The 127338-nt window shown below is 45.7% G+C and overlaps 19 protein-coding genes, 2 long non-coding RNA genes and 2 pseudogenes across 26 annotated transcripts; 9 read left to right on the plus strand and 14 right to left on the minus strand.

The window, feature by feature from the left end:
- Window positions 1-210: 210 nt before the first annotated feature.
- On the plus strand, window positions 211-1950 carry LOC117848064 (protein NRT1/ PTR FAMILY 2.13; the record flags this gene model as incomplete). Its single annotated transcript, XM_034729373.2, has 2 exons — window positions 211-582; window positions 1222-1950. Coding segments are annotated over 2 exons (1101 nt in total), but the record flags the coding sequence as incomplete, so codon positions are not given.
- Window positions 1951-2028: 78 nt separating this feature from the next.
- On the minus strand, window positions 2029-3597 carry LOC117850507 (heavy metal-associated isoprenylated plant protein 39). The gene is made up of 2 exons (XM_034732339.2): window positions 2556-3597; window positions 2029-2480 (listed from the first exon to the last, which is right to left on the minus strand). Exons 1-2 carry the CDS (start codon window positions 2638-2640, stop codon window positions 2125-2127), a joined length of 441 nt encoding a protein of 146 aa, XP_034588230.1. The 5' UTR covers window positions 2641-3597; the 3' UTR covers window positions 2029-2124.
- A 149-nt stretch (window positions 3598-3746) lies between these two features.
- Window positions 3747-7653, minus strand: LOC117850506 (inositol-pentakisphosphate 2-kinase IPK1). 2 transcript variants are annotated; one of them, XM_034732338.2, is made up of 8 exons: window positions 7453-7653; window positions 7027-7147; window positions 6526-6729; window positions 5986-6130; window positions 5494-5534; window positions 5294-5404; window positions 4499-5086; window positions 3747-4199 (listed from the first exon to the last, which is right to left on the minus strand). In XM_034732338.2, the coding sequence occupies exons 2-8, from the start codon at window positions 7132-7134 to the stop codon at window positions 4038-4040; spliced, it is 1359 nt and encodes a 452-aa protein (XP_034588229.1). In that variant the 5' UTR covers window positions 7135-7147; window positions 7453-7653; the 3' UTR covers window positions 3747-4037. The 2 variants fall into 2 exon arrangements, with proteins under 2 accessions (XP_034588229.1, XP_034588228.1); XM_034732337.2 differs by having other exon boundaries at window positions 7027-7150.
- A 2552-nt stretch (window positions 7654-10205) lies between these two features.
- LOC117850013 (protein HEAT INTOLERANT 4) lies at window positions 10206-16153 on the minus strand. Its single transcript, XM_034731784.2, has 14 exons — window positions 15811-16153; window positions 15169-15207; window positions 14978-15031; window positions 14807-14870; window positions 14417-14475; window positions 13648-13772; window positions 13466-13525; window positions 13223-13281; window positions 12208-12281; window positions 11191-11229; window positions 11046-11108; window positions 10901-10948; window positions 10688-10816; window positions 10206-10607 (listed from the first exon to the last, which is right to left on the minus strand). The coding sequence occupies exons 1-14, from the start codon at window positions 16012-16014 to the stop codon at window positions 10560-10562; spliced, it is 1065 nt and encodes a 354-aa protein (XP_034587675.1). The 5' UTR covers window positions 16015-16153; the 3' UTR covers window positions 10206-10559.
- Window positions 16154-18007: 1854 nt separating this feature from the next.
- On the minus strand, window positions 18008-18540 carry LOC117848065 (uncharacterized; annotated as a pseudogene).
- Window positions 18541-21011: 2471 nt separating this feature from the next.
- On the plus strand, window positions 21012-25398 carry LOC117850308 (molybdopterin biosynthesis protein CNX1). The gene is made up of 13 exons (XM_034732134.1): window positions 21012-21420; window positions 21518-21644; window positions 21739-21869; window positions 21997-22098; window positions 22169-22252; window positions 22352-22579; window positions 22825-23012; window positions 23103-23207; window positions 23292-23615; window positions 24029-24186; window positions 24275-24381; window positions 24792-24848; window positions 24942-25398. The coding sequence occupies exons 1-13, from the start codon at window positions 21262-21264 to the stop codon at window positions 25155-25157; spliced, it is 1986 nt and encodes a 661-aa protein (XP_034588025.1). The 5' UTR covers window positions 21012-21261; the 3' UTR covers window positions 25158-25398.
- Window positions 25399-25783: 385 nt separating this feature from the next.
- On the minus strand, window positions 25784-33353 carry LOC117850306 (uncharacterized). Its single transcript, XM_034732131.2, has 14 exons — window positions 32907-33353; window positions 32382-32424; window positions 31128-31394; window positions 30952-31044; window positions 30081-30415; window positions 29856-29999; window positions 29573-29767; window positions 28875-28949; window positions 28696-28762; window positions 28346-28624; window positions 27505-28270; window positions 27358-27414; window positions 26806-26874; window positions 25784-26218 (listed from the first exon to the last, which is right to left on the minus strand). The coding sequence occupies exons 1-14, from the start codon at window positions 33267-33269 to the stop codon at window positions 26176-26178; spliced, it is 2796 nt and encodes a 931-aa protein (XP_034588022.1). The 5' UTR covers window positions 33270-33353; the 3' UTR covers window positions 25784-26175.
- A 285-nt stretch (window positions 33354-33638) lies between these two features.
- Window positions 33639-37305, minus strand: LOC117850310 (mediator of RNA polymerase II transcription subunit 7a). 4 transcript variants are annotated; one of them, XM_034732138.1, is made up of 7 exons: window positions 37136-37305; window positions 36225-36302; window positions 35301-35451; window positions 35153-35222; window positions 34810-34976; window positions 34655-34728; window positions 33639-34001 (listed from the first exon to the last, which is right to left on the minus strand). In XM_034732138.1, exons 1-7 carry the CDS (start codon window positions 37288-37290, stop codon window positions 33932-33934), a joined length of 765 nt encoding a protein of 254 aa, XP_034588029.1. In that variant the 5' UTR covers window positions 37291-37305; the 3' UTR covers window positions 33639-33931. The 4 variants fall into 4 exon arrangements, with proteins under 4 accessions (XP_034588029.1, XP_034588028.1, XP_072148615.1 ...); XM_034732137.1 differs by having other exon boundaries at window positions 36225-36347; XM_072292514.1 differs by lacking the exon at window positions 37136-37305 and adding an exon at window positions 36637-37120.
- Window positions 37306-37369: 64 nt separating this feature from the next.
- On the plus strand, window positions 37370-40910 carry LOC117850309 (26S proteasome non-ATPase regulatory subunit 7 homolog A). Its single transcript, XM_034732135.2, has 10 exons — window positions 37370-37727; window positions 37974-38066; window positions 38158-38239; window positions 38986-39082; window positions 39159-39234; window positions 39545-39603; window positions 39682-39804; window positions 40221-40278; window positions 40380-40465; window positions 40577-40910. The coding sequence occupies exons 1-10, from the start codon at window positions 37541-37543 to the stop codon at window positions 40646-40648; spliced, it is 933 nt and encodes a 310-aa protein (XP_034588026.1). The 5' UTR covers window positions 37370-37540; the 3' UTR covers window positions 40649-40910.
- Window positions 40911-41694: 784 nt separating this feature from the next.
- Window positions 41695-44074, plus strand: LOC117850312 (uncharacterized). The gene is made up of 4 exons (XM_034732140.2): window positions 41695-41944; window positions 42048-42127; window positions 42228-42325; window positions 43525-44074. The coding sequence occupies exons 1-4, from the start codon at window positions 41755-41757 to the stop codon at window positions 43679-43681; spliced, it is 525 nt and encodes a 174-aa protein (XP_034588031.1). The 5' UTR covers window positions 41695-41754; the 3' UTR covers window positions 43682-44074.
- A 116-nt stretch (window positions 44075-44190) lies between these two features.
- On the minus strand, window positions 44191-46607 carry LOC117850311 (U3 small nucleolar ribonucleoprotein protein IMP3-like). The gene is made up of 4 exons (XM_072292515.1): window positions 46111-46607; window positions 45809-45916; window positions 45026-45100; window positions 44191-44934 (listed from the first exon to the last, which is right to left on the minus strand). The coding sequence occupies exons 1-4, from the start codon at window positions 46242-46244 to the stop codon at window positions 44892-44894; spliced, it is 360 nt and encodes a 119-aa protein (XP_072148616.1). The 5' UTR covers window positions 46245-46607; the 3' UTR covers window positions 44191-44891.
- Window positions 46608-46860: 253 nt separating this feature from the next.
- LOC140222322 (uncharacterized) lies at window positions 46861-47998 on the plus strand. Its single transcript, XR_011897694.1, has 2 exons — window positions 46861-47288; window positions 47434-47998. It is a non-coding gene; the product is annotated as an uncharacterized lncRNA (long non-coding RNA).
- A 196-nt stretch (window positions 47999-48194) lies between these two features.
- LOC117847315 (protein SMALL AUXIN UP-REGULATED RNA 12-like) lies at window positions 48195-49236 on the minus strand. The gene has a single exon (XM_034728504.2). The coding sequence runs from the start codon at window positions 49060-49062 to the stop codon at window positions 48610-48612; it is 453 nt and encodes a 150-aa protein (XP_034584395.1). The 5' UTR covers window positions 49063-49236; the 3' UTR covers window positions 48195-48609.
- A 9928-nt stretch (window positions 49237-59164) lies between these two features.
- Window positions 59165-60279, minus strand: LOC117850439 (auxin-responsive protein SAUR24). The gene has a single exon (XM_034732266.2). The coding sequence runs from the start codon at window positions 60143-60145 to the stop codon at window positions 59699-59701; it is 447 nt and encodes a 148-aa protein (XP_034588157.1). The 5' UTR covers window positions 60146-60279; the 3' UTR covers window positions 59165-59698.
- A 2742-nt stretch (window positions 60280-63021) lies between these two features.
- Window positions 63022-64003, minus strand: LOC117850433 (auxin-responsive protein SAUR19-like). Its single transcript, XM_034732260.2, has one exon. It carries the CDS (start codon window positions 63866-63868, stop codon window positions 63434-63436), a length of 435 nt encoding a protein of 144 aa, XP_034588151.1. The 5' UTR covers window positions 63869-64003; the 3' UTR covers window positions 63022-63433.
- Window positions 64004-67892: 3889 nt separating this feature from the next.
- On the plus strand, window positions 67893-70090 carry LOC117847669 (uncharacterized). Its single transcript, XM_072292256.1, has 6 exons — window positions 67893-67980; window positions 68231-68380; window positions 68461-68588; window positions 68974-69247; window positions 69331-69463; window positions 69848-70090. Exons 1-6 carry the CDS (start codon window positions 67893-67895, stop codon window positions 69972-69974), a joined length of 900 nt encoding a protein of 299 aa, XP_072148357.1. The 3' UTR covers window positions 69975-70090.
- Window positions 70091-71036: 946 nt separating this feature from the next.
- LOC117847667 (flavanone 3-dioxygenase 1) lies at window positions 71037-72863 on the minus strand. The gene is made up of 3 exons (XM_034728911.2): window positions 72218-72863; window positions 71594-72022; window positions 71037-71512 (listed from the first exon to the last, which is right to left on the minus strand). Exons 1-3 carry the CDS (start codon window positions 72707-72709, stop codon window positions 71174-71176), a joined length of 1260 nt encoding a protein of 419 aa, XP_034584802.1. The 5' UTR covers window positions 72710-72863; the 3' UTR covers window positions 71037-71173.
- A 6203-nt stretch (window positions 72864-79066) lies between these two features.
- Window positions 79067-82837, minus strand: LOC117849733 (GTP cyclohydrolase 1). 2 transcript variants are annotated; one of them, XM_034731390.2, is made up of 3 exons: window positions 82664-82837; window positions 82285-82542; window positions 79067-80515 (listed from the first exon to the last, which is right to left on the minus strand). In XM_034731390.2, coding segments are annotated over exons 1-3 (1440 nt in total). In that variant the 5' UTR covers window positions 82665-82837; the 3' UTR covers window positions 79067-79334. The 2 variants fall into 2 exon arrangements, with proteins under 2 accessions (XP_034587281.1, XP_034587283.1); XM_034731392.2 differs by lacking the exons at window positions 82285-82542; window positions 82664-82837 and adding an exon at window positions 82007-82230.
- A 3330-nt stretch (window positions 82838-86167) lies between these two features.
- Window positions 86168-88083, plus strand: LOC140222076 (uncharacterized; annotated as a pseudogene).
- Window positions 88084-91723: 3640 nt separating this feature from the next.
- LOC117850411 (uncharacterized) lies at window positions 91724-94240 on the minus strand. Its single transcript, XR_011897659.1, has 4 exons — window positions 93273-94240; window positions 92646-92780; window positions 92057-92329; window positions 91724-91975 (listed from the first exon to the last, which is right to left on the minus strand). It is a non-coding gene; the product is annotated as an uncharacterized lncRNA (long non-coding RNA).
- Window positions 94241-95939: 1699 nt separating this feature from the next.
- On the minus strand, window positions 95940-100702 carry LOC117848069 (uncharacterized). Its single transcript, XM_072292257.1, has 9 exons — window positions 100502-100702; window positions 99461-99551; window positions 99280-99395; window positions 98126-98390; window positions 97819-97921; window positions 96518-96635; window positions 96348-96440; window positions 96188-96265; window positions 95940-96017 (listed from the first exon to the last, which is right to left on the minus strand). The coding sequence occupies exons 1-9, from the start codon at window positions 100700-100702 to the stop codon at window positions 95940-95942; spliced, it is 1143 nt and encodes a 380-aa protein (XP_072148358.1).
- A 1329-nt stretch (window positions 100703-102031) lies between these two features.
- LOC117848877 (uncharacterized) lies at window positions 102032-109900 on the plus strand. The gene is made up of 16 exons (XM_034730458.2): window positions 102032-102412; window positions 103765-103826; window positions 103892-103959; window positions 104137-104258; window positions 104699-104804; window positions 104935-104986; window positions 105070-105187; window positions 105268-105298; window positions 105475-105498; window positions 105586-105710; window positions 106958-107039; window positions 107207-107329; window positions 107431-107484; window positions 107562-107631; window positions 108224-108257; window positions 109255-109900. Exons 1-16 carry the CDS (start codon window positions 102175-102177, stop codon window positions 109596-109598), a joined length of 1653 nt encoding a protein of 550 aa, XP_034586349.1. The 5' UTR covers window positions 102032-102174; the 3' UTR covers window positions 109599-109900.
- Window positions 109901-116384: 6484 nt separating this feature from the next.
- LOC117848400 (protein IQ-DOMAIN 32) lies at window positions 116385-121915 on the plus strand. The gene is made up of 6 exons (XM_034729801.2): window positions 116385-116695; window positions 118126-118800; window positions 118913-119083; window positions 119663-119719; window positions 119807-121436; window positions 121559-121915. The coding sequence occupies exons 1-6, from the start codon at window positions 116591-116593 to the stop codon at window positions 121576-121578; spliced, it is 2658 nt and encodes an 885-aa protein (XP_034585692.1). The 5' UTR covers window positions 116385-116590; the 3' UTR covers window positions 121579-121915.
- The last annotated feature ends 5423 nt before the right edge of the window (window positions 121916-127338 follow it).

Raw genomic sequence — 127338 nt, forward strand, 5'->3', positions numbered from 1 at the left:
TTCCAACAACTCGAGCATACTCCTAGAGCATAGAGCAGCGTGGTTATCCCCAAACAACAAGTGTCATCTGTTCGAATTAAAAACATTTGGCTATAATGATATTACTTCTGGACTAGATATGTGCTGTGTGAGATGGTAAGAAAGCTACGCGTGAGGCTTAAGATCGTGAGTTCGAATTCTACGCACCGCACACGTACATATTTCGCGTGAAACTTCTCCGGCATCGCGCGAGTGCTCGTTGCGTCGTGCCGCAAGTGGAGGCTCCGGATGCCGCACCCCGACGACGCGCGGCGGCAGGAGGCGCTCCTGTACAACGGCGACCCTCCCGCCGCTGGGAACGACGGCCGCCTCGTGTTCAGGATCCCCCTCAAGATGAAGCTCAGCTTCCTGAACAAGGCGGCCATCACGACGGACGCCGCTGACGAGGTACGGCCCGACGGCTCCCTGGCGAGGCCGTGGGACCTGTGCAGCGTGCAGCAGGTGGAGGAAGCCAAATGCATCGTGAAAGTCATCCCCGTGTGGATCTCCGGGACGCTGTGGTTCACCGTGGTGGCGGAGCTGACCAACTACACGTTCCTCCAGGCGGCGACCATGGACCTCCACGTGGGCGGGCATTTCACCATCCCGCCGGTCTCGATCACCGCCGTGTTCTACCTCGCCGTGGCGCTATCCGTGCCCGTCTACGACCTGCTCATATCCCGCGCCGCGCGGCGGCTCACCAAGACCAAGGCCAGGGGCGGCACCACCTTGCTCCAGAAGCAGGGCGCCGGGCTGGCGGCCGCCGCGCTGGACAGCGGCGATGGTGCGTCCCCGCTGTCCGTGTTCCTCCTGGTGCGGCAGCTTGCGGTTGATCGGGCTACTCAGGAAAAATGACGTGCGTGGTGCATGATGGGAGGGCGAGGAGGGAAGGGAAAGACTGCCGGAACTTGGCGGTGCTCCGGCGAGCCGCGGCGTGAGGAGCAGGCTGCGTTCTTTCGCCCCGCGGGGGAGGACGGTGTTTCAGATACAGTCCGCCCCGGACGGTATCTGAAACACCGTCCACCCCCGGGCCCCGGTACCTGCTAGCCGCCCGATGCGACATGGACCTGCTAGCCGGGATTGAGTAGATCGCGGAAGGAGACCAAAGGCGCTCTGCCAGTCTGCCTCGTCAGAATTAGAGTCGGACGCCGGAGGCCGTGCTGCGGTGCTCCGCCGTCTCCGGCGAAGCATACCATCATCCAGGCGTCGACCATGAACCTCCACATGGGCAGGAACTTCGCCATCCCGCCGGTCTCTATCGCCGCCGTGTTCTACCTCGCCGTGGCGCTGTCCGTGCCCGTCTACGACCTGCTCGTCGCCCGCGCCGCGCGGCGGGTCACCAAGACCAAGGGCGGCGGCAATGGCATCACCTTGCTCCAGAGGCAGGGCGCCGGACTGGCGGTAGGTACGCTGGCGTTCATGGTCGCGGCCGCCGTGGAGCGGAGGCGGCGGCGATCCGCGCTGGCGCTCGGCGACGGCGCGTCGTCCCCGCTGCCCGTGTTCCTCCTGGCGCCGCAGCTCGCCGTGATGGGCGTGCCGGGCGCGCTCAGCATGGTGGGGCAGACGGAGTTCTACAACACGCAGTTCCCGGACCAGATGCGCACGCTCGCCAACGCCGCCTTCTACTGCGCGCAGGGCGTCAGCAGCTACCTGGCCACGCTCGTGGTCAGCGTCGTGAACGCGGCGACGAGGCGGCGCGGCGGGCCCGCTGGCTGGGTCACCGACGACATCAACGCCGGGAGGATCGACTACTTCTGCTACGCCATGGCCGTGCTCACCGCGGCCAACTTCGTCTACTTCCTCCTCGTGTGCGCGCACTTCTACCGGTACGAGGGAGAGCAGGCTGCCGACGCCCCTGCCGCTGCCGGACCTGAGCCTGCACGAGACGGTGGTAGCACAAGCGACAGCGACGCCGCGCTCCTCAAAACTTAGCAAGACAGAGCCTTGTATGTTGAAAGAATGAAAAATCATTCCTGATCTTACTGGATGCAATCATTGTGAGATCAAAAATTCAGAAGAGGCCACCAGAGTGAATTGAACCATTATTTTCTTGTGAAATTTACAGTATATAGATGGTCAGATACTCAGATGGATGGGATGCGTTAGTTACATGATGGAGCACGGCGGCGGGTCCTGTTCGTAGACTACTCTCTCCTGGTACCTGGGGCACGCAGGCCACGATGGGACGTGGTGGACGAACACCGTGGCCGGCTGCTCGGGCGCCTTCTTCTCCGCGTCCGCCGACGGCTTCTTCTCCGCGTCCGCCGCCGGTTTGTTCTCGTCGGCCTTCTTCTGCTGCTGCTCGGGCTTCTTCTCCTCGGCCGGCTTCGGCGGCGCGCCGATGGTGATGACGGACGCGCGCCTCCCGGCCTTCCTCGCCTGCACGATCACGTCCACCGGGTCCACCGTGCCGGTCACCGTCATCGTGCCCTTCTCCGAGTCCACCTCGATCTTGTCAACACCTGAATCATGGATGGGTTGCTTCGATCATTGCCGTTGCATTGTCGGAATCCATGTTGCATAGTTGGATGGGTTACCTTGGAGGCCGGAGACGGCCTGAAGGACCTTGCGCTTGCATTTGGCGCAGGAGGTGTCCACCTTGATCACCGTCACCTTCGACATGGACGCAGGAGCCCTTTTGCCACTGATGCCTCTGTCTGGCCTCGCACGATGAGTGCCCGGCAGAGGGTTTGCTCCCGCCTGAGCTAGCACAAATATTTCTGCTAGTTTTCAGGTGGTTGGAGGGACAAACTGGGTAGCTCAACCCCTGACTCCGAGAAGTCTAATCGGTGTCCCCTCGCATTGGCTAGCTGCTAACATTGTCAGCACCAACTTCCAGTGATTGGCGACTACGCTGCAGATTCTAGAACGCATTTCCCTCGTGCAATGGTTCGTTCCCACCAAGCTTGTGTCATGAACAGGGATCATGCGAGGACTCAGCTGCAATGGTCCGATCAGCCGGGATTCTGGTGGGGTAGTTACACTTGCACGATTTTTCTAGTTGTTGAATAGTAAGCGTTTTCGTTACTACTACTTTTATTATTGCTCGTATTCTGATTCCTAATCCCTAGTGTGTTTGAAACTGCACTCTGCCATGTCTCTCGATTTCTTCAAGTTTTTCTGCCGGTTAGTTTTGCACCATGACATGCATGAGCATGACCCTGATAAGTGATATCCTAACAATAATGTGCAGGCTATATAAACTACACCATTGGTTTAGCTTGCAATTTAACTGTTTAAACAGGACATCCTCTCCTTTTGTCTACGCCAAGCTAGAAGTTGAACAACTGTATCTAACTAATCCTGCAAAGGGCGGACAACGTGGACGAATCAACTACATGCATCCTTGAACAGAGAAATAGCAAATACGCAGTATAAATTTGGATAAAAGAAACACATACAGCGTAATCAAGCAATGCTAGAAACACTTCACGCCTTTTCATAAGCTCATCTGGGCTCTGGCACAGCAGAATCACGCGGCAAGAACAACGGCTAGACGACGACAGGAGCTTGTGGCCTGTTGCCATCAACGAAAACAGACAGTATCGCAGGTCCGACAGGCAGGATATCCTCCAATGAAGCCAATAGCCAGATACAGATTTCCAGCCATCAGCCCATCACCACCGATTCTAAGATATGTTTGCTTTGTCCAAGACCAGAGCGTGAGAAGATGAAAGTATCACCAAACATTTCAGCAGTAGAAAATTAGGACACATGACACTAGGAAAGATGGTAACCTGCGAGGGAAACTTCAGCCCTCATTTCAACTGGGATGTTACAGTGAGTGGTTGCCACGGTAAGCAGTTCAGTCATCTCAGGTTCTCAACTAACATTGAGCATCTCTGCAGATTTGCGGTGACAATCCACAGTGTATGCACTAGTAGAGTTACAGCAGCAATGACGAACAACACCTCCTTAGTACTCATGAAGTCACAACAGCAGCGTCAACAAATAGCAATCGCCACTCTGTAATGGGCGGGCCCTTCCCCCTTCTCCAGACGTATATAGGAAGAGGCTCCTCATTGTTGGAGCTGAATCTGCGAAGCGTCTTTAGTGTTACTGCCCTTCAGAGATGGCACGAGCTCCTCATTTCTTGAGTAGAAATTGACTATCTTCTGGTCCAGTTTAAAATAATGTTCCATCTTATCCAGAGGTTTCACATCCAGATCAATGAAATTTGCCTGCAAAAGGAATGTGTAATTTAATACCATTTATGTGGAAGAATATTAAAAAAAAGAAATGAATTCAGTAAACTCATTTGTGAACTACTCCCTCCGTCCTAAATTATGGGTCGTTTTGAGTTTTCTAAGTTCATACCTTTTACTGTGCATCTAGATATGATATATATCAAGGTGCATAGCAAAACCTATATGAATCTAAAAGACCCAAAACGACTAATAATTTGGACAGTATATGTTAGTTTAGTTGCTGGATACTTGAAGATGACGGTAATACAACAATATATCTCACAGTAGTATACCTTGTACTCATAGGTTTGCTTCACAGAATCAAGAAATACTGAATCATACTCAGAATCTGCAGTTCCACTCTCTCTTGGACGAAAGCTGATCATCAGGCTACAGTCCTTTGCAGTAGCAGAAACAAGGAAGTCCCTGACAATCTTCAAGCTCTTGTCCAACGGAAGAGAATGCAAAAGAGTGTACTTCCGCAATAGCTCTGCATCAGTTACATTTTTGCAGACCAAACAAGGCTGCGAAATTATGCTGTAGTACAAATGAATCGCCCCTTCAATGTCATGATCGTCCAGCTTTTGGGTGATCAACAATTTACCAAGTACTCCAGATCTAAAAATTGCCTCTGACAGGAGCTCAATGAAGTCAGGTAGCTCTAGGCCACTAACCTTGCTGAGATCTTGAAGACACTTGTCTGTTTCAGCAGGATGAACGTTATCTGCTCCACCTCCCATGCCACCAAAAACTAAAGAACCATTGACAAAAACCCTGAAGTTGTTCTGAGGAGTTGAGAAAAATGACTTGATGGCAATGCATATCCTTTCTTTTGACCCAGAAAATAGATCAAGAGGATTGTATTCACTAGGCGTCGATATCTGAAATGTGTGCAAGAATGTGTTGGGTATCAACCTGATTTCCAAAACCAAAAGAGATAATATAGTATTACAAGAGTGCCATAAATAACACGAAAGCATGTAGGTTTTTGTCATATAATTGTATCAACAACGCATGTTTCTTTTTCAATGAGCAAGAGCAAAAGAGAGTGCGATTCTATCTTGTATCAATCATTTTAATATACATACCTCACCCTGATGAAATTTGAGGTGCTGATGCATCTTATATCGTGTTACTTGTTTCTTGATGGAATTTTCTTTTGATATATATTCTGATGACGGCAAAAACCCACATTTGGCCTGAAAGGTGAAGCATGCCAAAAATAAGCAATGGTAAACATCTAACACACAATAAAGGATGAGAATAAAAGAGGAAGCTCGCAAAGTACCTTAATCTCCACAGCTATGCAACTGTTGCCTCTCGGATTACCTGAGATTAAGAAAGACTTTCCGTAGTAAGCAAACAAAAAAATTCAAGCTAATATAGAGGTCTAAAAACCCCATAATAGAGCCCATCTGAATCTACTATGAATTCAGGTTGATGCCCAGCTGCCATTTCAAGACAGCAATCAAGCTCTTGCGGTTCAACCTAGAATTAAGTTATGAATCAGTGAAAAAACAAGCCAGTTTCTACCATCTTGATGCCCATTTGGCTGTGGTAAGTAGTATTTGCAAATTTAAACCAATAAGAACTGCAAACCTAATGATGTTTATACACATCTAACACAAATAGAAACAACAAGCTAGGCAACAGTCTTGCCACAAATGTTCCACGCAGAACGAATGAATATAGCACTACTGACTAGACGTTACTGAATCAACCTTCTTTTCTAACATAAACAAGATTCAAATTATGGTAAAAAGAGGGATGGAGAGTTTACCAGAAAATAATGAGTGATCTGGTATTAGAAGAGCAGCATCGGCAGTGTTATCAATTGAGCTCGCATTCACTCTCCAAGCAGGACGGCTATTAAGAACATTCTTTTCAACAAGCTCCAGAAAATCCCTAGAGACACATACACGAACCTGCACGATGGAAAGACAGCATGATTTCTTTGTTGAGTCATGCAGATCCAAAGAATGATGCATTTTTAAACAACTTAACAGCAATTAACAAATGATGAAATAACAGCATGATGATGACCAAAGCCAAATGTTTGCACATCCAAGGCATGCTATTTCATGTATACTCCCTCCATTTTAACTATATGACGTTTATTCATTTTTGAACTAATTAGCTTGTCCCAAAAATCATATATTTAAAAGAGGGAGTAGCAGACTAGTAGGGTGATAGTGATTACTAGGAAATGGTCGCAATTTTCTCATTACTGCAAAAAAAGAATATCGAAGTATCAAGGATTGTTGATATGTTGCTAACCATAAAAACAGAATAACAAGAATAAGTTGAAACCGAACCGTACCCCACCATCAACATGATTAGCACCCAGATGTTTGCTCATAACATGCATTACATAGGCTTGAGCTAAGCAGTCTTGTTTGACAGAGTCAACCAATTCTGGGATATGGCCCCACAGGAGTTGCTCATAACTTGAGAAGACCATACAACTTGGTGCCGGTTGCGACTTGTCTTTTAGAATCTTCTTGACCCGCAGTACCTTGCCAAGCTGAAAACAAGTGAAAAATAAGATCATCAAAGTGAGATAATATTTCCACCAAGCACATCATAATCAGGAAAGAATGCATGCATGGTCACAAACTGGACAATGATGAAAGCCGTAACGTATGCTAATTTTTGGGGTTTTTCATGCGACCAAGTGATCCCTGATCCCTGTGTAATCACTTGCTCGATCAGGTACCGGATCCGGGCTGGAATAGCCACATCCGTGCAGCAGCAACAGAGCCCCGAAATTCACAGCACACCAAGCAAATGAGGACACACTAGGAACCAAATCAGTGCATACCATGGCAGGGGATGAGCCCGTGTAGCTGAGGATGAGATTCGCAGCGCCCTCCCCTTTGTAAACCCAGTCCTTGGCATCTCCCGCTTGCAGAACCCCTTCCATCTCCATCGAAAATCAGCAGCTGCTGCAGGAGCGAATCGAACAGAAATTGGTGATCCCGAGAGTCAAAAGCGCGGAGAAGGAACACGCAATCTGCATCTGTACGTCATCTAGCTTTGCTGGTTAGCTCCGCCATCCGCAGCAAAACCCATGCCGCGGTGAGATCAGTACGGCGGAATCAAGCGAAATGAAGCGAGCGAGCAAGCTCCTAGGCGGAGCGGCGTTTCGTCGAGCAGATGGCGAACGGCCGAGAGCAGCGGCATGGGGAGCAGCCGAGCAAGCCGGCGGAGAGGAGCTACGAGGGGAGCGGGCGGGTGCGATACTTACCAGCGGAAGGAGGTGGGCTCGGGGCTGCGCTCCCGTTGGTTCCTACTCCGGCCGTCCGGCGCTCACCGGAGGGGGAGGGGGAGGAGGAGGCTGGAAGCAGCAGAGATCGCCAGTTCGTGCTGCGGCTGCCGCTCCGCTTGCGCTTCCGTGGAGGGATGCTTTTGTAGGCTAGCAGCATTCGGGGAAGGGGAAGAGAGAGCGTAGGCGTAGCCGAACGCCGGGAAGGCAAAGGGAAACGTGGAGGGAGGGTGGGCGCCACGCGGGCGGGCGCACGCTGGCATGTGGCTCCACCTCCGCGCCGCGTATTGGCGACGCCACCGACCCACCGCCGCCAGCATCTGCTTCTTGTGCCTATGGCTACGAGCCAGGCTGCATCAGGTTATTGTTGGCAGGGGTAAATTCTTTTCGAAACGGAACAGTGGCAAATTCTGATTAACTGTTACGAAACCCAGGACTCACGTATAAGGTGAAAATCAAAATAACGTGACGGTATCAGGTCGCCTCACCAAACCGAGTGCCCCTGACGTAGCATACAGAACAGCAAATGCTCTATGTGAACTCCGATTTTTTTTTTGTTGCTGTTGCACTTGCACATAGCATAATTGGCGTTTGGGTGCACGACCCAAAGTCGTTGAAACAATCACACAGCACAACGGGCAAGAATATTTGTAAATCCAGGAATTTTGTGACGAAACTTTTACTGGACGAAAATGGACTGGAACAAATGGTGATTCCTGAAATATGCTTGTTTATTACTCTTACAATGACTGCCTTGACCCTCTATACACAATAATCAATTATCGGGATGTTTTACACCCACAGCAAAAGAAGATGCCTATGCCTATGTTCAGAAGAGTCTGTATTACAGCAGAGTACAGATGCAAGACGTCTGATGATTTCACCAAGCTGATCTCCTCGGCTTCCAAAATTTTCTAACACCAACTCTTCAGGTTGGATAGCTCAATCAATGACGAAGCTCACCGAACATGTGAGACTGGGAACACAATTACATCAGATAATGTGCATTGCTGTACCTCGACTGCAGAAAACAGCAGATACTAAGTTAAATCTAGCAAGATCCCGAGTTGGAAGGCACACCTCATGAACAAAGCTGGGAGGCTAACGGTCGTCAAATTAGTGATGTTCTCGGTTTGCACACATACACTTCTTGCGCTTGACGTTCCCAGACTGGGTGCTGCGAGAGATCGACAAGAGCAGAAAGGGTTTCCTTTAGGCAGGGAAGAACAAAGCGGGGGGGGGGGGGGGGGGGGGGGCACTGTGCCATCTCCTGGCCAACTGCGTGTAGGCCGTGTAGGTTTGGGGGCCTGGGGATTCCGGACCTCAAACTCTCCTCTCAAGCTCTTCGGCTTCGCTGGATGTGACTAAAAAGAACGGATACGCAGCGCCCGTGGATCCAATTAAGCACTGATTATGATAGGGACAAGAACCTACGCAGTATCTTCCAAACTTCGATCCTGGTTCAACTAGGGGATGGTAACGCAGCTCTTTTCTGGGAGGACAACTGGCTGGGGGACTCCTCACCATGCTTCCTCGCACCAGACCTTTGTGCTATGGTCAAACCCAAAACAAGAAGAACCAGAACCCTAGCGGCTGCCCTGACAAACAAGGTGTGGATTCGCGACATTGTCGGACGAGCTACAGTCAGCGGCATTAGGCAGTATGTCCAGCTTTGGCATACGGTTGCCACTGTCCATTTGCAGGCCGACGTCGAGGATGTCATCTCCTGGCGCTGGGAAGCCTATGGGACATACTCCGCCCGATTGGCATACCATATGTTCTTCCGTGGCTCCACTGTCTCGCCGATCTTCAGAACCGTGTGGCGCGCTTGGGCACCTTTGAAAGTTAAGTTCTTCATTTGCCTCGCGGCCAAGGGCAGGATTTGGACCGCCGAAAGGCGCAAACGACATGGGTTGCAGATTACTGATGAGTGCAATCTCTGTGGCCAAGAAGCTGAAACGGTGGATCACCTATTCAGTCATTGCGCCTACTCCCGTCAGGTGTGGCTTCAGGTTGGGCAAAGAACTAACAACCAGCTACCGAACCTCACCCTGAATTCCAACTTGATCGATTGGTGGCTGTCTATCCGTGCTAATATGATCAACGTCAAAGCTGAAGGCCTAGATTCTACAGTCATGCTGGTCTGCTGGAGGTTATGGAAAGAGAGGAATAGCCGAGCCTTGCAACTGACGTTGCTAGAACACCGCCTCCTGATTGTTAGCTAGCGCTGCGACTTTTATGTCTTAAATTCTACTACTAGACGCCCCTTTTAACAAATGTAATCTCTGTCTATTTCCACTACCGTGTGCGAGTGCCTGGTTAACGGCCCGCGTTGTACAAACATTGTATTTATCTTCCTCTTAATTGAATGATGCGCAGCTCTCCTGCGTATTCTAGAAAAAAATCTAGAGCAGATTCAGATGCTGTAACTAAGGAACACTTCATACCTTTACTCTTACGAATTTTCGATGCCTGAACTGCTTGATTAGATTGTTGTTTTACGAACCCAAAGATTGCGTAGAACCAAGATGAACCTCAAAATCACCTGCTGGTATCTGATAGCTTCACCAAACAGTGTGTTCTATGGAGCAGCATAAGCAAAGATCGCCATAGATCACATCTTGTTGCAGAACTTTACATGTAGATGCAGCATATCTGATGCTTGGCAGCACAGCCCAGAGTTAGCAAAACAGTGACAGGTTATACTGTAACAGGCAAGCTCTGCTGCAACGATATGAAATCCAGGAAACATGTGCTGAAACTTTACTAAATGATGAAAAGGGAACAGATTGTTCCTGAACCACTTGTTTACTCTTACAACGACTACATTGACCCTCTGATTCATACACAATAATCTAATCCGCAAGATGTTGTACACCGCACAAAGAGAAGATGCCTAAGAGTCTGAGGGTGACTATTACAACAGAATTCAGATGCAACATGTTGTCTCATGGCCCATAAGAGACTACATTGGAAGATGTCACCAACCTGATTTCCGCCGGCTACCAAAATTTTCTAATACCAACTCTTCAAGTTGGATAGCTCAATCAATGACAAAGCTCACTGAAAATGTGAGATCGGGAATGCCACTACATCAGATAATGTGCGTTCCGGTAATATCTGTTGATGTACTTTGCCTGCACAAAACAATAAATGCAAAGTTTAATCCAGTGCAGGTTCAGATGCTTTAACTAAGGAACTGAACAACACTTCATACCTTAACATTGGAAACATCGGGGGTGTCCGGGGTTTTCACAGGATAAAATTTGTAAAATTTGATGTTCTCAAATGCCTCTCTTGTCTTAGGATCCATGTCATCAATAGCTTTCTTCCTGGCTTCTTTGGCCTGCATAAGTTTTTGGGAACATTGAATACTGGAAAGCACTAAATCTCTTGAGAAAATAATTAAATATTTCAGATGATTGTGGACCTGTTTCAGTTCTCTCTTTCTTTCTCTAACCTTCTCCTTTAGAAATTCCTGTAAACGTGGCAGTAAAATGAGGAAGGGAAGTTACTACTGTAAAAACAAAGTTGCTTTAGCATATGATTGATCAACAACAAATAGTAATTTGTACCTTAAATTTTTCTTTCTCATCCTCCGGCAACACCTCATCTTTGACTTTCTCTTCAATAAAATCCTGCATTGCAACACAATGATTCAACATACATGCCTAGCCATTATAGTACACCAGAGCAGAACTAAACAAATTCTATACAAACCTCGTAATCATCCATTTCCCAATCAAAATCGCAAACTATCTGCAACAAGCAGCACAAAGTAAACATTGATGTATGACAGCATTTACAGCTAATTGAAATAAGAACTATTGTGAATTATATTTGAAATACAATAACTGCAAAGTGGAAAACAGGGTGAACAGATTTAATTGTCACTTCACATCAATAGAAGAAAACCTCAAACAACCCAACCATCCATTTGGATTGTGCACCATCAAATTGTGACAGTAAATGGCAACATTCAAGAAGGCATAATAGCACAAGCAATTCACGTGTGATCAGTTGCAACCAATGGAAGATGGGGAGGGGGTCCCCAGCAGCACGTGAGATTGGCATACGGCTAAATAGCTATTGTAGCATGTCACCAGCATCAGACAAAAACCATGACCTCATGGACTGATGATCATGTCACAAGCACAAGCAGCCTAGTGATCACAGTAATAAGCAAGAAGTCAACTTCTGTCTGCAGCTTACATGCTGAAATTAGCACAGCAGACTAGTTGTTTCAGTAGAAAAACATATAAAATATAAAACTCAGCCGGTGGGGGAAGACCACCCCCACGGTATTTCAATTAAGAGGGAACTCAACCTTCTATCGGCCGAGAAACCCCCCTAACCCTGGCTTCACCTACGTAGGAGGGCCCAAACCAGATCACAGGTCGCCACCACATGCCGATGCCCTGCCACTATTTTTATGGGTTGCCAACAAGAAGTTTTTCTTTTAACCAGCCCTGAAATTTGCTTCCACGAGGAATCAAACCCAGGCACTGTAAGTGCTACTAGAGCATTGCAACCACTACGCTACAAGCCCTTTCATGACACCGGAATATAATATAAGCCTATTCAAGCTCACAATAAAAGAAATCCATATTTGGTGTGATGCAGACACTACCCTTTCCAGATTTATTCCATTAGCAATTATGACCTACGGGTAAGTAAGAGAAGTAACAATTCTCGATCCTTTATGTCACTGAAGAAAACTCGATGAAGGAAGCTTACCGGGGGTTCTAGAGGATATATGATATTGACAACCGTGTCATCTTCATCTTCAGGAGGATTCAGTGGCATATAATCTGTAAACAAGGTTCGTATACTAATGAGATTACCCTCAAGAGAACGACTTCATCAAACTAAAGCCATATATATTTGAATCAAACGATCTATCAACTGGAACTAGAACAACTCTAGTATATTTGCAGGTAATTGGGAACGTGGGTTGTGCCGAATAGAGGTTCAGTGTGAGTGTTGGGTTATTTTGAGTACATAATAATTTTTTCATGCTTCGGAAGTTCGGATGTTTTAGAGTGTGACTAATCAGTCCGTCTTAGTAGTTCTGAGGCGCTATGCGTAGGTGGCTGCCTCCCTAGACGGTGATTAGGTACTAGCCACCACCTTGTCGCCCACCAGGCGCCTCTTAAAAATTACATGCTCGGACTCCATGCTAATCTTCAAGGCACAAACAGCAAACATACCAAAATGCACAAACAAAAACAATAAATCTGTACCCTCAAAAGAAAGAGAGAACTAATTAAAAGAAGAGAGATTTGCTTGAGACAGGATATTACGTGCCATCAAATTACTAGGAAGCAACCAGGGCATAATTCAAGTGGTATTCCTAAATATAAAACATGCCATTTATGATTTTGTAAAATGAAATACCGGTCAACCAACAAAATTATAGTTTAAGAGCCGTCATATATGTTCCTGCCATGTTACTTGAATTGCCACTTCAATGAATTGACAATTTGATTAGGGAAGAGGGCCATCATTCCAAGAAGTACAGTTGGATCGTAAACATTCAACTCATACGTAGTTGCAGTCCCACAGAACATTATGCACGGTTTTGGATAGTGTGGTTTACATAATCTTGGCGAGACACATGACAAGGATAGGTACAGCATTGGAGCCTCTTTAAGGGTAAGGTACTCAAAGGATCCTAAAGCCAAAAAGGTAACAGATATTCCTGGAGAAGCACAATATAGGCCTACAAAAAGATCAACCCAATTCAGCTTACATGGCATGCAGTAATCGAACTTTTTGACTCTCTCAGTTTTGAGATGCTTCAGCGCAGACCTGTAAAATGTATAAACCTGAGATTTTGTAACTTGCAACTACTGGTAAGGACAGCAGAGCTTGAAAGTGGAAATATAGCACCTCACTGAAAGCGAATGAAAATGCCCCCAAAATAATAACAACAGAAATAAAATTGTCTACCCTAAAGCATGACATTTTGGAAGCATAAATTCATAAAACTGACCTCCGCTGGGTGCAGCCGAGAGTAAATATTTTTGTTTTCAAACTGTCGATCCTGCTAAGCCTGTAGACAAAGCAATAGCAATGTGTGCAAAATAAGTTACCATGTAGTGGGAAAAGGCAAGGATATAAGCGGCAAAAACAAAAGGCAACAAATATTGCTCAACATAAATAACGAAGCAGTACCGGTCCTCAAGAGGAACATAAGGCACCCATGCCATCTTCATCGCCTTCATTGGCACTATTTCTTCATTTTCCCTTTGAACAGAATTTATGCCAATTTTATCTGATGGAGGGAACGGACAGTCTACCTGCAAAATAAAACATATCTAAATGAGACAGATCGTCTAACGAATAGATAGCAAAATAACCCAGGCCTTAAACAAGTTAAATTGATCGAGCTGCCAGGCAATATTTGTCACATCATATTAGAGTCAAAGCACCAATGAAGAGTAAGAGAAGGTCACCAGCCAAGTAGTTTTAACCAGGATACCAGGAAATCCAATAAGGAAATTTTTGAAGGGAAAAAACAGAATTATAACAGAATAACAATAAAGGAATATAAAATGCACCAACCAAAATAGTCCCCTTGGTAACATCAACCAACAAGATCAATAAAGTTTCTTACTCTTCTTTCTAAAAAAGCTTGTCACAAATTTTTAAACTTAAAACTGACATTTTTTCTTGTGCAATTAATAATTCTACGCAAAAAAGGAAACAATAATATATACAAAAGATGGTATGGATTTTGGTAATGCGAAAGGCGCATACTGAATTGTTTAGCTGGCATAGTCATAAACTAAAAATGTTCAGCTCGGTACAATGTGCAACTGCAAGACCATCCTCGATAGTGCATTTTCTAGTAACATGTTTTGCTTTGAAACTAAAGATAGCAGAGCAGAGTAATTATAATCATGGTATAAATGACCCGCGAAGAGGGTGGATTAGAACTTACAGCAACTACTACAGGAATAAGTACTATCTTCGATTCACCATTAACATCTAGGAGTTGTGCTGCATGCCAACAGAAACCAATTAGACTTATATGGAACAATATTAAACAGGCTCATAAAACTAGTAAGGAAATGAATCTGATGACAGATACTAGAATACACTTTATAGATCGAACATGTACAGAGTAAAAGTGATGCATGGGTACAATTGTCGAGTATCATTAAACCAGACTAATAACTCTGCGAATAAAATTCAGATTAAATTTAGCCAGATTACACTAGTTTACTGATTACTGAAGTATAACCAAGATTAACAAAAATGTATCTAGGATCAACAGCTGCAAAATTAACATTGGAAACTAGCTGACAACCAACTACACTTAGTTACTTACGCTCAGTGCTTCCAAACAAGTAAACTGTCTTTCCATAAAGTTCTCCCCCTTCTTCTAGTGTTTTCTGCTCACCAACAAAAACCACATATCAGCATATCACTGTGCAGGGAAGCTAAACATTCAAAAAGAAAAAAAATTGCAAGATTAGTTTTGAGTTTTGGACCATCATACCTCTAAATTTTCGAAGTTCCAGTTGAACTCCTTTATCTTATCAATATTTTCCCACTGCAGATGATAAGCCAAGTTATATGAGTTGTTACAATCATGGCAAAATGCGCAGGTTAAGCTGCATGCCACTTCTAAGTGCACACCAGAAACATACGCACTATACAAAATAAAAGAAGGTAGGGATGGGAACAAACCTCAGTCCCGATAGGAAAAGCGGATAACCATAAATCCTCCTGAACATTGTGACAAACAATTAGTCAATCATGTAATCAAAATCAAAATAGCAAGGCCATCATACAGCATAGTCGTGCAAACCGATCATAATGACATCTTCCAAAACTGGTCAAAATAGTTGCTTTTCAAATAGAAAGAACTGCTGCCATAGAAAAGAAAAAAAACTTGCAAACAGAACATGGCACCTGCATGAGTCAGCATGCCAAAAACATGTTTGTCAACCCATCATCTTCCAATGGCATCTTAAACATCAATGCTAACCAGGCATGCTCCTTGACTCTTACATGAGAATTGCTACCACCGGACCAAAGAAAAAAGTGGGCCTAGAATGAAGGCACATAGGTCTAAAAAATTCATCAGTCACGGATTCTCAAACACTACGGTTGAGCATTCCAGATTCTACTCAAAGCATAACGGAAGCATCCTCCTCCGTTTTTTTTAATCAAAGCACTACAAATCTCGCAGCTAGAGCACCGCAAATCGACTATGAAGCAGTTCGCGAGCTAATCAGATCAGGACCAATCGTCGCTCACTACTCGGGATACCAAAACCTAACACACCGAAACACGCATCCAGACAGGTTCATCGTGAAGCCCACTCACCAAATTCCTCTTCTCCGGGAAGTACTCCGTCTCGGCCTTGGGCTTGGGCGGCGCCTTGGGGCGCCTCCCCCGCCCCCGAGCGGCCGGCTCCTTCGCCGCGGCCTCCGGCTTGGTCGAATCACCAGCGGCGGCGGCGCCCGGCTTGCTCGAGTCAGTGGCCGCCGCCTGGGCCGCCGTGCGCTTCTTACCCCTCGGCCGCGCCATCGCCTTCGGCTGCTAGGTCTTGCGTCCGGATGGGAATGGATTTGTGTCTGCGCGTTCGGGGGAGGGGGTGGGTGTCGATTTGGGGGAAGCGGCGCGTGAAATCGACGCGACGCGAATTTGAAGCGGGGGGGCGAGAGGGGGGTGGCGGAGAGGAATGAGGGCAGAGGCGGCGCGGGGCGCGTGGCCTGGCTGCCTGGCTGCTGTGTGTTTGGTGGGCTGCGAGGGCCGCTGAACTGAACAAGAGTCGGTTTTGGACCGTTCGATTCGTTTGGTTTGTCGACGAGAGGGTGCGAGATGTGAGAGCGAGACCGCGTGGAAAGGAGACTGCTGGAGAGACGCGATTCTGCGGCGTTGTTGCCAGCGCATTCAAATCTAGTACGACTGACACGTGGGGTCCACCTCTAGCTAATCGCGAGGGTTCGGACCTTGTTTCAAAGTAGTGTCGAGCCGGCCCACTTGTGGTTTTATGGGCCTTTGATTGGAGTATTTCTAACCTCTCAACCTTCTTTCTAGCTTATCTTTCTTCTCCTCTCGAGAGTTTACTTTGCTAGGAAAATTGTAAAATCCCACCTCCAGGTCAAGGGTTCCAAATGCTCACATGTTTTGCTTTCTCAAAGTTTAACACTTAGGAATTTTACGTGTTTTAAGTTGCCCCATATCCATTGACTTACAATATTGATGTAAAATGGTTTTCAGAATCGTACAACTCATCCTATACGGTGATATGCACCATGCGGAGGTGGTAGAGATACTAAAAGCATGAATAATTGTACCAAAGTTTCACGTAGGCAAGCGATAACATACAAACTTAAAAGGCAAATGGGAACATGCTAAGCTCTTAGAATTCGATGACTATATTGCTTGGTCAATTGATGAAAAGGGGTATCTGAAAAGCCAACATTGTGTTTTTTTAATCTTTCCTACTTTACTAGGCCAAAAAATCTTACAGAGAAAGACCATATAGTCCAAATGCTAAAAACAAAACAAGTTAGATAAAAATTACCAATTTCGCGGTTGACAGTTTTTTAATTCTTTATATCCAAGAATACTTATTATTTAGAAATTTAGATAGATTAGTGTTACAAATTTTAGGTTATTTGTGTTTTTGCATTTTATGTTCTTTTGTGGATTCTTTCTACTCACTTATATCCGCTAAGTTTACCATGGTATTTTCAAACTACACTTTTTACTTCTACTTTTACAATTTATCCTCTTGCCTTCTACCAATCCACAACTAACTATCAAATTCAAGCTCGGTGTTCACCTACACACCCGGGTTCATGCCAAGTTTAGGATCTAGTCATATAGGCAAATGGTTCAAACCTAGTTTATTTGGATTAGTCGTTGTATAGTTTCCTATTTTCAAATACGGTTAGTTCAACATTTGATGGCACTCCTCGCTAAATGGCCATTGTGATAACGGAAATGTTGGGCACCACCCCCGATCTTCATACTCCTGCATACATACAATTTATGATGAATATTGAATAATAATTAACGATTAATGCATCTAATTGAAGAGCCGCAGTGTATGATTGCACCCCGATCTTCCTATATACTCTTAAGGTATGTCTCAAGTCACCAAAATATATAATATGGGCTACGGCATATGAGCTATACAATTACATAATATCGTAATGTTGCACAATATAAAAACTTATTTGATCTTTACATAAGTGGATATGCTCTTTACAATACCTCATAATTATGTGGGGTCATAAGAAACCAAACTTATTATAGCCTATAGATCTCACTAGCAAATCATTAAAAAAAAGACTAGCGATTTTTGAAAGAAAATAAAAGCCATATAACACGTAAAAACTGGTAAAACCTTGCTGCTCCATTAACATAGATTTGTGTAATTTAAACCAAACAAAAAAGAATGGAGTTTTAAATTTTAAGCTCCGATTTTTTTTCGCATGACAATTTTTTAACAAAAAGAAATGGTTAACTAGCAAGGGGAAAACCCAAAGCCCTATCGAACGAACATTCCTTCGTTTCAAGAGAGACCCCGAACTCCGCCTGGACTGAAATCCCCGACGCGTCCACCGGACTGCAAGCTGCCGCCGCTCCTCCAATGGTGACCAGGTGGAGCCAGAAGAGCCCGGGCCTCAAGATCCTGTGGATCTGGACCCTGGGCACCGCCGCAAGTAATCATTTCTGTCATACCCATGTTTATCTTCTCTTACCGCCTATCTAATCGTCCAAATTGATGCCAGTGCCCGCTGATTATTTGCTGATTTTTCCGCAGTTGTGGTCGGCGGCATCGTCCGGATGCGGGTCAACGATATGCAGAAGATGCTCCGGGAGGAAGGAGAAGCTGCCGCCGCCGCGGCAGCAGCAGCCACGCCGGCCTCCAGGGAGCACGTCCTGAAGGACGACGAGTAGAACAGGTACGGCTGCCCACTCCCACGCGAACTGACTGAACTGTGTAGTCCACCATCGTCGTGCTGTTAGGATTTAGTAATCCACCACTCTGGGGTTGAATGGAGGAATGCTCAATTCAGTGCTACAATTATTCCCCATCTCGGAACGGGATATACTGATTTTCATTCGTTCTTTCTGCTGATTTCATGTCAGAAACGTGTTTAGTTGGTCAAAAATATGTGCGCATCTGGTCTGCTATATGTGAAAAAAGCTCTCTGCTCTAGACTTGAATAATCCGTGATTTTGGTTAGTTTTGTCAGGCACTGGATAATTGTGTCCATACAGTTCCACCAACATCTAAACAGAATGAGTTTATTGTCTTTTTCAAAATGCCATGTTACTCCATGGTACACTATCCAATTTCTCATTAGGTACAAAGTATAAGACTGTTCTATCAAAATTTATTGCCTGTCCTCCTCCCCAGGGACACAAAAAGAAACAAGCATGACTGCAATGGCACTCAAATAGAAACAAGCATGTCTGGATGTCTGCAATCGTAAAAGCCTTTTGTGCATGCTTTCAACATACACCATAGCTTTCATAGTGATATCTTAGGTTTTTTATTTTCCTTTATTTTGTTCACTTTATGATAACTAATAATCCGGTTAGATCCATCTGATAGTAGCAGGCTTGTAGCTGTTTTTTATTAATGTTTATAAGAGTTGTTGTTTGATGTACTAGTAGTAGCTGAGCTGTTACTGAATTGGTGTTGCTTGATGTTAGATCTATTAGGAGAGCAAACTGCTAATGCAACCCTGAAGATGGTAAAAAAATCAATGTAATGGTAGTAGGCAAATGAAGATTTGGGCATGAATAACAGCTCACAACTACATTCCATTAGTGTCTGCTGTTTTTGTCAGTTTGCATCAAGCTAATATACGCCATACCTAATTTGAGCTGGATCTGCAGAATGTTTTACCTCTATGAACTGGCTATCTTACTGAATTTTTTGAAAATCTGGGGTATGCTGATATTCTTATACGAGTGTACCTTTTGTTTCTTGCTCATACTTACAAGCTCTATGCCTCTATCCACATATTGGGTTAATATGTTGTCAGGAAATAGTCTTTAAGGTAGGCTCGTTGCATAGAAAAACATGTGGTTGATCTAAGTGTGGGTGCTTGCTTGTATGAATGTTCTGGCACATGACAAGGGATGGGGATATGATCAACCTTGTGGAGGTTCCGTGTGAGAACAGTATTGTGCATTGCCATAGTTACTTTTGTTTGCTATATGGGATCTTCAGATTAAAACATCAGCACACACAATGCAAGGGCAAACAACATTGCTTATCATTTCTGATAACAAGTTTGTAATACTTTTAGAGTTTTAATGATAAATCCCTGCAGACCAAGTGACCAACACAGGGATAGAGCAGTTTTTCGTGGACAACAGAAATATTTGTGCATATCTTCTATATATGCTGCAGCCTGACAGAAATTCTTTTTCTTGCAGGGAGTGGTGCATCTGCGCCATTTGAGCTGGATTCATATTTACCGGGTCCATCCTCCAGTGTCTCCATCTACAAAGACTTTTGGAGCTACTTAAGCATGATATGAATCCTGCTTTACGTCCTGTTAAAACTTTATGAGCTGAAATTTTGCTGCCTAGAACAGATGGTGGTTGGTTCAATATTTTTGGCCCCATGCCTATTCATGTACAAGTTGTCAGGAGTGAGCTGATCAACGTCCAGGAGGTAACAGTAGTTATGCCTGTGATTGTGTTTACTATCGCAATGGTTGAGCCCGTTAATGTCCTCGCAAAAAGAAATAAAATGTTCTTTGTATTTCAATCAGTTTACGCTTGCAAGTTAATAGATTGAACTTTTCGCCCGGGTAAAAAGACTGGACTTGTAGGCCTTGGGGTTGCATAGTTGCGGTAAGTCAGGAGCCCCGCTGTTATGCTTTGCTCCCCATCATCTACCGAAGTAGCTAGCTTGGTCAGTCTGAGCAGAATTCAGATTAGCACTTGTCTTCTCTGCTTTACTCCGTTGTCTCGGCTCAGCTAGCTCAACCATCCGAAATTCTGAACTGAAGTGGCCAAGTGGGTGCTCTGCATCGCTCGTCTTGGAACGATCTGAGCGTGGCTGGCAGCTAGCAGCTAGAGCACGGCATTTATGGTACGGGCGCAAGGTGGTCTTCGCTGACGTGAAACCACGGTCCCGTGGATATTGGCCAGTGCCTCTTCGTCTTCGCTGGCGCCTCGGCGATTCAGCGGTGAACTAGGGAAGTGGTGCCCGGCGGCAGAACGCCTCGCCGCGAGTGGAAGTGTCAAAGGCGTGTAGGCGAGGCCACCATTTCGCCGCCCATACAAGCTGATGGATCTCTCTGAACTCTGGTAGAGAGAGACGGCGACGCCAAACGGTGAAATCAACCAACGGGAGACGACGCGAGCCGATCAGCGTTTACCTCTAATCCATACCGCCTATCGGCTGCGCCGGCCGCGAACCTTCCTCGTCACACGAGGCGAAGACGACTCGTTACCCGTGGCCAAACAATTGGGGCTTTGAGATGCCCGTCGCTTTCGAGAGACCAACGTGATCTTGACGTCGGAATTTTGAGCCGCGAGTCGGAGGCCGGCCTGGCTCCGGCTGGCGGCGGCTGCTTCACCGCCGGTCACCGCGCAGTCGTCACGCCACACGTGGCAAGTCCTCGATTGAATTTAAAAACAGAGCAGGGCGAGCTCGCCGAGTGGTTGAGTGATCGCGTAAGCCGCCGATACAGATAGGCAGATAGCCCTCGCCCCCTCGCCCGCCGCCGGAGCCAGATTGCCAGAAGAGCCGAGGAAAATTGAAGTATTAAAAAAAAACGGAAAGGAGAGATGCTGCAGGTGGAAGAGGCGCTGGCGGCGGTGCTGTCCGCCGCGGCGTCGGCCCGCGCGGCGCCGCGCGGCGTGCCGCTGCACGACGCGCTCGGCCTCGTGCTCGCCGAGGAGGTCCGGGCGCCCGACCCGCTCCCTCCCTTCCGCGCCTCCATCAAGGTCGGTCGCCCCTTCCGCCCCCTTCTCTTCTATCTCCTTTCCGCCGCGCCGTGGCGGCCATGGCTGATGCTTGATGAGGACCGTACTCCTCCTGCAGGACGGGTACGCCGTCGTGGCCTCCGACGGGCCCGGGGAGTACCCGGTGATTACGGAGTCGAGGGCCGGCAACGACGCGCTCGGCGTGGTCGTCGCACCGGGCACGGTCGCCTACGTCACCACCGGAGGTGAGGCGACTTCTACGCGCGGCGTTCTCTCCCCGTGTCACCGCGCCCCGTTGTGTCTGCTGCCACCTGAGTGATTGAGTTTGTTGACGCACAGGGCCGATTCCCGATGGCGCTGACGCTGTCGTTCAGGTGGAGGACACTGAGCAGATCCCCGCCGGAGCAGATGGGTCGAAGAGGGTTAAGATTTTGGTGCGGGCTGCCGAGGGGCAAGACATCCGCAATGTGGTATGCTGAGTTTGGCCAGTACTTGCCAGTGGCCACTGTTAAATTTACATGGAATGCAATTATGCAACATCCTCATTACTTAGAATTAATATGCACTTGCTGATTTAGCAATTCAAATAATTGGCAGGGATGTGACATAGAGAAGGATTCGATAGTGCTCAAGTCTGGTGAGCTCATTGGTCCTGCAGAAATTGGGCTACTTGCAACAGTGGGTGTAACTACTGTCAAGGTCAGTTAGCGTTGTTGAGTATAGAAAAGAGACACAGTTGCAACGTGGCATTCTGAATTTGCATGTGCAGGTATACCTTCGACCAACCATTGCTGTATTTTCCACAGGGGATGAGCTAGTGCAGCCAGCCACTGCCACCCTCAGTCGTGGTCAGGTTATTTCTGCTACTCCATCATGTTTGCATCCTGCACTGTTCTTTGCATTCCACATTCTCAGAAAATAATGACCTTCCTTCTTGAAACTAAAATTGCAGATTCGTGATTCCAACCGCGCCATGCTTCTAGCTGCTGCCGTTCAGCAGAAATGCAAAGTGGTTGACCTGGGTATCGCAGAAGACACTGAAGAAAGTCTTAAAGAGCATTTGGATGCAGCTTTACGTTCTGATGCTGATATAATCCTTACTTCTGGTGGTGTTTCCATGGGTGACAGAGATCTTGTCAAACCTTGCCTGGCAAAGATGGGCAAAATTCACTTTGAGAAGGTACCTTTGAAACTATTTGGTTCTTCCAGATTTATACTGTACCAACTAGGTATTAGGCAAGCTAAATCAACAGTGAGACTTACAAATTGAAGATTCATTTACAGTTAGCTTATTTTCATGTTTTTTTTTGTTGGACAACCAATTGGACCTGCTATCTTTGCAAAAATAATCCTTTGAACTCAACATCATGATCTTCGTCCATTTCTCAGAGTAATTTAACAGTTTTCTTCTTGTATCACATACAGATCCGAATGAAACCAGGAAAGCCATTAACATTTGCTGAGATCACTACACAAGACACATCAAAGCCATCTAAAACAGTTCTGGCATTTGGTTTGCCTGGAAACCCAGTGAGCTGCATGGTTTGCTTCAACCTTTTTGTTGTTCCTGCAATTCGTCTCCTCTCTGGTTGGTCAAATCCTCATCTGCAAAGGTAGTAATCCTCATGTTTATGTTTGTTGTCAGTTTGTTCTCACCTTACACTATTCAGCGTATTTCTTTACTTATAACTCTGTGTCCACAGAGTGCACGTGCGCTTATCACATCCTTTAAGAGCAGACCTACATCGCACAGAGTTTCACCGAGCAGTAATCAGATGGATGCTTAATGATGGGTCTGGTAGACCTGGGTAAGATCTATATTTTAACTTGTGATATTTGATATTTTTGAGTTTTGACACCAGGTACATTTACTTTTTATGGTCATGTGGCAGTTATGTTGCTGAGAGCACTGGCCATCAGGCTAGTAGCCGCCTCCTGAGTATGAAATCCGCAAATGCTCTGCTGGAAGTACCATCAACTGGGCAGATATTGGCAGCTGGAACATCTATCCAAGCTATACTTATTTCAGACATAATCAGCTATCCTTCAGATAAACCACCCGCTGCTTCAGATCCACCTCCATCTCATTTTGGTCCATCTTCAAAAAGTATTTCCACAGATGTACCTCAGCTTTCAGCTTCTCAGAATACTGAAGTTAAAGTAGCAATTCTGACTGTAAGCGATACTGTTTCATCCGGTGCTGGCCCTGATAGGAGGTACTTCTCTAAGTTGTTTTTCTTCATAATGTCAATAGAAATCCATAACCATACTATTGCATGTGATTTGGTTTTTAAATATATTAAAAAGAGCCAAGTTGTGTATTGAAATCTCAATTTCAAGCGCATGCACCCTGATACACCTATTTGCCTTGAGCTGCAAAGGGGTCACTTTATGGGTGCAAAATGAAAGAGTCTGATTACTGGTTTCTGGTTTTTCTTCACATAAGATAGTGATGCAGTTCAGTAATGACTCCACATTTTACTTTTTCTATTTGTTCTAGACATCAAAGCAGTTGAGATTTGAGAAGCATATGATCTGTTCTAGTTTTATGGTGCAGACCACAATTTTTTTAAAAGTTAAAAGTGACTTACATCAGTTTTATTTCTCCTCTCTTGCATGGCACCTGTAGTGGCCCGAGAGCTGTATCTGTAGTGAATTCTTCATCAGAGAAACTGGGTGGAGCAACCGTGGTTGCTACTGCTGTTGTTCCTGATGAAGTGGACAAGATCAAGGGCATTCTGGTACAATGGAGTGACATTGACTGTGTTAACCTCATTCTGACATTAGGTAATATGATCTTATTCTTCAGGTTATAGTGTTGCACATTCCTGTTTCCTACTCACATGGGCTACTTCCTGGTGAATGGTCCATGCAGGTGGTACTGGCTTCACACCTAGAGATGTCACACCAGAGGCAACAAAATCTATAATAGAGAAAGAAGCACCAGGTCTCATATTTGTTATGCTTCAAGAGAGTTTGAAGGTGATGTTTGCATCTGTTTGTTGTTTCTAGATTTTACATACACCGAATATTTCACCTTTTTAGATCAGGAGCTGCATATTTTACATTGAATGAATCAATTATAAAACTAGACTGGAAGGGGCAGACGCCCCCGCTTTGATTTAAGAAGGATGCAAGACTTGAACACGGGCCGGCTGACTGAGCCGTGTGCTCCAGCCACTGTTAGCCCGCGAGAGCACTTGCAAATCAATCACTTATAAAAGTTAGCCATACATTTAACAGTTATCCAGTACGGCTTAATGTTTCACATTCTTACAGACATACCAGCTAATCATATATTCGCACTGAATAAATATGGAGTACTTTGGTGAACTTTGTTGGAAATGATATCTTCTGATCGTACTGTCTCTGAACTGTTTTCCCTTGTACAGATTACACCATTTGCAATGCTATCCCGGGCCATGGCTGGAATTAGAGGATCGACTCTTGTGCGTGCTAAAACTCACAAAAAAAAGTATCTGATAATTTCTTGCGTTTGGACCTCCTAATTGCTGATCGTGGGTGTTGCTAATCCTTTTCAGATCATCAACATGCCTGGCAACCCTAATGCTGTGGCGGAGTGCATGGAAGCGCTCCTTCCGGCGCTCAAGCACGCCCTTAAGCAGATAAAGGGTGACAAGAGGGAGAAGCACCCTCGCCACACCCCTCATGCTGCAGCAGCACCGGTGGACCAGTGGGAGCGGAGCTTCAGAGCCGCGTCTGCCGGCAGTGGTGGGGGCTGTTCATGCGAGCCCTGAACCCTGATCGGTACCTAACAGAGCCGGGGAAGTGGGAACCAACACCGGAGAGTCGGAGAGCTCTGCATACTGCATGCCTGCATCCAGGTCGATGTTGAAGCTTTGGTTTCGTTGGTTGTTATGTCCTAACATGTAATGCTCAACTCCTGCGTGACATCTCGCCGTCATTTGTCCACGAACTTTACTGTGATCCAAATAAAGTACAGCACCAGTTTTAAAAATATGATTATGGTCTCATCCACTCCTTGATGTTTTGACTTCACCTGTTTCTGGCGTGGTTCGCACCTCTGTTCTGGTCATGGTCCATGATGAATGGTGGTAACATACCGAGAACAAAGGTGATCCACGTAAGGTACGCACAGTCGAATGCATTCTGGAGCAACGCTTGCTCGCGGGCAAACTGTACTACGCCTGTCAACCATCTTTTCTGCTATCTTTTTAGTTCACTATCAGTATTCACTGCTTGTCGAAACCTGAATTCCTGGGATGCAACTACTACAGCAGATTCGTGAACCTGATGTTCGACGACTAAACCAAAGCAAGATTCTTTCTAGAAATTCAGATACACACAACTGGGAACAGGCTGCCAATGCTTTTCAAAGCAAGCCTCGTCTCTCATTTCAAAATTACGAGAAATGCTTTAGTTAGAAATTGCAACTAAATACGAATCTCTGCTGAGCAGTACATGGCCTAAATCCTAATACATGGCAAAGTCAATGATGGGGGCACTGCAGTCTACTGATCATACTACCAACTTCTACACTCGCTATATAGCTCATCTTACAAACAAGATACAGCAAAATGTGCATCTCATAAACATCAAGTTACATCCATTCCTTGCCTTCATGTTTGTCACTGTTGGAATGCTTTTCTACCATGACGCCATAGGAGCAAAAGATGCACTAGATACCTTTCAGGAAAAAAGAAAAGACCCAATAGATAGCACCACAGCAGTAATGCCATATGCCTTCCATTGTCTCACGGGGATGCCCAGGCCTCTGTCCCTTCCCATTGTCTTCTATCTTCTTTTGGCTGGAGTTCTTGATCTCGACCGCCTTGTCCTGCAATGATTTGACACGGTTTGTAAGGAAGTCCTAATATCACAGTTACTGTACACAAAGGGGGGCCAACAAAAAGGGGATTCCAGATTAAAGGAATCAGCTGTGGCCAACAAACGAGGGTCCCAGATTTAAAGGAACCAGCGATTCCCAGCCAGAATAATGAATAACCAAGAGTCCAAGATAAGTGCAGTTGAGTTCAAAGATACTTAAACTGAAAACTTCCTGCAGACTACAAACTTATGACATGCAATTGTGAGATTACTCCATCAGAAATTGTGCAGGAAAGAAAATATCTTAGATTTCTCAAGATGGTTTGAAAGATTTCAGGGGAAAACTATGCAAGATCACATTTTAAACACAAGGTTTCTTGTAAAATCGAAATTTCAAGATACCTAAGATTTACTTTATTCTAAAATACCTTAGTTTACTACTTGCTCTAATCTGCAGTCAATCTATCTTCCATAATCAACTATAGCATGATGGATAGTTAAACTAATTTCTAACCTAGATCTGAAAACAACCAGAAATTTCACGTTGAACTATCAGGAGTAATATATTGATGAAGGAAGAACCAATTAATCTCTTACCTGTTGGCAGATGAATAAGGCGAATGCCTGCGGTGAGAATGCTTGCTATGTGGAGACCGCGAAACTCGTCTAGAGATGAAACATAATACTAAATGGGTAAGTGTAAGAAATATATGAACCTGATGTTTCTTCGCGAGAAGATACCTGCACTGCACACTCATATTGATTTCACAGAGCATACAATAAACAGTTCTATTTCAACAGCTTTCCATCCATATCCGATAAAGCAGATCAGTGCAGTTTGGATTAGCAGAAATATTTAGTGTTTCACAACACTACAACAGCCAACCACCTTATGAACCCCACCCTATAATAGGTAGAACGACTACAAAGAACAGCATATACCAGGACTCTCCTTATTCATGATAAAAGCATACAAAAAGCTGGCAAGGTGTATTTTTTAACATCTAGCATACTAGCATAACTAATTTCAACCAAAAAACACATCTATCTGCAAAAATAATGGAGCTATTCAAATTCAAATTCCATCAAATTCCTAGCAGTATAGAGAAAGGATTCCTAGCATTACAGAAAGGGGCATGAATAAGATACCTGTTTCTAGATTTTGGAGGTGAGGGAGACAAACTGTTTTTACGGGAATGATGCTTTCTGCAGCAGAAAACAGTAATGAACTATTCAGCATAACAGGAGCGCAACTAATACATGCGAAATCATTACCACTATTGAGAGTGACATCACCTCTTTTTGACACTATCAGAAGGCTCATCACTTGAAACACTCCCTTGAACATGTGAAGAGTTTTCCTTTCTAGTTCGACTTCTCCCTCTTGGTGATCGTGACCGTGAACTTCTGCTATGATTTGTTGACCTCTTTGTCATCTGCCTTGATCTTTCATCCTTTTCATCTTTTCCTTTCCCCCCTCTTCTATCAGTAGTGTCCCTATCTCTGTCTCTTGTATCCTTCGGAAAATCCTTTCGATCTTCCTTGGCACCATCGTGCTTAGAGTTACCTCTGGAGTGTGGCTCCCTTCTATCAGACTCATGCTTTGCAATCCTACCAGAACCTTTTCCCTCCTTGAAGCTACTCTTTTTATCAACATTTCCATACGTGCCATACTTGTCATTATTATATTTTTCTGCAGTAGAAGATTCAAGTTCTTTTGTATCATCAGTCTGCACCTCTTTAACCAAATCTTCTTTGCTGCTCCTTTCTAAATGCCTGTGACTGCTTTCCAAATCATTATACTTTTCAGTGTTACTGCCAGAAGAGGTTTTCCTGTTTTGGATATCTACTGCAGCATATCTATGTGCTTTATCATCCATTTTATCAACTGCACCCTTTGGCTCGATAAAAGTTTTGGCATCTAAAGGAAACTCTCCATTCTGTGTATCATGAATATGCATTTGTTCAGGTTCTGCACTTGTGCTCATTTGAGTAGATTTTCCAAGTGACGAAACCTTTTCATTTTGATTCACGCGTTGTTTACCAATGTTGCTTTTGTCACCTACAATTTTATCACACATCTAAGTAAATAAATTCTGGAGAACAATGTGATGTGAGTACTTTGGTTAGAGCTTACCTTCTGCAGCATTTGCGGCACCAGCATTAGCTGATAAATCTGACATTGGAATCTTATCCTTGCCATCACCGCCATCGTCGTCGTCATCATCATCATCTGAATCATAACTAGCAAGACCGAGAAGAGCGCCTTTAGGGGAACTTAACCCAGTACTACCTTTATGATCACTAGAGCTAATGTTTGCTGGCTTAGCAGGGAGCACAACTTTAGCCGAGGTCTTGGTTCTTGATACTCCCAGACCAGGTTCCTTTGAGCCAGAAACATCAGTGTGCTCATTGGCTGTACCACAGAGGAAACAATCAGTAATGTAAGATGTCTATTTAATTTCACAATTCTTACAATTTACTAACCTTCAGCTGAGGAATCATCTTCGTTCAGAACTTTTGTTGCGATCTCATCAAAAAGATCATCAGTAACCTGCGAATGATGACCAAAAAGGGTAAAAAACTGGACACACAGAAGTACCCTAGCATCTTTTGGACAGATACAATCATGCAGGTAGTAGACATGTTTAAGTATAGGACAAAACCTTCAAAAGGACTTCAGTTAAAACACGCTTAATTTCCTGGTTGATTGCTGCCATCCGAGTTGCTTCAATTTCATCCTGCAAATGATTTGTTTGAGCACAATAATTCAAACGTGGGTTATATTGACACTCAAAGTTGAAAATGTCAGGCCTAAAAATTAAGGTTAGCACACTGTTCAACTATATGTTCTATTTATTTCCTAAAAACAGCAAAGTTAGTTCTCCTTTGCAGCTGTACATATGATAGGTTTTCCAATAACATGCATATGGGCACAACGGCTCTGTAGGATCTAAAGAAGTCACTGTATACTGAGAGTTTTTTACATAACCTAGTAAGTAGTAACATAAAAAGCAAATAGAAAATTGAGAAATAAATTAGGCAATAAGGCTAGACAAGGGAACATGCCCTTAGTAGTTTTTTTAGAACCACTCGACTCCAACTCAAGTCTGACAGTTCAACCTGCTGCCATTACCAAGCAAGCTAGCTCAAGGGCATTACATTCCGATATTATTTTTAATATCTTCATTTAGAGTCCTTCAAACCACTATTCAGCTTACTAACTTGAACGTGTTAATCGCTCCTCAGGTCCTCACATAGATAGCCAGAAGGATGCCATTTGGCTGATTTTATGTGCAAATAAATAAAACCAGTATCAATAGCATAACAGTTAGAAACTGATAATTAAAATAGCAAATGGCACCTCATCATCTTCATTGTCTTCAGTGGATTTAGCCGAATCATTACTTCTGCTGTCACTTTGCCCAGGTTTTCCTAGTGGTTCTTCTGCATTGTCAGATTCCGTGGAATTTAAGTTTGTCGGGTGCTGCGCTGAAGCACTTAATGGTGCTGATTTTTTCTTTAAAAGTTCTTCTCGAAGCCAGTTAGGTACTGGACGCTGGTAGAGTACAACAAGAACAGTTCAAAGTTAAACAATCAGAAAGATTAGAGATGAAAACACGTGGCAGGAAAACAAGAAGGCATACTTTCTTAGATTTTTCTGCAACACTGAAAGGAGTGTTTGGATCTGTAGGGAACACTTCTGTTACACTACCAACACCAAATGCTGCAGGTGGGGCATAGTTTGAACTAGAGGCTGCTCCAAAAAGTGGTGCAGCATGAGGATCCATCTGTAAGATCAAAAGAGTAGCAATCACTCGTGTAAGGGGATTATAACAAAATAGGCAAGTAATACAAATAAGTGTATAAACCTGTGCTGCTTGTGGTGGCAATGGAGCTCGAGGCAGAAACCCTACTGTAGCAGATGGCGTCCATGAATGAGTAGACGTTGCAACTGTATCGTAATTAGTTCCCAGTGTTGGAGCAGCTGGTATAGTAGAATTGACATTTGTATGGACTGCCACATCAGGAGCTTTCCTGCTGTTAAATTCCAAAGGTTGGTCACTTGGATCAACTGACTGCTGTTCATGTCCAACAGGAGCCAATTCCGTCAAGGCAGCCTGTGGGAATCCACCTTGAACAGTGGAGGCAGTTGAAAATGACTGTCCTTGAGAGCTTGGATATTGAAGCATATTATTCCCATTACCTGCTATTACATGGCAAAGTCAAAAAGAAACAATCTTCTCTGTAATATATTATAGTTTCATAATGAACATTGGACTATTATGTAAGACAAACAAATGAATTCAGCTCTGTGTAAAAAAAAAAGGATGACTGGACATTGTTGAAGTGGTCACTTGATGAAGTGCATATTTCTGCTTCTCGTACGACTAAGCAGATACATTGCACCAGTGACCATGTTCTTATTTTCAGCTATAAGATTGATACATAAAATCGTCATGAAATATAACCAATATCTATTGAATCATTGATATGCAACATATAATGACTAACATGACTTTTCCCTTCTCCGTTTGATAGAGGCACAATGAAGTCTACACAACAGGTACTGCTAGCTAAATATCACAGAAATAGGTGCTGTGCACCATACTCTATTCTAAAATAAATGATGCTTTAAACTTTATAGTCTTAGCACGACTGAATCTGGCAACATACCCAAGAGTGAGCAGCCTGTTATGATTCAGGCTGCACAAACAAATTAAATTGCCAAGCAAGGCATACCTGGAGCAGAAGAATAATTATAAGATACCTCCTGCTCATAGGTGGACGGAAATGAACCAAAGGTCTGTGCTGGAGACACCATAGGACCTCTATCTGCAATATAATCTTCAGCTCCATTCTGAAACTTACACATTCACATGTAATACATATAGAGCAAGGGCAATAACATACTGTACCTAACAAATGGTTTGTTTCCCTCTGTTGACCTGTCATTGGAAATGGCATATGATCGTTACTTGATTGAGGAACTGGTGGGTGCAAAGGTTCTGTAACTTCTGCTGGCAGACCAGCTGGTTGCTGATACTGATCATGGTAACCATTATGATGACTTTCAGTTCTACTTGTGGATATGGCATGCTGTTGAATCTGGTGGTTTCCCATAACAGACTTAGCAGCAACCCATGCTTTAGCCTTTGTAGCCCAATCTTCCTCATTGCCATGACCTTCCAGTTTTTTGTTTTTTAAGGAAATAGAGAAACTATCATCATAACTAACAATCCATTTCTTGGTGAAAGAGATTTTTTCTGCTTCCGAAGTCTCTAAACATGACTATACTATTGTCAAGTTATATTTAAATTTCATTTCATTAAGAGCAGCTTAAATGGATTTAACCAAACCCCCCCCCCCCCCCCCCCCCCCCCCCCCCCCCCCCCCCCCGCAAAAAAAAAAAACTGTTCCAATAACTAAAAAAACATGCTTTTGCTGAAGCAAAAACAAAGTATCGTGCCATAAATCACAAAGAATTGAACGCCAAAGTTAAGAAGCAAGGGATATGTGGTCAAGGGGGGAACACATACATTCATAAGTAAAAAGGGGTGTAAGAAAATAACAGTGATGCCAAGAATACGTAAAACTAATCACTTGATATAGATTTAGTAACAAATAGTTCTCAAGCAAATATTCCCCCAGGATAATGTTTCTTATACTATCTTATACACTTGGAAATGGGTGTATCACTTGACAGTAAATGTGTATAGGCTTGACAAATTCAAAGGAAACCTCTCATGAACAGTCAGTAATACGTGTAAGATAGTTCCAGCACTCTATTCATCAAGTGGTGCAAAAGAAATTTCCAACCAAGACTAAAATTTAATTGCAACACCAGCACATGGACAAGATTGATACATATTTATAGTTGATTCCATCAGTAAACGTGTTATGCAGTATCCAGTACCTATTGAGAAATTGTGTTTTCATGAACAAGCACGAGTATAATGCAACCTTCTTTTTTTTAAAAAAAAAGAAAAAGAAATCCCCCATCTGTAGAATTAGGATGTTTAGCAGAAAATGCCACATCATATTGTACTAACCTTTTGTATCAGTAAATTCAGTATCAACAGATGCGATGAAGTCCCAGTTGTAAAATAAACTCAATTGACTTGTGAAATTATATCTTAAAAGATGCAGAGGCTCAGATTATATTGACAAACCTGGGTATCCATGATTTTGAGCCCATGAATGATTGGTCCAAGCCTACCAAAAAAAAAAGCAAGACCCAGAAACAAACTTCACGTTACATGAAAGTTGAGAACAAAGAAACAAATGAAACAAAAATCATCAGCAGATCATGCAGCAAGCTGCTTGGCTTATAACTTAGAGCCAACAAGGTCACCTCTATCGTAGAAAAAAAGACGGAATCGACATCAATAGCACTTCAACATGGAAAATAGATAGAGTAGATCGATCGTACAGTCATGCCAACTGCCGTAGAATGCCAAAGTACACCAAGCGATAGCATTGTTTTAATCGAATGGAAGCGTAAATGGTTAATCTTCCATCCAAATAATCTGGCGCGGCACTGTGCCTGCTACTAAGTAAAACCCCCTTTCCACAAACCTAACACCCGACGTCACACCTACGCTACAAACCCTAGTACAAAATCAGCTAGCGGTGTTACCCATTGCCCCAATGCATCGGACGTCATGTGAAACGCACACTGGAAAAATTCAACGTACCTGCCCCGGCGGTGGAGGAGGGTAGCTTGGCGGCGGGGGCTGGCCGGCGGCGTGGTGAGGAGGCCAGGGGTTCCCAGGCGGCGGTGGCTGCTGCTGCTGCATCGGCATCGGCGGGGGAGGCTGTTGATACCCGTAGTGCTGCTGTTGCGGAGGCGGAGGATGACGCTGGTGCTGGAGGTCGGGAGGCGGGCCCCACTGGTGGTGGTGTTGCGGAGGGTAGGGGTGGCCGGGGTGGGGAGGGTACGGCGGCGGGGGCGCCGGGTACCAGTGGGCGTTCGGGTGGGAGGGGTGCGGCGGCTGCTGCGGCGGCGGAGGCGCGTCGCCGGAGCCGGCGAAGCGGCGCTGCTGGTGATACGCGTCCATGGAGGCGGAGATGCTGGCTTGGGGGAGGAAGTGCGAGCTACGCGGCGGCGGAGTTTTCCTCTTCTCCCCCTCTCTCTCTCGTCGACGGGTCGGCTCAGGTTTTTGTTGCTTCTACACACGGTTTGGGCTTTTTGAGCAATCTAGTAGTGTGTGGGCGAGCAAGCTTCTTGGGCCCAACAAAAACGGCCCGGCCCAGTTGCAAACGAAGAGGTTTTGTGCAAGTTTGTTTAAACGAGCTGTTCAATGTTCCATGCGTAGTACGGCAGTAGTATCAATAATCCTGTTCAGTGGATAAATTCCCCTATCCGTAAGTCGAGAAATCATCCTTACGAAAATAGTCCACAATATAATTTTGTCCAACTACCAAACTGGCCATCAATCGAACAGTCCGCTTGTTCTCTCTCTCAAAAAAAGGAACAGTCCGTTAAGACTACAACAACTAATTCAACAGCAACATCCAACAGTCCGTTAACTGGAGTATGTTTGCATCGACCACCAAAATATGTACATACCACAAGACCATAACAAAATACCGAAAGAAGCCAGAAATATCTCAACACCCGTCTCTGGGTAGTCTCTGCACGCAAACTCCTACATACAATCTCTAACTCATAAAGCACTAATCTGTCTTCAAACAGTCCAATTGGCACCAGCTTAAAAGCTTAATTAGTTTGGCTTCCATCTAAGATTAGCAGTGACTCCCCAAGAAGTTTTTGCGCTTCCTCTCTCCTCCTGAAATAAGAAAATACTCAGGTTTGTCAAAAGGCTAGCATTTGTGCAGTCGCAATTTAGAATGGAACCAGAAGACGATGGTTACTCATGAAAATAAAGCAAGCATACATGGCCTTTATAGAATAGCAACGTGCTCTACAATTTTTTTTTATCAAAACTATTAGTTAACTATATTTTGAACTACACCATATATTTTGGACTGGAGCAGCAAACAGTAGTTAAATGGACCTTCTGATATTGCAACGGGTAACAATAGTCTGCTTCTTCTTTATTATGCCAAAGTTGTAATGTAGTGATAAACGGAAAAGGAACACAAAAGAACTTTGCAACATGTGTGAACAATAAGGAAGCATGTCTGGACACAATTCATTTTCCCAACTCTAATTAAGAATATAGAAAAATTGAAAAACGTATATGACAGCTTCAGCGTATAGTAGAGCATTGTGGGGGATTAACTAGCAGAGTCAAACTAATAATAATACTGGTGCATTCTTTTTTTTTGAAAGAGGCATTGGCGAAAGCTCAAAGGTCTAACCTTAAAATTTCTATAAATCATGTCAAATGAAAATTCTAACTTATGCAGCCGAACCAAAGAAAGAATAGTTGCTAATTCTAACTTATGCAGCCGAACTAAAGAAAGACTAGTTGCTTACTGTTTTATATCTTCGATTGCTTGCTTGCGGCGCTGAATTTGGCTCTCAAGCATGTGAATCAATGTGGCTCTTGCCTAAAAGATATTAAAGAATCTAAGTACATTTTTTAGAATGGAAGAAAAATATACACATGGAAGTAAAACTGAGGCTCACACCTGATGAGGTCGTAGGGAATTGAGAAGATGGTGTAAGTTACTGAATATAAGTGAAATATCTTCTACCCTGCGAGCATACTGAGATGGTCTCTCCACTAAAATATCTGCCACCTCCAAAATATGCAGCTGAAGCTCTCTGTTGAGGGTCCTTAGCTCCTTTTTGAAGTCTAAAATTTAATCAATTTTCCAAAGATACAAGTTATTCAGTCCTCAAACAGTAGGAGCAACTTATTTGGTATATAAAATTTCCAACTAATTTATGCTTATAAACACTTGTAACCTAATATTTAACAAAAAATCACAAACATTTGATACAAATATGCGTATGCAGATAAAAAGATACCAATATTGGGGCTGTTTGGATAAAGCTGACGGAGATTATGACTTTCCAAGCTTGGCAGCAACTCATTTGTCTAGACCATAGAGGCACATCACAGTCAGAGTAGCACAAGCAATAACTGAGTAGCATGAAAGGTAAATAAGCAACATACTTTGCGATCAGCGCCAAAGGTTGTATATATTTGATCAATTGGCGGTGGAGGTGGAGGTTCTGGTGCGGATGAGGGATCCTGCTCGTAGTCCTTGTAAAGCCGGTAAAATGGAGGAGGAGGAGGGTATGCTGATGTGGCCATTGCCACCATGCTGCACATAACCAGATATTGAATCAATAAAATTTCTGGCTCTAGTTTATTTAACCTCAATGGATCAAATGTAACTTTAAGATATGATTCATGAGTGAAATATAGGAGAAAAAAACATTTTCTCGCTACTGTCAATAATTCTCAAATTTATAGTGACTAAGATAAGTATGTTCAAATTCTCAGGCTACTCAACTTTATAATTGCAGTTCGAGCACCATACATTACAAAAGAAAAATACTTTAGACTCAGAAACCTTTCTAACTTGATTAGTCAAAACTGCACCGCATGGTGAGCATACTCCAATTACTATTAATTTATCCAAGCAAACCAACACAAATGCAAAGGCAACTTGCATGATCTAAGACATCACCTGTGACTATTTACCCTATCAATATACAACACAAATGAGATCGTCATTTCTTTCTAAGACATATAAAATCTCAACAAGAATCATCAAGCAATCACAATCTCGAAAGACAATAGTTCCACCCGAACACTTCACAGCAACCACCAAATGACCAAACAATAATTTCAGCAACTAACAATGTACAAAGGAAATGAGAGGATCACTTCCTAAAAAATTTAAGTTTCAGTTCTAACAATCACACACTACAATCTCGGAACATAACGTAATGTCCAAATAGTTCATAGTACTTCCCCAACCAGGATATCATTACAGGCACAGAACATTTGAGCAACTAGCAATCCAGAGATGAATGAGACGGAGGCTTGGGGGGGAGACCCTGCTCTCTCTCAGCTGTAACAGGGGATCACCTGCTCGCTTCCCTTAGCTCCCGCACCGTGGGGAAGGGGAAGCGCCGCCGCCGCCGCCGCTGATAGGACCGCGGGTAGCTGCGATACAGTGAGAGATTTCGATGCAGCAAATTAAAGGACTCCCTGGATTTCATTAATAATTAGTTTAGTCAATAGCTGAGTTCGAGATTCCAAAAAAACTAACATGAAACAAAAACCTCACTGGCTAACCAGATGCAGCCGTCCTGCTAAACCATCAGGACATGGCATGACAGAAGAGACCCTCTCAAACAGAAACATGGAAAATTGATTCAGATGACTTATCATGGTTCCAAAGAAACTAACATTTTGTTTGGTGAAGACGCCAAACAAAGGGTGATTGGTTAAATTAAGAAACAAAGTGGTGAAATAAGTACAATTGGCTTATAAGTACCAGGTTGGAGCTTTGGAGGGCATCTCGGATCCTCTAAGACCTAAATAAACACCACATGATAATGGTTGCAAGTTGTGAAGTATGGCCTAAGGTAAATTGTAACTCAAAAATAAACAAAAACGAAAGTTTCCTATCTCTATGCCACATTAGCAAAACAAACCGAACACTTTATGCACTATGTGGATTGAAGTTCCTATTTCAAAAATCAAAGGGAACTTGGATCCTTGATTCTTCAGCAAGAACGAGTATACTACAGTCTACACGGCCATGAACAATGTTCAGTTCGCCACATAAGAAAATTGTATCCCGGAGTGAGGATCCTTGCAGGGTGAGAAGTCGCTCGATCTAAGGTGAGAACTCAAAGCAATCATCTCCGCATCTCCCTCAAAACAAAACCAGCAGCAGCACGCGGTGCCCCAACCAGACGGAACCGATGGCCGGAGAGATAGAGAGGGCGAGATCGAAGGGCGCGGAGCAGGGGAGGAGGAAGTGAGCTCACCAGCGGACGGCAGCGTCAGGCCGGCGACGAACCCCAGTTACCCCACGCCGCACCGAGTGGGGAACGGGATGGAAATCGACGGGAACCTGGTGACGATTCTGATCCGTTAAGTCAGTGGATACCGTATATTTCCAATCGGACGGCAGACACAACATAAGTCCGAGTCCTTTTACGCTTCCACCCCTCGCCCCAAGTTATTATTCAAAAGGCGACCGGGACCTTCCGCTTCCGCAAGAAAGAAAAGGAGGGGGGAGGAACAGGAGAAGCAAAGCACAAGCACAGACAGGAGGCGGCCGCCGCAGCCGCAGCAACGACCCCCACAACCTTCCAATCACACGAGCCGACTCCGTCGAGGAGCGGGGCCGCGCGCAGCAGATCCGTGGTCGCCGCTAGGGTTCCGGCGAGATGGACGTGGTGAAGGCCGCGCAGCTATCGGGGCGGACGCTGGAGCGGGTGGTGGTGCACCCCTTGGTGCTGCTCAGCATCGTCGACCACTACAACCGCGTCGCCCGCGACACCCGCAAGCGCGTCGTCGGCGTCCTCCTCGGCACCTCCTCCCGCGGCTCCGTCGACGTCACCAACTCCTACGCCGGTAAACCACCCACCCCCGCCGCCTCCTTTTTTCTGTCCGACTCTAGGGTTTGCGCGGCTCAGGCTTCCGTTGACGGAGGGGGCTGCTGCGCTTGTGCTTTGCCGCTTAGGGTTTCGCGGAATCGGTTGTGGATGTAGATGTCGTTAGATCCATTGGCGTGGATCGCGGTGCTGCTGTTGTGTGATTGATTAGATCTGTGAGGTTGTTCCGGGGGTAACTCGCTGAATCCGCAACTTGATTTTGCAGTGCCGTTCGAGGAGGATGACAAGGATCCTAGGATCTGGTTCCTTGACCACAATTACCATGAGTCCATGTTCTCCATGTTCAAGAGGATTAACGGTATGCTGTTTCGGATTTCTCAATACTTATTGGGTCTGTGCTGTGTGATTGATTATGTTGTCCTGATGAGCACGAGCTGTTTGTGGTGTAGCCAAGGAGCATGTTGTTGGCTGGTACAGCACTGGTCCGAAGCTAAGGGAGAACGACCTGGATGTCCATGCGTTGTTCAACAGGTATGGTAAATCTGCTCTTGAAGTTGTGTCTGTCTTCTTATGAATGGTCTTAAAAATTCGTGAAGCTGTTATACAGTTCAAGTAGGCACATTGAAGATACTCTTAAGTTATATAAACAAGTGGGTAACTTTTCGGTCACGTTGGTATAATTGTTGAAGTATTGTTATATATAGGCTAATTTCCACCTGACTCCGTTTCACCTACCGTTAGTGACACTTGGGACCAGACATTTTTTAGTTTTCATGTGTGCTCAAAACATTTGTTTGCACTAGACTTCTAGTCCCAAAAATACATAGCTAATCTGTGTACTCATATTTTGCTTTGAAATTCTATTTTTTTTCACTGTCCTTGATTGTTGGCAAATAAAGTAGCATCAAGACAGCAGTCGAGTGTAGTAGTTTTTCCACCAGAGTTAATTTCAGTATCTTCATTAATTTTCGGCATACTACTCTAAAAGAATAATCTTGTTGGTTCAAACTAGATCATGAGTTTTTGAGGGCCATAAATATCTTATGATGGTTTGGGAACCTTAAAAGCAAAATTAACTTGAAACCTTGAATTTTTTTATTTTTTTCTCTACATTTCATTTTCTGTCCTTCTGTAGGGATGTTGGGTATGTTGATCAAAGTATTATATTTTTTCTTGTGAAAATTGATTCTGTTACCTTGGTCACTGGGGGCCTCATCCTGTACTGCTTGTGGCATTCTCGTAGCTGTTAACTCTAATTCTCACTTTCCAATTTACAGTTATGTTCCTAATCCTGTCCTGGTGATTATTGATGTTCAACCCAAAGAGTTGGGGATACCCACTAAAGCGTATTACGCTGTGGAAGAGGTTAAAGAGGTATGTATGGGCTCTGAGAAGCTTGAAGGTTTGACTTGCTTGCTCAGTGTATAATTTGCATGCTTGTCCTTTACAGAATGCTACTCAGAAAAGTCAGAAGGTGTTTGTCCATGTTCCTTCAGAAATTGCTGCTCATGAAGTTGAGGAAATTGGTAAGGCTTTTCATCAACTGCATGAGCTACAAAAATAGTTAGTTTTTTTTCAGAATAGTCAGAAGGGTTTGTCCATGTTGATTTACTAAGAATGAGAATGCTAGAATTTGTGCTGTGCTGGTTTGTGAACTCATGTTATATGCTATCTTAGCACATTAAAAAATATAGTTATGTGGATTTTACTATTCAGATGTTATTGTCAAAGGGTTTAGGGTCCTCCAATAGCTAACTCAACAAAAATAATGCTAAGAATCAATGCTAGAGTTTGTGCGGTGGTGGTTTTTTAACTGATAGTTTGCCCTATCTTCAGGAGTTGAGCACCTTCTAAGGGATGTAAAGGACACGACAATAAGCACACTTGCAACAGAGGTAATTTTCATGAGCAGATTTTTCCATTTGCATGCTGCTTTATTTAAGGGGCACACTAATTATCTCTTATCAATGAAGGTCACTAGCAAGCTTGCAGCATTGAAGGGACTGGATGCAAGGCTCAGGGAGATCCGAAGCTATTTGGATCTTGTAATTGAAGGGAAGCTCCCACTGAATCATGAGATTTTGTATCACTTGCAGGTTAGTCATGTATTACTTATTACTCTGTCTCACTAAACTAACCACTGAAAGAAATTTGTCTTGTGATTAGATTATTTTCTATCTTTTAGAATACTAAAGTTGAAAAATCCGTACGTTTTGTAGATTAGAGTTGAAAATTTTCATATGCAATGAAATATACTTAAGTATATCTTTTGTTGATTGGTCATTTTTCTTTATGTTTTAGTACATTGATCCTGACAGAGCAGTTACTTTTCTTAGTATGTTCCATTGGGCCAACCTTTACCCTAGTCCTACAACACACACACACACAAATATATATATATATATGCTTATTTTTAACATTTTTAATGCCGTCCAAAAGTTTTCTGAAGAGATTTAGTTCCCCCCCCCCCCCCCCTGGATCATACATATTCACTTCGAATTGTTTTCTGCAGGATGTATTTAATTTGCTTCCAAATCTGAACGTAAATGAGCTGATTAAAGCCTTTGCAGGTAATTATGCATCTTGCCTCTGATTTACCATAACTGGCCTGATCTTTTCATTTCTGAGATTTCTTATCACAGCAGCCTTAAGTTCCCTTTCTTTTGTGCAGTGAAAACAAATGACATGATGTTGGTCATTTACTTGTCTTCTCTGATCCGGAGTGTCATTGCACTCCACAACTTGATCAACAATAAGGTTGGTTGTTTCTGTCTGCTTCTTTTACCTGCGTCAATTCCTCTATGCATCCTTAACACCTGTAGATTGATATTTTCTTTGACACTGATCACTGATTATGGTACGTTCCAGATGCTAAACAAGGAGCATGAGAAGGCTGAGGATTCAAAACCAACCGCCATTCCGACTGCTGCCGGGAGCTAAATGGCCGAGGAAAGGGATGAAACGTGTGACATGTTAGCATGGTTGCGCTTGAACCAATTGTCTTGACCTTCAATGGACATTTTGATGTTTGTTTCATGTACGATAAGGTCAACGGCAATTGAAACCAATTACATTGTATGAGCTCTAGATTATACCTCAGTTTTTCTGTAGATCTCGATGCTATTCCATCTGACGCATCATGTTTCGTGATGTAGACTTTCGTTTCCTATGATTGAATTATAGCAAACCTGTACCCCCCAAATGCAATTACATTGCCATCGTGATTGATTTGCGGCAGGTCTTGGAATCCATGACAATCTGGATCCAGGACCTATCAAGCCTGTCAGGAGGCAATCTCAGAGACCCTTGGGAGTTCAGACAGCATCTAGGCCCTCTAGGGTGAACCAAGGAACGAGTACTTTTGTGGGAAATTCCATCCGATTGTTTAAATAGCAGTGGAAACATTATCCTTTGTGGGATGCATTCTTGTTTCAGAATTGAAGTTCTTCATTTAGATGAGTTCTTCATTAGCCTATTTAGATGAATTAAATTTGCGCTTCTAACCGCAGGAGACTAGAGACTTTGTCTTAAATCATACTATCCTAAGTCTAACTAAGTTTATATAGGCAAAAAATATTGACTTCTACCAATAATAAATCAAGAGTAACGATACTAATATATTATTAATATCATAAAACATGGTCAAATTAAAAATATTTACTTAGGACTTGCAGAACTAAACAAAACTTTCTCGTACATGGATAATTGTAATTGTACCTGAACAATGGTTACAATTCTAGCTACGTACTCCTTCCGTTCCAAATTGTAACTTGTTTTGGTATATATTTTTTTTATATATGCAGTATATGTCTAGATGTATGCAAATATTTATGAAAAGAACCTATAATTTGAAATGAAGTGAAGTGAGTACAAAAAGTTCATATAGCACGATGATACTAGCACGATGATACTACGAAGCCATGGTAAGTGTACCTGTGTACGGATCGGCTTCCTCCGCCGAGATATCCAACCGGGTGAGAAAAACCGACCGGTCTGGTTAGCTATCTACAGCGGAGAGTCGGATCAGCTTGTCAATTGACCGCGCCATGGCCTTCTCGGCTTTCTCATGGCCGTTTCGCCGCCGGGGGAGCGGCAGCGGGGGTGGCGGCGGTGCAAGCAAGCCCGCCGCCGCCGCGGCCGAGGAGTGCGAGGAGCTGGGCGTGACCCCGCAGCTCCTGGACTTCCTCCGGACGCTCTCCCCCGACGCCTTCAAGGCCGCCGCCCTCCAGCTCCAAGGCAAACAGCGATTCCCCCCATCTCTTCCCGATTCCACTGCCCCACTCGATAGTCGATCCGGTTAGATCCTTGTAGTTACAGCCGTGCGCGTTGTTGATCGCAGGAGGCTATGCGGAGGCGACCGCCGGCGACCTCACGAGCTGGCAGGAGCGGCATGCCGTGCTCGTGCTATCCAAAGCCAAGGTTGGTGTGGTGGTTTCCCCGGATCTCGTCTCCCCGCTGAATTCTTCCTGTCTGTGAAAGATTGTGAAGTGTGAGCTGCATCCGTGCGCTTCGCGTGCAGGAACTCGCCAAGATTCGGTACGATCTGTGCCCTCGCCACATGAAGGATAAGCAGTTCTGGAGGATATACTTCCTGCTTGCCAAGAGCTATGTCTCACCGTAAGCTCTCATCTTAACAGTACTCCCATGTCCATGTGTCATGTGTGTATGGTGCTCCAGTTTGGGGGGCTTGGGGCTCAATTGTGCTCAATGGACAAAATTAGTAACACGGAAACTTAGAAAGCAGCAGCACCTCACTTGATCGCTTTTTGTAAAATCAGTTGAGTTCTATCTTCTATGGTGTTCACTGTAATCTTATTGAGTAATTTGAAACTATTTGTAACATTCAGCAAAATGGATTTTTCAGTCTTGTCAGATGTTAGTACACCTTCATCTCTGTATATTCAGAAGATTGGATTTGTGACTGATGGGTTCATAATGAAAATTGGGACTTGTCCACTAACAGCAGCATTCTATTCCTAAGCACTATGCTTCTTCATGCTATAACTACTTGCTATGAATTTATTGTTGCACTTACTATTACAGAATGCTGGAAGGTGAATGCTCTTTACTATATAAACTTCTAATGCTTGGAAGATTGCTATGAAATCCCTTTTCAACTACATAGATAACCTGAAAACTACTGGGCACTTCTGTTTAGGCTCAAATGCTATTTGTAAGTTCCCTGGAGAATATGCTATTGAACTACATGTTGAGGAATGTCTAAACTTAAGCATTGTAGCCAAGCTAAAAACTCGGAAAGCAAGAGGATTGAAAATTGAGACTTGTCTATAAAGCAAATGCTTCTTTCTGCTATCTATAACCACTTGCCGTGATTTTATTATTGTACTTATTATCGTGGAATGTCAGAAGGTGATTATTCTTTATGCCACTTTTACTTCTCAGGAGATCACATGGAATGCATTTCCACTACATGGTTAACCTTAAAATATATAGTGGGCACTACTGTTTAGGCTGAAAATTGTAATTTGTAAGTCGCCTGGAGAATAAGCTAGTAAATGTGTAGGAAGATCACGTTAAACTTTGTAGCCAAGATAAAGATAACATAATTGGGAATCCTTTTGACCAAAAGTCTTACTGCCAGTTTCTCTGCAACCTTTGCATGGAATGTCCAAATATATGTTCCATATTTCCCATCAACAGCCCTCTAATCAATTGAGAGTTGAACTACTTGAATTGATGAGTAATTACATTACCATGTAGACTTCAGCTCCTGCTGATGTATGATATTCTCTTTTCCTGAACCAGCTACCATTCATTATTGACAACATCTATCATACACATTCTTTATTTTGTAGGTACGAGCTACGTGCCATACAGAAAGAAAAGATAAGAAGGATGGAGACGGGAAATGGCAAGTCAAAAGAAGTTATTACTGTTGAAGTGGAGATGCAAGAATCAAAAGGCAGTCGAGGCTCTCAACCATCAGAATTTGATTTAGAATCCCAATCTTAGCTTCACATTCATAGCTTCTAACAGGATTTAACCTAGGTAATGCAACTATGCAAATGGTAGTCCTTTCATGATTCCTTCACAGATCAATAGCTCACATGTCCAGTTGCAATGTCTGGTAAGGTGTGCAAAAAGTGTTCCACAAGTTCACCAGATGATGCATGTTTTTGTAACTGCTCCCGCTGGGTTGGAAGTCTACTGATTGTGCTTTTTGTATACTGATAGTAGTTCTTTTGGGCATCATCTAGCATATGCTCGTTGGCTGTGCTCTGAGCCACTGACATGTAACTTGATGGTATCTTAAGTGTGATCTTGATGCGATGACATGAATATGTTTCGTACTAATAACTTGCTTGTGCCAATGAGATATTTTTCTGCGCGTGTTGGATTTCATAACTTTCTCCGTGAATTCTGTCTGCCAATTCTGCTGCACCCGCAGTTTTTTGTTTGCAATGTTTGCTTGATTTTATAGTTACAGCTCCTCTAGTTCCTCTCGTTGAAGGAATTTTCTAGATCAGTATGATCCTGTTAATGCTTAATTTCTTTTGTCTTTCCTTGAATGCTTAATCGTTCTGCATAAATTTTATCCTCGGTTGACATCAAGGTGCAAGGCAAAATTTCTTCACATTCTAAGCGCCTGTTAAATACCATTCCCAACTGAGCATAGACATGAAAATGCACGCAACAAGCACAACACATCATTACAGGATGAGATTGCGCACGCACTACAGAAAACGAAGGGAATCACCAAACCAGATTAGCAACATAGTAGTGGACATCATGCCTTAAGGATCAAATTTTCTGTGTGATGCTATTTCATTAACCAACTACAAAATATTCTAAGGATAAGTAACTACAAACGTACCCGCATCTGCAGCGCGAGACAGCCAAATGCACATGGTAGCAGCTTGGAACTGCAACAAGTAACTGCCAGAGATGGCGACCTCAGAAATATCAAAGAACAACCTACATTTTTTTTTATAATAAGGACAACCTTCATTGGTGGCCACATAAATTCCTGCTCTCAAGCCATCGCGTCATAGTCATCCAATGCATCATTGTACTCCATGACTTTCTTCTTGATCTTTGAGGAATCCACCCAGGTGATGAAGTCATCCATGTTCCTGGTTACAAGAAAAGCTGGATCGGTGACAACCTCTGGTCCAACATGCACATGGCCCTGTTCAATGTACGTCACGGCCTCTTTGAGGTGTTATGACATCTTGATCCTTGTCATTACCGTTGCAAGTCTTCTTCTGCAGTGATTCACCAAACTATAAGGTAAGTGGAGTGTGATATGTCATGTGAGAAAGCAATATAGGAGGATGGCCGGTCGGGGAGAGAGACCTGCAGAAGGAGCTCACTGAAAGGTTCTCACACTTAACCAAGCTGCTTTTTGTCGAAATTACACCCATATTATACCTGTTTGTCAGAGGACCAGATGAGCATATAAATTAACAAGTAACAAAATCATAAAGCAACCAATAGTAACTGAACAAGAAATTATATGATTTTGTCAAAATGAAGCAGGTTTAGGTATCTGTTGATTAGATGACGTACTAAACCGACACCACAGCACTAGAAGCTTAATGATGTCCATGAAGCGATAATAGTGGTACTGGAACAAAAACAATCAACTGCTATGTTGAAGGAACAGGAACAAGCTCCCGACAGGAGCTGCCCTGATGGCCTATGGCAATCCAGTCTAGTGCAGATATTAAAATATTGAAGTCCAACCACAAGCTAAGCTAAATATATGAGCGTATAGCCAGATTAAAGCAACTGCATTGGTATATTATTAAAAAGCACTCGATTTTTTCCACTGTTTACACTGCAGAAAATTCTACCCAAATAATCAAGAATTAGCATAAACGACTTAGGCACTAATTTGGAACAGTTCCCATGCACCTGAAACAGCAACAGGAACAATAGTCTAGTCTAGCTGCACTATATCACTGTCATTCCATCACACATTATAATGACTTCACAACAGATCAACAATTCAACCTCAGCTACAGGGAGAAAATTTGTAAGGATTGTGTACTTGAGGGGCCCCCATCTCAATTCTCCAGCTCAAGACTCACAAAAGCAACCATAGAGAAGCTTAGAGCAAAATCAGCATTAGCTTACAGCTTATCGAGCAGCATGCCTGTCATCTCGATCCTGAAAGGGTCCCTCGGGTCCATCTGCTTGATGATGTTCACTTGCTTCTGCACCATCAAGCATATCCCGTTGTACCTGCCACCACAAAATTCGAAAATTTTACATGCGATCTCTCATGACAGATGCATCGACAGGATCGATCAACTGATTTCCGTTATCGTACAACTGATACCGCTAACAGGCTAACAGCATATAAAGAATTAATGAGATGATCAATTTAACAGGCAATCGAGAGGAAGGTTAGGGGGGTAGCGAGCGGGTAGTAGTACTTCTTGTAGTCGTCCCTCTCGACGATGCGGTAGCGCTGCGTGACGAGACCTTCGCGGTGTCCCTTACCCTTATCGTACTCCAAGAAGTTGGTCTTCTTGAGCAGCTTCTGCTCGTGGAACTTGAGCTTCCTCATCCTTCAGAGGGACATTCACCACGCTGCCTGCAATCAGTGGAGGGGCAAGCAGGGTGCGCGCCTCGGGATGCTCGGCAGCAAGAAGAAGCGATGCAGCGGCGGTGGCGGAGCAAGCCGCGAAGTTCCAGAGGACGTCGGGCGGCGGGGCAGTTGCGCGGCTAGGGCGGCCAGTTCCAACCTTTTCTAACTGCAACGACGGACATGATGAGGTGGGCCTGTAAAGCGGTGTCTTGGGCCGGCTAGTCTTGCAACTCTGGTGGGCCGCTCTCTCTTTTCCGCCGTTTACTGGTGGTTTGGGGCCCAGCAGCGATGGAACGGCGGTTCAGGGAAGAAGACCGTGGCAGGCGCACAGACAGAGGTCACAGGACCGCCGCGATGACCGCCGGTGAGGAGGTTAAAAAAATGTTACGGAACGTACAAAGCTGCATCGGAGAAGTGTACGGCCACGGCCCACGGTGCGGTCCCGGCACGCAACTGTCGCGCTGCCAAGAGAAAATATTTCAACTTGAACGCAACAAATTCGGCCGATTTTTTATCGGACAGTAGCAGGCTAGTGGCTGAAATGTGTTCGCAGCAGCTCTCCTCCCACTGGGCCAGTCGTCGACTTGTGCTCCCACCATCCCCGGCCCCGACCGCCGGCGTGCGAACGCCGGCCCGTGGAAAAGGCGAGGACTACGGATAAAGCTGCAAGGACTACGGCCGCCGGTGATTGGGCGCCACGCCGTGCGCCTGGCCCACCACTCCCCGGGCCCGGGCTGCCGGCCCTGGCCGGTATAACACACATGCAGGCCGGGGGACCATCACATGGCGCCCCCCACATGCACGGCGCCTCCGCCGCGGCAGATTGGGGCAGCGGCGCCGCAGGCGGCCAGGGCCCACGGAAACAGTAAGACGAAGTACGCACCAACCAGAGAGGACGGGAGGTTCACGGGTCGTCTCTCTCGCCGGCGCGGCGCCTCGCTCTCGCCGGACTGGAGCTTAGTTTTACCATGCGGTAGAACGGTGGGTTGTTGAAGCCGTTGGTGCCTGCGTTGATGATGGCAGGTGAGTGAGGTCTCGCCGCTCGCCGGGCGACTGTTCGTCTGGATAATGGGGCTGGCAGGGGCCACTCGAATTGGGCTAGGGTTGCCTCATCCGTCTTTGCCTGAAAAAATGAAAACCTGATGCGATCTGAATTTTGAATTTTCAGGGATGAGATCTTTCAAAAGAAAAATTCAGGGATGCGGAGGAGAAAGGGGAATCTTTATCTTTTCACTTGCCATGCACAGCTCTCTTTCTGTTAAGACTGTTGCAACTTAACAAATGGAGTCCCAAGAATAAGATTCCACAAAAAGGCAGTAGTGTTTGGAAAAAGCAGCAATCCATGTTCCTGGCTGTGATCCTCTGTCCCCTGTGGTGAGTGGTGAATCACTGCAACTGCAGAACCTGGTGGCCTCTCAGGGGGAAAGGTACTTTAATCCCGATCTCAGTAAATATAAAATTTACCCGTTGCTTCTAGCTCAAGTGATCGGGGTAAACCTTTAATGACGTTGAAAAAGGTTGACCTCAGGTTTAGTTGAGGAATCATTCGCAAAAGCAAGGTTTAGTTGAGCAACAATGCCTGTGTTATCAATCAGTAGGAGTATCAACCGATTATTCGGTTGGTGGTGGCTGGTAATACCACCATCATTGCGACCAGCCTAGCGACAGCCCTCAACACAATATTCTAGTGAGCTTCCGTTAACTCCTACGCCATTCTTTTCCAAGAAAAGAAACTTCAAAGATTAGAGGATACACTCGGTCAAATCCTTTTCTAATGCTTTTCCCCTGACCATTCGAAAACAGATATATGAGAAGATTCATCTGAAAGAGATACGGCAAGTCATAGCAAGAATAGCCATTGGCCAAGCAGTCCAGAAGAAAAGTAGCAGAAGCTCGTTCCATTTCACTTGCAAGCAGGCTGCAATGAGATTGAGAAGAAAATGAATGCTTTTTTCACTTGCAATGCTGGCCGAACCGCAGTAGTACATGTATTTACAGTGGAGGATTATTAAGTGAGACGAAAAGGAAAAGAAAAGAAGAAGAAGAAAGAATAAATCTTCGCCACTAAAATTTCCCGGATTGGACAAGGGAATGAATGGATGACTAGACTTGACAGTCGTTCTAAAAATCCTAGGACTTTCTCAGCCATCTCACTTCACCGCCTCCGGCCGGCCGCGCTCAATCTTGCTTGCTTGCTTGCTGATTCCCGTCGCGTCTCAGCTCCTCTCGGATGGAAATGGAGGGAGCGAGAGCAAAAGAAGAAAAAAAGAAGAAGAAAAAAGGAAGACGAAATGGTCGCGCACACACGCGCAATGGCGCGGGCGGCTTGCATCCGCTGGCGCGTTCACCACACGGCCTTGTCGGCGGAGATGCCATGGAGGAGCGGGAGCGAGTCGCCGGCGGCGGCGACGCAGCAGCAGGAGAGCGCGCCGCTCTTGAGGTCCTCGAGGGTGACGAACCGGGAGGACTTGGACGGGGAGGAGAGGTGGCGGAGGACGTGCTCGAAGAGGCCCTCGTCGCAGGGGAGCGCGATGGGGCCCGCGCAGGCTCCGGATGGGAAGCCGTACTCCTCCTCCGCCTGCCGGAGCAGCTCCCGGAACACCGGGTGGTTCAGGTGCGCCGCCCGCACCACGAACCGCCGCGACGCGCCGCCGACGCACACCGCCACGTGCCCCGCCGGGACCACCGCCTCGCCGGCCGCCGCCACCGCCGCGCGCGCCGCGGCGCGTGACCGCCACCGCCGAAGCGTCTGCCGGAGCCACACGATGTAGCGGATCTTGCTGCTGCATTTCGCCATCGACGCCCACCTGCCGGTCGAACTCGGCTAGCTGTGCGGTTGTTGTTGCTCGCTCGTGCGCGGGTGAAATCAATCAATGGCGACCCTGGGTGAGGCGCGGGGCGAGAGCGAGCTGGTGTTGCTGGTGGTGGACTGGTGGTGGTGAAATGGAGCTGGCTTTTGGAGGGGGAGGGGGGAGGGGGAGGCTTTGTAGGGAGGAGCGGCCCCTTCGCGAAATGTGGGGCCTTTGCCTTTCGGATCGTCCAGTTGGCCAGGAATAAATTATGCTGATGGCGATGGGACGTTATTCTTCTACTACTATTTTACTAAATCTGTTTTCTTGCTAATTAAATTAAAAAATGCCAGCGGGTTCCCACTATTCTTCTGTTACATTTTTCAGTGTGCATTGCTCAGTTGGACAATTCGTTCGAAGTCCTCTTAGTTTAGTTCTTTGGTCTTCAAAAGGGAGAAAAAGAACCGCTACAAATCACTTATATCCAAGACTTGTTTGATATCATAATCTCACACCTTCCTCTTTGGTAACTTGAAAGACTTGGTCTTGTTTGATTTTTCATGTCACTAGTTCACTACTATAAGTTCTTGTAGCAACATTATTGACTTTGAGGCTTTTTCAGAATGACACTGCTTGTAAAACTACTATAAGTTCGTGGATCCTAAACAACTCTGCACTCCTTAGTATGTCTTCCTGAGTTTCTGGCAAGAGCACATGCTTAATGTTCTAATCCCACTGTCAAACACCAGATGCATAAACTAACCTCCAGCCTTGTGCCACCAAGAAATGGAATGCACAACCTTCCCTCCTACGCAGATGCCCATTTTCTCCTTCCACTTTATTCAATGCGTTCCTTTTTTTCGCGTGTATGTCATGAGCCATTTGGGATCGGTGGCCAATAATCTATTTGTCTGTAGTACATATACCTCCTAATAAATGTGTAATACTAGTCACACACATCGTGCATGCAAAAAAAAAACAAATCGTGCAGATACACTTCACTGCTTGTGATCTTTCTCAAACAGGGATACCAGTGTAGCTCGTCACGCCGTGCCCAGCCAGTTTTGGCGCCTTGCACTTGCAAAACGCGTGCTGCAGCTACCTCCGCCTGCACACTGCTCAGCGCCTCAGCCCACGGCCACCACAAAATCAAAACCGAGCTCACTGTTCTTCGTGTCTGAGTGAGAGAGATGGGAAAGAAAAACGAGAGGAGAAAGGAAGCCATGCACGGTACGAGCACCATGCATCGCTGTTGGCTACAGTGGGCAGTAGCATCGCATGATGACACGGTCACGTCGCATCCATCATCGGCGGTGTCGAGGCCTGGGGAAGGGGAGATGGAATCCTTTTGGCTTGGCTTGGCAAGCTGCGATGTGATGGGATGAGGCGGCCAGGCGTTGTGCCTCATCCCTGCGGCCCGATCGATCAACGATCAGAGTACCAGAGCGATCGGTCAGGTGGCGATCGACCGAAGTGGGCTGCTCGTGCATGTGACCGGGCGCTGTCCGGAGCAGGGCGAGCAGTCCACCCGGCTGCGCATGTGCCCGAATTTGGTCTGTCTGATCATGGGCGATTTCCCGTCGGATTTTGTCGCCCGCGCCGCGCGAGTCCCTGCCGGAGTCGTAGCTTTCAAGGATCGCCATGAAGATCTCGGGGCACGCCTACTGGAGTGCTGGGCAGGCTCGCGCCCCAGTCCCTTCCGGACTCTGCTATTACATGCCGGTCCTGGCCTCTGTTTGGTACCGCATGGAGTAAATCTTGCCGAAAGGTAGCATTCCATCTTGTTCTCAGGCAGCGTTCTGCCAAGACAGAGATGGATGGATGGAGGTAGAGGGGTCGTCGTTGCATGATTGAAGCATCATGTTTTGGCTGAACGCTTGGTCAAATTGAACACTGTTTCCTACCGCGGCAGACCGTTGATCTGCCGAGAGGATGCAGCACTGTTACTGGTTCATGCACCTGCTGCCTGGAGGATAGAGTCAAATGGGATCCCGCTGTCAATGCCACGATATCAGTTAACCGTCCTCTAACACACATGCCTGATGCTTCCTAACGAAGCAAGTACAGTCCCTCATTTCCTCCCCTAGCCCCCATCACGGCCTAAGCGAAGGAAAACAAAGTGTCGCAAAAGCAGCTGCTACTGCTGCACGTGCCACCACCGATCCATCCATCCATCCAGAACGCGAGCTGTTCGCCGCTTTTAGCGTACAGAACGCTACGTTCTTCTCTTGTGAACGAAGAACGACACATAATTCGGGTCAATGTAGCGAGCGCTGGAGCAGGATCAGAGCACAGCTCCCGCCGTGGACGGATCGCTGACGGCGACCAGACCTTCGCGGGCAGCCAATGGCCGAGGCCACCGCCGGTCAAACGGCCGCACCGACCGTCCGCGGACTCCAGGATTCGCTCGGCGGGGGTGCGTACAAGACCTCGATACGAATCAGTGCGGTGGAGCGCTGGAGAGCCCGAGCGAAGAAGCATCAAGCATGCAGGCCCCGCGGCCGCGCCGCGCACGTGCCGCCGCGGCGACGGGGTCGGGACTCGGGAGGGGGGGGCGTGTACGTGGCGCGGTTGAGCCGTCGCCGCCGGGGGCCTGCCGCTCGGAGCCAAACGCCGCGCGCGGCTTGGAACAGGAATATGCCCGCGCGCCTGCCTCTCTCGACGGCATCGGCATTCGGCAAGGCCGGGCGACAGGTGAGCGGCCTCCACCGGTCCACCCATGTGCGTGCTGCCGCCGCTCGCTTGCCGTGGGCGCGGCTCCGGCTGCCCGTATTTTATCCGCGGCGCCGGGCCCTAAATTAATTAATGCGCAGGCGGCGTGGGGGGCCGATACGGCAAATCTCTGCGCCGGATCGGCTGATCGGCCGGCCGGCCGGCCGGCCCGGTTAAACTGCCCGGCCGGACGCCTGGTTAAACTCTCCGGCCCACTCTACTTTGCTGTGCACCTCATCGCATTTGCCGTGCACCGCATGCTCGATCGTGCACGATGTGGGCGCCGTGGCGTACGTGTTCCTCGCTTGGTTCGTGCACCACTCCAGCTGCCGTGTCCGGCGGCGAGTACTTGGCAACGGTGGCACACGCCTTCTCGGGGAGGCAGGGACCAGGAAGTCAGGAGGAGCCACGAGACGGACGAGATGCAAAGCATATGCATAGGGGAGCAACGATCCTTTTGTTCTCTGGTTGCCAAGTCCACGTCTCGCATTACCACCGGAAGATCATGCGGCCATGCAGGTCGTGGACGCTAATATGGACTAGATCACTAGATCAGGAATCTATTATTAGTAACCAGGAACGAGGAACGAGCCGTGGGTGTTCATCACCAGCTGTGTGGAGTTTTGTTTAGGTTCAGAGGTCGGCATCTTCCCATCACGACCGGACGTTGCTACAAACAAACCCTCTCACCTCCTATACGTCCCCTTCTCACCAAAAGAGGAAAACAACAGGGTGTGTGGATCGGATGATGATCGGGTCGATATTCCGGGGATGCTACGAGCCAATGCACGGTTGCTTTCTCGTCGTACACGATCGTACGCCCCTCGATCTCACGCATGGATGGTGCTGGTGCCTCTCTGCATCATCTGATGAGGAAGATGCTAGAGCTTCACCTTCCTCACCTCCATGCTCTCTGTCCACCCACCAGAAGGCAGAGAAAACCAGCAAACACGTACCGTCCATTGACGCTGCATTTTGGCACGTTGCCGTGTGTGCACGCTCGCGTGGATATCGATCAGGATTCAGTAGGACGCAGGACAGCATCTCCTGTCCGGACTGATCGGCGGCCATGGACGGACGTGTAACGCGTGATCAAACTCGCTCGTGCTGTCGTGCAGACACCAAGCCTGATTCCAAGACGCGATGCCTCTCGACGGTGGTGTGGTGCCTCGTCGATCGCATACGGTGCAACTACAATTTCGCCACGAATTCCGGTCGGGATAAGGATAAACAACTCGCAAGTCGGTACGCCTGGTACGGTACTCGTTTCAGTCCTTGTTGTAGTATACGTCGTGAATGCATCCATCCATCGGCCAATGAAAGCGAAGGAACACACGCTGTGTCTGTCACGGACAGCTAGCCTTTTCGCAAGTTGCGGCGGCGTGTGTGCTGCGACAGCAACGATGATCTCCTCTGATTCAGTGCAGGGGGAGGACTGGAGCCTGGAGGAGTTGAGTTGGCATGGACCGATGGAGGACGAAGCACATCGATTGGAGGATGGCGACGGAGCACAGTGGAGCAGTCTTTTCCGTCCGCCGCCTCTCATCTCCTCAGAGTTTGAGCGAGCTGCTCGTCGTAGCCGTCGGCCCGTCGCCGTCGGGGCAAGTGGCCGGGCACATGGCTATGCGGCGGTGCCGGCGGCTGCAGTCAGCTGCCAACGTGCGAGCGCAGCAGTATTTGACTACTGCTTGGCACTGACATTTATCTAGTGGGAATCTGTACTCGTTCCAGGTTCTATTGCTTGGTGCAAAGAAACGTTTTAGTGAAAACCCCGGTTTCAATGGTGCAGATCGGATTGATAAACTCGTGCTCGTTTACTTACTTCATCACCGAGACATGCATGTCGGTGCATAAGAAGATCATGATTCATGGAAGACCAAAAACAAAGGCCCAATAGATCGTCTTTGAACTGCTATCTATCTGCACTCTAAAATCATGATTCATGGTGGTCTTATTTGCAGTTCAGAATCTTGGACCGACTACAGTTCTTCCACTAAGACGTCGGCGCCACGCATCTCAGCCACATGGCTATGGTTTGCCTCCGGCGGTAGTCAGTTACCAATTTCCAAACGTGCAGACACGACATTTTCGCCACAGCTCTTCGGCTGGCATTCTTTACATAGCCCAACCACAAACATTTTAGTGCGTATCTCCTGTTTAAACGGTGACTATCTCCTGCTGCCTTCAGTACAGAGGCATGTCGGTGCATAAGAACATCATGATCCATGTAAGATAAATGGTCCAGTTTGGAATTGACTTTAAGTTCTCTGAACCGTGTTCCGACTGACAGTACAGATAAGGATTCTCTCCCCTTTTGGGGGTAAATGTCACTTACGCAGGAGCATCACATTTGTGCTACGTTTCGTCTACTGGGAATTTTATAACCCCACAAGTCAGCAGGCACCGTTGGTGTATCGTGAACGCCAGGTTAGTTGGTGTAAGACCCTGAGTTTAGGGCGCGTAACCACCGATGCAATGCAAGGCAAAAGTCGTACCCGGAAGGACATGAACAGTGTCCTTTAGCACCCACAGATTGGTCCTGCAACCCTGCATTATCAATTCAGAGGTCATAAAACTAAGTGGGATTAGTAGTAACTAACCACCGCAAAGCCCCAAATCTCCATGATCGTTGCCCATCCCGGTCGGTGAAAGTTTGAAGAAAGGGGCTCTAAAAAATGCCATCAGCATTTGCCTTTTCAGGCTGGATAGCTATTTTTTTCTGAAGAAGCATCAACAAAAGGTGAAACAAACTGAACTGAACCAACCGAATGGTTCACTTCTTTCCCAGTTGTTTAGCCCTCGGCCGCCGTCTACACCGGTTGTTGCTGCCGTCGAGGACGACGATGATGATGACGACGGCTTACTTTCCTCTCCTCTCCTTCGCCTTTGCATCCTAACCAACTGTCTAACACACCCTAACCCCTCTTGATTGTTTTTAATGCTTTTGCTAAGTGTCGTCAACCTAGTAATCATGCATGGTCGTGTGTGCACGCACGGCACGGCCAACGAACCAAGGACCACGGTCTGCAGGGGATTAAGAGCTTCAGCTTTCACCATTAACATTCCTGCTGTTTGGTCTCCCTCATCAGGTTTCAATTTTCAGGGAAACAAAGTAGAGGAGTCACTGTTTCATGCTGAAATGTTTAATTGCTAACCACTATGCTTGTTTTTCCTGAAATGGAACCTATCGTAGAAGGCCAAAACAGAAGGAATCAAATTTTCAGACTTTTGTACAACAAGGCAGACAGTACCACCTGCGTAAGGATCAGCAGCTAGCATGCTTGTCAGTTTTAGCTCTGCAGGAGCTTTATCTGCAAAATTTTATCTTCATTCAATCTCAAATTTTAATTTCAGGGGAAGTAACAGGGAATCCTCGTAACATTAGGATACCATCCTGAAATGTTTATTTGCTAGCATGTTCTAAGCTTTGTTTCTCCTCTGAAAATGACACCTACCGTAGAACGCCAAAACAGAAAGAATCAAAAATTCAAACGTATGTACAGCAAGGCAGACAGTACTCCCCTGCTTACGGATCAGCATACTTGCATCGTCAGCTTCAGCATTGCAGGAGCTCTATCTGCTTCCACATTTTTATCTCTTCCATCTCAACCGAGCCTTCGGCGAAGATTGCTGCTCCAGACCAAAATAAATGAGCTAGTGTAATATAATTCAGTGAATAAAATTTGCAACGTGGTTTACGGCATTATCAGAACATGCTTCCAACCTTTTATGTTAACATTATCTAAGGACTTGTCAGACAGCTCCAAAGAAGAAAGAATCGGGTGAGCGTGCAACAAAAGTAGCCGACGCGAGCATCCTTTCTGCTTTTCTGCCAGCCAGCGAAGCTGGGGAAAGCAGATAGAACAGAAACAAATATGAAACATCATTACACTCGTCAGCTTAAGTGCACCGTACACTGATTCGTTATAGTACTCGAATATGTTTGTACACGTCTAATCTGAAAGGAGCTAGGGTTCTTGCTTTAGCTGATCAGGACAGAGTGTCATTTTGTCTAGATGCATTCGTGCTGTATCGCATTTGGGGTGGTTGTTGCTTGCTTACTCCACAATATCCAAACGGCTAACACGTACGTACGAGCTCCTGCTCGTGCAACACCCGGATATGTCTTCGGTGCTAATGAACTTATTTGTCCTGTTCCTACACCAGTAGCTTATCTTTTTTCTTTATTAAAAAAGAGTTTGAATACAATGAGATTAGTATAGTGCTACTGTGTTTCGCAAAAAAAAAAGATTAGTATCAGTGCTAATTTGCTTCGGGTTATTTGCAGTGTTTTATTTATTTTTCTATATAGTCCAGCCTTGTTAGCAGCAATTTGTTATTGTTTTAATATGTGTACGGTAAAGATTTAAAATTTCTATCTCTCATCAATGTTGAGGATCCGCCAGCTTAGCCTCTCGGAGGTGCTCATAGGGGTAGGGTTGCGTGCGTATGTTCGTAGGAGCTAGTATACGTGCGTGTTTGTGAGCATCTGCATTTGTACTGTTTTTCGCACAAAAAAAACTTTAAAAACTTTGACCATTATTGGAAATAAAAAATAATGTTTGCCACATAAAAAATGATAGTAGTACATTTCCATGATAAACACTTTTAGGTAATTTTATTAAACATATCTAGAAAAAAGAATGGCCAAATAGGTTATGTTGTGCCAATGTTCACTTGTTCAGGTTGGCAAGTAAAAAGAGTAAAGGGTGCAGGAAGGGGTGGATTCCCCTCGGAAAAAGAATTAGTTCAAACGACACCAAATTCAACTCCTTTTGGGTATAAACAAGCTAACTCTTCCTGATTAGTCTTCTTTCTCTTAATTTATGGATACTTACCGAGAGGTGCACATTTAAAATGATTCATGTCTTTAACTAGCTCCTTGTGTTGACGATAAATGATTGCTCAAAATGATTAACCAAACCTAACGTAATGACATATTCTATCCCTTTAATCTTTGCCCATCCCTAAATGCTTCACCGAACAGATATTCTCCCTTGCGATCTTCCACTAGAAAAGGTGGGAAGGGAACACAACGAGGAGATTTATATGTAGGCTTATAAGCCAAAGAAGTGGCCTAATTTGCCAATCATATAGCACCAAATAAGGCATTGTCCTGTGCCTCTCCTAGATGCTCTACGTGTCATCTCCCCATGCCAAGGACACATTTGAGAGGTAATTGCCATTTCTTTATGGTGGTGTAGATGCCCTGCAGTTTGCAATGATCACCCAGATGGTAACACATGTGGTGGTGTTGGAGGGGAGCATGTGGCTGCTGACTCTGCATGGCCTTATACTACACTAGATTCTCATGACCTCTAGCCAACTTCAAACCATTTATACATCATATAAAACATGCCTCCTAGCCATAAACATTTCTCCTTCTTCAGCTTAGTTGGATAGAAATATATATTGTTCCCTTTGGAAAAAAAACAGCAAGTAAGCGAGCAGAAACTTAGGGCTCCTCTTATAAAATATCCAAAGAAAATTGAGCATTGGGCACCAAGCAAATCAAGTTAGTGGAGTACTACTTGGTAGTCAGATGTTTGGATACGAGGTGCTAAACTTTAGCAGGGTCACATCGGATGTTCGAATGCTAATTAGAAGGACTAAACATGAGCTAATTACAAAACTAATTGCACAGATGGAGTCTAATTCGCGAGACGAATCCATTAAGCTAATTAATCCATAATTTGATAATGTGGTGCTACAGTAACCATTTGCTAATGATGGATTAATTAGCCTTAATGGATTCATCTCGCGAATTAGACTCCATCTGTGCAATTAGTTTTGTAATTAGACTATATTTAATATTCCTAATTAGTATCAAACATCCGATGTGACAGTTGCTAAAGTTTAGTAGGGGTATCCAAACACCCCTTAGTACCACGAAGCACCATAAGGACAGGTACCACGAAGCACCATAAGGACAGGTGCATGTATCCTGCCACACATCCATGTTTCTGGCTTTGTTATGCATGAGTGAGCTCGAGTACTTTATTGTATATCTCCCCTAAAAATAAGACCCCTTCCCCCTGCTAGAATACTAGCCGGATATGATGTGATCCCGCAACCAAAAGGGCACGCGAATTCGGTTGGAACAGCCGCTCAATCCACGGGCCATCATCATCGTCATCGCTCCCCTCCTCCGTCGCAGCTCGCACAAAGATTCTGGGGGGCTCGCATGTTCCGCGCCCCGCCGCGCTGACACGTCCTACTACTACTACCCGCCGGTCGCGATCGCGCGAGCTGATCGCACGAGCGGAGATGCCGCGGGCCGCGGCGGATTCCGCGAGAAATTTTTAGGAGCCGGAGGACAGGGTAACCGCCGCGATAACGAACCCATGCCTCTCCACGACCACGAGTGAGTGCAGTGTAACTGGTCGGAATCCGCTCGCCGGAGCGCGCCCTGGCTGGCCCCGCTGACGATCTCGGTGCTCCCTGGCTGTATCGATCGGCTACGTGGCGACGGGCGGATCGGCTCTGAGCGTGCGGCGAATCGGCGAAAAGATACGGTGCGTTTGGACGTCCACGCTTGAATATGCCAGCCGCAACGCCAAGTGTTGCCTTGATAGGATGCAGAGGTTTCAGAGCCTGACGCACATGCTGTATGTTCTGTCTGACTGTCTGGTGATGTGAATGTTGGAGGCAGTACCTGGCAATCATATGAATTTTACTAGTGGAGTGGTTTCGGTTTCACTGAATTTGTCAGATTTTGCTCGAGATTTTGTCGGGGACATGCTCTGCAGCGAGATATGGGCACAGTCATGTCAGGTTGAGGGATTGGCTTAGCTCGGTCGAATACAGTTGTATCCACGTCAGGCTTTGAATTTGAGCTTTGCAATCCTAGGCTTTGCTTTTCAAGCTATGATATATTGGTCTTCTTGAACTCTTGATCCAGAACAACAGGGCTGTGCTCTATTCATGAACAAACATTTGGAGATTCTGGGCCAAAGTTTCAGATCTGACCTTGTGTGCTGCCTCTGTATACACGAAAAACGCATTGAAAACACTTGTCTACTGTAGAAACCGTCCTCCCATTTCTGAGCACACTCCAAGACCTGGACCAGGCCGACCTTGTCTGTCGCTGCTTCGCTTAGAAAACCTCAGCACAGCTGATGATCTGAACAATCTGCTTTCTGATATGCTAAAGGTATCTGATATGAATCACCAATTACGTCTGCCACAGTTACTGCAGAATTTGTATCCGCAGTTTTATTTTCTTATCCTCGGTAATTGGCATGTAAATCGCGAAAAATGCAAGCTGCGAGCTTATACAATCACAGCTATGATAGTTTAACGGTTACAATCACATCCATGATCCATTAAGAGCTAGTTTGAGTGTTTGACACATCAGTATCAGGAACACATGCATGACAACAATCGACGACCAAATGGTTCTACACAGAACAATTCTTTGTTTATTCCCTGCAAAGATTTGCGAACCGATCGAGATTTTTTAACACCCAATCGATAAGAGTTATTACAGAGAGAAGAATACCAAAAAAAATCATCATGTACCCTTTTGAATCAATTTCCACTACTACCATCTACCAGCTCCTAAACAACCCATACAGCAACTGCTGCTGTGTTTACGATGTCTGTGCCTTCCCCAGTAGCCCTCGCGGCCGTCGCCGTTGGGGCGCCGCCTTTACGCAGAGCACGGGATGACGCAACCTTTACTCCGATGCCCCGGCGCTTGCTGTTGCTGCCTGTGCGCGCGCGCGCGCGCACGGTCTTCCCGGCCGCGCCAGCCGGGCGAGTCTCTTTCTCCTTTTTCCCGCGCGCTAGCTGCCGCTGCCGACTTGCATATGCGTGTGCTCGCAGTCTTGCACTATTCAAATTTCAAACAAATCACCAGCAGACCAGCTCGCCGGTGGACTAATGTAGATTTGTCTTCGATTCATTCGGTCGGCGGCGGCTGAGGACGGATTAGCAGACGAGCTTCTCCACGGCCATGCCCTGCAGCAGCGAACGCGCGTCGCCGCGCGCGCGCCGCGAGACGGCCGGCCCGCAGCAGCAGGAGTAGGGCGAGGAGGAGGAGGAGGACACGCGGTGGAGGACATCGAGGAAGTGATCCTCGTCGCAGGGGAGCGCGATGGGGCCGGGCGCGGCCGGGAAGCCGTACTCCTCCTCCGCCTGCCGCAGCAGCTCCAGGAACGCCGGGTGGCTGAGATGCGCCAGCCGCACCACGAACCGCCTCGGCGCCGCCGACCCGCCGCCGCCGCCGCCGCCGCCCTCCACGCACACCGCCACGTGCCCCGCCGGCACCGCCGCGGCGTCCGCCGCTCCTCCCTTGCCGGAGGTGCGCGACCGCCACCGCCGCACGGCACGGCGCAGCCAGACGAGCGACGGGATCGTGATCACGACCTTGCACATGCTTGACTCACTGCGCGTGCGCGAGTTCGATCGGGGTGATCGAGCGAGTGGTTTGCCTTTGCTGCGTGGAGTTGGGAGACTTGGGGGTTGCTTGCAACCGAGAGAGGCTGTGGTTGTGGAGTTGAGCGGGGAATGGGGTGGCAATATATAGAGGTCGCGCTGGGCATCGGCCACTGGAGTTTGGAGGAAATTGCAAGGGATGACATCGTCGTGGGGGCGTTGCTCTGGGCGTGTGCAGTCGTGCCGTGCGTGCACCGGACCGGGACACTGTGCTGTGTTCCTGTCGTTTCCCGGGTGCTGCTGCTTCGCACACTTCCTAGTTCCTAGTACTGGTGGGGTGAAAGTGATTTTACAGCTCTCTTTCACAGGGAACACGTTATTTGTTCTTTTTCTTTTTTCTTTTGAATCTCTAGTGGAACACATCTCCGTACTCCGTTTTTTAATCATGGAAAATGTTCCAGCTTCAAACCCAAAACATCATTCCGAATTATTACAATCACATTTAGAGTTTAAACTGCGCTATATTTAACATAATTAACTGATACATGAAATCATCCATGGAAAAAAAATATATCATCGCCTCTGCTCGCCGACCACGAAATCCAAAATCCTGCCTTTATAAAACAAATCCAAAATCCTGCAAGCGCGCGTACGGAGTACCTCACCGGACACCGTCAGCATACTGCATACGCGGTGCATCTCCAGCCGAACCCCCCTCAGGCTCTGGCACGCAATGGATCTCCGATCCTCCGCTCCAAGCCTCCAACTGGCCAAGGCCTCGTGCGTCTGCTCCCTGCACCGAACGCCAAACGCACTCCCAAATCCAGGCACAGTCACCGCCACCAACAGACGTCACCTGGATCCATTGGTATCTCTGTTCCGTGATGCAACCATGCGACGCATGATAGAATGCAAATCCATGCATTTTTGTACATATGCCACGTGACAGATAATAAGCATCACCAGTTCTTAAAACTGCACATTTTCCTTCAGGTCCGTTACGTACAGTTGTTGCTTCAAAAAGCTCCAGGTGACGCCGACTAGCCGGCTCAGGTGCATGTGATCGATCCTAGCTACAACGGCTTTCACATCGGAGACCGTTGGGGCCTCGCCGTCAGCAACACATGCTACGGTCCCGATCCCGGCCGCCGCCTTTCGCCATCGACCCGGAGCCAACAGATTGCAAGAAACCAGTGTGAGCCAGGCCGCTCAGCTCACGGTTTCCGGGCGCGCGGAGGCATGATCGCCCACTCTTCCGGAGTTTTCGCAGCATCTACGTGCGGAGGCATGATTGCTTCAAAACAATGCTATCGCAGCAGCCTGCCAGCTTGTCATCTACGACCTCGAATTTTCCTCTGACGTCTTTACCATTGCACGTACAACCAGTGGGCTCCGTACGTAGTTTTGAACTTTTGATCGTTCAGCTAGCCGTCGGGCTGCCGCAATATCGATGGCCATACGAGCTTCGCCATGGCCATCCCCGCCGGCCCGGCAGCAAGTCGCCGCCGCCGCGCGCCGGTGGCCGTCGTGAACGTCTTGCACGAGCAGAGATGCTGCAGAGTGCAGACCGCTGTAATTCAGCGAAATTTTTTGTCGGACAGCGGGACACGTGACCGCCGCGACAAGGAAGAGGGAGTGCAGTGTAGGTGGCCGGAATCCGTCGCCGAAGCGCCCTGATGATCTCGCTGACGATCTCTCTCCTCCTGGCTGTACCGCTACGTGGCGATGGCTGGATCGGCTCCACGCGTGCGGCGAATCGGCGAAAGAGATGCCGTGCGTTTGAAGCCTTGAAGGCCGGCCGGGACGCCAAGTGTTGCCTTGCGATGGCCTGCAGGGGGGGGGGGGGGGGGACGGGGACGCGCATGCACATGCCGTTTGTTCTGTTTCACTACTACTCGCGTGCATCTGATGCTACGGATTTTGGAGGCAGTACCTGGCATCATGTGGATTTTAATCAGAATGGCAGTGTCAGGCAGGGTCCTATGTGCTGTGTTCTGAAGAGAGCTGATACATCTGTGAGACATCACTCGAGATTTGTCGGGCACATGAGCTTTAGCCTGCTTCTGCTAGATACGAGCACAGTCATCTCAAGTTGGATAGGCTAGTCATGGCCTGAACATGAGCTATAGCCACGTCAAGGGATTAGATTTTTAGCGTTGCTACATCTAGCCTTGCTCGTTGAGGTCAGTCGAACTCGACAAAATTTGTTAAATTCTCATTCAGTAAATCTACTAAATCTATATTAGAATTCAAGAAAAATCCTATCAACTAATAAACCTGACCCCAATAAGCTGATGTTTCCGACTGGATCCGCGCCCTATCAAAACATGTTCACTATAGTTTATTTAGTGTAAATTTGTTCAAATTTATATTATTCGGATTTGATTGGCCTCCGATCCCTCTTGTTCTAATCCTGTCTCGGTCTCTAGTGCTGTCCACCCAAATCATGGACTGAATCAGGTCGATCCTGCATTCCTGCCTGTCCCTACTTCTCGTTGCAAAAACCCGAAACACGTGATGACCTGATTTCTGAAAATGTCCAGATCATTTGCTGCTAGTCATCGTGTACCCCGTATGCTACGAAGTATTCATGCGCATCGCCATTAAAGTTTGCAGTTTGCAACTTTTACTACTGCAGCAATTGTACCTGACGCGATGATGTACCGACAGTGTACTATTTTTTTTTGTTCTTTTGTGCCTGGTAATTGGTACTAACGTATGCAAATCGCGACAAATGACAGCTGCTAGCGTACACAATTAGAGGTGATACAATTTAATGGTCAATCACATCCGTTGTCCATTGACGACGACAGGTGGCAGTGCCACATCAGTATCACGAACACATGCATGACAAACCAGGACAAAATAGTTGTACAGGGAACAAATTTTTCTTTATTCCTGAATTCATTACAGAGAACAGGTATCCCTAAATTTCTACTGCAATTCTAGCTAAATCCATACAGCTAGCTGCGTTAATAGTGTCCGTGGCCTCCCCAGTTGCCCCGCGGCCGTCGCCGTTGGGGCGCCGCCTTGACGTTCGTAGAGCACGGGATGACCCCCAGCGCTTGCCATGCCGCCTGTGGCCGGGCGTTCGCCTTTTCTCCTCGAGCTGGTGGCCGCTGCCGGCGAGTTGCATGCGAGTTCGTTCTTGCAGTCTTGCAGGTTGCCAAACGAATCAGCACTTCAGCAGCAATCTCATTGCTCACCAATGGACTGATCGACCTGACCAATGGCCTATGTACGGAGTCTTGATTCAGCTGGCAGGGCGATGACGGACGGATCGATCAATCAACAGGCGAGCTTCTCCACGGCCATCCCCTGCAGCAGCGGCCGGGCGTCGCCGCGCCCGCGTCGCACGGCCGGCCCGCAGCAGCATGAGGAGCGCGAGGACGACGACGAAGACACGCGGTGGAGGACGTCGAGGAAGTGGTCCTCGTCGCAGGGGAGCGCGATGGGCCCGGGGGCCGCCGGGAAGCCGTACTCCTCCTCCGCCTGCCGCAGCAGGTCCCGGAACGTCGGGTGGCTGAGGTGCGCCAGCTGCACCACGAACCGCCTCGAGCCGCACCCGCCGCCTTCCACGCACACCGCCACGTGCCCCGCCGGCACCGCGGCGCCGGAGCGCGAGGAGGAGGCCTCCGTTGCGGCGGTGGCGCGGGACCGCCACCGGCGCACGGTGCGGCGCAGCCAGACGAGCGACGGGATCGTGATCACGACCTTGCACATGCTTGACTCGGCGATCGAACTGGATCGGAAGCCGCGATGGAAACGGAGTGGACGAGGAGAGACTAGTGGGTTTGCTCTTGGGAGTTGGCTGGCGCTCGCTTGCTTGCAGTTGCAGCCGAGTTGTTTGTGTGTGGTGGGTGCAGGAGCTGGGCGGGACGGGGCGGCCATATATAGCCGTGGGGCGCCGGGCATCGGCAACAGGAGTTGGCAGAAAATGCAGGGGATGACATGGCGGTGCGTCGTTTTTGGTGTGTGGAGGCTGTGCGCCTGTGCCGTGCCGTGCCGGTCGTGCGTGCACCGCACCGGGACAACGCGCGCTGTGCTTCTGCTTCCCAGTTGAGGCCGGCGGCGCTGTGATGTGATGTGCTGCGGCGGCGGTAACTGGTAAGCGGTTTCTGTCGTTTCTGGAAGCAGCTAGTTGTCTACTGGTGGCTGAAAGTGAAGTAGGGAGAGCTGCGAGTCTGTGACAGTTGGGATGTGTTACAGTTCTTCAGAGGTTACACATGTCCTTTTCTTTTGTTTGAATCACTCTCTAGTAGACTTCATCTCGGCAGGACCAGGACATATGTTTGCGTGAAGATTTCTGGTCTGATTCCTACCATTTTGGGGACGATGCCCCCACAATGGACGAATGAAATGCTGGAGGAGTGCCGGTTTGTGAGAACCAGCGGCACTGGCGACCACACGCTGGCGGGAACGCAGCGCGTCAAAAGGGGACGGCAATTTATGGCCAGTCAAGCGGATCTGACGAGTTTGGTCGCAGGAGTTCCCACTGAATATGCCTATAGCGACTAGGCATGCTCCGTAATAGAGAGCAGGGGACACTGTGGATCCTTGTGTTGAATTGCATATTCTGCTATATATGTCTATGCATTCGCAGGCCAACACGAAGGCATGGGTGCAGATTCTCTTATTTCCAATTTAAACCCACACACCGTGACCCGTAGGAATTCTTGCCTCTGCCACTGATAGTGAAGGACCCTGTTTCACCGCATCGAAGTTATATTCTTCCATAGAAGATTTCATCCTGATGAATGCTACTGTACTACTATATACTAGTGCACCTTAATATTTGGAGCTTAAACAGAAGGGCTCCTTTGCTTTTTTTAGATTTCAGCCTACTTCAGGACAGACATCTGTATCAGATATCAGCTGATTCGCCTTGCTTGCCCCGAACTTCATCGCCGCGGCTACCAGACCAGTGACCACCAAACCGAGATCCCGCGAAGCGCGTATAGCTCACAGGCCGGGGCACCGGCACCGTACGTGTTGCATCTCCAGCCATGCCGCGATCAGATCAGCTGGCAGGCAAGATCGATCACTGCTCCAACTGGGCACGGCATCGTGCGCCTGTTCACCGCGCCGAACGCCGCAGCCTTCCAAAATCCAGGCAATCACGCTGTGCGCCAAGCAGAGACGTCACCCGGATCTACCGATAAATATGATGGATATCTATCTCTATCCGTACGTGCTGCAAACTTGCAATGCGTGATGGAATGCGGAAATCTACACATGCAGCATGCGTTTCCACGTGGACTTATGGATCGATGTGGCACGACGGGTGTTTTGCAATCGTACAGTCTGACCTGTATCTGACACTTTGTGACTTGTGAGTGACCACTGGTCACGACCATGCCCGGGCTACTCGCTGCCAGCTGAACTCGAGTCCACTGGAATCGAGCCAGGGTGAATTCACCACGAGGAAATCCTGTGGTAGTATGCAGCAGCGTGGACCATGTACTAGGTTGATCGCGTGGAACGAAGAGGAGAAGGGACCGAAGAACATGCGCTGTTCCGGCGGTGCCGTGCTGGTGGCCTTGAAGACATCGTCATCGCGGTGACCTCATTAGGCCGGTGATCGCTTGCCGGCCGGCCGGCTGAGTCAGGTGCATGTGATCCTAGTGCTAGCCTCCTAGGCTCATAGCTTGTAGCAGCTAGGACGGCCTCACGAGATCAGACCGTTGGGGCCTCGCCATCAGCAACATGTGTGTTGCGGCTGAGACTTGAGACGAGGCAGCTCAGTACACATGCCCGATCCCGCCGCCTCTCTCCATCAGCTTGGGTCCTTGTGATCGGAGCCAACGGATTGCAAGAAACCAGTGCGAGCTCGTTCGTTGGGCTCACGGTTTCCGGGGGACGAAGGCACGACACGATCGCCCACACTCTTGGGGGACACCCCAACTCGCCCAAGTTGGAAACAAAAGCTGTCGTGGCACGTTCCCAACGCATCAGCTGCCGCCAGCCCGCCACTGATCTCCCTCTGCTAGTTGCCGCCTTATCCGAGCAATGATAACCCGTGAAATTAGCGGCCTGCCTGCCAGCTTGTCAAACGTCGTTTACCACAACGCTTCTCCAACCTCCACCGATTTCATTTGTCGGACGAAAAGATCACCAGCGGTCCAGCTTTAATTTTGTGCATGGTCTGAGCATGCAGCCCGGAAGGTTTCGCCCTGGTTTCGGCGCGCACGCAGAGAAGCCGCCTCGTCGGGGGAGACTTGCCGCGGGCGCTATGCAGTATGCACGGACGGAAGAGCGCCACGGCATGGGAGGGTGCAAATGCAACGCGCCGAGCTCGCGGGCGCCTCCGTGCGATGGCTAGCCTGCGCGCGAGGGCACAGCACACGCGTCCGAGCCCCGAGCGACCGCGACGGCGCGCGTGCCTGTCCTGCGTCGCTTTCGCTTCCGGGGCGGCGCACGGCCCTGGCGACGGAACCTGTGTGCGTGCCTGCTGCCGGTTTTGCGGCGTGCGCGCGCGTGCCCCGTGCACGCACGGGGGAGTAGTGACTGGGACTGCTTGCATTGCACTGTCCCTTCTCTCTTTTTACTGTTGTTCTCGTGTCTTGCTGAGAGGCGCACAGTTAAATTAATATCTTACCCGGAGCGGCCGGTGTGGCTGCAGTAGTGCATGTTGTTCCTGTGAGCCTCTCTCAAAGTGGGAGCAAACTTCAAGTGTTTTTCGTTGGTTGCATTGCTCCGCATGCAAAATTGACACGTGTTATTTCTAAGAGCTGCGTATCTTTGTATTAAGAAGAGAATAAAAGTTTTGTTACAACGCGAGGCTACTGGACGCACGCACGTGGAAAACATCGTAGATTGTTACATGAATGAAACAAAACAACCGTATATCCTACTCGCAACAAAGGGAAACAGGCTCATATCAAATTTCCTGATGCCGGCCAACTGAAGACAGCGATGTACTTGGCGCCGGCCGCGCTCCAGAAATTGGCCTCGTCAGCAATGTCGCGAACTAGCTCTGTAGGATTTTTCTCTGCCGCTCTTTGGAAGACACGTGTTATGAATGACGATACGCCCATAAGCAAAATTGCCTCGGAAGGTAATATGCCAACACCATACTTCGCGTTGATCTCGTGCTCGTATCAATCCTCAAACTGCACATGGAACCTACGTACCGAACGCACTCGCTGCACGCAGCAAATTAGCAAGAGCGCACGAATTGACAGGCACAGAGCCAGACCACCACCAGGAGGAGGAGGAGGTTGCACGCTGACCTGACATCGAACGCTCCGCACGCCACCATGTCCGGGCGTTTGAGGCCGAGAGGTTGGGCTGGCTGTGTAGAGGCCTTGGCGAGCTCTCAAGCCCTATCGCCATCCAGGCCCATTGTATCGTAGCGTGCATAAACTGTGTCTGGGCCACCTCTCAAAAGAAAAACTGTGTCTGGGCCAGAGTTCTGAACAGTTTGAGAACGAACGATTCGAAGCCGAGAGGAAACAGGTGTTAACCCCAACGAAAACCAAGCGCCGCTCTCTGCCGTCGCTCCGATCGGCGCGGTGCATCGGTGATGGAGCCCGGACCAAGCACGGCGGCGACCAGCGACGACGACGAGCGAAGTCCACGCCGACCGGAGGAACAACAACAGAAGAGACGCCGCCTGCCAGACGGACGACCCGTTTCTCGGACCTGAAGAACCGGGTCCGGCAATGAAGACAAAGCCTTTCGAATCTAGGGAAACGAGCCGTTTCAGAAGAAGGCAAAACAATCGGGGTGGTCACGGCCGGCGGGGATGCCGGATATCAAGGCGGTGGCGGCGAAGTTGCTGGACCGGAGCAGGAGGAAGGAGGTGGAGAGCCGGCAACGGGAGACGGCGGCGAGTTCAGCTGGAGAGGTGCGTCATCTGCCATCGCCACCATCGTCGATCGGCCGCTCCCTATCCGCTTCCCGCCGTGGAATGCTTCGCTGGAAGATATGCACAAATGGAACCTGGAGCGCAGGAGGATCGACAAGCTCGTCGGAAAAGGTCACTTTCTTGCTCGATCCTACGATGCAGAACGAACTCTGAACCTATTCGTAGTGTGCCACTAACTATCGCTGCATCTCTCTGTTTCGTCTCTGTTTCTTCAGATCCTCGCACCAAGCTTCTTGAAAATCTTCCTACCCTGAGAAAGCCAAAGGATCCTGACACCCGCGACGCTGTGGCCAGCTCAAGAGACAAGGAGATGGTTCTGCACGTGGCACGCTCCATCGTCAGTGTTTCCTCGTCCATTGCAACCGGTAAAATTAATTGATGGCTGATGAACTTGCACCTGGTTAATTCATCCTAGCTCATGAAAATCAATCACGTCTGTTTCCAGATGGGAATTTCATTTGGCAATGCACTGGCATTGTTGTCGGTTGGGACGAGGCCAAGAAGTGCGCTAGAATATTGACTAGTTATGACATTGTCAGCCACACTGGTGCATTGCTTGATCCCAAGCCCAAGGTACAAAGAAAGTTTTGCGGTGTTAAACTTCATGGAGAATGAGAGTACTTGTATCGAATAGCCAGCTAAGCTGCCTATTTTTCACTACATTTTAGCAAAGCAGTTTCTTGAGTTGAGCAGTTAGTGTTTTTTCAAAGTAATTGGAGAACTGATCATTTGGTGGGCTGTATATACTATATCCTTCTTGTTGCACACAATAGCAATACTTGCTTCAGGTTCATACATTTATTTCTATGCAGGCACTTCATTGCAAAAAAAAAAACGCTCAGGCAGAATTGTATCTTGCCATTGTTTATCTTTTGGGTTGTTTTGTACTCATGATGCTTTTCTGACCAATTCTCATGACTAGACTAATATGATAATTAATCAAATCTCTTCTTTTCAGATACATGTTCGCTTGCCAAATAAGATTGTCTCAGAGGGGCAACTTCTGTTCTTCAATAAACACTATAATATTGCTCTACTAGAGATCACGGCAGATTTTCCGTTACAGCTCCCTTCTTTTGGATCAAGCCCAAACTATGGTCAAGAGGTTTTTGTGTTGGCTAGGGACGAAGATTCGTTCTTGTTGGCTAGGCATGGGACAATCGTGTGGATAGATGAACCAGATTATTCGTCATGCAACTACCATATGTTTCTCAGCTGCGAACTCCCTGGGGTAATAACTATACAATTATGACCATATAATACGTTCTTACTTCATCGTTTATTTAGATGAGTGATATTTCTCTGATGCTGAATTGTAATGGTGGGGCGGCGATTGACCATAACGGCAATGTTATAGGGATGGCATTCGATTGTTTCAAAGAATATCCTGCTATGCTTGTGTCCATCTCTACGATCCTCACATGCATTGAAATGTGGATGAAGTTTAGGTTTGTTAACCCTTTTTGTTCTTGCACAGTTGCTAACTTATTTTTCGCCTATAAGAATGTATGGAGCTACTCTGGACCGTGAGGTTCATGGAGCAGATCATTCTGCTCCTGCATCGTGTCAAGAATGATCTTAAACCTCTAGTGTTACAATGGCTAGATAGTTTACTGTAATCTGCTCCCTCTCCCCTCTTTTTCTGTAAGTATTCTTGTACATAACACCTCCCTTTTGATTAATGATGAAATGCTGTGGGGAACTCCCCCACAGTTTTACGGTAAAAAAAAACAATGCATGGAGCTACTGTATTTGGCTTCGCATCAGAATGTTCAGTAGTGGACACCAGATCGATTTTCTAGAGCTGATTGGCTGATTTCAACTTATTTCAGTCGTATTGCTCGCCCCATTATGCAAGGTTTGCGCTTAAGGTCAGTGGAATTGTTGGATGTGTCAAGCAGAGAGGAGATATCTTATAGCTACAACATTAACAGTGGTTACATTGTTGATACGGTATGATTCGATTCATCCTGTATGTAAACTCTTCACTCTATATGTTGTCAGTTTTCAGTATATTCTTACGGAGTTACGGTTTTGATCTCTCTAGGTACGATTTAACTCTACTGCAGAGAAGGTTTGTTTCATTTGATGAGCTAGGTGTTCACCCTCTACCTAAGGTGGAAAAATATCTCTGCCTTTTATGTATATATTTCATCTAGATATAACTGTTGTTTACATCGTCATATATACTTTGTGCTGGGTAGTTGGAAGATCTTCTTCTCTCTCTTGGTTGGGAATTCCTAGAGAGGGGCTTTGGTGCAAGCACCATGGTAGATTTTAAGGTATGCTTTCAAATTATATATTATTACATTAGAAAATGTTGGAACTTACGGTTAAATATTTGAAAAGAAGTATTGACACATATTGCTTTTGTTTCATGTAGCTTGAAGTTTATGATCCCATTGGACATATCACGAGAAGCATAATCTTGCCTGTAGGATTCTGTGACGCTCAGGTAAAATCTTTTATGGAAACTGTTCTAGCACTTCATAAACCTGCTTGCTTGCACAATGGCAACTAGAACCGTTGTAGTCAGTGGCACCAGCACTGATGTGCACACTTGGGCCTAGTTTTTTTTTTTTAGATAAAGACACTTGGGCCTAGTGAGGCCAAAGCGCCTGAGTTGCATGATGCCTTTGCATGTTCTACATACATTCTAGGAATATTTTGTGGATGTGCATTGTTTCGTTAAAAGTTTGGTGTGGAATTATTTCAGAGAAACTGACTTTGGCATTCCAGGATTGACGAATGCGAATGACTTCATAAGGTGCTGCACACGTACAAGTTGAGTGGTGCGACTGCTTGGCTAATTCGTCATCCGTGGTCTTTAGCAGAGCTAGCTAGCTCTTATAGGCCTTTGTGGTGTTGGTAAACTTAAAGGAAGAGTTGAGCAGGTTGTAAAGAGGCCTTTAGGGAGATGAACTTTCATTGGTCTTGTGTCCATCTCAATTCCAGAGAAATGCACATCCAGAATTCAGACGAAGTTAAGTACACTCAGTCTGAAGTCTGAACAAGCACCACTTAGCAACTGTCCTGGTTTAACTTCAGGACCCATATTATTTCATATATCACTTAATTGTTCATTCCCATACGCTCATAGCTATATATCCTATATCAACCATACACACCAATAATCATAGATCAATGGATCGAACGCCTTAGGCAAGAATCTCATCGAGTGACTCGGGCTTGGGCACGGCGAACTCCTCGCTGGCGCTCTGCTGGGGCATCTGCACCTGCACCTGCTGCTTCTCGGCGGCCGCCCTGGCCTGCTTCTTGAGCTTGGCGACCTCGATGTCGCGCGCCATCTTGCGCCGGTACATCTCGGCGAAGGTGATGGGCTCGTCCAGGATGGGCGCCTCCCCCTCCCGCACGGCCAGCGGGTACACCGTCGCGTCCGGCGCCGGGTTCTGGAACGTCGCGATCGACAGCCGGCTGCACTCCGAGTTCACCACCGCCTGGTGGTCGGCGTTCTTGAACCTGCCGTTGCTCAGGAACTGCACGCGTTCCGTTCACTTTACTTCATATATATAAGCACAAAGCACTAATAATCACAAGCTAACAGCTCGATGACATACGTGGCCGTGGTCACCGAGGTTGACGACGAAGGCGCCCTCGACGGGCTGCACGGTGATCCATGTCCGGCCGCCGTCGCGGGTGGCCTGGAGGCCGCCGACGAGGTCCTGCAGCAGCAGCGTGATGGTGCCGGGGTCGGTGTGGCGCTTGAGGCCCAGCGTGAGGTCCGGCTGCTGGCACCTGGGGTAGAAGTTGACCACCACCTTCTGGTCCATTTCCACGCAGGCCTCGGCGAGCGCCCCCGCCTCCAGGCCCATCGCCTCCGACAGCACGCCCAGGAGCTTGCAGGAGAGGCCCACGAGCTGCTCGCTGTACTGCTCCACCACCGCGCGCCACGCCGCCGGCTTGTCGGGCCACCGCGAGTAGTCGCGGGCCTTCACCGGGTACGAGAAGTAGGTGACGATCTCACGCCAGTCCTGCACCGCCTCCCCCTGCAGCACGAGTCGTGCTAATCTAGATTAGCGTTGCAGTAATCTGGCACACGCATCGATCTCTCCTGGCCACGCTTACTATGTGAATGAAGGTGTGTAAGCACGCATATACGTACAGGGCACACTAAGCATGCGTTGCGTGTCTGAATCACAGATGCATATTTTCACCATAGTTCTTGGAAGTAGCTAGAGTACCTGGAGGTGGCTGGAGACGATGAAGCCGCCCTTCTTGCCGCCGGACATGTCGAAGCGGAGCTTCTCCTGTGGCGGCAGCGCGAAGAAGTCGCGCGCGAGGCGCGCCATCTCGGCGACGAGCGCGGCGTCCACGCCGTGGTCCACCACCTGGAAGATGCCCCAGTCCTCGCACGCCGCGGCCACGCGCGCGCGGATCTCGGCCCGCCTCTCGCCGCCGCCGATGCCGTCGAGCGAGATCACCGGCACCTCGTCGCTGAAGCTGTCGTGCGGCACCTTGGGGCGCTCGTCCTCCTCCCGCACGAACGACGGCGGCAGCGTCGCCTCCGACGACGCCGTCGTCGGGAGGAACGGCGCCGCGCTGCTCGCCGGAGCCATCGTCGTCGTGGTACGCGCCGCCGCCTCTCGGTCAATAATGGTGCTCCGGAACGCGCTGGGCTGCTGCTCGTATCGTACGCCGTAGGCTGCTTGGGCTGCAGCTTTATATAGCAGCATAGCGTGGGTGGCTGCGCACTGCGCTGGAGTCGCGACGTGCAGCTAGCTAGCGCTGTGCAGCAGTACAGACGTACAGTTAAGATACTAGCTGCGAAGCCTACACGAGGAAAAAAAGAAGAGCGTATCTTAGAGCATTACATCAAACAATTTGGCCAGCCACTACAGAGATCACACATTTGGATGGGAACATAATCCAACTGCTAAGGTTGCAGCATCACAGTCTGAAGAAGAATTTAGGGGGGTGTTTGGCAGTTTAGCCCCTGTCACATCAGATATTTGGACACTAATTAGGAGTATTAAACATTGGTTAATTACAAAACTAATTGCACAACCCCTAGGTTAAATCGCGAGACTAATCTATTAAGCCTAATTAGTCCATGGGTTGACAATGTGGTGCTACAGTAACCATTCGCTAATGATGAATTAATTAGGCTTAATAGATTCATCTCGCGATTTAGCCTAAGGGTTTTGCTATTAGTTTTGTAATTAGCTTATGTTTAGTCCTCCTAATTAGCATCCGAACATCCGATGTGACAGGGCTAAAGTTTAGCACCTGTCTCCCAAACACCCCCTTAGTGAAGAGGAGGTTTGCGATGTCATCTCTGATATGGCTTTTGGAAAAGCTACAAGGCCTGATGGTTACATAGGGGCCTTATTCAAGATAGCATGGAGCATCATCAAGCAGAATACTGCAATAAATTATTTCTACCTGTAGCATGGGCAGCACTTTGACCAGCTGAACAAAGCTCACATGGTGCTGATTCCAAAAAGTGCAGAAGCAAAGAATTTGAGTAGCTACCGTCCAATAAGCTTGACACACAGTGTTGTAAAAATTATCTCAAAGCTGCTGGCCAATAGATTATCCCCACACATGGGTGAACTAATTTCCAAAACCCAAAGTGCATTCATCAAGCGCAGAAGTATTCATGACAACTTCCTTTTCACCCAAAATCTGGTCAAGGCTCCGCACCGTGCAAAGAGAGCAACTTTATTTCTAAAGCTGGATATAAAGAAGGCATTTGATAGTGTCAGCTGGGATTACCTTATGGAGGTGCTGCAGCAGATGGGTTTTGGGGTGAGATGGAGAAACTGGGTCACTATATTGCTGTCAATTGCAAGCACATCAATACTACTGAATGGATCAGGGGGCCATGGTTGAAGCATAGAACTGGTCTGCGTCAAGAGAATCCTCTAAGCCCACTTTTGTTCGTACTAGCCATGGAACCACTCCAAAAAATGCTCACAATTGCAGCAAATGAAGGAATGCTATCACAAATTCAGAATAGGGCAGCCAGAGCAAGAATGAGAATGTATGCAGGTGATGTGGCTATTTTCCTAAATCCAAACAGTGAAGAGGTAAAGGTGGCCAGTGATATCTTGGAAGAGTTTGGCATAGCATCAATACTGATTACTAATAGAAACAAAAGTGCAGTGTATCCAATCCAATGTGATGGCCTTAATTTAGAAGAGATAATGGAAAGCTTCCAATGCCCAGTGAAGACATTCCCTTGCACTTACCTAGGATTGCCACTACACACTAGAGCCCTACGAAGGGTGGATGTCCAACCCCTCATTGATAAAGTTGCAGCAAGGCTCCCATCATGGAAAGGCTATCTACTGAATAAGGCAGGAAGGCTGATGATTGTCAACTCAGTGCTATCAGCAATACCAGTCTACTTCTTATCTGTGTTTGCACTGAAAAAGTGGGCAACCAGGAAACTGGATAAGATCAGAAGGAACTTCCTCTGGAAAGGGGCAACTGAGGCTAATGGGGGGCACTGTCTGATCAGATGGGCCAAAGTAATAAGATCTAAGAAGACTGGAGGTTGGGGTACTCTTGATCTGGAACTATTTAGCAGGGCCTTAAGGCTGAGGTGGTTGTGGTACCAATGGAAAGACGCTGAACATCCTTGGGTGGGCATTGAAGCTCCTGCCAATGACTTGGATCTTCAGTTATTCAGAGCCGGCACAATTGTCAGTATTGGAAATGGTCTCAAGGCTGAATTCTAGAACTCAACATGGCTGAATGGCAAGGCCTGAAGAGACCTTTCCCCCAATTTATACAACCTAGCTTCGCGAAAACACTGGAAAGTACATGAGGAGGTTGCTGATCATAATTGGACAAGAGGCTTACGGAGAATGACCACTGTGAATGAAATGTCTGAATTTGTGAATCTCTGGGACCTCATTCAGGGCATCAATTTCACTAACACTCCGGATGACATCGTGTGGAGATGGACAACAAATGGTGAATATAGTGCTAAGTCAGCCTATGCAATCCAATTCAATGGATTTTACTGTACTTTTGAAGCTCAGGCAGTTTGGAAGGCACATTGATAGCAAGGAATTGGCCATGTAACCGACTGTGTGCTCTTTGCCAAGGGACACCTGAATCGGCTGAACATCTCTAGATCCAATGCCCATACGCTTTGGAAGGCACATTGATAGCAAGGAATTGGCCATGTAACCGACTGTGTGCTCTTTGCCAAGGGACACCTGAATCGGCTGAACATCTCTAGATCCAATGCCCATACGCAATGCAGGTCTGGCAGCTCATTCATATCTGGTCGAACAACTTGGTTCCACTGCCACCGATGGATGTTGGTCTTCAAGAGTGGTGGCGAATATCATTGCAGATGGTGAACAAGGAAAAAGAAGAAGAGCGATCGCAGCTGTCCTAATTTACACGAGTTGGAACCTGTGGAAGGAAAGAAACAGACGCATTTTTGAGGGAATTCAGGCGACGCCACAAAAGGTTTTCGGACTGATCAAGGACGAAATTAGCATGCGTTAGAGAGCATGTGGAGCATTGACTGTTACTTAATTTAACGATGACAATGATGTATAACCTGAGTTTAGAGCTTAAGGATAACAATGTAATATCCTCCATGTAATCCTGAAAACTCCCTTGCTGCCGTTTTAAGTTTTAAAAAAAAGATACTAGCTGCGATTGGCTAGCATCCACGCTACCCAGGCACATCCGCTACGCATGCACATCCGCTGTGCATGCCGGCCGGCCGCCGAACTCCCCATCCTCAACTGCCGGCTCGTGACTGGGGTACGTACGTGTAGGTGTAGCTACCATTCCACATCGATCGGTATGAAGCCACAACAGGGTGCGGACGGACCCACGCATCGGTTGCCATCGGGTACGAGGTCGTCCCGGCCTCCCGGGCACGCAGCCAGCGAGCGCGCGCCGCGGGTGATCCGCCGTGCGTGACCGGAGACAGCGGTTTGGTGAGCGCGCGGCCGGCGCGGGCGTTTGAAGGGTAGGTAGGTGGAATGGGCGATGGTAGCACGCGTAATCCCACCAACCGGACCCGGTCTCGCGAGCCGTAGCGGAATTGGCCAGGGCCATCAGGTACAGTGAGACCTGACCACCGCCGGCTCCCAAACTCTTCCGGTAACGCTACCAGCATGTAGAGATTCGGATCCAGAGTTCAACACGTACTACGGCGAAATTAAAGCTGGAACGGTCTCGCCAAAGTTGACTACTCGAAAGTATGACAAGTTTAACACCAATGGAAACACATCTGAGCAACTATATATTATCTTGCTCAACATACACAGTAGCAGCTAATTCAACTTACAACAGAAGAAGAGGCTGGAATCAATGGAATCATCTGCCAGGCTTGCAATTGCAAGGACGTACGACGCGAACCGAGCGTAGCTCTAGGGCCGTACATGGCAAGTGGAACTAGCAAGCAGCCCAGGCTTCGCACGTTTTTGCTAAAGCCCACAGGCGTGATACAAACGTACGTGATTCGCGCGATGGACGGCTTGCCCCTTCTGCACGCGACACGATCGTTGTTGGTGATTAGCGCGAAGCACGAGGTCCGAAGCCACATAACCGCTACCGCAAGTTGAGGTCTCGCGTACGTCCCTGGAGCAGATCGTGTCTGATTGTCTCGTGGATCTGTGGATCCTTGGCCTTAGGTTCTGCGTGTGATTCGAAACAAAAAAAAAAGAGGACGTACGACAAGTTGCCAGCCATCGGAAGACAAATTCAGCGGCACGACAAAAAGCTGGAATTATCTTCCACCAAAATTTCAACCCGGTCACGAGCCATAGCAGATTTCGACAGGGCCTCCACCAAAATTTCAACCCGGTGACGAACCGTACTTCGCCAGGCCCGTCAGGAGATACAGTACTGCTGCGGTGCTGCCCAGCCCAGCCCAGGTAGTCAGGCGAGACTGAGAGAGCACCGGGCGCCTCGCTACCCGATCAGATGGGCTGAGATTCCGGCCTAGCCACGGCCCACTAGATAATCTACCTTACCTTTTCTCACAAAAAAGAAAGATAATCTACCTTACCAGTCGGCAAGTTCCTCTCTTTGAGGCCCCCTTTGGAATGGAGGATTGGCACAGGATTTTTGGAGGATTCAGTTTCCTAAGGAATTTTTCCTACACACCCCTTTGGATCATAGGAAAGAAAAGGAAAAATTCCATAGGAATCCTTTCCTAATGGCTCCATTTCACAGGAAAATAAACAAGAGCTCAGACCTCTTGGAAACAATCCTGGCGCGAAAAGAAAGCGCGTGCTGTTGCTCACCCTGTTTGCGCTCGTGCAGCTTTTGGCCGGGCTTGGCTCTAAAACAAAAATTGTCGCCAAGTTTGCAGCGGCCATGGATCGACGAATCACTTTTCCAGTGGCAGTGAGCATTCCGACAGTGAGAAACTTACGAAACGCAAGTGGACGACAGACAGGGTTCACGAATCATCTGGACCTGACGAAGTGACGATGACGATTCTACCTTGGTATACATGGCCACATGGGTCACAATTAATCATTCCATCGTAGATTAATGATGTCCAAAAACTCTCATTTCAAGCTCATTATCATTCCGATACTGACATGAGCATCGCTTTGTCCAAGACGGATCAGTCAGTCCCCTTGAGAATGCGTGCTTGGACAGATCAGATTCTGTGCTGGGCACACACATTCCTGTGTTACCCACTTACCCGCACCTGTGGATCATGAGCTCATCATCCCTTTTCTGCCGGCTGAATAGAACGACATGAGCAGAACGTAGCTGCAAATTGCAATCGCCGCCCCATTTTTGCGCTTGGAGCAGGCGCAGAAAGATTGCCAGGAACAGCCGGCGGCTTGGCGATGACGATGGCGGACGGCGCGGCGAGTCCTCGCCGCAGATCCGGCCGCCCACCTGCGGCGGCTTCGAGACGGCGCTGGATGCTGGCCGGCGTGGAGACTCGGTGCTGCGAGGACCAGAATGTCGGCTGGGCGTCGCGATGTCACAGCAGAGAGCGAAGAAGAAGAGGACGCGGCAGGGGCATCCGTACGGCGAGGAGGGCGAGCGGAGATCCGGGGGAGGAGCGCAAGCTCGTTCCCGACGACCAGGCAAGGCCGGCGTTGCCGGAGCCGGGCGGGAAAGGATGCCACCAGGGGCAACGAGGGGCTATTTTGCAAATAAATCGGATCGAGGGGGTTGTTTGTAAATAATTGGATCGCGATCAATAGTCGCGATCCAATTTAGGGGGTTTATAGAAAAAAATAAGGAGGTTTGTGCAAAAACTTGGATCGCGATCAATAGTCGCGGTCCAGTTTAGGGGTTTCCTGATAAACTGTCACGTCGCGGTCCTCGCCGCCATGGCCGGGTGCGAGCTACCCGAACCCTCCTCGATGGCCGACGCCTCGTGTCCAAACCGCCTCTACTTCTCGCACGGAGGAGACGACGACTTGTTACGACTTCCGATCCCTCGCTCCCGGCGTCTTCGTCTCCGTACTTGGGCAAATCCTCTGGCCCCGCAATCCGCCGCCACCGCGGGGCTTGCCGCTCCGGCTCCGGCAAAATGACAGGAACATTTTTTTGCGCTCGAATGAAGCAGCTGCAGAAAGATTACCAACAGCCGGCGGCCTGGCGATGACGATGACGGACGGTGCGGCGAGTGTTCAGCTTCCTGCCCGCCAGCATCAGCCACTGCCACTCGAGGCCCTCTCGCTCGCTTCTGCAACAGATGGAGCACCACTGCCATGGTCCATGGACTTTGCCCTCTTGTGCGGCAACGAGGAAAAGATGCTCTCAGGTAACGCTACCAATTAGAGTTTCGGATCCAGAATCAAGTTCAGCACTACAAGAAACTGGAATGATCTCGCCAAAATTGCAAGAACGTATGAGAAGTCGACAACCAATTGAAACATATCTGACTTCTGAGCAATTATCATCTTGCTCGACACGGCAGCTAATTCAACTTACAACAGAAGCTGGAATGATCTCGCTAGACTTGCAAGAACGTATGACAAGCTGTTAGCCCACGGAAGGCAAATTCAACAGTACAACAGAAGCTGGAATAATCTTCCACCAAAATTTCAAGAACAAATGGTAATTTGACAACAATCTAAACAAATCTGAGTAACTTTATCTTTCTTGGCACAGTCGTAACTATTACTATTTATTTAAAGTGCCGTACAAGTGACATGGTACAACATGAGAGAACCAAACCTTTTTGGTGCTTTCTTATGATATCCTCGGTACAATCTTCCGGGCAGCAATTTGCCCCCATCAAGCAACGGGCATTTTCTATAGCCAGAGCAGTAGATTGGCAAACATTTCATTTACTAGATAGTAACTCAACCATATAAAATTTTCTTCGCTAGGCGATACGATTCAAACTGCAGAACCAGCTGTATCTAAAACATTCTGTAAGAAGCATGCCTTGGCAGAAGGGTCGGTCAAAAACTGGCCCAAAACTGCAATTGTTGCGGTGTTGCTCCTTATTTTCTCTACCCCTCTTGAGATCATGCAAATGTGGTTGGCCTCAACAACGACCATGACCCCATTGTGTGAAACGGAATAAACTGCTTCAGCTATCTGCCTTGTCATCCTTTCTTGAACCTGAAGCTTGCACCCATAGAAATGAACCAAGGCCTGAAAATGTGACCGATCAATGCCTTCTCCGCTTCCATCATCGAAGTATCCAATGTGCACTACCCCATAGAAGGGCAGAAGATGGTGCTCACATTGAGCACAAAATGGCAAATGCAGCTCAGAGTGGATTGCTCCATGATCCGCCTTGCCTCCACCTGGCCTCTCATACATGCTGACATTACCAAGTGTAAAGCCATTCAGCTTCACATCTAGATTACATGCTCTGAACTTCATCAGCCACTGCACGTAGCGCTGAGGAGTGCCTAAAAGTTCTTTCCTGAGGGGGTCCTCTCCAAGTGATAAGAGCATTGACGTAACTGCAGAAACCATGCCGTTAGTTGAGCTTTTCTTGCCGTGCCCGTTAGAGAGTGGGACCTCATGAGACCTTAAGGGGCACCAAGGAATAGAGGCAGAATGGTTGTCCACCTCCATGTCTATGCCCCTAAGCTTAAGAAGAGCCAAGAAGTCACTCCAGAAAGTGCTGTTTTCACCCTCGAAAACTCCGGAGCGAGATGAATGTGAAGTTCTAATCCAACCTTGCAAAGTCTTGCATTCCAAGTTTTCTGGCAAAGGGATGTGCCAGCACTGCAGAGCAACAGCAACGCCAGCAGGTTGAATGCTAGCATGCAGTGCACCACAAACTTCATTAGCTAGTCTTTGAGGGTTTTGCAATCTCTTGGCAAAGACATCAGATACTCTAGAAAGCTTGCTTAAGCCAACAACCCTTCCACCGGAGGGCACATACCCAACATGGCATTGTATGCTGAATGGAAGCAGGCATGACTCACAGTATGAGAAAAGTTCAATATCTCGAACAACAACTTGCCCTCCAGTTCCACCAGCAGACCCGGTCCTTTTGTCGACACCAACCTCAGGAAACAGAGCACCCTGCACAATGTCCTTTACTTTCTGCCTGTAACCTGTAGTTTTAAATGCACGTCAAATAAAAACCAGGAAGCAACTGCATTACAGTTAAAAGTAGAGATGAAGAGTAAGATCTCAAACAACTTCATTAATACAAGATATTGTTCAAAATAAAGGAAAACACATCCCACAGGTGTCACTGGTCATGGGATAAACAGTTCTGTCCTTTAATAAGCATACCATGACAACCTCTTCTACACATGACTTGCATGAGGAGATTATCAGATTTCACATGACTCATTTTTTATAGAACATGCATGATGTGAGTTATGTCGTGGAATTCAACACATGATCAACTTTGTCATTTTCAAATGAAGTTAAGCATAATTTTTTGTCAATTGCTCCCATGTGAAGAATGGTGAAACCAAGAAGAAAGATTTATTGTCCCACCAAAGGCAGGATTTATCAGTTCCACAGTAAGGCATGGGCATTTCTTGTTGATCAAATTGTTTGATTCCATTAAATCTAGTAAGTTTTATAGTACCAGAGACACAGAATCCTAGCAGCTAAAGCGTATAGCAGTACTGTAAATTAAAAAGCTTAAATATGTGGCCTTTCCAGCTGTATACAGCTTTGTAGAACAGGCAGCGGCTTGTTTGTTTAGAATCACAAATTTGCTACTGGGAGAGTGAAGGCCTTAGTAGGTCGATATTTTTCTAACTGAGTAGAAAAGGCAGTGCTTCTATCCATAGAAACAAACAGTAGTAAAAATAACAAAGCCAAATGTTATATAGCTAGCAATGATCAGTAAACAATATAGCACTACAAAAGACCATCAGAAATTCCCTTTGCCACCACAAATAAAAAGTTTCATGCTTCAGATGACTGCATAATAATAGATTAAAAAAAAGGTTCCACCAATGTCTAGTGGAAGACATCAAAGAAAAAAGCAGATGATTTTCTTTCAAATACTTCTACAGGTAACTCAGTTTTTCAACTGGAGCAAAGACACTCCAAGGAACAACATAGAAGATCAATTCTAAACGCTCTAGACCTATATCTACATCAAAGACCATCCAATGACTTAATTTATCAATCTTTTGTTGATTCTCATGTAGTCATCAATTACAACATCCTTCAGAGATTTGTGAATAAGGAAATATATAATACCATATAAACAACTAGACGTCTAGGTTCATTTTAAATAGAAAATAGATCACTTTATGGTCCCATTTCAGATTCAGATTATCAATAACATTGACGGTCCCTCAGACTGCCAAGTACAAGCAAGCTCATTGCATTGTAGTAATAGTGCAGCAGCCACCAACCCAAGTCCTCAATGTACTAACGTCAAAAGGGTGTTTGTTGGTCGACAGCTAATTTTTCAAACCGTGGCCTGTCAATTGTCAAGTACCAGAACTGAAAGGATGTGCAATCTAGAAGTCGACTAGTATTAAAGTGTAAAGCCTTGCCAGCATGCCGACTACGACAGATGCGAAGGACCACTCGGACCAAACTACACAGAGTTCAGGTGTGGACTCTGCTACCTCCAGCGATGAGCGATGGAATTTGTCCCAGGTCGGCAGGTCCATCGCATGTCTCAACCCCTCGTCGTGAGATCCGAACAAAGGCGTACGTATTCAAATGCCTCATGGAAGATGCTGAGGAGCCCACGACGGCAAGCATGGCAACAGGCGTAATCACAGATCGGAGAGGACGCCATTCTTACACAAAACAAAACACACGGGCACGGTAACGAACGGATCCACGACGGAGGCAGGGGAGCAGGCAAGCGGAGGGGAAGGAACGGGTGAGCCGGCCGTACCTCGGGTGCCGTCGCGGAAGGCCTTGGCAACGCGCTTGGGCGTCCGTCGCAGCCCCTCGCGGCGCTCGTCCTCGCCGAGCCCCACCAGCAGCGCGCGGATCGCCGGCTCCATGGCGTCGGCCGCCGCCACCGCCGCCAGGGGCTCGGCCTCCCCGCCAAGGAGCTCGAGGTCATCGTCCTCCTCCTCGCACGCGCACGCGGCGGCCACGGCGGCGGCGAGGTGGGCCTCCTCGAGCGCTCCCATGGCGGTGGTATCCACTGCCCGCGGCGGCTATTATTAGGAGGCGGCCGCGAAATATAGCAGAGCAAGAAACAAAAGGGAAAAAAAGGAAAAAAAAATGGGGCTGCGGTTGAGGAGGAATAGATAGGTGGAACGAACTGCGTATCGACGAAGCGATGAGGTGCGGAGCGAGCGGGTGGGTGGGTGGAGGGACGACGGCCTCCTCCGCGCCTCGCCTCGAGATGTGTGGTGGTGGCCTGGTTGGCTGATGGGTCGCCTCGCCGCCGCCTCCTTCCCCTCAGCTTTCAGCGCCTTATTGGACTTTCGGCCTCTGGATTTAAATGGGCCACGCCAAACATTTGGGAACGCCGCGCGGATTTATAAAAACGGGACGCTGGGCTCTGCAGGCGAGGTAATGGCCCCGCGCGGCCCGGGTCTGCTCGTCGTGGGGACGCGTGTGTCGTACGTGCCACCTGTATGGCGTGGGCGACAGGTTTCTGTATGGCGCTCGTCGGGGTGACGCGGACCGTGATGGCGGTGGTTGGTGGCCTCGGATGGCGTTTCCTGACCGCGTGCTATGCATGCATGTTTAATTAAAAGGAATGTCGCAAATGATAGCCTAAGGGCAGTCCCAATGGGACATTGATGATAGTTTCTATCCCTCTTAATTGTCATGCCAACTAAGCAATTTGCTGATGTGGCAATAGATTTATTATGGAGAGAGAAACCATTTCTTAGAGAGGAAATCAAGTCCTCACGCGCACCAATAAGCCAAGAAACTAGCGAATCTGCATTGGGGAGACCCAAGTAGTTTCTTCTTACTTATTGCCGGATCCTTTGCGCTTGCACCGCTGCTACCCATCACTCGAGCTCTTTTACATGATGCACAGAGGATCTGATACTAGAAGGGAGAATGATTGGTTGGATTTTTGTTTAGACTCTAGATAAAAAAAGTTGCATTGTGAAGGATGATTTCTTGATACAATATCCTAGACTATGAAAACTAGGTTGGTTTCTCCCATTGGGACTGCCCTAAATATATTCTACCTCAGTTTTCTAGCTAGATGTTTTTTATTATGCACTGGCGGTGGGTTTAATTAAAAGGAATATCGCAAATGATAGCCTAAGTCCTTGTTTAGTTGCCTGATTTTGGTTGTCCAAAATTACTGTGCCAGCACTGTAGTTGTAGTGTTTCGTTTGTATTTGTGAATTATTATTCAAATATTGACTAATTAGCCCCACTCGTAAAGTACAACCAAACTGTACAATTGGTTTTTGATTTCGTCTACATTCAGTACTCCATATATGTACCGTAAGTTTGATGTGACGGGAAATCTTCTTTTTCATAGTATTAAAGTTGGGATTTTAAACAGGCCCTAAATATATTTGGGAACGCCGCGCGGATTTATGTATAACGGGACGCTGGGCTCTGCAGGCGAGGTAATGGCCCCGCGCGGCCCGGGTCTGCTCGTCGTGGGGACGCGTGCCGTACGTGCCACCTGTATGGCGTGGGCGACAGGTTTCTGCATGGCGCTCGTCGGGGTGTCGCGGACCGTGATGGCGGAGGTTGGTGGCCTCGGGTACGGTGGCGTTTCCTGACCGCGTGCTATGCATGCATGTTTAATTAAAAGGAATATCGCAAATGATAGCCTAAATATAATCTACCTCAGTTTTCTAGCTAGATGTTTTTTATTATGCACTGGCTGTGGGTTTAATTAAAAGGAATATCGCAAATGATATCGCAAATGATAGCCTAAATATATTCTACCTCAGTTTTCTAGCTAGATGTTTTTTATTATGCACTTGATGTGACGTGATGGCGGCGGTGGTGGCTCGGATGGCGATTCCTGACCGCGTGCTATGCATGCATGTTTAACTAAAAGGAATATCGAAAGTGATAGCCTAAATATATTCTACTTCAGTTTTCTAGCTACATGTTTTTTATTATGCACTTGATATGACATAATGTCCAGATAGACAGTAAAATTATATAGCTAGAAAATTCAAAACGGCCTACAATTTGAAAAAGAGAAAGTAGTAGATCCTACAAAATTTTAGCGTGTTTTCGTTTAAGAAAATTCTTTTCTTAAACAGTTCGCATGTTTTTTATTTTGATTAAATGAGTTTTATTAATAAAAAGTCCTGCCCTATGTAGGTCATTACAGAGTAAGAAAAGGAAGAAGAGAAGTTTAAAGTCAACCGATTATGATCCCTATGGTGGAAGATTTTACATTTATTGAACAAAACTGCATATTTGAAAGACTACATTTATGAACACCCCCTTAGTAGAGACCAGGGGTGGATCTGGGCCCCAGGCTGCCCGGCCTGCTGCCCGGGGCGAGACCCAAGAGCAGTGGGAAAGTCCTTCATAAAAATAGCATAAAAAGGCTTTCTGGTCCATTACCCCACCCCGAAGAGAAGTTGGCCTAGCAACTGCCGTCGCCCTAGCGCTCACGCCTTGCAAAATCTTCAGCCAGCTCCCATGACTCGTCCGTGGTCCGCCCACCCCCCGACTCGCCGCCTCCTGTCCGCAGGGAGCCAGCACCCAGGCCCCGTGTCGGCGCGTCCCTAGCTCCCCATCGGGCGTCGGCCGCGCGCCGCGCCCCCGCCAACCGCACACACGGCACGGTGCATCCCCACCGCCTGCGCGCCGCCACCTGTGGCCCCGCGCCCCTGTCGGCAGGCCGCGCGCCGCCAGGTGCTCGCCAACTCACCCCCCAGGACCCCACCGGCCGTGTGCGGCGCGCCCACGCCCGGCGCCCTAAGGCCACGCCAACGGCCGGCCCCCTGCTGATGCCCCCACGTCCATCGTCCGGTATGCCATTTTTTTTTAAATTGCTCCATGACTGCTAGTTTGCTACCTTTTACATAGAAATTTATGACTGCTAGTCTATTTATGCTATTTCTATGCAAAGTAATGAATATTTCATTTTATTGATTTGAGCAGGTAGTATTTGAGTCTTAGTTTGCAATTGCAACATTTTATAATCATAACTTAGAATGGAGAAATACTATGCTAAGAAGAGTAGTGCCGAAAGTGTGGAGAGCCAGGTTGAGCAAAAAAGACCACGGATTGAACTTGATATGAGAGATATAGTTGCTGCTCCAGGAGAAAGGAAGCCAATTGATGATTTTCATCAGGACATTAGGGATGAGGCAAGAAGCGCATATCTATAAATAAGTCCATATAGGCCAGCTGGTCATAAGTTTCCAAAAATAAAAAAAGATGGTAAAGGCCAATCAAGAGGATTTGTTGGATCATGGTTTGATCAATTTGATTGGTTAGAGTACAGTGTAGCCAAGGATGCAACTTATTGCTTTTATTGCTATCTCTTTAAGCCATGACAAGCTGGGTTTCATAGTAATGATACATTCACCAAAGTTGGGTTTAGAAATTAGAAGAATGCAAAGTATTGTTTCAAGGAGCATGCTCAATCAATTGATGGCTTTCATAATAATGCAAGAAAGTGTGCACTTGATTTCAAAAATCAGAGGCAACGTGTTGAACATGTGTGGACTGTTACAAGTGCAACAGAAGAGGAGGCATATAAAGTTCGTTTAACTATCATGTTAGGCATTGCTAGATTTCTCCTTCTGCAAGCTTTAGCCTTTCGTGGACATGATGAGTCTAAAACATCAAGAAATTAAGGGAACTTTATGGAGATGCTTGAATGGTACAGAAAGAAGGATCCTAAGGCTACACTTGTGACCGGTGAAAATGCTTCAAGGAATAATCAAATGAGTAGTCCAATGGTTCAGAAAGATTTGGCTAGGGCTTGTGCAGAGGAGACAATTGAGTTAATTAAAAGTGAAATAGGAGATCGTTGGTTTGCGGTGCTTGTCGATGAGGCTCATGATGCATCTATTAAGGAACAAATGGTTGTGGTTGTGAGGTATATACCTCCTCTCCATTTGGTTATTTCGTTGGTTTTGTTTTGTTGCTTTCAAGTAACACTATTTTCTCTTTTCTCTTGTAGGTTTGTCAATGATAAAGGAAGTGTGATCGAGAGGTTTCTTAGCATTGAACATGTTTCTGACACCACATCAACTTCACTAAAAGAAGCATTGGATACTATGCTTAGAAGATATGGTCTATCTATTTCCAAGATTAGAGGGCAAGGATATGATGGAGCTTCAAATATGAGAGGACAATTTCATGGGTTACAAAGACTGGTATTGAACGAACACCCATATGCCTTTTACATCCACTGTTTTGCTCATCAATTGCAGCTTGTGGTAGTTTCTGTAGCCAAGTGTTGTGGCTCAACTTTTGATTTCTTCAATTATGTCACTTCAATTGTCAATGTTGTTAGTGCTTCTTGCAAGAGGAAAGATCAACTCCTTCAAAGTCATCATGATAAGCTTGTTGAGCAGTTAGATAGTAGTGCTATTTTTTCTGGGAGAAGGAAAAACCAAGAAACTAGTCTTGCTAGACCTGGTGATACACGGTGGGGTACACATCACAAAATATTGGCACGTCTTATGATCATGTGGTCCTCTGTACTGGAGGTGTTGGAGAATATTAGTGAAGATGGAACTAATAGGAAAAGAAAACTACAGTCTCTGGATTGATTCAAAGAATGGAGTCATTTGAATTTGTGTTCATATTACATCTTATGATCAGAGTACTGGGGATGACTCAAGATTTGTCATAATGTTTGCAAAAAAAAAATCAAAACATTGTTCGTGCAATAGGATTAATTGGCTCTGTGATGAGAAATATGAATGAAATGAGGGAAAATGGTTGGATGCTCTTTTTAAGAGGTAAAGGAGTTTTGCATCCTCAACAACATAGAAATTCCTAATATGGAAGATATGATACCAGTTAGAGGTTGTTCGAGATATCGTAGTGCTAAATTAGTGAGTTACTACCATCATTTTCATCATGGAATTTTCAATATTGTGATTGATCAAGTTTATTGTGAGTTAAACAATCGATTTCCAGAGAGGTCAACTCAACTCTTGAGATATGTTGCTTGTCTTGATCCGAGGGATTTTTTTTGCCAACTTTGAACTACAGAAGTTGGTTGAGCTTGCTAAGATTTATAAAGATGACTTCTGTGATTATGACTGCATAAAGCTTGTGGGTGACCTTCGTATATTCATTGATGAAGTCAGAAATGATGATAATTTTGACACTTGTACTGATCTTGGTAACCTTGCTGAGAAGATGGTTCAGACTGGAAGAGATACAACTTTTCCTTTGGTATATCATCTCATTGAACTTGCATTGATTTTGCCGGTGGCAATAGCAACAGTTGAATGAGCCTTCTCTGCTATGAATATTATCAAGACTGAATGAAGAAATAAAATGAATGATGATTGGCTGAATAGTAGCATGATGTGATTGAGCGAGATTTGTTTGCGTCGATTGAAGATGGAAAAATTCTAAAGCGCTTTCAAGGCTTAAGAAACTATAAAATGAATTTGCCAAATGAGGGCTCAAGGTGCGTGTTGTTTACTTGTATTAGTCTATTTCAATACATAATGTTATCTTGCTATATAAAGGGATGATATGTTGAAAATTTTTATGTAGAATTGAGGACTTCGGAACAAGTGGAAGTGGTGTTAATTCATGAAGACATGTATGATTCTTTTTTTTTTGTCATGGAAGACTCTTAATTTGGTACTTTTCTACCTTCAATGTTCTATGTATTGTTTGAGTCTATTGGATGAACACTTGGGATCTAGAGAATTATATAATTATTTGTGCTCTTTGAAAAATATGCTATATCTGATAGTGTATGGCTAGTAAGATTTTAAGCCTTATATTAGTTAGCCCGAGGCGAAACCCGTTTTTAGATCCGCCACTGGTAGAGATGACTATGCAGGTTCCTTTGGATTCTTTAGGACGAGACAAACTCTCTAACATGCGAGTCTGAGTAGAGATCAGGTAGGTTTCATGGGATTCTTTGGGACGAGACAAACTAAAATGGTGAGCTCTAATATTTCTTAAATGGAGCCTCGCAGGGTCACCGATTGGTGACCACGTGCTATGCATGCATGTTTAAGAAAAGGAATAACGAAAATGATAGTCTAAATATATTGCATGTTTAAGAGAAGGAATAACGAAAATGATAGTCTAAATATATTCTACCCATTTCAAATTGTACTTCATTTTGACTTTTCCAGATACATGATTTTTGATATTCACCTTGATATAACGTTATGCTTAGATACATAGCAAAATTATATAGTAAAAAATTCTAAATGACCGACAATTTGGAAAGGAGGGAGTAGTAGATCTACAAATTTTTGGTGTGTTTTCGTTTAATAAAATACTACAATTCGAATGTTTTTATTTTAATTAAATGAGTTTTATTGATAAAAAGTTCCACCCTATGTAAGCCATTACAAAGTAAGAAAAAGAAGAAGAGAAGCTTAAATAAACTAAGTGTGATCAGGTAGATACCGATTATGATCCATGTGGTCGAATATAGATCTTCATGTACATTTATTGAAAAAAACTGCATATTTGCAAGACTTAGTAGATACTATGCAGGTTCCATTGGATTCTTTAGGACGAGACAAACTAAAATGATGTGCTCTTAGTAGAGATTAGGTAGGTTTCATTAGATTCTTTGGGACAAGACAAACTAAAATCGTGGGCTCTAACATTTCTCAAATATCGCCTATGTGGTGGTTCCGTAGATAAGGTTACTTGTGGGTGGAACCTGTCCACTCGGGTTCGAATTCTCCACTCGGCACGGAAGCTCGTATTTTCATAAATTTATTCCTTTAACTAGCGCTTTTCATTTAGTGGTAGGCGACATGCTCGATAATAAGGCGCATGTGATGACTTTATCAATCTTAAGATCTGCTAGATCAATCTCTTGAATATGCTCATAGGGATAACGGTGTGTGCACGTATATGAGCGTTTACGTTTGTATCGTGTTTCTTAAAAAAAAAGTTCATAACATCAAGTTCAATTGTTCTAGAGGTGCCTATGTGAATTGCACATACATAGATCTACCAAATTACCAAATAGACATGGGTAATGCATGATTGGGCATGGGGAGGGTCACGGAGTGAGCAAGAACAATATCGGCTTGTTTCTGTCCTGGAGCCGTGGAGCGGAGGATACGTAGGCCGTTCAAAAAGTCAATTTCTCCTTTTCTCCTTTAGTAGAAAAAGTGGAGTTCCTATTTTTTTTTTTTCAGTTCATGCTAATAGTTGTGTGCACAAGTCATTGTCGCTACCACACGAAGTAACACAAAAATGGTCAAAGAGCTTGTCAATTTGAAATTTTGAATGACACCTCCTTTACCGGAGTTAAGGTTAGGTGTAGCGGGTACAAAAATTGTGGTGCGCAAATTGGTTGCCACACGTGTTATGTGAACTAAAAACACGGCTAAAAACTATGACATGCTTGAGGTGTTTTTCGCCAAAGTTTGACAACAACTAAACATGCCCTAAGCTGTTATGGACAACAAATAAATCCACTGACACATCGTCTCACAAGCCACGCTCTTAGATAGCAGCGGAAGAGATTTTCAGATCCTAGAGGATGCAGAACGTAGACGTCTTTTAACACTATTTTCATGCTCAGTTCTTCCTAAAACTCAAGCATAGTAATACAGAGTCATATAGATAATTTTTTTTGAACGATGTTTGTTTTCGGTAAGAGCAGCATCAGCATCCTACGTTAGGCTGAAACAATCATTCAAAATTGGGCTCCCTTCAAAATTTAACGAATTGCTGAATGCTGATATCTATAATGCCACCGCGTTGCCACATGCACATCAGATAGACATCAATGCTAAATACCAACTACTCCTCCTTTCCAAATTGTAGGCCGTTTTAGCGTTTTTGGATTCATATGTATTATTATGCATCAAGATATATAGGTTGCACTAGTTTTTAACCGGGCAAACTACAACCCAGGCTGATTCTGACCAGGCTAAACCAATACAAATTGCTCATGTTTAGTTGGGTGGCTAAAGATAGCCTAATTTGCTATGCTCGTGTTTGGTTAGGAGCACATTGTGATATGCTGACCTTGGATTGGTGAAGGTGAACTTACCATCCCATTTCATTCCTTCTCCATCATCTTTACTATCCGTTCTCACCATCAGCTGCAATTTCTTTTTCACTTTTAATTTGATTCATATAGAAGTTCAAAGAAACATTCCTCTCGTCAGATCAACAACAAAGGAAAAATCAAACAACATTAGTTCATCGTCATTGCTTAAATCAGTCACTATTGAGGCAGCAACTTGGATCTAACAAATTATAGCATCCAACTTTCGTTACCCCCAAAGAAAAAATAATGAATCGACCGCGTGACGCACCTGCTTCATCCTCATCTTCGCCTCGCCCGAGTCTCTCCACCCCCGTCCTCCATGTCTAACGCGTACAAGAAAGTAAGGCCGCCCATCTCATCTTCAAGGGTAGCGAGGCCGCCTCCCTCCAGAAGTGAAGAAGCATAGGAAGAAGCCAACCTCCGATGCTGCCGCCGACGGTGCGATGTCGAGGTCGTGGTAGCCACGGCCGCGGAGGGTGCTGGCAGTTGCGCCGGTGAGGACCCGCTTTCAATGCGACGCAGGCGCAGGCCCCGCAAACGACACCATCGGTGAGGGGAGGTGGTGGCGCGGGAGGACACGGACACGAGGAAGAAGGGAGGGGCGACGGATTGATTTTGGGAGGTGAACGGATGCGCAGTCGGAGTTGGACGAAGCCTGGCTTCACGGATGCGACCTGCCCTCTCGTTTCCAGCTAGCCAGGCTAAGAGGGTCGCGATGCATAAGCTAGGTCTCGCTAGTGGGCTTATGAAGCCTACCAAATAGGTGTAAACTATATAAGAGGAGTCTGGTTAGGACTTATGCACCCAACCAATCACTACCATAGTGTATGTTCAGATCTATAATAATATTTATGAATTTAGAAAAGTTAAAATGATCTACAATTTGGAACAGAGGGAGCATGATACGCATGCACGCGAACCAGTTGTGCAAATCGATTCACTTGACGACGCTATACTACACTCCATCCTTCAGAAAAATAGCACGTCGAGAATCGATAACAATCTCATCAGAAACCAAATCAACGAGCCAAAGCAGCTGCGCTGGAAGCAAGCAGGTGCGAGGTCGATTCCAAATCAAAACACGGACCATTACCCACGGAAGCTTGGAAACAGGTTCGAGGTCGATTCCAAAGCACGGACCAGTACCCCGGGACCAGTACACGGACTATTAGGATGAAAGGTATGAGCCAGCAAATTAATTCCAATTATTTTACCCATTAGAAAGCAGGATTCAACACCCGGCCCAACAAACAGAAGATGGACTAATAAACGTAAAATTAATCTACACTTCAATGAATGTAGGTAAGTTAACAAACCTGAACTTCAACCACATCTCAATGCATGTCATGATCGTAGAGATGGAAAGAACAGCAGCATTTGGTCTACTATAAAATGCCATCCCTGTGACATTGCCATCATGATCAATCACCTGTCCTCCATTGCCAGACTGCATCAAATAAATAAGACTGAGTTAAACGAGCAGTTAAGCAACAATACATTCCAAAAAAATTAATGCTATAATAATTACCACAGGGACTTCACAGCTGACAAACATCTGGTAACTGCGGTCCATATAATCTGATTCCTCCAACCATAATATTTCCCCATGCCTAGCCCTCAAGGACAATCCACTGTCCCTAGCCAAGATAAAAACCTCCTGACCATATTCTGGCCCAGATCCAATAGAAGGGCGCTGCAACGGGAGGTCTACATCGATCTCTAGTAGAGCAATATCATAATGATCATCGAAGAATATAAATTGTCCGTCCAAGATGGTTTTATTCGGCAAGCCAACAGATAGCTGAAAAGATGGGTTTGATTAGACATTGTTAAGTTGTGCAATACTTTCAAGATTAGGGATGAAATAATAACTGATCGGTAAAGCATCACCAAAACAAAAAGGACTGCATAAAGATAAACTGCAAGTTCTGTTTTTACTTTGGGTACGGGATCAATTAATGTACCCCCACTGCTGATGATTTTAGAACAAGTCACTATTAGAGTGCGGTGCTTCCCATTGGATTCCCTCTGACCCATGATGATGCCAGTGCATGATGTTATGTCAGCCAGGAAGAATTGTGTGTGAATCTTGCTATAAGTTTATCCGCTTATTTTACCGTGTGTGCTGGAGGAAATATTGACGATGGAGCGTGCCACACCCCGAACCACAACCTTTTCTCTTGAGCTCAGAACGGCATCTGTGGTACCTGGATCCTTGGGCTTCCTTCGCGTAGGAAGTTTCAGACGAGGATCTAAAGAAGGCATAATTGAAAACGTAGCAAACATTAGGTCTTGTTCCTTTTGTGGGTTGATAGTTCTATGTAAATATCTTAATTCTCCAACACATAGTACTCCACAAAACTGCATATGCACTCATACGAATATAGACTTCCAATACTTTACAAAACAATGACGCGTCAACAAAAAAGTAGCCTGTTTTTCTTATAACTCGAAAACGGGAATACATTGGACGTGGATTCAACCCACCATTGGACTAATAGGTAAAAGGATCTCTCTGGTGGAACTTGCAAAACTGAAAAACCTGTTGTTTTAGTGATTTATGGTTTTCAAAACTTCAGAGCTGCAACCCAAACAGCTCTTGCTCTGTCAAGACCAAAGTATTTTTTTTCCCCAAACCTAAGTCTAAATATACTGCACATCCAAAAAAAATAACCTAACGTACATCATAGAAGAAGAAATAGGTCTAATTTACAGGCAGAGCAAGAAGAAATTCAAAAGACAACCTTTTGCAGCAATCTCGCGGATCCTCTTGCACTCCCTGCTCCAGTTCCGCACATCCTTCCCCTTGCCTGTCTTTGGGAATGGCGGGAAGCGTAGACGCGGCGGGGTGTTGACCGGAACAGCAGGTGAGGCACTCGAACTATCTCCTACTGCTGCAGCCGGCGTCATCCTCTGCTGCGCCACCTCCTCTGTGCCAGTGTTGCTCCCACCCACCAACTCCGCCGCCGCAGCCTCAATCTTCATCCTCTTAGTAGGAACCAGCCCCGGATCAACCGACGCATTCGTTTCTAATGCGTCGGCCAGCGGCCCCGGACTGCCCTTCTCCGCCGCCATGAACGACGGCACACCCCGCTGGCCAACCGACACCGGTCGCCGGGCCCGGCTTCAGCTCTCCTCTAGGGCGAATCAATCCCCCTCTTTTTCCAGCCCACCAACTCCGCCGCCGCCGCCTCGATCTTCATCCTCTTGTTAGGAACCGGCCCCTGATCTCCGGACTCTTCCGTTGCTAATTCGCCCACCGAAGGCCCTGGATTGCCTCCGCTCCCCGCCATTGACGGCGTCAGATCGTGTCCGACAAGCCTGTCGCCCGTCACAGCTCCTTGATTTGGGCGGCCTCCTCTCCTCTCCTCTCCTCGCTGCTCGAACTGGCTTGGGTTGGATTCGAGCCCTCCTCGACTTTCCTTTTGTTGATGGAAGCGAAGGGGCGTACCTGATTGGAGTATGCCGGAACACAAGCCGAGCCTGAATCCAGTACGAAATCCGAACTCTCCTCGAGTAGTCTGAATCCTTCAGTTTGTTGTCCCAGGCAAGCGCCTCGGCCTGCCGGCGGGACGCGGGGACGGGGGAGGCGCGGGGCTGGGCTGTCGCCTGTCGGAGCAAGCCGTGACCCGTGAAGGCGACGGCAAGCAGCGCGCGGGAAGGAGCTAGCCGCGCCGCGGAGAGCGCAGGCGAGAGCTCGCGCCGTTGGCCTGGGCGTGGAGTCTAAAATGGGCCGCCATCAGTCAGTCTACTACCCACCCAATTGCTGTCTGGCCCGATTGTATTGTCCCCCGATGTCCCGGAAACTGGGTGTCCGTGTTCTTTCCCTACTACCGAATGTAGGTGATCAATTCCTTAAAAAAAAGAACGAAAGTGATCAATTCGATCCTTTCTTTGTTGTTTCGTCTTCCTTCCTTTTCTTCTTCTTCGTAAGAAAAGAAGAAAAAAACTTAAAAAATAATAAAATCCAAAATTTTGAAATCCTACTCGAATTTTCATTTCAAATTCCTGCACAAAGCAAAATTCATCTCAATTCAAAAAGGGTTCAACTTGATCGTGGGATTTTTGTCCTACTCCCAAAACGTTCCAACTCAATTCCAAGATTTTAACTTGAATTTAAGAGCCTGATTAGTTTGGTTCCAAAATTTGCCATGCTAAATCTTGGGCATGCCAAAACGCGAGCATGACAAAATTTTCTGCCGAAACCTGGGCACGATCTTTAGGATATCACTTCATCGGGTGCCAACCAAACAAGTGCCAAAATTTATGGGCTTGCCTTAAATTTGGCTGGGGAAATTTTGGAGCCCAACCAAGCAGGCTCTAAATTTGAAAAAAATAATGTTAAGTGAGGACTATGGTTGTGAACTTGTGATAAATCATTTTGTCTTTCGCAAAAACAATGATAAATCATTTTGCACCATCTGGGTTTGGCTGGAGAAGTGGAGCTCGACTAACGCTTGGCCCTGACCTCCTGGTTGTCCCGTGGCGCCATGACTTCTTCCGGTGGCCACAGAGCGTAGTCGATATGTGCAGGGGGAGACGGGGCGGCTTCAGATTTTGCCGCTCACAAACTGGCATCTCTGCTCCGTACGACGGATGGGACTGTCATTCAGACTTTGCAAATTCTTCCGAAGCAATTTGTAGCAAAACTGCAAAACCTGATATACACCGGTGACGATTCGGAGCTAAAGAAAGCAGTAGTGTAGATTAGGAGCCAAAGTGAGAGACCACGATTTTTTCCATGGTCTATTTAAAAGTTGAGATCTCTTTAAAGTTTGGCAATGAAAAATTGACAAATGGTCTATTTTAAATTCAGCATAACAAGAAATTGACTCGCATTCTTTTTTTTTTTTGAAGGTGGTCATTGCAAAACTCCGTTCGGTCTTTCACAAAGAGAAAGGAGGTCGAGCCATTTTCCAAGTTCAATTCATATTGGAAATCAAGTGAGTCCAAACTATACTAAAACATAGTACTCCTATGAACAAACTAATATCCTTGTCCATACATCGCCGGGAGGAAATAAATAGGAGCTAAGATATTTCTGCAACAAAATATAACACCCAGAATGTCCCATCGTTATCTTGCGTCACCATAAGAAGTCATCAGCATTGGTAAACCTGAAATCCCACATGTCAGATATTGTGGAATGATTCCATGCCAGTCTTTTAACATAAAAAAAATACAACCATCAAAATTCCAACAATATAGAACATGGATGCACATCATGCAGCTTATTAGGAGCCTTGGCCTCACTTTGGCCCCAGCGTGCATGTAATACCAAGAACACTATCAAGCGTAAAGTTATAATGCTTATGACACGATTAATGGAACTGGTTTGAGATGAAATGTGCAAAACAAAATGGTAGAAAAGGTTCAAAAAGCTTACAATGTGTCAGTTAAGCATTGTTTTCTCATTCTGAAGCATGACAGAATTCAACAGACAAGGTGACGCTTCTTGTACCACGTTCAAGGAGATCATAAACTTCGAGCTACAAGAATCGAAGGAACACAAATATTAACATTTATTTGTTAGTTCAATTAATACTAGTTGGAATGGCGCGCCCTGCGCGTCTTGATAAAAAATATTGACTTAAAGCATCAATAAAAAAGAACACAAACTTTTTTGGCATTTTCATATTGCAAATAAATTCAAACATACCTTGAGATCTACAGTGGAGCTTGAATCAGTGCTTCCCTGCAAGAATCCCCAACCAAGAGAAAGAAGATAATCTTCCAACTGCAGATAAAATTTGACAGTATCAGCCATAGTGATATCTTCTAGATGAAAACAAGCAATAATTATTAGATACAATTTTCACCTGAGGTAGCGCTTGATCACGCAGCCCATCAAAAGAAACAATCACATCTCCATATCTAATGCCAAGCTTCTCAGCAGTAGAACCAATTGATACCTAGATAGGTCAAAATGATTACAGTGTTACCCAGTCTCAATAGAGCTCCATACACACTGAACAGAATGGAGTCATACCTTATCTACAATGTAGCCGTTGTTGATGTTGTGATCAAGAGATATCACCGCCTGGAGCGACACCTCCAGCAGCTCCACTGTCCTTAAGCTCAAACCATGCTCGGGGCGAGCAATACGACTGAAATAAGTCTGACTGAACCAATCAGCTTTAAAATATTGACCACAAAGCAGCCAAAGGCATTCCATACGATCGTATCATTGTCACCTAAATAGTTAAGTGATATATTAGCTCGAGGATCATTTGGTATGTCTTAAAATACTACTGGTTTTCAAGTGACATTTTCCCTATTAAGGGTACACCACTAATTCTAGTTCAATGTCATACTACAGGATAACAACGTCATGCATGAAACTGATTATTTAGTATAATACTTCAGGGTCATAATCTAAAAGGGGAATATGGTTCTGGTGGTCCTCGGTCGTGTTACTAGTTTTGTCTGTGGCTTGCCTGTAATAGTTCCTGTTGGGTGTGATTGCGTGGGTGTTCTGTACTTGGGTTGGGTCTTGACCGACCCTTTGTACTCCTTTTTTCTACCTTGATGAAATGACACGTAGGCATGCAGCTCTACTGCGTCATTCGAGGAAAAAAAGGAATATGCTCAGAAAAGTTGTTTTCCTTCTCCCATGGCTTTCACTACGAGCTTTACAGGGTACCATTCAAAACAAGGTTGGTCGTCTATACGAGCCAATTGAAATTGATTGCCCCCCAGATAGTCCCTTACTTATGTTGAATTGTTGATAGCCGTTCAAGCTCCTCGTGTTAGATTCGACTTCAAAAGGCATTAGGTCTTAAGACATATTCAATAAGCTCTATGGACCAGATTGCATTTGTTGAAGTGAATCAAGCTAATAGCACGTTTGCACTTAATACCAGGTGTATGCACATAAAATTGGAACTTGTCCAAAGTCTGAGCAAATGCCATTATACTGGATGATTTGGATGTTTTAACTGATCCAAGCTTGTACATGTGGCATGACGGCAATGCCACTAGCCAATTTTCATGTCTACCTAGCAGGCTAGTAGCAATGTTGACGCGATGCCCTTTCAAACTTTGGTAGTATGCGAGCTCCCACTTTTAGATTCATTAAACATGATAGAATATATTTCTACATGGGGTAAGGGGCAAGTTGCTCAGCTAAGTGAGTATAAAGTGTTAAAATGCAAATTCTATAAACATCAAACGAATTGCTACAACACTGCTTATAACTCAAAAAAGTATGTCAATTTTAAAACCAATTAGATGTTATAGACACTAAGCAAGTTATAACATCAGTGCAACAACGATAACAGGTTAACAAACCTGAACTTCATCCACATTTCAATGCATGTGAGGATGGTGGAGATGGCAAGAATACTAGAATTTGGAATTTGGACCACCATTATCAAATGCCATCCCAACGACACTGCTGCCATCATGATCAATCACTGGTCCTCCAGTGCCATACTACATCTTTTTCGAGAATACGTAGGACAGCTGTGTATCTTTATATTATATAAAAAGATAAGTGCCATACTACATCAAAGAAATACTACTGAGTAAGCTGCGTGATGAAACAATAATACAGTGCTGGAAAATAATAATACAATTATTACATTAGGAGTATTGCAGCTAAGCAACATGAGGTAGTTGCGGTTTAAATATTTTGGATCTTCGAACCACAGGACCCTCCCATGCCTGGCCATCAGATTAGAATCTTTGCCCCTAGCCAAAATGAAAACCTCCTGACCGTAGTTTGGATTAGATCCAAAAGAAGGGAGCTGCAAAGGTAAGTCTGACTCTGACGAGATCTCCAATAAAGCAATATCATAATACTTATTGAAGAACAAAAGTTGCCCCTCTAAGATGGTCCTATTTGGCAAGCCAATGTGTAGCTGAAAGGGTATAAGAGCTTTGATTAGATATGTTGTGCTACAGGGTCAAGGGAATAGCCTATCAGATAAGCACCACGCAAAAAAAAGTAACTCTAAAAAGACAAAAAAAACCCATAGCTTTGATATGTGCAGAGTGAGCAGATGATTCCATAATGTGGGGGCACAGGAAGTGTGTTGAAGCTAGTACTAGCGTGTCCGTGTTATGGAATGAGAGCGCAAAAGGATAATAAGAGATAAGCATAACGAAAGATGCTATACAAACTGTACCTAACTTGTCAGAAAAAATGAAAACAAAACAAGACATAGGCGTGCAAGTATATTTACATGGACATCATAAAAACTAGTATAATTGAACAAGCAGGACAAGATCTAAAATGAAAATGAACAGATAATGCATGTGGGCGTCTTTAGTGTATTCAAACACCAGGAAAACATGAACATAATCGGTAGTAAGCCATCAAGGCGGACACATACAGGTGGGGTGCTAAATTACTGTGCAGACAAACATCTGAATTCTACAATGTAGCATGCTTGTTGTGGCTAAGGCAAGCTGAGGCATGTGAAGGCGTCACACATTTTAAACACAAGAGAATGAGCTATTACCTGCAGGCTGCAAGCACTACAGTGCAGAGTAGAAGACATCATTTTTCAAAGAATTGAACATTACCTGGATTACGCTGGTAGACATTTTGCAATAGATGTCAACGATTAGTGAAAGAATGTGACGGATGTGATAACAGAGTACGCATATATTCAGTAGAAGGCTGCCATTGTGCCACAACAAGAGAAGGACAACACTAATTTGTAAAGTTAAGGCAAGTCTTAAGGGTGTAATACTCAAGGGTAGTATTGTAATCTCCTAATTCAACATAGAAAGCTTTGTCCGTACCTTAATGTTGGGACCAAGTCCATCAACAATATCAGAGCTAGTCAATATCCTTGCGCACTTCTTGGTCTCTTTCCAGCAGATGACAATTCCAGTTTGTTGGTCAATGACCTTCCCATCTGCAAACCATGTGTGGATGTTATCGTCAGCTTAGGCGTAATAAATCAGGCTTGGCCGATTTTACCAAGCGCAATGGAGGAGACGCTAACGGTTGAGCGTGCCGCATCCCGGACCAGCGCCTTGTCTCTTGAGCTGGCCACACTCTCGGCCGCCGACTTTTTTGTTTTTTTAACCCTTTTTTCGAAAGATTCTCACAAATACGCTCCTGGCGGAACCAATTTCAAAAATGGACCCTTAGCTTACACGTCTAGACGCCAGCCATCCTAGCGCCAAGGTCCATGCGCAGCTGCTGATGCGGATGCCGACGTGATCGAGGCTTGGCGCCATCCATGATGGCGCCAAGCCTTGGCGCCGTAGATCTTGGCGCCAAGCTTGGCGCCATCATGGATGGCGCCGAGCAATTTTACCTCCTGGCGTTTCAAACGAGAAACAAGTATAATTATTGCGAAGAGTGTGTAACAAACCACACTCTAGTTCAACTGGTTAGAATGTGGGCTTCTTATCCAAAAGACTTGAGTTCAAACCCTAGTGTTGAATCTTTTTTTCCTGTCTTTGGTATAAGAAACCCACACCTAACCAGTTGAATTAGAGTGTGGTTTGTTGCACACTCCTCGCAATAATTATACTTGTTTCTCGTTTGAAACGCCAGGAGGTAAAATTGCTCGGCGCCATCCATGATGGCGCCAAGCTTGGCGCCGTCGGCATCCGCGTCAGCAGCTGCGCATGGATCTTGGCGCCAGGATGGCTGGCGTCGAGATGTGTAAGCTTGGCGCCAGCGTGGATGGCGCCAAGCTAAGGGTCCATTTTTGGAATTGGTTCCGCCAGGGGCGTATTTGTGAGAATATTTTGCAAAAAGGGCTAAAAAACAAAAAAGTTCGCTCTCGGCCGTTTCCGGATCCTCGAGCTCCACCACCGTAGGAAGATTGTCACGAGGATCTACAGAATGGTGGAATAAAAGATGCAGCAAAGGTTAATTGTGCAGTAGCAACCGTTCCGAGTTTTGAGTTGAGAAGACGGTGACCTCTTGCAGCAGGCTTGGAGATCCACCTGCGTCTAGTGCTAGGAGGGAGCGGTCGGGTCATGGTGTGGGTGCGGCAGGTAAGGCATTGGAACCATCTCCTGCCACCGCCGCCGCCGCCGCCTTCCTCTGCTGCTTCTCCTCGCCGTCAGTGGTGCTCCCGCCCACCAACTCCATCGCCGCCGCCTCAATTTTGATCCTCTTGTTAGGAACCGACCCCTGATCTCTCGATTCTTTCGTTTCCAATGCGTCGGCCAGCGGGCCCGGACTGCCTCTCCTCGCCGCCATTAACGGCGATCAGCCCTTTGGCGACCTCCTCTCCTCACCGCTCGAACCTGCGACGTGGGTTAGATTGGAACAGGTACTTCAATAGTTAAACCTTTTCTTTTTTTATGTAGATGGAGGCGAGGGAGTATATACTGTGTACCTGATTGTACTACTAGAATAGTATTCTGGAGCAAGTCGAAGTGCCGAACCCGACTCCGACACCAAATATGGGCTCTCCTTTCCTGCGAATCTTGCCGTTTGTTGTCCCATGGCAAGGTGTCGAGCCACGCGGGGAAGGAGAGTGCCGGAGGTGCGAACGACAACGAGAGCATGCCGTTCTCCGGCGTCTCTCTGCTTAAAGCCGTTGGTGGATTCCCAAGTAAATAAAACATTACTCTCAGTAAAAGGAGTTCAATCAAATTTGGGGACCGAATTGGTAGGCATGGAGGGGATTTTGGGCCATTTTGCTTTGAAATTGGTGGTGTTAAGGTAGGTGGGAGTCTCAGAGATTGGATGGAAGAATTTGCAACTCCTTTAAGTTATTAACCTTAATCGTTATTACAACTCTCTCATATAAGGATCTTTATAGGAGAGAGTCGCTCGTCTCTCACCTTATAGCTACTTCTCCAATTGTGACACATTTTATCGCATCTGCATCCCTTGATCGGCATCGCGCAACTTATAACCCTCTATCCGCCTCGTCTATATCCCCAATACCATTATTAAGTTGCATTTTCTCTGAAATAGGCCCAAGCCTAGCAATCTCTTGTAGATGAGCTTCAACTCACCACTAATCTCTCTTCTTTTTGTCTGGAATGAGCAGTACATCCGTTAGTTTTTAGTAGACGCGTCATAGCTTTAAAAAGTATTTGAAGGAGCATCCTCTTACAATGTATCATCAATTGCTTACAAGATCAATGGTGTATTGAAATAAGAAACTGTTCATATAATTTTTATAGACTAAGAAATGCATATAATTGTTGATCAAAGTTTATGGTGTTTGACTTTCTAGAATCCTAAGATGCTTACTAAAAACGAACGAAGCAAATATCTGACAGTCCTAACATTCTAGGAAACAATTATGATCCTCTTTCGTATACACAGGAAACAATCTCGTGGGATAAACCCCGAGAAAGGCAAAAAAAAGTTCAACCATAGACATGTGAAGAACTAACCATAGCTGGAGGAGAACAAAACCAATCAAGTGACAAGTGGGCCACCAACTAGTACTGGCCCACAAGTCATGCTCTTCGATGGCACCGTTGAAATATCTTCAGGTCTTCTTTAATTAGCCGGGTCCACTAGCCGAACCGAGTGTACTATAAATCCACACTGCGCCCACCCGCTCGCAAAAAGTTTCAATCTGGAGTGTCGCTTCTTTCAAATCCATCCTCCCTTGCTTCCCGTCCCCGCTTCCTCGTACCAAATCTAGGGTTTCCGATCGAAATCCTCCGCCTCCGCCGCCGCCGCCGCCGCCGCCACCACCGGCGATAATGTCGGCCAGCGCCGAGCCTGAGAAGGACGCCGCGGCCGCGGCCGCGGCCGCCGAGGGCGACGAGAAGGCGGAGGCGAAGGGCAGCGGCTCCGGCTGGGAGCTGCTGTACTGCGGCGGGACGAGCTTCGACTCCATGGGCCGGAAGGTGGTGGGCGGGGCGCAGGGCAACCTGGTGTCGCCGACGCGGTTGCGCCCGCTCGTGGGCGTCGACATCCGCTTCGTCGGCTCTGGCTGCAGTGAGTTCCCGGTGTCCTTGCCCACGATTGAGATGATGTGTACGCTAGCTTTTGGCGGGATGTGAGGAGCTGGAACTGATTGATGCTTAGAAATGCTTATATTAGTTTGTGATCATAGATGCAATCAAACGAAGGCAGGACGAGTTGGTCTGTAGCTCTTGTTTGGAGTTGGTGGATGCTTTCAGTGGTTGGATCACTGGATGAGTTCACGCTGAAATGTTAGCCTGTCTGGTTTTAGCATGTCTGTACAGGAAATGGCGGCAAAAATACGATACTATGGTCCAATGATACTATGTTTGTTGAATCGAATAATGCAGCGAACCTAGTTACAATCCCTTGATGAATTTCAGTTGTAAATCACGATCGGAAAATGGTGAACAATTCTAGTCAGTTACTTGAACAATGGAGTGGTATGCACAGTTGCTTGGAATTAGAAAAATAATGCGCCAACTGCCAATAGAGTATTGCTTCCTTGAGAAAATTAGTTTAGGGAGCAAATGCAAAAGTAATTGAAAAGACCTTGTAATTTCATCAAAAGATGTAATTCAGATAGCTGCAAAATGGATTTGATTAAGACTATGGGGGTTTAAGAACTAACTGGCACTGACTTTGTTACTATATTTCCCATGATGAGCCTGCATGCACACCACATGTGCGCGCGCAGAGGGTGTGGGGTTGAACAAATACAAACGGGTCGGTCTACTTGGACCAAAAACAAGAGTCGAAGTGATGGGAGCCCTAAAAGTCGAGTCCTACCCACATGCAAAAAAAAAGGCGCTCACAGGGTGAGGAGGGAGGGGGGGGGGGGGGATGAATAAATACATATGAGTCTGCCTACTTGGACTGAAAACAAGAGGTGAAGTGATGAAAGCCCTAAAAGTCAGTGCCCCCAGTTCTACCCTAACATACCTCTTCACCTTTTGCCTCCGCTGCTTCCAAGCCAACCTGCCACTCTTGTCCCTATCCCTCTGTGCACCTGGAGGGATGGACCAGATGCAGCATAGAGGCCAGGAGTGCTCATTGGTCGATAGGAGGCCATGACAGGGGCTGCGGAGGCGAGGGGGGGTTGGGGATGTTATTGTAACATTGTGGTGTGGAGATTGCTTAAGATGGAAACCCCCAATTTACTGTACCTTAATTCTAAAAAGTAACCTCATGCACGATTTGATCGATGAATAATTAAGGCACTATTGTGGATTGTGGCATAAGATCTCTTCTTTTAACTTAACAAATCTTATGCAGGTTATTTTACCATGCTGTGTGTTTTGCTTTCTGTCATCCAAATTTCAACTCGACGGTAATTTGATAGACTTTTCAGTCTTTTTTAACAACTTATTTTAACATTTTCCCAGCCGCTTGCCACTGTGTTGCTTTGGATGCTGAAGGCAGATGTTATACATGGGGTCGCAATGAGGTAAAAATGTGAATAGTCAGTTGCACTTGTTCCACTCATTACTCAACACTGTTACTTTCTTGCAGAAGGGACAGCTAGGGCATGGGGATACTCTTCTGCGCAACCTGCCAACTGTTGTTTCTCAACTGTCAAAGTAAGATAATTGCATACAACACCGAACTCTTTGCCTGCAGTTTTCTTGCTAACATCTGTGTATAGTATTGGTAGACTCATTACCTGATTATGTAGTATGATTAATATGAGTGGTTTGAAGATGTTAAACAGTCTTCATGTGTTCCAAGACGTTAACAGACACTTGTTGCACCTGCAGATACAAAATCATCAAAGCAAGTGTTGGAAGAAATCATACAGTGGTTGTAACTGATGATGGGAAATCCTTCTCTTTCGGCCACAATAAGCACGGGCAGTTAGGGACGGGCTCCTTAAGGAATGGTTGGTACCCTTCACTTCTTATTGTCTCAGTCATGGAAGTGCCTGCACATACGATTTTGGTGCTGAAGCATTGTTATGTATTTCAAGTTTAGGCTATCATGGATATAAATACTCTGCTCGCATGTAGATATTTTAGTTTTTTCCTATTCTGTTTGATGACCCACTAGTACTTTGATGTAGAGTCTCATGTGAACTCAAAGTTATCTTGGAATACATGTTGACAATGTCATTTCACACTTTCCTTTTACCCCTAGTGACTAATTATAAGCAGTTTACTTTTTTAACCAGTTTGTGAGGTTGATAAACTTAACTTTGCCATATCCTTCAGCATAATGGTATTATCATTGTCCAAGACCGTTAATTAGCCTTGATAATCGTGTAATTTTCCCTGATTGGATCTTACATGTTGCTGTTATTCCTTGGTCCTATAATTGCTGCAGAAATTGAGTCATCACCAGTGCCCTGTATCGTTGCCGAAGCAACCACTGCTGTCTGTGGAGCTGATTTTACGGTGTGGTTGTCGTCAGTGGAAGGCTCTTCTATACTGTATGTCTTGCTGGAAATTCAAAAATAGAAATCTTGAACCTCATTTGATTAATATCTGCTTTGGCTGTAGTTAGTGGGTGTTGTTCGTCAGTTTTTTTGAGGCTGTATTTTATTCTTCTATGCTATTCAGTACAGCAGGCCTTCCCCAGTATGGTCAACTTGGGCATGGAACTGATAATGAGGTTGGTCGTTACTCCTTTTGCGCAGGTGGGCTATTCTTTAAATTTATTATCAATTCACTATGATTTGATTCATGCTATTTCAGTACAATGCTAAAGATTCATCTGTCAAGCTGACGTATGATCCTCAGCCCCGCCCACGGGCAATAGCTGCATTATCTGGGAAAACTGTAGTAAAAGTTGCATGCGGAACTAATCATACAGGTTTGTCTTCTTCTTTCTTTCTTTTGAGTCATCATGATTAACACTGATATCAACCCTGTTTCTTTACTTGTATGTTGCAGTTGCAGTTGATTCCAGTGGCTTTGTTTACACGTATGTGTTTTATTCACCATTTCTTAACACAATTTCAAGCTGAAATAGTTAATAGGCATGGGTGCCTCTTTATATGCTGTATGAAGTCCACATATGTGCAGGACATATCAATTTTTTCAGTTCTAATAATGTTTTCTATTCTCTTACTGTGTTTTTCTTTTGTGTGTGTTTGGCAGCTGGGGTTTTGGTGGATATGGAAGGTATGATATTATTGGCATGCATCCCACTGTAACAACGCTATAGTCCAAGCCCAACATGGTTCATATAACAGCTTGCTTGTTACTTAGGTTGGGCCACAGAGAACAGAAGGATGAATGGCAACCTCGCCTTGTAGAAGTCTTCCAGAAGCAAAATGTTCTGCCTCCTAATGCTATTGTCTCGGCTGGTTCCGCAAGTTCTGCATGCACAGCTGGTATGCTCTGATGCTCAAACAATTATTGTCATTTGCTATTTGGAGTGGGGATAATAGGTTTATGTGATATCTTGGTTGTTTGCGTGGTGAACTACCATTAATTATAAGTGCTGGTAAACTCTTTTGGTGTTTTCCTGTGTCTAACTTTCCATGCGTGTGTGTAGAGGTTTTTCCCCCAACATTTAAGTGTTTGTCTCATGGAAATTGGTAGCAGAACAATAATCCTCGATACTTGGTTATTTCATGAACCTTGACACTGTTTCTCTCACATTAGACATTAGTTCATGTAGGGCTAGTATTCACATGGGGAATGGGTGTATACAAACAAGCGCCCTTATAAAAGAGCATAAGGTAAACATTGCACATGCAACCATTTCTGTGCAAACTACCCATAAGCCTCTTCTCTTACAGTTACTTGACGATTGACATTGGATGCTGTAGATGATGAGAATCTAGATGTGGTTGAAGAGTTAGGCTCTGTTTGGCATTGTGATGGATCCTGCTGATCCCATATTGTGGAACCACTTTTGTTTGGGCTGCTGCTTCGAAACCGTGTTGCGGCCCAACTAGATATTGTTGCTTTCTAGACAACAAAAAATGGCTTTAGTTAGCTATCCACGTACCTGAACCACGAACAGTCTTTAGCTTCCTAATATAGTCTCTCTTTTTCCATTTTGATGGTGGCTCATGTTGCTGTGCTTCAGCTCTAGCATACCCCAACTTGCTTGGGACTAAAAGGCTTTTGTTGTTGTTGTTGTATCAAATATAAAAATTCACTTGAGATAAATAGGTATATAGAATCATGTTGATTACAGCAGCTGCAAACTAACCCATTGTTTTATTTATTTAGAAGCACAAATTAAATGCTTCTGAGCTTATCAGATTGCTTGTGGATCAAGCTATTTATTGCAAGCCTATTGATCTGGTGACACTATGTGACTTGTGAACCTTGTGTCCTGTTTGTAGTCTAATGACTTTTATGCTATATCACTCCATATAGTGAATATTTTTTTTGAACTACACAACACATATAAATGTTTTTCTGCCTATAATTAAACTACACAACGTAATCTGGTCTATAATTAAACTATGTTGGATTTTATGCCTATTTGATGAAAATTTATTCCACATGCTGCTGATATTCATTGCTTGTGAAAAGTATTATCTGTATAATTTGAACTCTGCTAACTAGGAGCCATAATCAACAACATTGTTATTAATTTCTGGTTCTTTGGTTTGATTGCTAGGTGGTGGGCAGTTGTACATGTGGGGAAAGATGAAGAATACAGGCGATGATTGGATGTATCCAAAGCCTGTAATGGATTTAAGGTTCCTTACACACTTGTCGCAATAATGCAGAATTCCAAATTCTACCGCACTTATGTTATTGTTTGTCCTTTTTTGAGAGGCTGTTTGTATTTATCACAGTTAGCTGCCTGGTATAAGTATGTAATTATCCTTAGCTATCTGCTTAACTGTTGATTTGTTTCCTTCAGTGGTTGGAACATTCGCTGCATGGCTTCTGGTAACATGCACCACGTTGTGGGTGCTGATGATTCATGCATAAGCTGGGGTGTTGCCCAGAATGGGGAGCTTGGTTATGGGCCTAATGGGCAGAAGTATGTGTATATAAAAATGTTAAGAATATGTTGATTGTACAAAGGCTTCACTTATTCGATGATCTCATTGGCCATTGTTGTGCCATATATTTGTAATGTAGGTCATCTGCAAATCCCAAAAAGGTTGACATTCTTGAGGGAATGCATGTTACAAGGTAATACTAAATGACGCGTCACTTTCCATTCCCTGTTAACATTGCAGTCTGTATTAAATTGTGAACACTTTCTCCAGTGTCGGTTGTGGATACGGACTGTCTCTAATTGTTGTGGACAGGGCAAATATTGGTGATCGACTTGATAAGGTAACTTCATAACACTTTGTTGCATGGACTTTCCTGTCGCTTAATGTTAGGTTAAACATTCAGTTGAATGCTTTATCATGAGGTCACAAAAAGAAATTGGTATGATTAGTCACCAGCTGTCCTTTCCATGATGATAGGTGGCAGCATAGTTTCCAACTCTGATGAGTCTTCCATCAGATAATCTAATTTTAAACTAGATTTTTTTTCCGGCTCAACCACTGAATCAGAATGTTTTACTGATATCCCCAAATGATCGATCAACCGACAAATAAATAGATATAACTTGGAAATCACAATTGAATGAATCGGTCTTGCAAATATTGTCTATTTAACATGGCTTTAATTGTTATATTATGTCCTGATGAGAAATCTGTAGTCATATATTCCCTGGATAACCTGTATCCTTTAGCAACATATGAAGCATATGAGATGAGATTGCAAGTTTACCTGGATTTTAATAACATGTTTCAACATCCAGCACTCTTTTATTGCCTTGAAGTATAGATGTCATGTTTGCCTTTTGCATCCTTTCATTGCTGTATGTGGTTTTAAATTGTTATATATTTTAATACACATTTTTTTTGTTCCTCAGCTGGAGATTTATGATGGTGATACCTCCACTGAAGGTTTGTTTTGTCTCTTATTTTGTTTTGGAATAACACATTTAGGTGTAACTCTGCAAGCTTGAAACATTTTAATGCTGGGTAAAACACATCATAGTTTAGCTTGATCTGTTACAAAAGAAGCTATTCTTGTTTTGTAACCAGTGGCTGTCTAATTTAAGAGTTTCATAAATCATAACCATAGATATGCCTTTTTTCAGCTGTAGGGGGAGGGGTGGCAGGTTGGTCCACATAAACTTCAAAATTATGTGAAATCATTAATATTTTCTCTGCATGTAACTGAGATTACTAAAGAATTTAGTTGGCCTGTACCTGAACATTCACCTTGGTGTGGCATCTATCTAAAGGACACACTTGGGTTGGGCTGGGCCAACCTGTTTACCTGAAGACCTACCCCACTACCCTAGGATCCCAATTGTACTACTAGTCTACTACGATAGAGAACATGGAGGCCAACTGGCTACCCATTTTCTCTTGAATTGTGTCGTGCGATGCCTGATTTTTGGGTCCAAATAATCACTTGGACCTGAGCCATCATTAATGGAAAACGATAAAATGAAAGATACCAAGTTTATGAATTGTTTCATGTTGGATATTTCTTTCATGTCTAGGATGAATATAATACTAGTAACTATGTTCTCGAGAGCAAATTATACGGTACTCCCTCTGTTTTTAGTAGGCTTATTAGAATTTTAAAAAGTCAGACTTCATAAATTTGACCAATGATTAGTCAAATTATATGCATGTTTAGTGTATATAAAAGTTATATGAATGGATTCTTATTTCAAATATCTTTAAATATGACATTAATTTTCTTGCAATTGATGATATATTGTAAGAGAAAAGGTATACCTCATAAGAAATTTTCAAATTCTAATACGCCTACTAAACGAATGGAGGGAGTACTATACGCCTACTAAAAGCTTATTAACTGGTATCATTGAGCTTTGTGTTGTTTCCCGTATCTTGCTTATGGATGGATTTGAATTTACCACTGCAGTAGAGGTGGAGGTGCAAGCAACCAAGAAGGCGTCTACCAGCACCAATTCCCGTGCCAACAAGCGCAAGAAAACCAAGGATGATTCTGAATCTGAAGAGGATGATGATGAGGATGAAAGTGAAGATGATGAGAATGGGGAAATAGAAGAGGCCAAGGGCAAGCGTGGCCGCAAACCCTCTAATAGGGGGAGAGGTAGGGGAGCCAAAAAGGCAGCCCCCGAGCCAAAGCCATCTGGAAGGGGCAGAGGCCGCCCTAAGAAAACTGAGAGTTCTGCTCAGAAAGCTGGAAGCTCAGGCGGCCGTGGTGGAAAGAGAGGAGGAAAAAGAGGAAGACCCCGGAAGTGATCATATGGTCTGCACTAAGGTGGTGTTGAAGTCAGATCAAGTGATCTCTAACACCTGATGTGATCCATCCATTGAAGATTTCATTTTGGTAGCAATGCCTCCAGCCTTACCTGAGTTTCGCCAATTGCAGCTATTCAAAAACTTCCTCTCGTTTTTTTTGCCCCATTTCCAAATTGATTGTTCCATCTGATTGTAAGTGTAGAAATGCTTAACCTGTACATCTGTGTTCTTTGTCGATGTTAATCACACATTCGGTTTTAGGCTATTGTGAACCCTTCAATAGAATGATTTATCCTGTTCAATCCTATAGTCCCTTCAGTTGACCACCGGCACCTTGTGGCTGTGGTTGAGTAATTGATCAAAGGTTATTGTGCAGTCAGCAAAGCATGAAGGATTCCCGCACAAGAGTCCAAGGATTGAATTTACTTGATGCTGCTAGGTATGTCCTGTCCTGTCAAATGATCTTGCTTTACTCTGTCTTTCTGTGGATACAATTAGGCAGATTCTAGTGTGATGGTGTCTGCTTGATCTTGCTTTTTATTTCTGGTCTTAGCTTTTGTGGTCGCCCCAATCTGGGCTTGAATGAGCCTATTGACGCGGCTGGCTTTGTCCTGCGCCTGCGTTATCCTCTGAAGACCAAATCATGTTCTTTCGTAGGACCAGTTCAGGCCTCTAAGTTTGTTACCCCGCTGTAGTCACGTACTTGTACTGAATCGCTGCTTATTTCCTATTCATTCCTGCGGTACTACTGGACCTGGGCGATTTGAATACTGTAGTGTAATGCATTGCCCCGTTCAAATAAATATTCATCAGATTATTCTTTGAATCTACTCATAGCGTACGTGGATCCGGAGTATTTTGGCGTCAATTTGATCGACGACACGATGCTTTCCCAGCCGAGCTACACTATGCGCAAGTAGGTGTACTAGGTCTTTAGGTGAAGTAGCTCGTGTCCGTGAACACTGAACAGTTTGTTGCCCGCGGAGAGAATTCAGCGATCAGCGAATCAGTACTGCAAGCCAAAACTATCGTGGCGTCAACACGCTGACTTGTGGGCTTCCGGATCCAACCGCCGCCGTTCACTGACTCCCGCAGTTAATTGAGTTACGTGATCGCAAGGACCAGCAGCGGCTGGACGGACATCTTCTTCCGTGCCATACGGGGTAACATGGGGTCCTTGGCACCCCATGATAATCTACTCCTGTATGGCTGTATGACATGTGAGGACGGCGACAAGGCGGCATGGATGAGGCGAGGACATCTCGGGGCGCCGGGGCAACGACGCCGCATGTGCCTGCTTCCCGTCCATGATCCGGCACCAGCAGGCATGTAGCGCCGGTGTTCCGGGCCATGCAATGTGGCGTGTGGGCGCGTATCGGGAGACCCGGGGGCCAGGATGGTTGGTTGGATTGGATTCCGTTCCGAACTGAACGCCCCATGCGTCACTGGGAGTTGGGGCTTATTTCGGAGTAAATTTCTTCAGTGGTGAATGGTCGTCAGCGTTGGAACTCCGGGAATGGAAACAGTCTCACCCACCTGCCTCATCTTGGTAGCTCACATTCTTGATCGATCGACCCATAGGCACCTGTTTGGCCTCCGGTAGCCAAGAGCCCAAGAACATCCATCATGCATGTACCAGGACAAAAAAGATACAGTACGTTATCGTCACATTCTAACCTGTACGTGCAGCTTCTGGGGGGTAGTTAATCTGACAGGACTCTGCGTTGTCAAAGGAATTAGGTGGCACGGATGGGAAGCACTGCAGGATGGCGCTCTTCTAGCTAACCAAAAAAACATTTTTTTTATCAAACTGGAATTTCATCTAGACGTATCATTAGGTGAACTCTCCCTGTCCTCGTGCCCAGCCCAGTTTATCAAGCCAAAAGTTGGGATTAGAGCCACTCAGCTAACCCCCTATCGTTTTCGTCCTTCCCCCTCTCTTGAAGGTTTCGAGCTGCGGCTAATGAGGTGCCCTGTCCCTGTTCGGCTTCCTCTTCCAAAGCCCATGATTCCCTTGCCGTGTGATGGAGCGGAAAAAGAAGAGATCGGTGTTAGTTGAGGTAGATTTGCATGCGGTTGTCCCGTTGATGTGCATCACCTTCAAACCTAAATATCCCCTTGTTTTGCCGTGCTGTATGATCTTGTCCTTTTATGAAGTCAGTGAAATATGTACCGGCAGAGTTGCTACCACAGGTTTTAAAATGGGACAAGAAGATTCATGGAATGAAAAATTAAGTCAGCATGACCGGAAATATTACATTTCTTTAATAAAATATTAAAGCAAATGAATTTGTCTCATTTTTTCGAATGTCCACCCTCCCAGCTGCATAAGATTCTCTGGTAGCTCCCATACCAATTAGTCAGCATAGACGAGAAACCCATCTTCTTTCCCCCCTCTTTCCTCAACTAGCAGATTCAACATCCCACCTAAAGCTGTTGATACTAGTAGGTTTTGCTGTCAAACATGCAAATCTGATTTGAAATTGAAGTCCTACCTCTGCAAACTATTTTAAAGCCTTGATTTCTGTTAACGTTTCGCTTCATTTCATTTCAGGGGAAATGTTCTGGTTGAAAAAAAAAATCAAACGATTTTCTTGTATAAAGACTGTTAAGACTGACGAAGATTATGGAGTAACATGATATAACAAGTTGGATTTCCTCATTACATGATATAACAAGTTGACATGCTGCCCCAACTGAATGGAAAGGCTTGGTAGGTAGATGCCCCAAATATGTATGCCTGTGTAACAAATGACAAGGCATCATCCCACATCTATCATTGCAATTGCCTATGCATATAGGATAACACAGCTATCCCATCATTGCCAACAAGGATCCACCATGTTAATGCATGGTACTACGTACAGATCGACAGATTAGGTCATTAGGACCGGGATTAGCTCCCAATAACGAATCAGAAAACCTTTCGTGCATGGGAGTCGTTGATTGCTGTCGTAATCGCAATTATTTTGGTATGGAAATGTTGTGTGCCTGTTCATGTCATTGCAGTCCCAGCTTCGGAGCTGCTTTTATCACCAACTGATGATTCTTGAGCAAGATGAGTTAGCACTGTATTTGTGACGTCTCTCCACTTCGTAAGCTTAACTTCACCTGAAGAGAAGGGAGCTAGATTGTTAGAATCTTTACATTTCGCTCCGATCATTGCAAAGTAAGTACCTCAAAGATCCTATAGGAAGTTTTGAAAATCAGGAAAAACCTTTTGAACTTTGAGGTGAAAAGAAATTTAGAAGCTCAGAAGAACTTATGGACATTTTTTTTTGAAACGAACCTGGCAGTAGAGCTGCCGATTTATTAAAAAGAAGAAATCCAGATTGGATAAATACAATCGATAAAAAATGAAATAAGACAAAAACTGAACCACGAAAACAAAACAACACTATAAACTCAGTCGCAATCAGCATCGCGCCAGTAAAGTGGAGAGGAAGAACTTATGGACTTATTCACACCTTTACTGTTTAAATGCATCTAGTCCTTGAATTTGTCATGTACAATTAATTCATTCTCCAACAACTATTTTGAAGAGTGTTGAAAAGAGTTATGAGAGGCTGCTGTGCTGTGCTAGTGTTGTATGCCAATAATTCAGTATATGCAAGATCCATAATGGGTGGACCTAATAATAAGGAAGCAACCCACTAGATCTCATTCTCAGATGCCAGTTTCCAGTCCCCTCTGTCTGATGGGCTGTGGCCTCAGACCTGCTCTGCCCTTTTTCCTCCAGAAGCAACATGGAGTAGCCTGTCACTGCCTCCCAACTCTCTGACAATGACCTCTCATTTTGGCACTAGTTAATCACATTCAAGCTAAAATAGTTGGAGGATCCCAACAAACCCTAACCTAATACTCTCCATCCGAAGTGATTTGAGCTAGCTGGTACATGGCATGCTGTCTCTGTGACTCCAATCACTGTTGTCTGCTCCTTTTTTTTTGGGTGAGAGATTACTGTTATGTGCTTCTGAAACAAGCAACCTATTGCAGCGAGCAAAGAAAAAGCGACGCGAGGAAAGAACAAAAGGGGGTGTGGTGTGCCCCTTCGCGCATGACTTTTGTTATCCACTGAAGATATGCTCGGTGCTTTCCTTGCTTTCTTGCGCTTACGAAATGTCACAGAAAGACAACGAATCACGACCATTTATTTATTTGCTAATTCTCCTGCATTAGCTGACCTAAACCATACTTCAGAACTCAATCGACTTCAACACCTGACAAAAAATAACACCGAGTCAGTAAGTATTCACCGGTTGTTCCTGTCAGCCACTCCGCTCCAGCAGCATTGTTGCTGTTGCTGGTTGAAAAACTGCCATTTCGGAGCAATGCTAGTGCCATGGTAGCTACTTTCTGTTAGGGAAACTGTCAGTAGCATGGTCAAGAACAGATGTTGACCCTGCAGAATCAGGTACCGCACTGAACATTAGGGACCAAAATAATCATGGCCCCTTTTAGCCTCTGCAGTGCTCATTATCCTGGCGCTCTCTGCCGCTGCTGGTCATTCTTTTCCTCGATCCAGGCCTTTAGGCCGAGCATCATTTGCTGCTGCCCTGCCGAAAGAGCAGCTTCGTGCTTGGACGCATGCTCTGCGATTCCAAGCATCGCACATTTCATAATCGCCGGCTGGTTACTGCCAGGTCCTGACGCTTTGACCGCTGTTAGTGAGGTGATTAGAGGTAGAGAGGATAACAAACTCTTGTTCAGGAGCACGATGCTTAGTTTGATCACATGGTAATCAGGGTTTTTGGAGAGGAGAGGCCGGTAGTTAAGAGTAACCGCTACGGCCGGCGTGGAGAGGAGAGGATAATGTTTACGGCTTTGAGGGAGGAGGGTACCACTGCACGTGGCGGTAACGTGCGCTGCGTCGACGGGGGCGAGCAGGTGGTGGTGGCCGGCGACGTGTCCATGTGCGAAAGGCTGGCACGTGCCGGGTGGCGTCGCGGGCCCACTTTGTTTCACAAGTATACGTTGGTGTCCGCCGCTCTCAAAGCCTTGCTGCCTTGGGTGTCAGTGTCACATGTACGTACACTACCGTTTGCTGGCAGTGGTATTCAACAAGTATTCCCTCCGGCCGCAACTATCCGAACTCCGAATTGAATATAATTTCACCGGAAATGATAAAATTTGACCAAAATTATTCTGTAGAGGGCAGTGACACGAGTAGATTTACCGTCAAGTTCACGCTTTGAATATTGGAACCCATGCTGAGTGGAACAGGAGCACTGTCAAAAGTAGCTGTTGCCTCTGAAGCTTCGTGGTGACGGTTTCACCCTGCTCCATTCCAGGCAAAGATCCAACCAAACCAACCGAACAGAAAAGGAAACGGGCCGTGGCAGCGTTCAGCGCGCGCCGCGCGTGCTTTGCTTGCTGCGTCGCCCCGCACCCGCAACCACAGCGGCAGGCAGCTCGTGAGCGGGCGCGCCCGAGGCCGGCCGAGCAGCAACGGCATGGTGCCGCGGTTCCTCCCCTTTTCGGGCGTCGGATCAGCGGCAGGTCACGTGAACTCGCCAACCAGCCGCAGGCCCGTCCCCCGTACCCGCAGGCCATGCGGCGCATGCGCTCCGGGTCCGGGGGCGCGCGGGGCAGAGCGGAGCGGACGCCATCTCCAGGGGTGCGAGGCCAGCGGCAACGCTTTCTCGTGTTCGCCCCACACGTCTCCCCGTCTCCTCGTGCCCCTATGCCGGCCGGGCGTCCGCTGCGTCCTGTTCGGCGGCTCCCACCGTTAGCATTTTGCTCGTGACAAGCACAGGAACCTTCGTCTGGAGAGTTCTCGCACACTGTTCAAGGGCTCAAGCGTCCTGGGCAGGACAGGACACTGATTTGTGATCTCCATGGCTTTGAAGAGGGAGAACCCTGTGATGCCAGCGTACGGCGTTAAACAGTGAGGAACGGCGCTGACCTCTGTGACTGTTAGTGACAAGCAAGGAAGCGAAATCTCGAGCCAGGAAGCATTGCTATGCCAAGTACAAGTCGCTATGCTAGTGCCTAGTGGTAGGCGTGGCAATAATGCGGCTGTAATTGGCAGCTTGAAGCCAAGCTACCGTAACCTTCAAATCACAACAATCCGGAAAACCAAAATTGCGTCGGCGGGAACGGGACGCAGCCGTGCCGTGAAGGCAGCAGCGATGCTGTTCCATCGATCTTGCTTCGCTCATGGTCGTCATCTTGAGGTCCGCCTGATCCATTTGGATAAGGACACTTACTATGTGTTGCTTTCTACGGAATTTTGTAAGGACCGTTTTGCTTCAGCACTTGGTTCATGGCTTCAAAGCATCTTCCTCTCCAAAAAAGGCAAGGGAAGGAAAATGACACAACCTACAGCTGAAACTATGGTTCTCCAAACGAAAACAGTAGTCTCACTCTCACTTCCATCTCTCTTTATCTTATACATAAACCAGAGCAAACTATCTTAAAAATGCTCTATCCATTCCAAATTACTATTTATTTTGATGTATGTCCAGGTGCATATCAAAAACTATATATCTAAAAAAAGTTAAAATGGATAATAATTTAGGATGGGAGAGTGTATCTTAAATTAGGTTTTAACTTGATCTTTTTCCTCTAGTCAAGCCCTTTCAAATTCTAGGAACATACAACAAATTAAATTCTAAATATATGAAAGCAATTTAATTTACTGAAAAGCAATACAAGCAAAAATCCCGTGCAGAATATCAAAAGAGAGCACGGGATTTTTTTTTAGGATAAAGGAAAGCACAGGGAAGTAAAAGAATAGATAGAGCGGAGGGCCCGAGGAGGCCTCCAAAATATAACAGCAGAGGTGCACAGGCGCACAGCCGCAAGCAAACAAGCGGAGCCGCACCCAAACGCGCAGCCGCAGCGTAGAAGGAGCAGAGCGGCCATCCGCTGCCGTCCTGTTCCGCTCCAGACTCCAGAAACGCACGAGCGCTGCAGAGCTGAGCACTTGACTGGACTGACTGAGGCGGCGGCGGCCGCGCGGCAGGAGCGAGCGATCCCACTCCCTCCCCATGGCGCGGTCCAAGAACGGCTGCCTCAAGATCCTCGTCTGCGCCGGCTCCGGATCCGACCCGTCCGCCGGCTCCGACGCCGACGCCGACGAACACCCCGACGAGGTACCGTGCTGCGTGCCCCCCAGCCCCGAGCTTTCCGTGCCGCGGAATGCGGCGTCTTTCTCTCGCGTGGCGTCTCTCCTGCTGTCGAAAGTTGTTTCCTTTTCCAGCTGGTGTGCTTGTTTCGGTAGATCTCTGCCGAATGCGTGGGGTTCAGGGGTAGGGTGTGGGCAATTCTTGCTAGATCTGGTTTAATTCGGAGCGGGAGCTGGAATCAAGTGGCGAATTGGGAGAATCCTCACTGACGTGCAGCTCCGCTCGCTCACTTCGTGGGCTTAAGTTTTGATTTCGAAATTGTTGTGCGAAGTTGACAGGTGGACAATTGCTCAGCATTTGTTGAGCAACTGAGCATGATGTTGCCTCACTGCATGGACACTGTTCTTCACCTGATTTTTTTTTTGAAAGAACTTCACCTGAAAATTTCGTTTCGTTCTTTCTGGATGAAACTAAAGAAAAAAAAACTTTCCTTTCATCTTTTGCGGCGTGGCCCTTGCTGCTGGGAGTGCCATGTCTGGTGTGGCTTAGGGTGCTGTTTTGTGTCGTCATGATCCCATGCAGCACAGCAAGGAGGGATCTGATGCTGCAGTCTTTGTTTGCTCCATGTAGAGTGCTATGCAAGTGCTTTCAGCCTTTCACTGTTTCTCCCTCGGCCTGATTGTTTCCAGCCTTGTCCCCTCCCGATTTGACAGTTTTGTTTTAAAGGATGGGCTACTGATGACTTTATTCTCTACTAAGACTTCAATACATGGAGGTGTTACCTGAAGATCTCGGGTAAAATCACCATTTAGACTTCGAAGTCTTGTATGAAAAACATGTGGTAGAATGGGGTCTTGATTTTTGGCAAGTCAGCCTGCATAGCTGTATGCTGTACCTGGTGAATTAGGAGAGGTAGTAGCTCACTTAAATTTACAAAAGTACACAAAGTTTGTTACACGTTAATGGAACATCAGTAATAATAAATCATAGATATTTTGCTTGAGATTTAGTCTTCACCTACTGTCAGTACATGCACACTTTTAAGCGGTGCACTTTATCCCAAGTATTACCTAAATCAGATCAGTCTGCTTTCCTCACATAGTAATGCACCATTCTTTTTGGAAATAAATGGACACAGAGACCTCCACTGCCTAAGGAAATAATATATAAATAAAAGAAAACATAAATGTAATCAATGTGTGTATTTGACTTATTGATCGTGACTGGTGATTGATGAAGAATGTCTATTTGGAATTTAAATTTAATCACCATATGTTTGCAGAGGCTGAATGAGAGCTGTATTTCATATGTTTTGGGTATATTTGGATAGACATTACTACCTTTCACCTTTACAGTCTAATTCTCAATATCTGTTAAAAGTAACAAGAATTTCTCACTTTCTTTCCCGTATCTATTACGGAACTTCATGCTAATGGGTACATGTTGGCTGTTTTCAGAACAAGGCCATATCAGATAAAAGCAGATGGAGCTTTCGTAGGAGGTCTACAAGGCATCGAGTTCTGAAGAACTCGGATATCTCAGAACCTGAAACTCTTAGTTCGAGCAAAGCAAAGGCTGAAATTACACCAAGCAACAATGTTTATACTTCAACATACTCTTATGCCTCGGAGAAGCCTCTGCATCAAGACAAGCCAGATGAGAAGATTCTACATGAAGAAAAATCAGAGGAGAAGCCTCTGTATCAAGAGATGTCTGATGAAAAGCTGATGGATAAGCCAATTGAAAAGCCTGTTGACAAACTTATGGAAGAACCAGCTGACCAGATAAATGAAAAGTCAATTGAACAGCCTGCTGAGGAGACAACTGAAACACCAACTGAAGAGTCAGTCGAAAAAATTACTGACGCACCAACTGAAGTGCCAGCTGAAAAAATAAGTGAGGCAGCATCTGAAGATCCAGCTGAAAGGATAGTGGAAAATTCAATCGAAGAGACACCCGAAAGGGAAGTTGAGGAACTGATTGAAAAGCCAACTGAAAGTATTTCTGTCTCATCAACTGTGCCGAAGCAGGAGGAAACCACCTCACTTGTTGAAGGAAGCAGTGCAGACCCTGAGGAGGATCACATGGAGTCTGCAGCTGCTGCTCTTCAGCCTGGCTGTGGGACAGACTTTGTATGTTGCAATTCTTGGCCTTGTAATGTTATGCTTAGTTATTTCTCTTTTGATGTTTTCAATTATTATGATATTATCAGCTAAAAAAATTAAGCCGTTTGCATGACTGCAGGCAAGGCAAGAACTATTGAATCAGAAGGATCTGGTGAAACTGCAAGCTGTTATACGTGGACGCCTAGTTAGAAAGCAGGCTTCAGAATCTTTGCATTGCTTGCTTGCAATTGTTAAAATTCAAGGATTAATAAGGGCTCGTCAAGCACAGCAATCAGGAGGAAAGGTTCAGGTGAGTGAAGGCTTTCTGTTTAAGGCATAACCGTTTCTCAAAAATTTGGCATCAACTGTGTTAAATGTGGATCATGACAAGTGCACAATGTGATCAATGTTAGCGAACAGGATGACAAAACAAGGTCCAATCAGCCATGTACCATTTCTCAGTATGACCTATTTCTTGCGATGAGTTTAGACAGTACAAACTGATTTGCTGAGTCAGCTGAGTGGAGCTTAGCACTTTAGCAGCGTCATCATTTACTAAGATGTTATGTGCTGGCCATGTGCAGTTTTTCGAAATTGTTATAGCTAGCATCCTGAAAGCTGTCATTCTATTGCTGGTTTTAGGAATTTTGTTTTCCATCCAGTTTCTTAAAGTCGCTACTTCTGTTTCTTGTTTGTTATCTTGTTGGCTGTTGTGAACTTCAATACCATTGCACAAGTGATCCTTTCCTTCTGCACCAAACTTGTAGATGGATCATCACTGTTCATGTTAACAGTGCTGAGTCTGAGTGTATCCCCTGACATTCTTGAGAGTCGCAGTAAATTTTGTTTCTTGATTCCGTGCATTAACATGTTGTTCTCCCTTCTGCAGGAGACTATTGTGCATTCTTCAGGTGAGAGATTGCTTCGCAATGGATTTGCTCTCAAGGTAGGACATGCTATCCATATACTAAAATGTTCCATTTTCTCTCCAATTCGAATTTTTCTCATATTCATGTTGCCTATCTTCTTTCAGCTCATGGCCAGCATGCCGACTCCAAAATCCGTTCACATAAAATGTGATCCATCAGAATCTGATATCACATGGAAATGGATGGAGAGGTGGACATCCTTAATTCCGCCAATCAGTGGGGAGAACTTGCCAGAGCACAGAGAAAATGGTGAGTTGATGGGTGAGAATGTGAAAGAAGATGCTCAGCATGATGATGAGGTTGTTCCTTTGGATTCGGATCTATCTTTCCCCAAGTTGGTGCCTGATGATGTGAAAGAGACACTAGGGACATCTGATTCTAGTGCCTTGGAGGCTCCTGCAAGTATCCCAGATGAAAGCTCTGAGGTGGAAATCAAACGTGACCCTGAACCTGAGTTGATTGAAAATATTGATAGAGATGCTGAACAAGTGACTGACCAAAAGACTGAAAATCCTGTGGACGAGTTTTTGATGTCCTCAGATCAACAATCTTCCCAAGCTGATGCATCAAGTGAACCCATCCCTCTTCCTGAAAAAACTGAATCACCCAATGAGGACAGTGGTGATGCATATAGTTCTGAGAAGACACTGGAGATGGAAGGTAAAAGGTCTGTGGGGAGAAAGTTGTGCAATCCAGCTTTTGCTGCTGCACAGTTGAAATTTGAAGAGCTGAGCACAAATTCGACAATCAGCAGGTCCAGCAGCTCATCATATCTGGATGGGGCAAGCAAGTCAAGGGTGCATACTCCTCGTCCAGAAGAAGATTACTCGTCAAAGCAAGATAATGACATGGGCCTACCAGAAAGCTCGGTTGCTCATGATGCTAAAATGATAATTGCTGCTTCAGAATGTGGAACTGAAATTTCAATTTCCTCTACACTGGACTCACCAGATAGATCAGAAGGTGATGGCGGGGAGATTGTATTGGAGATTGGAGCTATGGAAAATAGAAACTATGTTCCCGACAAAGCTAATAAGGATGACAGTATTGTGCATTCCGAAGTGAAAAATGCTCATGAAGTAGAAGCTCAGCCGCAAGAGGAGGAACAACAGAATGGCCATGTCTCTGACCCTGAAGTAGAAGCCCAGGCACAAGAGGAGCTTGTTCAGGAACTACATGTTGAGCCAGAAAATTCAGATTTGCATGACCATTTGGAAAAACCTGTAGAATCTTATGCCACACCTGAAGGAACTCCTATGAGCCGAGCCACTGTTCCAGAATCTCACGGAACACCATCAAGTGAGGTCTCTGTTAATACCAAAAAGAGCAGGAGCAAAAAGCCCAAGTCCCATGCAAGCAAGAGGTCACTGGCTAGTCCAAGCAGTGATTCAGTAGGACGGAGCAGCACCGATAATTTCTCAAAGGAATCAAGGCGTGCCAAGAGAGAAAACTCAAGCAAGGCTGCTAAGTCCGACCACGTCGACCAAGAACCTCGTATCAGCAACAGCAACCCGTTGCCTAGCTACATGCAGTTTACAGAATCTGCAAGAGCAAAGGCATCTGCTAGCGCATCCCCGAAGATGAGCCCAGATGTGCAGGACAGCAACCCTAGAAAAAGGCATTCTTTGCCCATGACAAATGGCAAGCACGATTCATCTCCCCGCATGCAACGGTCATCGTCGCAGGCCCAGCAAAACGTGAAAAGCAACAGTGCTGTTCCTCACAACTCATCTGGTGAGTGCCTTGTTCTCTCTTACTTTTGTACGTTATTTGATCACATTAGTTACTCTATCCTTGTATCTGCTACCAAGTTCTGTTTGAAGTCTAGTTCTCTTAACGGCCCTTGTTACCTGCAGACAAGAGGTGGCATATCTGATGAGTCCCTGAGCAGCATACTCGCGCGGTGCCATCGAATATCTAGATGGGTTTCTCGTGATGACTCTTTCCTTCTCCTCGCACTCCATACTCTGCTACCAATTTTTTTCCCCTCGATTCGTTGTTGGAACACTGAGTATGGTTGGAAGAAGGGCAGCAGCTGCCGCTTGATATGTGTACATTTGTTGGTTGTTATTGGTTGTGTTATTTGACTGATGATAGTGGTTTCTGTGTGTAATATATATATCCTTGACATGTAACGCAACAGCAGCGGCCTGAAGAGTGTGTGGATTGGTCTGTTATATTTGGCAATATTGAAGTTTCAGTTGGTGTGGATAGAGTTGCCATTTCTTTCTGTATCTGTAGCTGCATGAACGAAACTGAGTTCTGTTCCCATCACCACCTTGCATCGCCTACCCACGGGCTGGCTGGGTGGATAATGGCCGGCCTGTTGAGCCTCTCTTGATGGGCTGATGGTCTCAACTGCTGGGCAACGAGAGCAGGAGGCCAGGAGCCGCCCGCCCAGCCCAGCACGCAGGCAGGCATCGCGTGGACGAGACGAGACGATGACGAATAGCACATGAAATGCTACTGTAGCAAGCCGGCTAGCACGGTAGCACCTGGCTGGATGTTTGGACCGACCCTGGCCGGCGTCCCCATCAACCCGCGCTCAGCTGCCGCCGGGAAAGGAGGCGGCGGCTGAGTGAACGAGGCCGCGGGATCAGCGGGTCATCTGGGAACGGGATTACGGGAAGGAGATAGACGATGCCGGGGGACTCAAACCACCAAACCGGCAGCAGTTTTGATCGAATGCCATTTCTACGATTTGCGACTTGCGAAGTTTTTTTTTTCCTCTCAAAATTGTTGAATGTGAATGTAAAATGAACAGAGATTTGGGAACTCATTTATGTTTATTGATCTCTTTGGATTATATACAAGTGAACAGTCGCGTTGTCTGGACGTGACTGTTCGGGAAAAGGTAACTGTTCAATGGAACAATCTACTAACAAAGGGATATGTCCTTCGTAAGCACTACTTATACTAACTAACTGCTAATCCTCTTCCTCTGTTGATGAGATCACCGAGTATAGAGAGGTGTCTGTTAGGAACAGACACACCGTTTCGTAACACCCCCCTTGATCGAATATTCTTTGAGATTAATGTAGAAGTATCTTGGATTCCTCGAGAAAAACCCTGTGGGAAAAATCTGAGGAATATGTATGTACAAATACGCTATAAAAACTCCTTTAAACCTTATAGGAAAATAAGGAGAAAATAGCATATATGAGTGTGATTTAAATAAATCACCATGCCATTGGTATCCCATTAAAAACCCAGTAAACCCAGTGGGAAAAATATTGGAGATACGACATATAGATTACCCCAAAATATTTCAGGAAAAATATAAGGAGTAATATAAATTGATATGTTGCTAAAACTCCTGCAAAAACCCAGTGGAAAAATTAGGAGAAAATATGACAACATATTATTGGTATTGCCTCTTGATAACTTACATGAAAAACCTTTTAAGGGAAAAACTATGGATAAGTTGTGAGAGCAATTTGTGTCTTTGATATTTTCCAAAAAACCCCGATGGGAAAAATAGGAAATATGACACATGCTTATGTTAATATTACTCATTAAAAACTTTAACAAGAAACCTTGTGAGTAAAACTTGTGAAAGAAAAGAGTTTAATATGATGCTGGTACAGGTTAATATTTAGGAGATATCTCCCCTGATTCTGGCAAATCTCGAAGTCGCCACATACCAATTCCATGTACCAATTTTTGAAATACAGAAGTTGGTAAGGACTTAGTAAATAGATCAGCGAGATTATCACATGACTTGAATTGCAATATGTTTATTTCCCCGCTTTCTTGTAAATCATGGGGATAAAACAGTTTAGGAACAAAATGCTTAGTGATATTGCTCTTTATGTAACATGTTTGCATCTGTGTAACACAAGCGGAATTATCTTCATAGATAATTGTAGGTGATTCAATTGAACCAATACCACATGACTATTGTATGTGTTTAATCATTCTGCAAAGCCATGCACATTCTCGTGATGCCTTGTATAGAGCAATACTTTCAGAATGATTAGTAGAGGTCGTTGTCATAGTCTGCTTAGAAGATTTCCATGAAATAGCTGTACCTCCATGTAGGAATACAAATCCTGTTTGGGATTTTCCGTTATGAGGATCAGATAAGTAACCAGCATCAATATAACCAATCATACTAGGATTATGATTTTTCTTGAAGAATAGACCAATATCCTTTGTACCATTAAGGTATCTGAGGATACACTTGGCTCCCGTCCAATGACGGCGAGTTGGGTTCGCACTATGCCTAGCCAGTAAGTTCACTACAAATACGATATCAGGCCTAGTGCAATTTGCAAGATGCATAAGTGCGCCAATGACACTGAGATATGGGATTTCTGGTCCCAACATCTTTTCCCCAATATCCCATGGTCTAAATGGATCTTTCCCTATTTCTAAGGAACGAACAACCATTGGAGTTTTATTGGGGTATGATTTATCCATATTAAATTTCTCCAATATTTTCTGGATATAGGCTGATTGATGCACTAAAATCCCTGAAGGACGGTGCTCAAATTGTAAGCCTAGGCAATACTTGGTCTTACCCAAATCCTTCATCTCGAATTCCATCTTTAGATGTTGGCGTGCTTCTTCTATATCCTTTGGGCTACCAATGATATTTAAATCATCAACATACACGGATATAATACAAAATCCCGTTCGAGATTTCTTAATGAAAACACATGGGAAAACATCATTGTTAGTGTATCCTTTCTTTAGAAGGAATTCACTTAGTCGGTTGTACCACATTCGTCCCGACTGCTTCAAGCCATATAATGACTTTTGTAGTTTTACACAATACATGTTGCGATTTGCATTTGGATTCGGAATTTGGATTCCATCGGGAACCTTCATGTATATGTCCGAATCAAGTGATCCATATAGATATGCTGTCACCACATCCATTAACTGCATAGATAGATGATTTTGAACTGCCAATGATATTAAGTATCGGAGAGTAATTCCACTCATTACTGGAGAATAGGTTTCATTGTAATCAATGCCGAATCTCTGCGTGAACCCTTGTGCTACTAACCTTGCTTTATATCTCACCACCTTATTGTTCTCATTCCGTTTTCGGATGAAAACACATTTAAAGCCTGCAGGAAAGACTTTGGAAGGTGTAGGTATTGCAAATGTGAATACCCCTCTTCTAGTGAGCGAGGCTATCTCAGCTTGAATTGCTTCTTTCCATTGAAGCCAGTCCGAGCGCTTTTTGCACTCTGCCATTGTCTTGGGATCTGGATCATTGAGAAAGACTTCTGCAATTGCTAGTATATGTCGACAACAGTAGTCTTACGATCGTATGATTCTCCTGAATCTATGTAATTGATGGAAATTTCTTTCACCCCATTATTTGACTCTACATTTCCCAAAACTATGGAGTCAGGGTGTTCCGATATCCAAGGATCAGAATTTCGATGCACCGTTGATCCGGATTGTGGATTTTGTCCTGATGTTGGATTTTTATCCACTATTGGGTGTCTACCAACTTGAGGTTCGCTTGGATTTACTGATTTGGAGGACTTAGTCCTCGATATCCTCGGACGCTTACTTGGAGCATTATCCTTAGGAGCGGTTGTACTTTTCCCCTTCTTCTTTGGAAGTGGGAGTTGAATGGTTTTTATTGGTACCTCCACTCTTTCAGGCGCATTGCGAGCAGGATAAGAGGATTTAGTGACACCCTTATAATCAGTAAATGCTTCTGGCAGGTTATTTGCAATATGTTGCAAGTTTATGATTTTCTGAACTTGTTGTTCAGTCTCTAGAGTACGTGGATCTGAGGGGGAAATGCCTTGAGCATTCCAGATGATTTCCTGACATTCTATTTGGTACTTGAAGTCTCCCCCTAATATCGGAAAATGGTCCTCATTAAATATGCATTCCGCATATCGGGCCGTGAATAAGTCCCCTGTAAGAGGCTCGAGGTATTTGATAATTGATGGAGATTGCTATCCCACATAGATACCAAGTTTCCTATGTGGGCCCCTAGAAGTACGCTTAGGCAGTGAGATCGGTATGTATACAGCGCAACCGAATTTTCACGGATAGGAAATATCTGGCATATTCCCACGTACTAATTGCAATGGGGAGACTGCGTGATATGCAGTTGGTCGCAATTGTATTAAGTCAGCAGCGTATAAGACTGCATGACCCCAACTTGAGGTTGGTAGATTGCAATTTTGTAATAACGGTCGTGCAATGAGTTTAATTCTTTTAATAAGAGATTCTGCTAAACCAATTTGTGTATGGACATATGGAATAGAGTACTGAACTTGAATTTCCAAAGCCATACAATAATTGTTGAAAGCTTTTGAGGAAAATTCAGCAGCATTGTCCATTCGAATTGATTGAATTTGATGTTCAGGATTATATGCTCTAAGTCTAATAACTTGAGCAATAATTTTTGCAAATGCATGGTTATGAGTGGACAAAAGACACACATGAGACCATCTAGTAGATGCATCTATTAGAACCATGAAATACCTGAACGGTCCAGACAGTGGTTGTATAGGGTCACAAATATCTCCTTGAATGCGTTCAAGAAATTTTAGTGGCTCATTTTGAATCTTAGCGGGCGATGGCCGTACGATCAATTTTCCTGTAGCACATGAAGTGCACATAAAATCTGAAGATTTGGGGAATTTAGCAGTATTTAACTCATGACCATTAGAATTGCTGATAATTTTTCGCATCATCCCTATACTAGGATGGCCAAGGCGATCATGCCAAGTTTTGAATGCGTCAATATTCTGAAAAATTACCTTATACGCAACATGTGGTACGGGTTTGATGTATGTATAGTACAATCCGGACGAAAAAGAGGGAATTTTTTCAATAATTTGTTTGCTATATCCGCTATTTTTAGTAATGAGGAGAATTTCCTCATTATTATCATCACATGTTTCTATATGAAAACCATTTTGACGGATATCTCTGTAACTTAACAAGGTACGCTTTGAATCGAGATACAATAATGCATCCTCAATTGTAATTTAGGTACCCATGGGGAGTATAATAGTGGCACTACCAGAGCCAATTATTGTAGCATCGCGTCCTGCGATTGTCAAAACATTTCCTTATCTTTTTGTAAGAGTTTGGAAATACTTTGTTTCTCTAAGTATAGAATTAGTGGTACCACTATCCACTAGGCATAATTCCTCCTCCATCAGATTGACCCCGTAGGAACGTGGGTTGTTTAGGAGCATTCGCATGTCAGTTGTTCTCTATTCACGAGCGTGCTGATAACGTGTTAAATGTGAATGTAAAATGAACAGAGATTTAGGAACTCATTTATGTTTATTGATCTCTTTGGATTATATACAAGTGAACAGTTGCGTTGTATAGACGTGACTGTTCGGGAAAAGGTAAGTGTTCAATGGAACAATCTACTAACGAAAGAACATGTCCTTTGTAGTGCTAACTGCTTATACTAACTAAATGCTAATCCTCTTCCTCTGTCGATGAGATCAGCGAGTATAGAGAGATGTGTGTTAGAAACAGACACACCGTTTCGTAACAAAAATGAACTGAGCTGCTAGTTCAGCTAACAGTTCCTTCTACACACTTTTGGCCGAGCATCAATTTCTGACGAAGAGTAATTCGGTACGTACGAAAGCGGCGCCTTAAACTGTTTTAGCTCATTTCTAACACTTGT

The sequence above is a fragment of the Setaria viridis genome, chromosome 3 (genome assembly GCF_005286985.2).
Source record: "Setaria viridis chromosome 3, Setaria_viridis_v4.0, whole genome shotgun sequence".
Taxonomy (NCBI): domain Eukaryota; kingdom Viridiplantae; phylum Streptophyta; class Magnoliopsida; order Poales; family Poaceae; genus Setaria; species Setaria viridis.

What these genes read in the sequence shown, in the direction of transcription:
- LOC117850507 (XM_034732339.2), bottom strand. Translation starts at nt 2,640, where the DNA reads ATGTCGAAGGTGACGGTGATCAAGGTGGACACCTCCTGCGCCAAATGC. An exon ending in GGCCGTCTCCGGCCTCCAAG is followed by an intron (nt 2,481 to 2,555) that starts GTAACCCATCCA and finishes TCCATGATTCAG; the next exon opens with GTGTTGACAAGATCGAGGTG.
- LOC117850506 (XM_034732338.2), bottom strand. Translation starts at nt 7,134, where the DNA reads ATGGAGATGGAAGGGGTTCTGCAAGCGGGAGATGCCAAGGACTGGGTT. An exon ending in AGATCACTCATTATTTTCTG is followed by an intron (nt 5,535 to 5,985) that starts GTAAACTCTCCA and finishes TCTTAATCTCAG; the next exon opens with GTAATCCGAGAGGCAACAGT. An exon ending in TCAAATTTCATCAGGGTGAG is followed by an intron (nt 5,087 to 5,293) that starts GTATGTATATTA and finishes CACACATTTCAG; the next exon opens with ATATCGACGCCTAGTGAATA.
- LOC117850013 (XM_034731784.2), bottom strand. Translation starts at nt 16,014, where the DNA reads ATGGCGCGGCCGAGGGGTAAGAAGCGCACGGCGGCCCAGGCGGCGGCC. An exon ending in CTTGTTTGGAAGCACTGAGC is followed by an intron (nt 14,476 to 14,806) that starts GTAAGTAACTAA and finishes GTTGGCATGCAG; the next exon opens with CACAACTCCTAGATGTTAAT. An exon ending in GGGAAATGGATGATTACGAG is followed by an intron (nt 11,109 to 11,190) that starts GTTTGTATAGAA and finishes GTTGCAATGCAG; the next exon opens with GATTTTATTGAAGAGAAAGT.
- LOC117850308 (XM_034732134.1), top strand. Translation starts at nt 21,262, where the DNA reads ATGCTGCAGGTGGAAGAGGCGCTGGCGGCGGTGCTGTCCGCCGCGGCG. An exon ending in CCTTCCGCGCCTCCATCAAG is followed by an intron (nt 21,421 to 21,517) that starts GTCGGTCGCCCC and finishes CTCCTCCTGCAG; the next exon opens with GACGGGTACGCCGTCGTGGC. An exon ending in CCACCCTCAGTCGTGGTCAG is followed by an intron (nt 22,253 to 22,351) that starts GTTATTTCTGCT and finishes CTAAAATTGCAG; the next exon opens with ATTCGTGATTCCAACCGCGC.
- LOC117850306 (XM_034732131.2), bottom strand. Translation starts at nt 33,269, where the DNA reads ATGGACGCGTATCACCAGCAGCGCCGCTTCGCCGGCTCCGGCGACGCG. An exon ending in TTGCAGAAAAATCTAAGAAA is followed by an intron (nt 29,768 to 29,855) that starts GTATGCCTTCTT and finishes GTACTCTACCAG; the next exon opens with CGTCCAGTACCTAACTGGCT. An exon ending in CCTCCAAAATCTAGAAACAG is followed by an intron (nt 26,875 to 27,357) that starts GTATCTTATTCA and finishes TTTCATCTCTAG; the next exon opens with ACGAGTTTCGCGGTCTCCAC.
- LOC117850310 (XM_034732137.1), bottom strand. Translation starts at nt 37,290, where the DNA reads ATGTTGTGTCTGCCGTCCGATTGGAAATATACGGTATCCACTGACTTA. An exon ending in CCTGACGCTGCCGTCCGCTG is followed by an intron (nt 36,348 to 37,135) that starts GTGAGCTCACTT and finishes AATGAAATCCAG; the next exon opens with GGAGTCCTTTAATTTGCTGC. An exon ending in TCCAAACAGCCCCAATATTG is followed by an intron (nt 34,977 to 35,152) that starts GTATCTTTTTAT and finishes ATTAAATTTTAG; the next exon opens with ACTTCAAAAAGGAGCTAAGG.
- LOC117850309 (XM_034732135.2), top strand. Translation starts at nt 37,541, where the DNA reads ATGGACGTGGTGAAGGCCGCGCAGCTATCGGGGCGGACGCTGGAGCGG. An exon ending in CGTCACCAACTCCTACGCCG is followed by an intron (nt 37,728 to 37,973) that starts GTAAACCACCCA and finishes TTGATTTTGCAG; the next exon opens with TGCCGTTCGAGGAGGATGAC. An exon ending in CTGTGGAAGAGGTTAAAGAG is followed by an intron (nt 39,083 to 39,158) that starts GTATGTATGGGC and finishes TGTCCTTTACAG; the next exon opens with AATGCTACTCAGAAAAGTCA.
- LOC117850312 (XM_034732140.2), top strand. Translation starts at nt 41,755, where the DNA reads ATGGCCTTCTCGGCTTTCTCATGGCCGTTTCGCCGCCGGGGGAGCGGC. An exon ending in CGCCGCCCTCCAGCTCCAAG is followed by an intron (nt 41,945 to 42,047) that starts GCAAACAGCGAT and finishes TGTTGATCGCAG; the next exon opens with GAGGCTATGCGGAGGCGACC. An exon ending in GCCAAGAGCTATGTCTCACC is followed by an intron (nt 42,326 to 43,524) that starts GTAAGCTCTCAT and finishes TTTATTTTGTAG; the next exon opens with GTACGAGCTACGTGCCATAC.
- LOC117850311 (XM_072292515.1), bottom strand. Translation starts at nt 46,244, where the DNA reads ATGAGGAAGCTCAAGTTCCACGAGCAGAAGCTGCTCAAGAAGACCAAC. An exon ending in GGCATGCTGCTCGATAAGCT is followed by an intron (nt 45,101 to 45,808) that starts GTAAGCTAATGC and finishes TCTGACAAACAG; the next exon opens with GTATAATATGGGTGTAATTT. An exon ending in TCAGTGAGCTCCTTCTGCAG is followed by an intron (nt 44,935 to 45,025) that starts GTCTCTCTCCCC and finishes GAATCACTGCAG; the next exon opens with AAGAAGACTTGCAACGGTAA.
- LOC117847315 (XM_034728504.2), bottom strand. Translation starts at nt 49,062, where the DNA reads ATGGCGAAATGCAGCAGCAAGATCCGCTACATCGTGTGGCTCCGGCAG.
- LOC117850439 (XM_034732266.2), bottom strand. Translation starts at nt 60,145, where the DNA reads ATGTGCAAGGTCGTGATCACGATCCCGTCGCTCGTCTGGCTGCGCCGT.
- LOC117850433 (XM_034732260.2), bottom strand. Translation starts at nt 63,868, where the DNA reads ATGTGCAAGGTCGTGATCACGATCCCGTCGCTCGTCTGGCTGCGCCGC.
- LOC117847669 (XM_072292256.1), top strand. Translation starts at nt 67,893, where the DNA reads ATGCCGGATATCAAGGCGGTGGCGGCGAAGTTGCTGGACCGGAGCAGG. An exon ending in GCAACGGGAGACGGCGGCGA is followed by an intron (nt 67,981 to 68,230) that starts GTTCAGCTGGAG and finishes CTGTTTCTTCAG; the next exon opens with ATCCTCGCACCAAGCTTCTT. An exon ending in TTCCTCGTCCATTGCAACCG is followed by an intron (nt 68,381 to 68,460) that starts GTAAAATTAATT and finishes GTCTGTTTCCAG; the next exon opens with ATGGGAATTTCATTTGGCAA.
- LOC117847667 (XM_034728911.2), bottom strand. Translation starts at nt 72,709, where the DNA reads ATGCTGCTATATAAAGCTGCAGCCCAAGCAGCCTACGGCGTACGATAC. An exon ending in TCGTCTCCAGCCACCTCCAG is followed by an intron (nt 72,023 to 72,217) that starts GTACTCTAGCTA and finishes CTCGTGCTGCAG; the next exon opens with GGGGAGGCGGTGCAGGACTG. An exon ending in ACCTCGGTGACCACGGCCAC is followed by an intron (nt 71,513 to 71,593) that starts GTATGTCATCGA and finishes GAACGCGTGCAG; the next exon opens with TTCCTGAGCAACGGCAGGTT.
- LOC117849733 (XM_034731390.2), bottom strand. An exon ending in CTTCCGCGACGGCACCCGAG is followed by an intron (nt 80,516 to 82,284) that starts GTACGGCCGGCT and finishes TTAAAACTACAG; the next exon opens with GTTACAGGCAGAAAGTAAAG.
- LOC117848069 (XM_072292257.1), bottom strand. Translation starts at nt 100,702, where the DNA reads ATGGCGGCGAGGAGAGGCAGTCCGGGCCCGCTGGCCGACGCATTGGAA. An exon ending in ACGGCTACATTGTAGATAAG is followed by an intron (nt 96,441 to 96,517) that starts GTATGACTCCAT and finishes TGACCTATCTAG; the next exon opens with GTATCAATTGGTTCTACTGC. An exon ending in GCTCCACTGTAGATCTCAAG is followed by an intron (nt 96,018 to 96,187) that starts GTATGTTTGAAT and finishes CGATTCTTGTAG; the next exon opens with CTCGAAGTTTATGATCTCCT.
- LOC117848877 (XM_034730458.2), top strand. Translation starts at nt 102,175, where the DNA reads ATGTCGGCCAGCGCCGAGCCTGAGAAGGACGCCGCGGCCGCGGCCGCG. An exon ending in GTTGTTTCTCAACTGTCAAA is followed by an intron (nt 103,960 to 104,136) that starts GTAAGATAATTG and finishes TTGCACCTGCAG; the next exon opens with ATACAAAATCATCAAAGCAA. An exon ending in ATGCGGAACTAATCATACAG is followed by an intron (nt 105,188 to 105,267) that starts GTTTGTCTTCTT and finishes TGTATGTTGCAG; the next exon opens with TTGCAGTTGATTCCAGTGGC.
- LOC117848400 (XM_034729801.2), top strand. Translation starts at nt 116,591, where the DNA reads ATGGCGCGGTCCAAGAACGGCTGCCTCAAGATCCTCGTCTGCGCCGGC. An exon ending in AATCAGGAGGAAAGGTTCAG is followed by an intron (nt 119,084 to 119,662) that starts GTGAGTGAAGGC and finishes TCCCTTCTGCAG; the next exon opens with GAGACTATTGTGCATTCTTC. An exon ending in TGTTCCTCACAACTCATCTG is followed by an intron (nt 121,437 to 121,558) that starts GTGAGTGCCTTG and finishes TGTTACCTGCAG; the next exon opens with ACAAGAGGTGGCATATCTGA.